Source organism: Salvelinus fontinalis, chromosome 24 (genome assembly GCF_029448725.1).
Source record: "Salvelinus fontinalis isolate EN_2023a chromosome 24, ASM2944872v1, whole genome shotgun sequence".
Taxonomy (NCBI): Eukaryota; Metazoa; Chordata; class Actinopteri; order Salmoniformes; family Salmonidae; genus Salvelinus; species Salvelinus fontinalis.
Window position 1 is genome coordinate 25,446,749 of NC_074688.1, and position 144,179 is coordinate 25,590,927.

At 43.8% G+C, this 144,179-nt stretch overlaps 5 protein-coding genes across 9 annotated transcripts; 2 read left to right on the plus strand and 3 right to left on the minus strand.

Moving 5' to 3' along the window:
* Window positions 1–3,382: 3,382 nt before the first annotated feature.
* On the plus strand, window positions 3,383–25,517 carry LOC129822562 (uncharacterized). Of its 5 annotated transcripts, XM_055880890.1 has the most exons (16): window positions 3,383–3,621; window positions 4,156–4,257; window positions 14,007–14,336; window positions 14,782–15,090; window positions 16,085–16,378; window positions 16,508–16,664; window positions 18,076–18,245; window positions 18,557–18,844; window positions 19,179–19,348; window positions 19,467–19,629; window positions 19,961–20,245; window positions 20,717–20,879; window positions 21,599–21,804; window positions 21,950–22,022; window positions 24,515–24,545; window positions 24,739–25,517. In XM_055880890.1, the coding sequence occupies exons 3-16, from the start codon at window positions 14,009–14,011 to the stop codon at window positions 24,895–24,897; spliced, it is 2,796 nt and encodes a 931-aa protein (XP_055736865.1). In that variant the 5' UTR covers window positions 3,383–3,621; window positions 4,156–4,257; window positions 14,007–14,008; the 3' UTR covers window positions 24,898–25,517. The 5 variants fall into 5 exon arrangements, with proteins under 5 accessions (XP_055736865.1, XP_055736863.1, XP_055736861.1 ...); XM_055880888.1 differs by lacking the exons at window positions 3,383–3,621; window positions 4,156–4,257 and adding an exon at window positions 7,438–7,620 and having other exon boundaries at window positions 24,742–25,517; XM_055880886.1 differs by lacking the exons at window positions 3,383–3,621; window positions 4,156–4,257 and adding an exon at window positions 7,438–7,620 and having other exon boundaries at window positions 24,739–25,516.
* Window positions 25,518–33,441: 7,924 nt separating this feature from the next.
* On the plus strand, window positions 33,442–81,238 carry LOC129822503 (dynein heavy chain domain-containing protein 1). The gene is made up of 45 exons (XM_055880820.1): window positions 33,442–33,974; window positions 34,102–34,290; window positions 34,412–34,615; window positions 34,824–34,934; window positions 35,197–35,353; window positions 35,545–35,796; window positions 36,007–36,150; window positions 36,339–36,513; window positions 36,651–36,886; window positions 37,016–37,259; window positions 37,492–37,649; window positions 37,768–37,893; window positions 38,061–38,337; window positions 38,425–38,582; window positions 42,295–42,493; window positions 43,054–43,145; window positions 43,265–43,493; window positions 43,673–43,798; window positions 44,019–44,116; window positions 44,221–47,533; window positions 47,684–47,813; window positions 47,918–48,110; window positions 49,187–49,469; window positions 49,725–51,558; window positions 54,520–54,758; window positions 54,995–55,184; window positions 55,459–55,561; window positions 62,503–62,652; window positions 62,896–63,087; window positions 63,277–63,527; window positions 67,968–68,176; window positions 68,458–68,859; window positions 69,442–69,584; window positions 72,219–72,450; window positions 72,861–72,971; window positions 73,352–73,528; window positions 76,190–76,368; window positions 76,589–77,626; window positions 77,747–77,918; window positions 78,009–78,131; window positions 78,699–78,924; window positions 79,351–79,442; window positions 79,728–79,877; window positions 80,087–80,709; window positions 80,820–81,238. The coding sequence occupies exons 1-45, from the start codon at window positions 33,565–33,567 to the stop codon at window positions 81,198–81,200; spliced, it is 14,721 nt and encodes a 4,906-aa protein (XP_055736795.1). The 5' UTR covers window positions 33,442–33,564; the 3' UTR covers window positions 81,201–81,238.
* A 100-nt stretch (window positions 81,239–81,338) lies between these two features.
* Window positions 81,339–86,122, minus strand: LOC129822576 (ribosomal RNA-processing protein 8-like). Its single transcript, XM_055880918.1, has 8 exons — window positions 85,972–86,122; window positions 85,593–85,715; window positions 85,146–85,434; window positions 84,131–85,055; window positions 83,859–83,988; window positions 83,643–83,749; window positions 81,940–82,036; window positions 81,339–81,855 (listed from the first exon to the last, which is right to left on the minus strand). The coding sequence occupies exons 2-8, from the start codon at window positions 85,695–85,697 to the stop codon at window positions 81,742–81,744; spliced, it is 1,767 nt and encodes a 588-aa protein (XP_055736893.1). The 5' UTR covers window positions 85,698–85,715; window positions 85,972–86,122; the 3' UTR covers window positions 81,339–81,741.
* Window positions 86,123–86,229: 107 nt separating this feature from the next.
* dhx40 (DEAH (Asp-Glu-Ala-His) box polypeptide 40) lies at window positions 86,230–95,629 on the minus strand. The gene is made up of 17 exons (XM_055880900.1): window positions 95,219–95,629; window positions 94,949–95,094; window positions 94,633–94,752; window positions 94,236–94,472; window positions 93,679–93,745; window positions 93,459–93,590; window positions 93,168–93,267; window positions 92,986–93,072; window positions 92,727–92,909; window positions 88,827–88,907; window positions 88,445–88,602; window positions 88,215–88,329; window positions 87,995–88,103; window positions 87,785–87,879; window positions 87,636–87,705; window positions 87,288–87,516; window positions 86,230–87,010 (listed from the first exon to the last, which is right to left on the minus strand). The coding sequence occupies exons 1-17, from the start codon at window positions 95,394–95,396 to the stop codon at window positions 86,889–86,891; spliced, it is 2,229 nt and encodes a 742-aa protein (XP_055736875.1). The 5' UTR covers window positions 95,397–95,629; the 3' UTR covers window positions 86,230–86,888.
* Window positions 95,630–105,285: 9,656 nt separating this feature from the next.
* On the minus strand, window positions 105,286–117,177 carry LOC129822587 (uncharacterized). The gene is made up of 12 exons (XM_055880933.1): window positions 117,039–117,177; window positions 116,563–116,747; window positions 116,199–116,373; window positions 107,525–107,614; window positions 107,025–107,075; window positions 106,813–106,881; window positions 106,573–106,599; window positions 106,081–106,455; window positions 105,897–105,944; window positions 105,692–105,805; window positions 105,572–105,601; window positions 105,286–105,482 (listed from the first exon to the last, which is right to left on the minus strand). The coding sequence occupies exons 1-12, from the start codon at window positions 117,106–117,108 to the stop codon at window positions 105,427–105,429; spliced, it is 1,290 nt and encodes a 429-aa protein (XP_055736908.1). The 5' UTR covers window positions 117,109–117,177; the 3' UTR covers window positions 105,286–105,426.
* Window positions 117,178–144,179: the final 27,002 nt, after the last annotated feature.

Consider the following 144,179-nt stretch of genomic DNA (forward strand, 5'->3'; position numbering starts at 1 on the left):
AAGTATGTGAACAACCCTACAAATTAGTGGATTCAGCTATTTCAGCCACACCCATTTCTGACAGGTGTATACAATTAAGCACATAGCTAGCTATGCAATCTCTGTAGACAAACATCGGAAGTAGAATGGCCTTATTGAAGAGCTCAGGGACTTAGGATGCTACCTTTCCAACAAGTCAGTTCGTCAAATTTCTACCCTGCTAGAGCTGCCCAGGTCAACTGTAAGTGCTGTTATTGTGAAGTGGAAACGTCTAGGAGCAACAATGGCTCAGCCGCCAAGTGGTAGGCCACACATAATCACAGAACAGGACCGCTGAGTGCTGAAACGCGTAGCGCGTAAAACTCGGTTGCAACACTCACTACCGAGTTCCAAATTCCCTCTGGAAGCAATGTCAGCACAACAATTATTCGTCGGGAGCTTCATGAAATGGGTTTCCATGGCCGAGCAGCCGCACACATAAGCCTAAGATCAGAATGCGCAATGTCAAGTGTCGGCTGGAGTGGTGTAAAGCTCGCCGCCATTGGACTCTGGAACAGTGGAAACGCGTTCTCTGGAGTGATGAATCATTCTTCACCATTTGGATTTGGTGGATGCCAGGAGAACACTACCTGACCGAATGCATAGTGCCAACTGTAAAGTTTGGTGGAGGGGAATAATGGTCTGGGGCTGTTTTTCATCGTTAAGGCTCCTTAGTTCCAGCGAATGGAAATGTTAATGCTACAGCATACAATGACATTCTAGACGATTCTGTACTTCCAACTGTCACGTGTGCTCCTTCTCTGGCCTCTAGGTCACCAGGCTGCTCGTTATGGCGCACACCTGTCACCATCGTTACGCACACCTGCTCGTCTTCAGACTCATCTGGACTCCATCACCTCCCTGATTACCTTCCCTATATATGTCACTCCCTTTGGTTCCTTCCCTAACGCCTTATTGTGTCACGCGGGACTAGGTGAGCGAAAGAACCAGACGCAGAGAGAGAGAGCCGCTTGGGAAAAATATTCCTTATTTTTACTCTTAACAAAAAACTGAATAAGCCCGAACATCCAGGGCGCAGTGAAAACACTTGCCAAACACCCAAAATGCTGGTCAAACTCCTAATTATAGGGAAGCTCATTACGAAACAAAAACAACAGGTGCAACTAATAAGACAAAACAAACAGACAAATGAAAAAGGGATCGGTGGCGGCTAGTAGGACGGTGACGACGACCGCCGAGCACCGCCCGAACAGGCAGGGGAGTCAACTTCGGCGGAAGCCGTGACATATTGTTTCTGTATCTGTGTCATGTCTGTGCGTAGTTTGTGTTTTCTTGTTTTGTATTAAGTTTATTTACTAAACCACTCACTCCCTGAACTTGCTTCCCGACTCTCAGCGCACACGTTACACCAACGATTCTGTGCTTACAAGAGTTTGGGGAAGGCCCTTTCTTGTTTCAGCGTGACAATGTCCCCGTGCACAAAGCGAGGTCCATAAAGAAATGTTTTTTTGAGATCGGTGTGGAAGAACTTGACTGGCCTGCACAGAGCCCTGAGCTCAACCCCATCGAACACCTTTGGGATGAATTGTAACGCTGACTGCGAGCCAAGCTTAATCACCCAACATCAATGTCCGACCTCACTAATGCTCGTGGCTGAATTGAAGCAAGTCCCCCCAGCAATGTTCCAACATCTAGTGGAAAGCCTTCCTAAAAGAGCGGAGGCTGTTAGAGCAGCAAAGAGGGGACCAACTCCATTTTAATGGCCATGATTTTGGAATGAGATGGTTGACTAGCAGGTTTCCACATACTTTTGGTCATGTGTATGTACCCATTGATTCTTGAAGAATATAACTTAGAAATGCCTTACGAGCTTATTTCAACTGTCGTACCCTATCAGAACCCAAAATATAAGCTTATTTCATTCCAATGTTTGGAAACAAAGTAAATGTAATCAACACTATAAAGCATCAAAACATGATTAAAACTATCATTTTGATATCATGGATGGTCAGTCCTTGCATTCTAGCTCTGTCTATGAATTTGAGAGGGGTTAAATTTATCCAGCCCCATTCATTTTTTGTCATTTAGCAGACACTCTTATCCAGAGCAACTTACAGGAGAAATTTGGGTTAAATAAATGAATAGCCTTGCTCAGGTTTTACTTAATGTCCTTTAAAAGATTAATATTGAGTGTGTGTGGGTGCATGGCAGGTTTTGAAACAGACAGTATTGAGGAAGGCTAATGGAAAGGAAAACGAACCGTCCTAGGTTGTGTCCCATTGGGCCGGAGGGCCCTAGTCTAAAGTACAGCACTATAAAGGGAATAGAGTGCCATTTGCTTTGGTCAAAAGAAGTGAACTATATAGGGCATAGTGTGCCATTGGGGACACATCCTTAATGTTCTCCATTACCCCACCAGCCAGCCTGCATGTGGGACCCTCCCCATGCCTCCTCTCAGTCTTTCCCTGGAGAGACTAGATCAAACACGACTGAAAATAGCCCTGCTAAGAGGGAACATTTATGTATGATTCAGGTCTATAAAGCCATATTGATTTGCTGCTTCCCTCACTCCACTCCCCAGCCCCCACTCTGGCCAGTGTTGGGATAATTTGTCCCCCAGGTCTAAGGTTGCATGTGAATTTTCTGTTGTGTCAGCTGAGCTGGGTGCAGCCAGCAGCACATGCAGTAGTGCTGCTTGTTCGCTTCAGAGGAGGTGGAACTCTAATTACACTGCTTTTAATTAAGAGCTCATTGCCTAGGAAAGCAACATCTTTAACTCGTTTATTGCCCATAGTTACCGGACATCTCCAAACTGTAATGGGCACATTTATCAAGATCAGCAAAGAAGTATGCGTGCCCTTCGGGTTTTCACGATAACACTCTTAAGATAATTTACTCAAGCAGAGAGTAGAGATTTTGTGGCTGATGGTACAGTAGGAGAATGGGGGCCACAGGATGTACAGCATGTAGCTCTCTTGTGATATTCAATGGTTTGTTCATGATGTTTTGTTGTTGACTGTCAACATAAATGACCTTTTCACCCTGAGAGTAACTGTTTAAGGTGTGGCCCTCCTGCTTTGCTCCTTAAAGCATTGTGGTTAAAAAATGCATTTCCTCTGTACTGTGAGCATTCTAGCTACTGCAAGTGCACCTACAGAAACAACAATCACAGACATTTTTTGAAAGACTATAAACCACAAACTGCCTAGGGTCTTGGTTGTGAATTAAGATCATGTCCATGTATGCCTCCCAAATTGCGCCACACTCCCTTCACAGCTCTTGGATGATGGGCTGATATTATGAGTCACCTCCCCCACGCTTGGGACCTGTAGGGTTGGTTGGCACTGGAAGATGCTCTCTGCCTATACTCTAGAAAGATCCATGCAGCAGGGGATACCAGGAGTGGTGCCAGGCATGGTGGGCTCCAGCCAGGACCAGCCAGGACCAACCAGGCGCATACAGTACAGCCGGTACCCAAACCAGAACCATCTGCTGTCCATTTTCACTGCCGTGCTCTCTTGATACTCTCCCTGCCAACGGCCCTCATCCCCCACCCACACACCACAGCAGTCACCTGAATCTACTCTGAGTGTCTAGTCTCTATTCCATCAACTGGCAATGCAGCACAGCCTGTTCCCTATGGTAAGATCTCTGCTTTTATATACGGGGGTTGTAAAGTTTTCTGTCAGATAGAATTATGTGATGCAAATTGATACTGTGAGTTATTTTTGAAATGCAGACTGCACTTCACTGCACTGTGTTTCAAAATGACACCTGGGTACAGTGCTCCCAGTGAAATGCAGCCTAGCCACCACCAACTGTATTAAATGACTTGATACTGCTGGAGTAGCTCACATACAGTATGCAGGTGGCCATTTACCATAAACAGCTATTCCTATTAGCGCTACCACTACTCTAATGGCAGATTAGTCAACACAATCTGCTGCTGTGCACTCCAGTCTAGGAGACATTTCCCTCCACTCAACAACCATCAAACACTCAGCCTTTCAGCATGCTCTAAGCATAAGTAAAACGTAATGTTCAGAGGAGGAGAATTCAATACAATGCATGAATGGTCTGTGCCTTGCTCAGTAAAGAGTGAAATGTTGTTGTACCTCCCTTTCATAAAACATAAAGGAAATCATTTATAACACCACAATCACTTCCCTTCCCCAGCTTTTGTTTTGTATGCATGAACAGGTGGCTTGAAAACCAGGACCCTTTACCTGAGCCTGAGGAGAAGAGAAGCCCTGACAACTAACCAATGCATTTGGCCAGGTATACACGTTCCTCAAAACAAAGTTGGTCTTTGGGCTTAATTGTCTTAGTGTTGTCCTTTTGTGAGGTGTCCATGCTGTGGAGAATGACATCTTAGGACATGCACTATGTGCCCAGGTCAAAAGTAGTGCACTATAAAGGGAATAAAGTGCCATGTGGGACGCAGACGTCTTTCCCCTCTCAGTTTTATGGGCTCCCGAGTGGCGGAGGCGGTCTAAGGCACTGCATCTCAGTGCTAGAGGCGTCACTACGGACCCTGGTTCGATTCCAGGCTGTATCACAACCGGCTGTGATTGGGAGTCCCATAGGACGGCGCACAATTGGCCCAGCGTCCTCCGTGTTAGGGTTTGGCCGGGGTAGGCCGTCATTGGGAATATGAATTTGTTCTTAAGTGACTTGCCTAGTTAAATAAAGGTTAAATAAAAAATGTAATAATAAAGTTTGGCCTACTGCACAGAAATCTCATATGCCTTAACACTTAACATATCTCAGATTGCTTACTAGGTCATAGTATATCAATCAAGTCTGGAGTCAATGTGGAATCTATCATGGAACCATGTCTGGGAAGGGAACGTGGGAGGGAGGGTTCATATTAAGAACAGGAGAGTGCAGAAGAATAGAGAGGAATTGTAAAATATTTTTTTTCACTTTTGGAAAGAATTATGATTTTCTCCTTTCCATCGGGTTAAGTGGCTCATCACAGCCCTAAAGAGACCTATCTCAATGATCTGTCCAATAAACATCATTACTGGCCTGATCATCAGCCACCTTTTCCACTCTCTTTTCCAGAGACACAGTGTGCGTTTGAGTGTGCTTGCGTACATGTGTGTCTGAGAGAGAGAGGCAGAGAGAGAAGGGTGTAACTACGCTTATTGCGATAGATGGATGCCAACAGTACATCTGTGAAGTTCATAAATATCACAAATAATACATGTTTTATCGCTAGTGAATTACAGAAGGTTTCAGACAGTACGCAGACCGTAGGTTGTAAATGGCAATCAGGAGAAGTTAAAATTCCTGATAGTTCCCACTGCTAAACTCCTCCTCTCTCCAGATTTCAGGAATACCATTGAAGGTAATTTCATTAGGTAGAAAAACAGCTTGCAGGCGTTATGCTCATGTGATTATTCACATTAAGTCAGGGAAGAGAGAGACGAGCTAACTCCATGTTAAGTGTTTGCTATTAAAAGCTAATGCCCCATGTAATTCAATTACGTTTTTGAAATTGGTATCTCATGATGTCGAATATGATTTACTATTGGGTGATAAAATCATCAGTGTTTTATCCTCTGCCTGTAAATCATGGCTGCAGCAGTAAATTATAGAATCATCAGATATGGATGTATTACTAGATACAGAGCGGTTGTATACAAGTCATAGTATTGATTCAACTGATTTACTGTAGTGTCGAAACAGTATATTATAGTATATTTTCATCATGCCCTGCTGCTGTTGCTAGTCTCTGTCACCCTGATGAACAGGAAACACAGTAAGGTTATTGCTTGACATGAAGTCTTCCTGTTTACTGCAGAATCTGTCAGTCTGTGGTGTGTGTGTGTGTGTGTGTGTGTGTGTGTGTGTGTGTGTGTGTGTGTGTGTGTGTGTGTGTGTGTGTGTGTGTGTGTGTGTGTGTGTGTGTGTGTGTGTGTGTGTGTGTGTGTGTGTGTGTGTGTGTGTGTGTGTGTGTGTGTGTGTGTGTGTGTGTGTGTGTGTGTGTGTGTGTGTTTGAATGATTGAGTGAGAGAGAGCGAGAGAATACTTATCTGACATAATGCAAAGTACAATGTATTTTCTGATGTCTTTAAGATTAAGTCACAACCAGAGGATGCGTCTGCTACAACCTCACAGTCAGTACCAGCTGTGTGGGGTGAAACTGTTTTCTATCTCTCTGAATGAGTCAAAATGTTGTTACAAACAAACCACACAAACTATCTGATGACTCAACAGATTTTTTACTCAAGTCATTTAATTTAGTGTCATTGCAAATAGATTACTATGATATACTCCAACACTAGCACAGAGAGTGGGTAAAAGTTCAGCAGCTTTGACAGGAAACACAAAAAACTAAGATGGTGATTGTGTAGTCCACAATGCAAAAAAGAACCATACTACTAAAGATGTGATGGAATGCTAGTGAAATAAACAAAGCCTACAATACTCATCAATCTATAGCAGCATCTAAGATGTGTCTACTGTATTAGCTTACATTACATAGTGCCCAACAGTTGACCCACATGTTTACAATTTCAAAGTAGTCAAGTCTTTGTATATTTTGCTTTTCTGGGCTCATCAAATCTCAGAATGATCCTGGAAAATTGGTGTAACATTAAAGTTAGCTAAAGGAGACACTGAGGAAGAAGGCTGTTGAATCTGAGGAGGATTCCCAGTTGGCCTATTGTGTAAAGAGGGTCTTACTTCATTCACGTTCTGCTGCATGATTCACATACTCTGGAAGACACTTGTTCCTGAGGTACAGCAGCACAGCTTTTATAAAACATGTAGCCAGCTGGAGAACTGAAGAGTCTTTTTTATGTGCATAGTATTCCTCCATATTTGATTCCAATTGTGATTTTCCTTGCAGGACAATTCTAATGGCAAAGTATATTTAGTAAATTGCTAAATCTGACTAAAAGGAAAACACAGCCATGAAGTGAATTAGTGGGAAATATTGTGTTGTAAAACAATGCCTTTGTGAGGGATTTCCAGAGCAGCAGGTGAGAAACAGTGAGTTGACTTTGACACATATGCTGTGTCTGTCTCTGAGGACTCCTGCAGAGATGAGCTGGGCTGAATGATGCATGGCATCGTCGCAGGCAACGGGGAAACGTTGTTATATGAGGTGACCGAGGAGATAAACAGACACATCCTGCAGTATGACATTCAGCTTCTACTACTAAGAAGTCAAAACGCTGGTTTTCAACTAAGTGAGAAGTGAAATAACTACTACTCCATAGAAGAAGCAGTTCTGTTCAAACAGATGTGTGCGCATAATAACATATAGGGCACTAGGAGAGTAAAGTGGTTCTAAACAACATAGCCCTACACTGTGTACACTGCTCTACACTGTGCATGTGTGGTGTGTGTTTGTAAAAAAACAGCTCTGCTCAGAGGTTTGGAGCACACACCCTCTACAGCTGATTCTGACAGCTTCTCTTGCACTCACACACACATCCACCCACACACACAAGACACACATCTCAATTTGACTAGAGCAAGTCTTCCTATGAGGGTATTTAATACCCTCATAGGAAGACTTGCTCTAGTCAAATTGAGTCATCACTCTCAATGATACCACCATGGGATGCTCAGGGCTGTTGATTTTGGGCTTTGTCCTAAGTGTGTCTCACTGCTTGGACATGCTGGGTAAGTCTGAGGAGTTATAATCCATCTGTGAGTGTGCTGTTCTGTTTATGGGTTGAGTTTACTAGCCCTTAAAGACTTGTTTATTAACCTGTGGAATTTTACACTGAACAGAGGTGCAATAGTTTTCCTGCCTGATTAGTCTAATTATAAAGGCTTACAAGCAATAAACCCAAGAGCAAAATCCATTTGAAATATTCTGAAAGCATTTTGACTATAGCATTATTAACACAAAAAAATATGGAGTCGATACATTTTATTTTAAACAACACTTTATTTCTGACATATGTTTGTACTACAATATTATCTGTTAGTCTGCTATTATTGTCCAATTGTGTCAGCTATTAAAACCCTTTTGGTTGTTTTAATGATCTTTTAAATGCCATTTATGACCTTTAATGATACCATTAATAGTATTGCAATGGCTCCACTGAGTGTGTTTAGGGGAAATCCCTGTGTGTTGTTAGTCGACAATATTTTCTGTTAGTCAGAAAGACCTCACAGTTTGATCTGTGTGATCTGAACTTAGGAACTTCAGTGTGTATTTTCAATTGGTAGATGCATGAGCGCCTCTGAGGAGTAAATAGGTCTGTAGGTTAGAACCACTGTACCAACAGTATGACTTTCCATCCCCAGATCTCTCCACTAGCACATCATCATACAATGAATTAGTTACATCACCACACTGATCTATTTGTTGAATCAAAAGCAGTTCTTTGTCAATATAAGTAACACATTTTCAGTTGTCTTGCAACCCTCTGAACATTGAATCATCTGCAAGCATCCATGAACGCCTGTTGTTGGGGAGAAGCCAAGATGAAACCGCAGCAGTTTCATATGACTATGCTACGATATATTGGCCCTATATGGTACTTGGGTAGCCTAAACTACATAAAGCACCCTAACCTGTAAACAGAGACAGATGTCAGTGCCTTAGGGACACAGAAAAAGTGCTAGTGGACATTATTTTGTATTTTAGGCTGTTGCTATGTGATTATTTGCAGTGTATCCTTTAAGTGTGCCTCAGATATGCAATTTTTGTAATGCCTTTGCCATTTTTATGAACCATAAACCCACAAGACAAGATATATTTGTGTAGAGCTGTCCCTCTCTTTCTCGCTCTCTGCTCTCTCTCTCTCTCACACACTCTCTCACGCTGTCGCTCTCCATCTCTCTCTCTCTCTTTCCCTCTTCCTCTCTCTCACAAACACATGCACACAATCCTTACATTACTTAATAAAGTTTATTTGACAAATGAATAAGTGCGCATTTTGGGATATTGTCAACTTTGTGTTTGTTTCCATATGTTGTTATGTACAATCCACCACCACTTGCTGTTCTCTGAATTTATTTGGTTAAAGATATAAGTGTTGTCCTCATCAAAGTGTCCTAACAGGACAATATTTTACAGGATTGTTGATGTGAGGTATTAGACTGGGTATCCATTGAGTGTTCCCCATTACCCAATGTACTCATCAAATCAAAGTTTATTTGTCACTTGCGCCGAATACAACAGGTGTAGACCTTACAGTGAAATGCTTACTTACAGGCTCTAACCAATAGTGCGAAAAAAAGGTATGTGTGTGTGTGTGTGTGTGTGTGTGTGTGTGTGTGTGTGTGTGTGTGTGTGTGTGTGTGTGTGTGTGTAGGTAAGAAATAAAACAACAGTAAAAATACATTTGAAAATAAGAGTAGCAAGGCTATATACAGACACCGGTTAGTCAGGCTTATTGAGGTAGTATGTACATGTAGGTATGGTTAAAGTGACTATGCATATATGATGAACAGAGAGTAGCAGTAGTGTAAAAGGAGGGGTTGGCGGGAGGTGGGACACAATGCAGATAGCCCAGTTAGCCAATGTGCGGGAGCACTGGTTGGTTGGGCCAATTGAGGTAGTATGTACATGGATGTATGGTTAAAGTGACTATGCATATAAGATAAACAGAGAGTAGCAGCAGCGTAAAATAGGGGTTGGGGGGGAGGCACACAATGCAAATAGTCCGGGTAACCACTGGTTACCTGTTCAGAAGTCTTATGGCTTGGGGGTAAAAACTGTTGAGAAGCCTTTTTGTCCTAGACTTGGCACTCCGGTACCGCTTGCCATGCGGTAGTAGCGAGAACAGTCTATGACTGCGGTGGCTGGGTTTTTGACAATTTTTAGGGTCTTCCTCTGACACCGCCTGGTGTAGAGGTCCTGGATGGCAGGCAGCTTTGACCCAGTGATGTATTGGGCCGTACGCACAACCCTCTGAAGTGCCTTGCGGTCAGAGGCCGAGCAATTGCCGTACCAGGCAGTGATGCAACCGGTCAGGATGTTCTCAATGTTGCAGCTGTAGAACCTTTTGAGGATCTCAGGACACATGCCAAATCTTTTTAGTTTCCTGAGGGGGAATAGGCTTTGTCGTGCCCTCTTCACGACTGTCTTGGTGTGTCATCTGTCATCTGTCATCATTCGGCACTTAGGCGGCTCAGGAGTCATACAAGTTCAATTTGCCTCCTGTTTCCACTGGCTAATAGATAAAAACTGTGTCCTTAAGTGTTCCATAATAGAGCGACCAGAGAGAGGAGTGAGTTGGTATGCATTGGACTCTGCATGCTGTTATCAACACTCAAACCTGTCAGGCTGCTTTATTAAATGTCCCCTTCACTGAAACATCCCCTAATCGTGGCTGATGTCTTAGAGACAGACTGTAGCTACGTCCTAAATGGCACCCTATTCCTTACAGTGCACTACTTTTGACCAGGGCCCAAAGATAATATGGTGCCATTTGGTACACAAGTAGCTGCTTGGGATGGACACTCAGAGACAGGGAACCCTTTTTATAGAAGTCACACCAATAGACATCCATAATTTCACTGCCCCTCCTTCTCAACAGAAGTCACATTTGCTGTTGTTTGTTTTTAGCAACAGCTATGGAATTTCTCATCAATTAACCAAAGTGCATCCCACTGAGATATGAGTGGCTATGTAACAGTCCTGACCTATTTATGTTAGTTTTTATGTGTTTATGGTCAGGGCATGTGTTTTGGGTGGGCAGTCTATGTTATCTGTTTCTATGTTGGTTTCGGTTTGCCTGGTATGGCTCTTGATTAGAGGCAGGTGGTTTGCATTTTCCTCTAATCAAGAGTCATATTTAGGTAGGGCATTATCACTGTGTGTTTGTGGGTGATTGTCTCCTGTGATGTTTTCGTGTTGTCGATGTATTCACTTTTGGAGCTGTTTGGCTGTTCGTATGTTTCGATGTCCGTTCCTGTTCGTGAGTTTACGTTTGTCCATGTAAGTTTATGTTCAGGTTCCGTTTTACGTCGTGTTTGTTATTTTGTAGTTTGAAAGTGTTTTGTTTAGTTTTCGTGTTGCCATCTGCATCGTTGTCAAAAGTAAAATAAAGATGGCATATTTCCCAGACTCCGCATTTTGGTCAGAAGATCCTTCTCTCCTCACCTCTTCCGAGGATGAGGAGAGCGACAGCTATGACAGAATCACCCACCAAAATACAGAGACCAAGCGGTATGGGAATGCTCGACGGAGCAATAAGGATTTCTGGACTTGGGAGGAGATATTGGACGGTAGAGGACCTTGGGCTCAACCAGGGGAATATCGCCGTCCTAAGGAGGAGAAGAGGGCAGCCACAGCCCAGGAGCGCTGGTATGAGGAGGCAGCGCGACGACGCGGTTGGGAGCCCGTGAGTAAGACCCAAAAATTTCTTGGGGGGGGGCACACGAGGAGTGTGGCAAAGCCGGGTAGGATACCCGAGCCAACTCCCCGTGCTTACCGTGGAGGTAGAAGGCGTCGTACTGGTAAGACACCGTGTTATGCGGTAAAGCGCACGGTGTCCCCAGTACGCGTGCTTAGCCCAGTGCGGGCTATTCCACCTTGCCGCACTGGGAGGGCTAGGTTGGGCATCGAGCCGGGTGCCATGAAGCCGGCCCAACGTAGCTGGTCTCCAGTACGTCTCCTCGGGCCGGTGTACATGGCACCAGCCTTACAGGTGGTGTCCCCGGTTCGCCTGCATAGCCTAGTGCGGGCTATTCCACCTCGCCGCACTGGCAGGGCTACGGGGTTCATTCAACCTGGTAGGGTTGGGGAGGCTCGGTGCTCAAGAGCACGTGTCCTCCTTCACGGTCCGGTATATCCGGTGCCACCTCCATGTACCAGTCCTCCGGTGGCAGCCCCCCGTACCAGGCTGTCTCTCCGGGTTCTCTCTCCTGCTGTTTCCTCCTCTCCAGCGCAGCCGGTGCCTAGACCACGCACCAGGCTGTCTCTCCTTCTCCTCCCTACAGAGCTATCCGTCTCCCCAGCGCCATCTGAGCCATCCGTCTCCCCAGCGCCATCTGAGCCATCCGTCTCTCCAGCGCCATCTGAGCCATCCGTCTCTCCAGCGCCATCTGAGCCATCCGTCTCTCCAGCGCCATCTGAGCCATCCGTCTCTCCAGCGCCGTCTGAGCCATCCGTCTGCCATGAGCCTGCAAAGCCGCCCGTCTGCCATGAGCCTGCAAAGCCGCCCGTCTGCCATGAGCCTACAGAGCCATCCGCCAGACAGGAGCCGCTAGAGCCGTCAGCCAGACAGGAGCCGCTAGAGCCGTCAGCCAGACAGGATCTGCCAGAGCCGCCAACCAGACAGGATCTGCCAGAGCCGCCAACCAGACAGGATCTGCCAGAGCCGCCAACCAGACAGGATCTGCCAGAGCCGCCAACCAGACAGGATCTGCCAGAGCCGCCAACCAGACAGGATCTGCCAGAGCCGCCAACCAGACATGAGCAGCCAGAGCCGCCAGCGAGCCATGAGCAGCCAGAGCCGCCAGCGAGCCATGAGCAGCCAGAGCCGCCAGCGAGCCATGAGCAGCCAGAGCCGCCAGCGAGCCATGAGCAGCCAGAGCCGCCAGAGAGCCATGAGCAGCCAGAGCCGTCAGAGAGCCATGAGCAGCCAGAGCCGTCAGAGAGCCATGAGCAGCCAGAGCCGTCAGAGAGCCATGAGCAGCCAGAGCCGTCAGAGAGCCATGAGCAGCCAGAGCCGTCAGCCTGCCATGAGCGTCGAGAGCCGTCAGCCTGCCATGAGCGTCGAGAGCCGTCAGCCTGCCATGAGCGTAGAGAGCCGTCAGTCTGCCATGAGCGTCGAGAGCCGTCAGCCAGCATGGACCTGCCAGAGCCGTCCAAACAGGACCTGCCAGAGTCCTTCAGCCGGGATCTGCCCCTTGTCCCGGTGTTGCCCCTTGTCCCGGTGTTGCCCCTTGTCCCGGTGCTGCCCCTTGTCCCGGTGCTGCCCCTTGTCCCGGTGCTGCCCCTTGTCCCGGTGCTGCCCCTTGTCCCGGTGCTGCCCCTTGTCCCGGTGCTGCCCCTTGTCCCGGTGCTGCCCCTTGTCCCGGTGCTGCCCCTTGTCCCGGTGCTGCCCCTTATTCCAGTGATGGTCCTTATCCTGGTGCTGCCCCTTGTTCTGGTGCTGCCCCTTGTCCCGGTGCTACCCCTTGTCCCGGTGCTACCCCTTGTCCCGGTGCTGCCCCTTGTCCTGGTGCTAGCTGTTCATTTAGGGGAGGGTAGTGTTAGGGTGGGCATTAGAAGGGGTAGAAAGAAGAGGGGAGTGACTATGGTGGTACGGGGACAGCGTCCTGAACCGGAACCACCACCGTGGTCAACTGCCCACCCGGACCCCCCCCTGGACTTTGTGCTGGTGCGCCCGGCGTTCGCACCTTGGGGGGGGGGTACTGTAACAGTCCTGACCTATTTATGTTAGTTTTTATGTGTTTATGGTCAGGGCATGTGTTTTGGGTGGGCAGTCTATGTTATCTGTTTCTATGTTGGTTTCGGTTTGCCTGGTATGGCTCTTGATTAGAGGCAGGTGGTTTGCATTTTCCTCTAATCAAGAGTCATATTTAGGTAGGGCATTATCACTGTGTGTTTGTGGGTGATTGTCTCCTGTGATGTTTTCGTGTTGTCGATGTATTCACTTTTGGAGCTGTTTGGCTGTTCGTATGTTTCGATGTCCGTTCCTGTTCGTGAGTTTACGTTTGTCCATGTAAGTTTATGTTCAGGTTCCGTTTTACGTCGTGTTTGTTATTTTGTAGTTTGAAAGTGTTTTGTTTAGTTTTCGTGTTGCCATCTGCATCGTTGTCAAAAGTAAAATAAAGATGGCATATTTCCCAGACTCCGCATTTTGGTCAGAAGATCCTTCTCTCCTCACCTCTTCCGAGGATGAGGAGAGCGACAGCTATGACAGGCTAAGTATGCATCCCAAATGGAACCCTATGCCCTATATGGTGCACTACTTTTAAACAGGGCCCCTATGGCTTCGGTCAAAATTAGTGCACTATATAGAGAATAGGGTGCACCTTTGGGATGCAAAATGACTGAATTACTAGTAATTTATGCTGATCATAATGTTTTTCTCTCACAGATATGGAGGAGGACATGGAGATTGACCGTAACGTCATTGGGATCCTTGGAGAGGATGTCTTCCTCCGCTGTCAGTACCTGGGACAGAATGACATCACAGACGCCTCATGGAAACGCCCAGACTCTAGAATGAAACGATCGATGAAGAAATTAACAGGCTACAAGAACAACAAGACTTTCAGCAAAGACCCAGACTTCTCCGCCCCAGCCTCTCCCACTAATCTGACTGTGAAGATGAGGGTGTCTACTCTGGAGGCCCAGGGGGAGTACACATGTGTGTTCGCCACCGATGAAGAGGAGATCACTAACAGCATGTTTCTCACTGTTCTGGGTAAGCCTGACTGAAGAACATGGCCCAATTCGAATACTCTTAAAATGCATCCTTCCTTATTCCCTTCTTGAGATTGCAAGATTGGTGTAAGCAAGCTTTCCATTGCATTGCTTTGACCAATTATGTCATGTCAGATAATTGATTAATTCAAGGAAGTGAGGAAGGAAGGATGGATTTTAAGAGTATTCGAAGGGGGGCTCTAATGGGTGATGGAAAAGTACCTAACACCTAGATGGTAGAGAGGAGAAACAAAATAATACATGACCTCATGATGCCATTAGGGGGGGTTGGATAAAATATGTGACATTATCATTGCCTGTTGTATCCTTACCTTACTGTACCTTCAATGTCATCACAGAGACAGAATCATACAAACATCCATTGCATAAATGTTTCTCGTACCAGCATCATCCTCTTCATGTCTTTTAATGTTTTTGTTTTGAAGCTCGACCTGATATCTACACAGTGGTGACAGAGGACACAGACAACGCTACCCACTACCAGTCAGTCACATGCTCAGCTACCAATGGTAAACCTATGGCTCTGATTCGCTGGGAGATCAACGGCAGCCCTCCTACTAACGATTCCTCTGTGGGGATGAGGAACACCAGTTATACCAATGGCACTGCCACTATGACCAGCTTCCTTCGTTTCCCCACCCACCTACAGGATCAGGACAGAGTGACCTGTGTGGTCCAGCACCCAACCCTGCCTGACCCTACCACACATGTCACAGTGAGAGTGGAGACCTTCGGTAAGCCTGCCAGCTCACATACATTGCATCCTAAATGGTACCCTATTCCCTTTATAGTGCACCACTTTTGACCAGGAAGGGTGACAAGATTTCGGACACATCCTTGATGTGTATGTTTGTTTGTACAGTACTTGGCATTCTCACTTTTGTGGTCAAGGATTTGACATGTGATGCTAAGAATCAAGGTCTGAGAATGATCTGGAGATATTGCATCATGCTGGGACTGGCACCACCTTGAGCTCATTGCTTACTGGCACAGATGTTTCCTTTACTTTCTCCCAGCCTGTTGTTCCACGTGTTCACCTCCCCACTCCCCACCATGTACCAGGTGTTGTGTCTCTCGCCAAGGCTGTGCTTCCTGTACGAGTCAGCCCTCGCAATCAGCTGTGGCATCAGAGACAGATCATACATCATATCACATTGCACAGTAAATGTATTCTCATCAGATTTAGATATCCCTCCCTACCACATTAGGAGACACATTTTTGATATACAGCCTGTATCCATATGTCAAAGATGATCATATGACAGAAATGTTCTCCCTTATCCATATGTGGTAGTATCAAAGTGTATTTGACAATCGGCATTAGAGTGATGTTTTTCTATATGCTCAGTCAGTCTGTATTGAGTTGCGTGATATAGGGTGCCTCTACGTCCCAAATGGCACCCTATTCCCTATATAGTGCACTACTTTTAACCAGAGCCCTATAGGAAACAGGGTGCCATTTGGGATGCAAACATACAGTAGTCCTCTCAGCTGTAGCCTGCTGAACAGAGGGAACAGGTGAGAAGAGTCAGCACTCTCCTTCTAAACCCAACCGGCAGCCCTGTTATGCCCTGTGTTTATCTTTCATACGTCTATCCTTTCACTTCAGCCTTCTCAAAAATATAAACCACAGCCCTAGAGTCCCAGACATTAGATTTAGGACTGTTGTTGTACTGATGGATCATTCCCACCTGCTCATGTAAAAGTATAATTTCTCTCTGCCTGCAGTGGCTCCCAATGTGACCATTGAGACATACCTCGTTCTAGAGTACGGGGAAGAGTTCTGGGTGGTTACCTGCGATGCGGCCGGAGGGCGACCCCGAGCTGACATCACCCTGATACTGCCCAATCAGGAGGTCAGTTCCATGCTACAGAAGGAGGTTGTCATGGATGCAGGAGACACATGGGTCAGGTCATACCGCTTCCCAGCTGAGCTTCATGAAGGGGAAAACATTACCTGTCTGTTTGACCACCCCAAGTTCCCACACAGAGAGCTTCGGACCGTCACTTTACCAGCATTCTGTGAGTACTTCACAAGTTATAATTGTGGATTTGGAGCCAAAAGTATGGTTTTAGGAGACTGCTTTTCATTTACTCTACTTAATAACAGACTCTGTGTTGGATCTTGTGTTTTAACTTCCTATTGTGTAGCTCTGTCTGCTGTTCGGCTGCAAAACCCAGGGTTGGCAGACAGCAGCAACGAGAGCCAGGCTGTTGAGTCAGTGGTTCTGGAGGAAGGACAGAGCAACACCACCATCGGGCTAGAGGTCATTGGGGATGTACCACGTTACAGTATAGTATGCACCAAGTAAGAATACCTGTATTACTATCATAATACAGACAAGATGTCTGTTGATTTCTCTTGATTGTAACTTATGTTAATCTCATATAAAGGACAACATTACCATGAAGGAACTGCTGTGATAATCTTATTGGTCAGGGTACAGTTACAAAAAACACAGTTTGCTATTACGTTTTGCCTTCTAGCAATTTCATTAATTTATGCCATTCTTACTATACTAGTGTTTGCATCACTAACACAGGGGTGAACATTATGTCTGGCAGCTGTGGTGAGAGGTTCGGTTGAAAACCACAGGTGATAGACAGGCACTAGACACACATCCTGCACATTTTTTTTTAGAAGCACCCAGCTGCAGATTGTGCGGGTTGACACCGCGATTTGTGCGAACCTCAAAGCGCATGCGTCTCAAATGTTATGAGTAAGTGCAACCTGTAACTAGACGTTTGTTGTCGGAAAACTAGCTCAGGGGCAGACGTCGAAACACTGAAAAGACACACCCTCGTTTTATGCCTTTGGGGGAATCCCCATCGCCATATTGATGGGCGGTCCAAATGATTCGCCAAGCAAGGGAAGTTAAGCCCCTCAGCCCTTGTTTTTAGTCGAGTTTGCGAGTATACAATTATGTTCACTTCGGGGCCTGAAACTCCCCATAATTCAATTCGCCACGATTGTACATCCGATAAGAAGTCTGCCAAAAATTAAAACCTCAACGACAATATGGAGTCAATATACAAGTGTAAAAACAAATGTAAATAAGTTAGAAATCGTGCTACTAATGCACATGACGGCACAAACATGTCTCGTAAAAGTATTGGTGTTTTTGTTTGGTTAGCTTTTGGAAATTGTAGCCAGTCTAACGGGCTAACGTTATTTAGCTAATTAATTTAGTTGCTATCATACAGTAGGCGTATATTAATAATGATATATTTAATGTAAGTAAACATGCAATCATAATTGACTGTAGCGCATATAAAGCACCCACGAGCTACCGGTGGCTGAAAACGCAATCATCGAGGGATGAACTAGTGTTACATTTCCCGGTGAAAGCGGTCCATTTAAAAAGCATTCCTTCCTCGCCCTGCAAGTGTGTACTCGTCAGACGTCATGGTATGTCATCAGAAATGGCCACTTAATTTGAGGGGATAGGGTGTGTCTTTTAAGTGTTTGGACTATTGTCCTGGTCATTCGACATCCTGTCTGACCTTGTATCTCACAGCGTCTGTGGCGTGAGAAGATACTGTATCTGCTGCAGCCAGACTCTTTGGATATAAAAAAGAATCACCTTTGAATATCAACAATCACCAAGTTGGTGACATTATCCCTGGATCTAACTATGTGAGAACCAAAGCTCTTCGAGCTGCTGCTCTTCTGCCTTTGGAGAGTGGCTAACAGTGTATTGTCTTGTGTTGTCTCCTAGAGAAGAGCAGTCTCTCCCTGAGGGTGTGGCAGTATTTGGCAGTGCTCTAACCCTGCAGGGTCCTGTCGAGCTCTACCATGCAGGGCTGTATGAGTGTGAGGCCTCCTACTACAGCCACAGGGCATCTGTACTGCTGGACATTACCGTTAACCCACATGTCAAGCAGCCTGGTACGAGCAGAGCCTTGTCTACATATCATAGGTTTGCGTCCCAAGTGGCACCCTGTTTCCTATATAGTGCCTATGGACCCTGGTAAAATGTTTGGGATGTAGACTACATTTAATTTGGGATGCAGCCTAAATATCTTCATAATTTGACAACTGGTAGCCATATCTGTAGGTCTGCAATTTGTAGCGAGCCAGCATATGTTAATACAAGTGACTTCTTTCATAAATATTGTTAGTATAAATCAGTGTTTATTTTCATGCAAACTGTAAAGTGATTAGCATGTTTACAGCCCTTTCTCCTCTCTGTGTGCTAGTGACTGTTCCTCCCAGCATAAGGATTGATGTCCAGGACAGACTGGGTGACAGATTCATTGAGTGCCTTGCTGCAGACTCCGTCCCTGTTGCCAATGTGTTCTGGGTTCTACCTGATGGTGTGTCTGGGCCCTCCTGGTCCAGACTCACATCCCATAATGGAACCTACTCTGTCAGCAGTGTGTTAGTCCTGCCTGCCTGCTCAGCCCAGGAGCTCAATATGGAGTGTGTGATAGATCATACTGTGTTTGTGTTTCCAGAGAGAAGACAGATAACACTCCCTGTGTGTGGTATGTTCAACAAATCATCAAACACCATCAATTAAAGCTCTAGTGTTAAAATAAAATATTTACATTGAGAACATGTATCCTATATCTGTTATTTTATTTACACTGAGAACATGTATCCTATATCTGTTATTTTATTTACACTGAGAACATGTATCCTATATCTGTTATTTTATTTACACTGAGAACATGTATCCTATATCTGTTATTTTATTTACATTGAGAACATGTATCCTATATCTGTTATTTTATTTACATTGAGAACATGTATCCTATATCTGTTATTTTATTTACATTGAGAACATGTATCCTATATTGCTGTTCTATCTACATGCAGCTCCTCCTAACATCACCGTCCAGTCCAGCTCTGAGTGGGAGGAAGATGTAGCATACACACTGGTGCAGTGCACTGTGGACAATGTTGGACCTGCTGCCACCATCTCCTGGAGTCTTGGAGACTGGGACAGTGACAATAGTACCAGTCAGCTCATGGAGGTGCAGGAGCAGGTAAAGGGAGAAAACAAATGAAAGGGTGCTTGAAACCGTGAAATAGACACAGCAAAAAATGTAAAACTCCAGCACTCATTTGGATATTAGTTGCATGCTCTGACATATGTTCCGCTAGCAGGTTCACGGGCAGCCTGAGCTCCATGCCAATGGCTCTGTGACGGTCCGTAGTGTGTTGAGGTTCCCCACTTCCATGTTCTCTGGTCAGAATGTCACCTGTGTGGTGGATCACCTGGGTCTTGAGAGGCCAGAGAGAACAGGGATACTGCTTAGTGGACTGGGTAATTTACTTTACTGGTGGAGATACATGGTAGCTACAAGTCATAGAGGCTGCTGAGCGGATGACGGCTCAATGTCTGGAATGGTATCAAACACATCAAGCAAGTGGTTTCCATATGGTTGATAACATTCCAGACATTATTATGAGCCGTCATCCCCTCAGCAGCATCCACTGATCTACACAATACGTTATGTGTCCCCAATGACACCCTATTCCCCCTCTAGGCCCTGGTCAAAGTAATGCACTATAAAGGGAATAGGGTGCCATTTAGGGACGCATCCATTGTATCCAACCCGCACACACTGTCACTCTCTCTCCATCCCTCCCCTCAGAGTCCCCTGTGATGCGTGTTTTTGTTGTGAGGCAGAGGGAATCTCCTCTGTGGCTGGCTGTATGCGAGTACAGAGGGGACAGGTTCGGAGCACACCTCTCTTGGGTTCTACCTGACAACGCCACAGGCCACATCTCCTTCCGCTCTGGGTATGAAGGAGTGAGAGTGATAACCAACCTCACCTATGAGTTTTCACTGGCCCTCCACGAGGGTCAGGACCTGATCTGCCTCATTCAAAATCACCATGGACTAAAGGAGAGGAGGACAGTCCATGTCCCCAAATACTGTAAGTGTAATAGATACAGAGATGAGATATATAAAGCACCCAGCACCACAAATGATTTACTTGTCATACTATACATACATTCTGTATACTCTTAGAAAAAAAGGTTCCAAAAGGGTTCTTCAGCTGTCCCCATAGGAGAAGCCTTTTTTAAATTCCAGGTAGAACTCTTTTTGGTTTCTCTGGAAAGGGTTGTTCATGGAACCCAAAGTTTTTTTAACCTGGAACCAAAAGGGTTCTTCAAAGGGATCTCCTATGGGGACAGCAAATACATATTTTAGGTTCTAGATAGAATTGTATACTCGTAGAAAAAAGGTGCTGTCATGACATTCTTTGAGGTACAGTACTTACCAGGCATGCCAAGCTCCATCCTCCTGTTCAACATTTAACTGCAACTACCGGTCTATTGACTATGTATCTAGGGAGTGATTTGTTTTTTGCCCCGTGTTGACCACTTCTCCTTCCCCTTCTTAGACATCTCATCTGTCAGAGTACTGAATCAAACCACTCCACTGTACAAACCTTATGGAGACGAGTTCGTTATACATCGAATGTCCCTAAAGGAGAATTTCCACAACCAGAGGATCCTGCTCAAAGTCTATGGCAGTGTGCCAACTTACAGCCTTACCTGTCAGAGGTAGTAGACTTTGCTAGACTCTTTTACTACTATTTTCCATCCCTACAACTTCTAAACTGTGGAGGCTGAGTGAGAGAGCTACAGAAGGATGGAAGACAGAGTAGGGCAGGGCCCTGTCTGATAATATTACCACTACACAGGGGCGGTAATTTGTACGAACATTGTTCTCGTCCAGATGGAAGTTCTCATTTGTATTGTTTTATGAGAGCTTTTAACTAGACAGTCAAATACGTGCAGTGTCGTAAAGCTGCTATAATGTCTTATTACTATCAGGACTTCTGTGCTGTGGGGCCCAGGGAAGGTTGTCCTGACTGGCAGGCGGCACTAAAGAACCCTTTTATCAGGGACAATGAGTGACTCATGAAGCAGTATATCTTCAGAGGTCCTGACACTCTCCTGCCCCCCCATACACAGACTCGTATAAATTGTTATTCTGTCAAGCTATTCTGGGTAAAGCTTTGTTCATATCTGCTAAGGTGGATGATAGTTACTTAGGTATACACCTAAGTATATATATGAAATACAATGTCTCATTAGATTTTTACCACTCAATGTAGGCAGTTTTTTTTGTATGACCAAAAAGTGTTGTGATAGCAATTCCCCACCTCACTTGCTTATCTTATTCTCTCTTCATGACTGTCTTCTTTGCCACTTAGATGATACAGATCAGACAAACGTGTGTACTATATAATGACTTTGTGTCCTGCTGCGTGTTGAAGAAATGACGGCACATTGGTCCAGATGGATGGTCGGGCTCTGTTGTTCCAATCAGAGGTCACGGAGCGGGAGGCGGGCCTCTACACTTGCCAAGCCTCTTTCTACCACCATCAGGCCTCGGTCCTCATTCAAGTGGAGGTCACCAGTGAAGATAAACAGCTCAGTGAGTGTACACTCACCTTATCATGCATCAGTGAAACAACAATATGTAAGATATTTCAATGCTTTCTGGTGAACATCCAAAAATGATTGGCATACTATAATTTTAACATAATTTACTTCCATTTACAACAGGTGTTCCATTCACTTCCATTTTGTGTTACCTGATGTCTTTCTCCTGTGTGTTTGTGCAGTGATTGTCTTCATCGTCTGTCTCTCCTCGGCTGCAGCCATCACGATCCTCCTTGTCACTCTGTGTGTTTTCTGGTGAGTCGATCAGTACGAAGGCCTCCTCCTGCAGTTGACAGACAAACAGACAAACAGCAACTCAGCAGGTGACATGTTTACAGGTAGCACTTTGGCAACCAGCCACACAGTCTGATTCTTTCTGTCTCTGTGGTTAACTTCTTACGGCTGAAATCCCGTTAACGGGATCGATTTGACAACAGCCAGTGAAATTGCAGGGCGCCAAATTCAAACAGAAATCTCATAATTAATTCCTCAAAACATACATGTATCTTATACACCATTTTAAAGATAAACTTGTTGTTAATCCCACAGTGTCCGATTTCAAAAAGGCTTTACGACGAAAGCATACCATGCGATTATGTTAGGTCAGCGCCTAGTCAGAAAAAAACAACAATTTTCCAGCCAAAGAGAGTCGTCACAAAAAGCAGAAAGAGATAAAAATGAATCACTAACCTTTGATGATCTTCAGATGGCACTCATAGGACTTCATGTTACACAATACATGTATGTTTTGTTCGATAAAGTTCATATTCATATCCAAAAATCTGTTTACATTGGCGCGTTTTGAGTAATGTTTTGCCTCCAAAACATCCGGTGATTTTGCAGAGAGCCAAATACATTTACAGGAATACTCATTATAAACGTTGAAAGATACAAGTGTTATGCATAGAATTAAAGATACTTCTCCTTAATGCAACCGCTGTGTCAGATTTTAAAATATCTTTACGGCAAAAGCACACCATGCGATAATCTGAGTACAGCGCTCAGCCACCAGATACTCGCCATGTTGTGAAGTCAACAAAAGTCAGAAATAGCATTATAAATATTCACTTTGATGATCTTCATCGGAATGCACTCCCAGGAATCCCAGTTCCACAAATGTTTGTTTTATTCGATAAAGTCCATCATTTGTCCAAATACCTCCTTTTTGTTCACACGTTTAATCCAATAATGCACAAGGCGCTAGCACTAAGTCCAGACAAAAAGTCGAGTTATTACAGTTCGTAGAAACATGTCAAACGATGTATGGAATCAATCTTTAGGATGTTTATCATAAATCTTCAATAATATTCCAACCGGACAATTCCTTTGTCTTTAGAAATGAAAAGGAACGGAGCTCGCGCTCACGGCCGTGCACTTGACTAAACTCAAGGCTTTCTGCCAGACCCCTGATTCAAACAGCTCTTATTCGCTCCCCTTTCACAGTAGAAGCCTGAAACAACGTTCTAAAGACTGTTGACATCTAGTGGAAGCCTTAGGAAGTCCAATCGGACCAAATTTTACACTATATTGGATAGGCAATCACTTGAAAAACTACAAATCTCAGATTTCCCACTTCCTGGTTGGATTTCTCTCAGGTTTTCGCCTGCCATATGAGTTCTGTTATACTCCCAGACATCATTCAAACAGTTTTAGAAGCGTCAGTTTTCTATCCAAATATACTAATAATACGCATATCTTAGCTTCTGGGCCTGAGTAGCAGGCAGTTCACTCTTTTCATCCGAATGTGAAAATAGCGCCCCCAGCCATGAAGTTAAGACAGATTTATTTTCGTTTGAACTTTATCATAGTGCAAGTATAGAGCTTTACTCTGGAAGTAAGAAAAGCTATTCAAAAACTTCACAGCTAGAGAATTTATTGTAATTCAATCCCAGTCACAATGCTTGGAATGAGAACTGCATAAAGCAGTCGTCTCTTGTTTCTGTCATTGGTTCGGATCAGATAATTAGACAGGTATCTCAATACCACAGTGTTTGGATACACTTTGGGATCCCAAATGTCTCTAAAAGCATCAGATCCACAAATCCATGAAAACTCTCCCACAGGGCTCTGGTCAAAAGTACTGCACTGTGTAGGGATTAGGGTACCATTTGAGATGCAGACTAAGTTCCTTTTTGTCAGAACTCGTGTGAAAAGGGATGGTAAATATATAGACACAGACTGCACTTCCGTGTTAGTTCAGAGGCTGATTAATTTTGTCTTTGGTCAGTACATTTGGTCAAGGTGCTATGAGCATCACTGTCCCATTATCCATGGTTCCTGTGGGAAGGTCCCGTCAGGCTAATTTGGGAAGGTCAGTCAGTCGACAAGCGTACACAGAGAACCTGACTCCCCAGGAGAATAGCTATTCCGGGATTTGCGTCTTCCCGGTCGCCAGCACTAGGAACACTTTTTGAAAGGAGCAGGTTCTCATTGGCCTGGTTGGTGTCCTAGGGATCATGATGGATGAGGAGAGCTACTGCTTCTAACATCAGAGAGATCAATGATGATATCACCATCATTCTGCTTATATATTCCCATCACATAATTCAGTTCACACACTCAGTGGAAGTCTGTTCACTCATACAAGGGGTGCAGTTTGGCCATACAGGTTGGCCATACAGGTAAGTTTAGCTGTACAACTTTCTTAGTGAGGATGATACCCAACTGTATAAAAACAAAAATAATTTGACAATATTTTAAATGCTGTCTGCCACTGCAACTGAAAATTAAGTTAATTTGTTTTGCAGCAAAATAAATGGAGACTGCCTAGCATCCAAGGTTAGTATCAATCTTTCACAATTTCTCTAATTGTTGAGCTCTCAAAAAAACAATGCATGCTTTGAAATATTGAGAATGGTCTTCTTGCCTTCATTCATCTATTCTTGTAGCTTCTATCCATAGGTCTTTATTCAACATTTTAATGTTCTTTGTACCCATCTATTATCTTCTCTGGTCACTGAACTCCTGTAAGAAGCTGGAGTCGCTGGCACCCTTGACCTCTCTGACCCAGGAACTGTGCTCTCCAGAGCTGAGGAAGGGAAAGATAGTGACAGTACCAGGAGGGGGAGGCCAGGAGTACAACCAGCTGCTCAGCGACTCTATTGTCATTGATGCCAGATCCACTGTGTAAATGACAGTGTGTGTCCCTACTGGCACACTATTAACTATATAGAGCACTACTTGTGCATTGTGCCATTTGAGACTGAATGATTTTATTTGACAGTTTTTTTTTTTTTTTACTCAGAGTACATGCATTTAAATAAACTTGACCGGGATAGACTTTGCCCCTAAATTCCATGGTGCAAAAACATTTCATAGAGTACATAGATCACTTTTTTTCCCTCGATCATTAGCCAGATTTTGACTTTAGACACAACCACAGGCTTCTACTATATGTTAGAGTCCACGCTACAGTATCCTGTGCATCACTCTTACGTGGTGCATGATGCAGCTTCTCCTAATGCCAAGTCATTAAAATGCATTATTTTGTGAATTTTTCATGATTTTTAGTTTATTGGTGTATTTCATGCATTGGTGTTTTAAATAATTGTAATGTGTTGTAAAGAAATGTATTGTAAAACTGCTAGAAATGTTGAGCGTAGCTTCTATTTGTTTTACTGTTGTATTATGCTAAAGTTTGAAAGGTTATTCATTTTGGTTCTAATGTAAAATCTGGAGCATTATCAATAAAATTACTGTAAATGTGTATCTTGTTAAACCTGCTTTGTTTTACAGGTTTAAGACTAAATTAAATGACACGTGTGCACGTACATACAGCCTTGTATAACTAAACTTGTGTGGTCACAATTCAGTCCCACTCAAAGTCGTATTTTCCAGAACCCCTAAACCTAATCTAGCTCCTGAACCTAATTCTAACCCCAACTCTAACTTTAACCCTAAAACCCCTAGAAATAACATTTGACCACATGGGGACTAACAAAATTTTGGTTGTTTACTATTCTTGTGGGGACTTCTGGTCCGCACAAGTATAGTTAAACACGTCCAGACACACACAGTTAGAATGAAGTTCTTTGCACTAACCCTGATTGTGTCATGGAAATAAGACACTAAGAGAGCTCACCTCATTACTTGCGGAAGAGCAGTAAAATGTATTCTCACCCGAGAGAATAAAGTAAAATCCGGTTGGATCAGGTTTTGCATCATTTTAATACAGACTGCAACTTGCTGTAATAAATTTAATATAAATGTGTGATGTGGCAATTTAGTAAGATGCTAGTAAGAAATGTGTGTATTTTTAACCAAAACTAGGGTTATACTACTCTTAGTGAATAATGCATTTTAAATTCTGGTACAGGGTTAGTCCATGGTAAATTGAAGTTAATTCAAATGTGTACGTACTTATTATAGTGACTGCCAGGTTATGACATAAAAAAAAACAGTGGGCCCTTTTTGTCCTGTGAGTTCAACATTAGTTATCACAGTGCAAAGTCTGCACAAACTTGGATTATGAAAGCATCACAAATATTTCTGACTCTCACTCTCAATTCAATTAGCTTTATTGGCATGACGTAACAATGTACACTACCGTTCAAAAGTTGAGTCACTTAGAGCCTGTAATCGAACTCACAAATGCTGATGCTCCAGATACTCAACTTGTCTAAAGTTGGCCAGTTTTATTGCTTCTTTAAATCAGAAAGAGTTTACAGCTATGCTAACATAATGGCAAAAGGGTTTTCTAATGATCAATTAGCCTTTTAAAATTATAAACTTGGATTAGCTAACACAACGTGCCATTGAAACACATAAGTGATGGTTGCTGATAATGGGCCTCTGTACACTAACGGTTTTGACTTAAGGATATTGTTTGTATGGGTGCCAGGTAGGTTGTGCCTATGTAACCGATGTGAAATGGCTAGGTAGTTAGCGGTGGTGCGCACTAATAGCCTTTCAAACGGTGACGTCACTCGCTTTGAGACCTTGAAGTAGTGGTTCCCCTTGCTCTGCAAGGGCCGCGGCCTTTGTGGAGCGATGGGTAACGATGCTTCGTGGGTGACTGTTGTTGATGTGTGCAGAAGGTCCCTGGTTCACGCCCGGGTCGGGGCGAGGGGACAGACTAAAGTTAAACTGTTACCCCTACCAGAGAAAATATTGGTTTCTCCTTTTAGTTTGGGAGGGAATGAGTCCCATCTGGTCCGTCAAGTCTACACCAATACAAAGGACTCATGTAAAAGTCAGGATGGAAATGCACTTTTCATAAACCCTTAACATTAGAAAGTACTTCAAAGACAACTGTATTCTTTTGCGTGGGTTGTATTACCAACATAAATGATCACACACACACATAATTCTACTGCCGGTACGGGGCACGGAACCCCGCCGATCCTCTACGACTGGAATACCGACATAATCTGCCCGAGGATTCCAACAGGCCCCTCAGGCGCAACACCCATTCTGCTAACCTGCTAGGCCTGCTAGCTACCTAGAGCTACTTGAAACCCTACTAATTCCACGACTGGTCTATTGACGTCGCCGCACGAAGAGGCAAAAACAGACTTACCCCCATCTGCTAACTGCTTGCTTGCTAACCCGCTCTGCTAACTGCTAGCCCCGTTCTGCTAACTACTAGCTTGTTTAGCCCCGGCCTACTAACTGTCTGAATCGCCGTATCCCGAGTCAGCCTAACAACTCACTGGACCCATATGTTCACTTGGCTACGCATGCCTCTCTCTAATATCAATATGCCTCGTCCATTACTGTCCTGGTTAGTGATTACTGTCTTATTTCACTGTAGAGCCTCTAGCCCTGCTCAATGTACCTTAACCAACCATGTTGTTCCACCTCCTACATATGCGATGACATCACCTGGTTTAAACGTCTCCAGAGACTATATCTGTCTCATCATTACTCAATGCCTAGGTTTACCTCCAATGCACTCACATCCTACCTTACCTTTGTCTGTACACTATGCCTTGAATCTATGCTATCGTGCCCAGAAACCTGCTCCTTTTACTCTGTTCCGAACGTGTTAGACATCCAGTTCGTATAGCATTTAGTCGTACCCTTATCCTACTTCTCCTCTGGTGATGTAGAGGTTAATCCAGGTCCTGCAGTGCCTAGCTCCACTCCCACGGTACTCTCATTTGTTGACTTCTATAACCATAAAAGCCTTGGTTTCATGCATGTTAACATTAGAAGCCTACTCCCTAAGTTTGTTTTACTCACTGCTTTAGCACACTCTGCCAACCCGGATGTCTTAGCCGTGTCTGAATCCTGGCTTAGGAAAACCACCAAAAACCCTGAAATCTCCATCGCTAACTATAACATTTTCCGCCAAGATAGAACTGACAAAGGGGGCGGTGTTGCAATCTACTGCAAAGATAGCCTGCAGAGTTCTGTATTATTATCCAAGTCTGTACCCAAACCATTCGAGCTTCTACTTATAAAAATTAATCTTTCCAGAAACAAGTTTCTCACCTTTGCCGCTTGCTATACACCTCCCTCTGCCCCCAGCTGTGCCCCAAATACCATATGTGAATTGATTGCCCCCCATCTATCTTCTGAGCTCGTGCTACTAGGTGACCTAAACTGGGACATGCTTAACACCCCAGCCATCCTACAATCTAAGCTTGATGCCCTCAATCTCACACAAATTATCAATGAACCTACCAGGTACAACTCCAAATCCGTAAACACGGGCACCCTCATAGATGTCATCCTAACTAACTCGCCCTCCAAATACACCTCTGCTGTTTTCAATCAAGATCTCAGTGTTCACTGCCTCATTACCTGCATCCGTAATGGGTCTGTGATCAAACAACCACCCCTCATCACTGTCAAACGCTCCCTAAAACACTTCTGCGAGCAGGTCTTTCTAATCGACCTGGTCGGGGTATCCTGGAATGACATTGACCTCAACCCGTCAGTAGATGATGCCTGGTTATTCTTTAAAAGTGCCTTCCTCACCATCTTAAATAAGCATGCCCCATTCAAAAAATGTAGAACTAGGAATAGATATCATCCTTGGTTCACTCCAGACCTGTCTGCCCTTGACCAGCACAAAAACATCCTCTGGCGTTCTGCATTAGCATCGAATAGCCCCCGTGACATGCAACTTTTCAGGGAAGTTAGGAACAAATATACAAAGGCAGTTAGGAAAGCTAAGGCTAGCTTTTTCAAACAGAAATTTGCATCCTGTAGTACTAACTCAAAAAAGTTCTGGGACACTGTAAAGTCCATGGAGAATAAGAGCACCTCCTCCCAGCTGCCCACTGCTCTGAGGCTAGGAAACACTGTCACCGCCAATAAATCCACTATAATTGAGAATTTCAATAAACATTTCTCTACTGCTGGCCATGCTTTCCAACTGGCTACCCCGGTCAACTGCCCCCACCATTTCTCCTTCACCCAAATCCAGATAGCTGAAGTTCTGAAAGAGATGCAAAATCTGGGCCCCTACAAATCAGCCAGGCTAGACAATCTGCCGAAATTGTTGCAACCCCTATTACTAGCCTGTTCAACCTCTTTCGTATCATCTGAGATTCCCAAAGATTGGAAAGCTGCCGCGGTTATCCCCCTCAAAAGGGGGTGACACTAGACCCAAACTGCTACAGACCTATATCTATCCTACCCTGTCTTTCTAAGGTCTTCGAAAGCCAAGTTAACAAACAGATTACCGACCATTTCGAATCCCACCATACCTTCGCCGCTATGCAATCTGGTTTGAGAGCTGGTCATGGGTGCACCTCAGCCATGCTCAACGTCCTAAACGACATCATAACCGCCATCAATAAGAGACATTACTGTGCAGCCGTATTCATAGACCTGGCCAAGGCTTTTGGCTCTGTCAATCACCACATTCTTGTTGGCAGACGACAGCCTTTGTTTCTCAAATGACTGCCTCGCCTGGTTTACCAACTAGTTCTCTGATAGAGTTCAGTGTGTCAAATCGGAGGGCATGTTGTCCGGACCTCTGGCAGTCTATGGGGGTGCCACAGGGTTCAAGCCTTGGGCCAAATCTTTTCTCTGTATACGTCAATGACGTTGCTCTTGCTGCTGGTGATTCTCTGATACACCTCTACGCAGATGACACCATTCTGTATACTTCTGGCCCCTCTTTGGACACTTAACTAACCTCCAGACGAGATTCAATGCCATACAACTCTCCATGGCCTCCGAATGCTCTAAAATGCAAGTAAAACTAAGTACATGCTATTCAACCAATCACTGCCCGCACCTGCTCGCCCGTCCAGCATCACTACTCTGGACGGCTCTGACTTAGAATATCTGGACAACTACAAATTCCTAGGTGTCTGGTTAGACTGTAAACTCTCCTTTCAGACTCACATTAAGCATTTTCAATCCAAAATTAAATCTAGAATCGGCTTCCTATATCGCAACAAAGCGTCCTTCACTCATGCTGCCAAACATACCCTCGTAAAACTGACCATCTTACCGATCCTCGACTTCAGTGATGTCATCTATAAAATAGCCTCTAACACTCCACTCAACAAACTGGATGCAGTCTATCACAGTGCCATCCGTTTTGTCACCAAAGCCCCATACACTACCCACCTGTAGTGGGTAGTGTAGTGACCTGTACACTCTTGTTGGTTGGCCCCCGCTTCATATTCGTTGCCAAACCCACTGGCTACAGGTTATCTACAAGTCTCTGCTAGGTAAAGCCCCACCTTATCTCAGCTCACTGGTCACCATAGCAGCACCTACTTGTATCAAACGCTCCAGCAGGTATCTCTCACTGGTCACCCCCAAAGCCAATTCCTCCTTTGGTTGTCTTTCCTTCCAGTTCTCTGCTGCCAATGAATGGAACGAACTGCAAAAATCTCTGAAGCCTCATATAGCTTTAAGCACCAGCTGTCAGAGCAGCTCACTGTACATAACCCATCTGTAAACAGCCCATCGAACCACCTACCTCATCCCCATACTGTATTCATTTATCTTGCTCCTTTGCACCCCAGTATCTCTACTTACCATTCCAGTGTTTAATTGCTATATTGTAATTACTTCACCACCATGGCAAATGTATTGCCTTAACTCCCTTATCTTACCTCATTTGCACTCACTGTATATATACAGTTCTTTGTTCTACTGTATTATTGACTATGTTTTGTTTATTCCATGTGTAACTCTGTGTTGTTGTATGTGTCGAATTGCTATGCTTTATCTTGGCCAGGTCACAGTTGCAAATGAGAACTTGTTCACAACTAGCCTACCTGGTTAAATAAAGGTGAAATAATGATCCCTGGTTCATCCAGAAATGTCCTCTACCTCGGGCCTAAAGAGTCCAGCCCGGTAAAGAAGTTCAGGGAAATGTTTGTCCGTCCATACAAGTGTAGCATAAACCCAGTATCAATCATATGTAACAGTATAACTTTAAACCGTCCCCTCGCCCCGACACGGGCGCGAACCAGGGACCCTCTGCACACATCAACGACGGTCGCCCACGAAGCATCGTTACCCATCGCTCCACAAAGGCCACGGCCCTTGCAGAGCAAGGGGCAACACTACTTAAGTCTCAGAGCAAGTGACGTAACTGATTGAAATGCTACTAGCGCGTACCCGCTAACTAGCTAGCCATTTCACATCCGTTACACTCACCCCCCTTTCAACCTCCTCCTTTTCCGCAGCAACCAGTGATCCGGGTCAACAGCATCAATGTAACAGTATAACTTTAAACCGTCCCCTCGCCCCGACACGGGCACGAACCAGGGACCTTCTGCACACATCAACAACGGTCGCCCACGAAGCATCGTTACCCATCGCGCCACAAAGGCCACGGCACCAATTTAACAGTATAACTTTAAACCGTCCCCTCACCCCGACACGGGCGCGAACCAGGGACCCTCTGCACACATCAACAACGGTCGCCCACGAAGCACGGTCGTTACCCATCGCTCCACAAAGGCCGCGGCCCTTGCAGAGCAAGGTGCAACACTACTTCTAGGTTTCAGAGCAAGTGACGTGACTGATTGAAACGCTAGTAGCGCGTACCCGCTAACTAGCTAGCCATTTCACATCCGTTACACATACAATCAAAATAACAATTATTTTACCACACAACTATAAAGCGTATCTTAATACGTCCTCACTTACAACATAAATCATCACGGTATACATCACACCAAAACAAATTCAATTCCGTACACAAAAAGGTTGTGGTCAGTCAGACAATCCTTCAGATCTCCAGTGGAGAAAGGCCACAAAGAACAATGGAGAGGTGTAGTCCACGGACGCAAAGAGTGGATCTGATCCTGGGTAAACTTGCTATTAGGCTACAAAGCACACTGTTAAACGCAACAAAACGGCAGCGACTCTTCATACCTGAACCTCATTCACGTCTCCATCACAACCCCACTTTTACGCAGCTGATGCTGGCTATTTAATTGGGAATTAAAGGGGAAGCGCCCTATTGGAAGGAGAAGCGCTATTTAATTGGGAATTAAAGGGGAAGCGCCCTATTGGAAGGAGAAGCACTGAGACATTCAGAAAAATTCAGGGCCGTCACAACGCCTATGTAGATATTCCATAAAAAATCTGCCTTTTCCAGCTACAATAGTCATTTACAACACTAACACGGTCTACACTGTATTTCTGATCAATTTTATGTTATTTTTCTGGACAAAAAAATTGCTTTTCTTTAAAAAACAAGGACACCAAACTTTTGAATGGTAGTGTACATATTGCCAAAGCTTACTTTGGAGATTTATAATATTAACATAATTAAAATAATAATCAATATTGTCAATGGGACAACAGTAACAACAATAATCAAGGGTCAAACATATATTGAACAATAACAATAAGCATAGAGGACATGTGCAGGTTGGTTGGTCTGTCAGACACTGTCCCTCATCTTATTGCAAGCAGCAATGTCGTGCGCTGCCAACCCACAGCTCTCTACATCCTCCCCCAACAGGATGGGTTGCCTATTCTCATCAGAGAGGTCTTTGAAAATGTGTGGAAATAACACTCTAATTGTTTTATATATATATATATATTTACTTTTTCTCAGGAAATGCAGCTCTGTCTCATGTTCTGCTGTGGTGCCGTGGTTACACAGCCTTTCCTCTACAGGGAGCCAGGTTTTCCTGTGTCTATTATGAGCATTTATTCATGTATGGACAAAAACAAAATGTCACACTCCTGGAAGTTTCTCCAATAACTAATGTTGTATCTTCTAGCGCTCCCTTGTGGAATATACGAGATCCCACAATATGGGCCATAAACGTTGACGTTGCGTCCAATGTAACTATGGGAACGAGACCTGCTGATATTTTGCAGTGGATCAATTTCACGATACAGGTGAGAACGTTTGAAAAGTTAGATAGTTAATAAAGCTAGTTAGCCCTTTTCCTATCTAAATGTACACTTATATATATATACAAGGTATCTTAGATTGCTAGCTACCTTCCAACTTTTCCCCCCATAAAATCTACTTTTACACGCAGGGATTTTTTTGCATTCGAGTCATCATTGCTAACGGTAACGCTAGCTAACTAACAGGTAGCAAAGCTGTCAAGAGGTATTTACAGTTTTTGTATCTTCTCTAATATCTTATCTTGCCCCCCAAAAAGTTCAGCTGTCAAAGATAATGGAGACCACGACTAAGTTTCTAGCCATAACTATATTTTATCTGCAAAATCTGTCATCCCTTTAAATGAGAGGTTGTGCTCTTTGCCTCATTTATGGTAGGAATCCTTGGGAGTTTTTATTTTTCCAGAGTTGGGCTCAACAGAGGAATATGAAGATGATCTCAGCAAATAGTCGCTAAAGCTTGGAGTTTTGTGGCAGAACGAATGATACAAAACAACCTACAATTATGCCTGCTCCAAAAAGAGATAGTCAACACAGGACCCGTGCAAGAGGCATAGCAAGGCCAAGGGATGGTTCCCTGGATCACAGAGGGAGGAAAAATGACTCTATCCCTGCAGCCAATGTGGCCTCTGTTCTCTCACTACCACCACTGGAGTCTCGGGAGCACCATGCCTCCTCACCAGCCTTCATGTATGAGCCCGAGCCAGGTCGAGCCCTTAGCACTGGAAACCTCTCCCCTGCTCCCACTCCTCTGTCCATGGTGGAGCTCCCTCACCTCGTGGCAGAGGTGGGTCCTGAGCTGGCCATGGGGGAGTCACTGTGGATGGAGGGACCTTGTCTGATTGCTTCAGCGCTGGGGACTGATATCCCTGTCAAAGCTACTCAGGTGTCATTTGAGGAATCTGCTCTGGACAGGTAGGTTAAGCAGTGAGCATGTGTGTTTGCTGCTTCATTTCACTATTGTGTTCAAACGTGACATTGGTCTTTCAAAAAAATAAAAAGCACATTCAGATAGCACATATTGTGTCCATTGTTGATTCAGCTTTACAGATCATGGAGACGTGTCCCAGGTAAAGATGGCTGATCAAGACAAAGAGACAGAAGAAAGAAAAGATGCCAAGTACAGAGAGCCTCTGACTGGCACAGAGGTGGTGGAAATCTTTGCAAAGAAAAGACATCTGGGAAAGCTTCAGTTTTTCCACTTGCAAGCTGTGAACAATGGCCCATTCAGGTAGTGAACACCATAGCCAAGGCCATAGTGTAATAACAGTGGCTTTGCCAGGCTTCTGTAGCGTTCACACTATTTTGCAGATACAATTTGTTCATTGGATGTGTTTTCTTTTTTTTTGTAGACCGTATGACCTTCGTGTGGTCCCTCCCAATAGAGCAGGCACTGAGCACTTCATCTTCTCCCCCTCCTCTGTGCTGCATGTGCAGGATGGATGCAGTGCTGGGCTCCTTTCTCTGTCAGAGTGGCATCGGGAGGCCATACTGTGGAGAGCCTTGCAGGATATCCCATTTTTTAGAGACTATTTACTTCGTAAGGCATTCATCAGGTAGGCTACGATGGCATTCCATTTGGCACCCTATTCCCTCCCTACACAGTGCACTACTTATGACCAGACCTCATAAGGGACAGACTTTGGAACACATCTTAACTGTCCACATGTATTGTATCATGTAACTTTTTTGGCGAGTTGCAATTCTCTCTCTTCACTTAAACTATTTTCTTTTTCAACTTTATGTTGCTGTTGCGTGTCGCAGGTGGCATAGAAGCGTGTGTAAGATCACTCTGCAGAGGAAGGGTGAAGTACTGCAGGGCCTGCTACTCATGGCTGTACCCCAGTTCAGAGATGCTCTCTTTCAATTCTCAAGGTATTCTGCATCACAAATGACATCCTATTCTCTATTTTGTGCACTACTTTTGACCAGGGCCCATGGCTCTGGTCAAAATAAATGCACTATATAGGAATAGGGTGCCATTTGGGATGCAGACACTAGTGTTGTACATCAACATTACAGTCACATGCACATGGGGCCTTATTGTTCATTTTGGTCCATGATTAACATTGAAATGGTTTTTTTATTGATGTTGAAATGCACACAGTGTTAAATACTTTTTTGTTGCTGTTTTCAGACTGATTGAAGAACTGAAAGGGGTTCACTGGTTGCCACAGGATGATTGCAAGACCTACACCCTTCTGGACTTCCAGAATGCCCTCATGAAAAAGAACCAGGAGTGCCGCAGGCTTCTTGAGATATTCTTGCAGTATCGTGCTCTCATCCTCAACATGGTTTGTAACTACTATTCTTATCCTTAGACAGAGGAACGCAAATTGACTGCTAGGCCTGACACAGCCAAGAGCTTGGCCTGTTGGCCTCCATCCCTCTCTCTAATGTGTGTTTGTGTGTGGATATCAGAGGGGTTGGGTACAGCAGAAGACACATTTCCATCTCATATAGATTAATAAAGACTTTCTTCCAGGTCCAGGAGGACAGCTATGGGGCTCACCAGGAGCTGCAGTTATGTGTTGAACGCTCCCAGCTTAACCAGCGCAGCCAGCCCCTGTACCTCCAGCTGGCTCATCTGAGGGACCTGAGGAAGGAGCTGGGCCGGGCAGAGAACGTCCTGCAGCAGCTGGGAAATATGGCCGCTCTGGCCGATCAGATGATCGTGCAGGGTATCGTCACAATCACCCACCGAGAGGTCACTTCTTTCCTCAACAACGTCATGAAGGTGAAGAGAAAGAAGAGCATGAAATAACACAATGGTTGCATCCCAAATGGCACCGTTTTCCATATATAGTGCACTACCTTTGACTAGGGCCCATAGTACAAGTAGTGGACCATGTAGGGAATATGGTGCCATTTGGGACATGCATCATCATGTTAATGAAAGGTTTGCTGGTAATGGTATTGATATTTTTGATTCCATGATTCTCGATAGAGAGTGCAGCCACAGCAGGGGAGTCTGTTCCAAGCAGAGCTGATATTCGGAGCAGACGGTCAGCCGACTCTGTTCCCACCCATGCACTTGTTCCAGGAGGTGCTGCGAGGGGCACTGCTGTCAGTCGCAAACTCTGCCCTTCAGGTGAGATCATTAAATTAACCACACACTGAAGGATGGGCTCTGGTCAAAAGTGGTGCACTATATAGGGAATAGGGTGCCATTTGGGATGCAGACATTCAATTAGGTCAAGGTTGTGATTAACTCAGCACAGAATTCCCAGTTGTGTGTCCCAGCGAGTCTTGCATACTAATGTGGTTTTGCTCTTGTAGGTATTTGACACTTGTAGTTACTGTCTTGATGCCAAGGAGAGTGTGTCTGCCAGCACCTCCCTCATCAGTGCTGCTCAGGAGCTAAGCCCTGACCTGAGCCTGGCCTGTACCAGTGGAACTAATTGTATCACAGGTAATGCTGAACAGGACAGGAGATTATCTTATCTTCCCAATTGTACTACAGTCCAGGGCTTACCCAGGAAAAATGTCTAATTCATGGTAAACAGAAGTTGAAGCACAAAAACAAAAAACAGGCAGAGATATACATTTTCTTACGCTCATCGCCTGTGTTTGTATGTGCATGGTTCTCAGCTTTTGGGGAGAAGGACAGTGAGCCGACTGGTGTCAGCAGCTTCTCCTCCAAGCGGGAGCCTCATTGTGTTCTATCAGCTCCCAGGTTGGTGCTGCCCAAGCTGACCCCTCTGATGGTCCAGGGCCAGAGGCTGAGAGGGCAGTACTACCCCCTGTCCAGTAAACAGCTGGAATGGCAGCTCAGCCTGAACGCTGGGGCTAAGGAGGTCCAGAGAGAGCAAGCCAGGATTACACAGGTCATTCACAGGCTTTGCCATTCATCTGAATGGATCCCTGAAAAGCTTTACAACGATGCACTTGCTATCCTTTCATCATGTTTGGTTTCTGAATAATGGATTGTTTGTTGATTCTCCCTTGACCCACAGGAGGCTGGGCTTGAGATCCAGCAGCTGTGTGAGGGACTCTCCTGGTTGGTTGACATTCATCTGTTTACCAGCCAATGGAGTCCAGCTTCTCTGGAGACCATGAAGGGCATGCCTGCCTTACACTACGATGAGCACATTCAGAAGGTGCGCTTCTGGACTGACAGGGTGCGCACAGTGCCCCCCTCTCTCACTACCTCCAACAAGCTGCTCATCGTCACCTGCTCCCACATCCAGGAGAAGATAGGTGTGCTGGTGTTTTTGGTTGCATATGCTGCGTGACTTTGGGCCAACTTAGTTACTACATGTGTGTGATGTGCGTATGAGTGTGTGACAGTGTTTTACTGGTATGACTGGGGACCTTTTGTAGTCTTGTTATGATTGTGCGGCCCTGCACATCGGCCCTAGTCAAATTAGTGCCCTGAATAGGGTGCCATTTGGGAAGAATCCTGAATGTGTGGTTTTGTTTCTCCACGCAGGGCCTCTGTTGAACTCCATAGAGGAGGATGTGTTGACTCTGTTGAATGAGGAGCTGAAGCTGCGCTCAGAGAACTTGATATTAGAACTGAAGAGAGCTGTGGAAGGTCTTAGGGTCGAACCCACAGATTTCAACGATTTCACCCACTATGCCAGCATGGTATTGCCTACACATGCACCTTTCTGTAGTTATTGCTGTGCATAGTCATCTAATCATTATTTGCTTCCTTTAATCAATACTGTATATTTTATCGACCCCATTCGATTTCTTCCCTCAGGTGAAACGCTGTGCGAAAATGTCTGATGACATGCAACATCAACTGGAGTACCTACACTCTCTCCAGGAAACCGTTCGAACCAACTACAGACAGATGACACCAGATGAGCTGTTATTGGAGGAACAGGTTTTAAACACATAGCTTTTGATATGTCTGAATCATTTCCTTGTACCTATTTTGAGTCATCACAAGAAGAGCTACCTACAGATATTGTTGTTTTTATTGCTTTATTCACATAGATATCGCAGTGCATTTCCAAATGTGTGTTTATCCACCCCTCCCCCCGTATTTAGATGCTGGACCTGTGGGACATTTTTGTTCCTCTCCTGAAGCAGGGAGCAGATAAAGTGTGCCAGCGTCTTCCCTCCATGGCTGACACCCTGGACAACACCTTTTCCTCCCTGGCCCACGACCTGGACGAGATGGTGACCAAAGCCACCTCTGGACCATATCTGGACCCCACTCAGAATGCTGCTCAGATGCTTAACAAGCTCAAGATCATGTGCAGACAGGTGTATGCTGTCTCTGCTCGCCTGACAGAGCTCAGCAGGACAAGTAAAAGTCTCAGAGGTGAGATGAGAGAGGGACTGAAGGATGGTGCCTGCCTTGTGTTTACATCGCTCCTTCCTCACTCTCTTATCTGTGTTCCCTCTGTAGGAAACCCTCTGGATTTGACTTTTGTAACAGCAGCCAAGCAGAAGATTGAAGCTCGCAAAGGACTGTGGGAGCTGATGACTGTATCCACCTCCCAGATCCAAGAGTGGAGGCTGCTGCTCTTCAGCAAGGTGTCTGTCTGGATGCTCTATTCTAATAGTGTCTAGGTTGATTAACAACATACTAATAATAAGTGACAGCAGGAACCTAGTATGCTTATTGAATTAGAAAATGGCGCCGATAGATAGGGCAGCCGTGCTTCTAGCCCCAAGGCAACTTCGCAGTATTTAGTTATTTCTTATAACATACAGCCGGGAAGAGCTCTTGCATATCAGAGTCGGTTGTAACTCACCAGTATTACCAGCATTATGACCAGGAATACGACTCTCGAATCGGATCCTTTGTTCGTACCCCCCTACGGCAATTGAACTGATTCCAGAGGCTGATCCAAAACACAGCTGGCGGAGAAGAGGTATTCGGAGTGGACTTATAGTCCGACTCAGGAGGCGTGCACACCACCCACTGCTTACGAGTATATTACTCGCTAATGTTCAGTCCCTGGATAATAAAGTTGACGAGCTCAGGGCGAAGATTTCCTTCCAGAGAGACATCAGGGATTGTAGCATACTGTTTCACGGAAACACGGCTCTCTCGGGATATACTGTCTATGAGTCCGCCCAGCCAGTTGGGTTCTCAGTTCATCGCGCAGACAGGAATAAATATCTCTCTGGGAAGAAGGGCGGAGGTGTATGTTTCATGATTAACTACTCATGGTGTGATTGTGATAACATACATGAACTCAAGTCCTTTTGTTCACCCAACCTAGAATACCTCACAATCAAATGCCGACCATATTACCTCCCAAGAGAATTCTCTTTGGTTATAGTCACAGCTATGTATATTCCCCCTCAAGCCGTTACCACAACGGCCCTCAAATAACTTCACTGGACTTTATGCAAAATGGAAACCACATATCCTCGGGACTCATTTAATTGTAGCATGGGATTTTTAACATAGCAAATTTGAGGAAAACGCTACCAAAGTTCAATCAACACATTGACTGTAGTACTCGCGCTACTAAAACACTCGACTACTGCTACTCCAACTTCTGGGATGCCTACAAGGCCCTCCCCCGCCCTCCCTTCGGCAAATCTGATCATGACTCCATTTTGCTCCTCCCTTCCTATAGGCAGAAACTCAAACAGGAAGTACTCATGCTAAGGACTATTCAACGCTGGTCTGACCAATCGGAATCCACACTTCAAGATTGTTTTCATCACGCTGACTGGGATATGTTCCGGATAGCCTAAGAATAACATTTGACGAATACACTGATACGGTGACTAAGTTAAACAGGAAGTGTATAGGAGATGTTGTACCCACTGTTACTTTTAAAACCTACCCGAACCAGAAACCGTGGATAGATGATAGCATTTGCGCAAAACTGAAAGTGCGAACCACAGCATTTATCCATTGCAAGGTGACTGGGAATATTGCAGAATACAAACAGTGTAGTTATTTCCTTTGTAAGGCAATCAAACAGGCAAAACATCAGTATAGAGACAGTGGAGTTGTAATTCAACAGCTTAGACATGAGATGTATGTTGCAGGGTATACAGACAATCACGAACTACAGAGGGAAAACCAGCCACGTCGCAGACACCGATGTCTTGCTTTCGGACAAGCTAAACACCTTCTTCACCCGCTTTGAGGATAACACCGATATGGCTCACTACCAAGGACTGTGGGCTCTCCTTCTCTGTGACCGACATGAGTAAGACATTTAATCGTGTTAACCCTGCAAGGCTGCCGGTCCAGACGGCATCCCTAGCCGTGTCCTCAGAGCATGCACAGACCAGCTGGCTGGAGTGTTTACGAACATATTCAATCTCTCCCTTTCCCAGTCTGCTGTCCCCACATGCTTCAAGATGGACACAATTTTTCCTGTACCCAAGAAAGCAAAGGTAACTGAACTAAATTACTATTGCCCCATAGCACTCACTTCTGTCATCATGAAGTGCTTTGAGAGACTAGTCAAGGATCATATCACCTCTATCTTACTTAACACCGTATACCCACCTTAATTTTCTTACCACCTCAATAGATTGACAGATGATGCAATTGCCATCACACTGCACACTGCCCTATCCCATCTGGACAAGAAGAATACCTATGTAAGAATGCTGTTCATTGACTACTCAGCATTCAACACCATAGTACCCTCCAAGATCATCATTAAGCTTGAGGCCCTGGGTCTGAACCCCGCCCTGTGCAACTGGGTCCTGGACTTCTTGACGGGCTGCCCCCCCAGGTGGTGAAGGTAGGAAACAACACTTCCCCTTCACTGATCCTCAACACTCGGGCCCCACAAGGGTGCCTGCTCAGCCCCCTCCTGCACTCCCTGTTCACCCATGACTGCCTGGCCAAGCATGCCTCCAACTCAATCATCAAGTTTGCAGATGACAAAACAGTAGTAGGCTGAAGAAATTTGGCTTGGCAACTAAACCCTCAAACTTTTACAGATGCACAATTAAGAGCATCCTGTCAGGCTGTATCACCGCCTGGTAATGGCAACTGCACTGCCCGCAACCGCAGGGCTCTCCAGTGGGTGGTGCGGTCTGTCCAACGCATCACCGGGGGCAAACTACATGCCCTACAGGACACCTACAGCACCCGATGTCACAGGAAGGCCAAAAAGATCATCAAGGACAACAACCACCCGAAGACTTGAGTTCATGTATGTTATCACAATCCTGGATCTCTGTAACAGACAGTTTGTCAGGTTCTTGAAAGTCTGTCACACAATGTCACATTTTCTGGACTTTCCTGGGTGTTGGCAAAAGCAACATGGCTGTCTCCATCTGAACATTCTACTTCCTCCTCACACACACAGTCAGCCAGAGATTTTGTTAATGTCAGAGTCAGTCAATATCATGTCAAGTCCCTTGAGGCGTGATGGTAACTAGGCTGTTCATATCATCTTCTGGACATTCAACTTCCTCTATATCCATACCACACAGATGTCGTGGCAGGGTTTCTGTAGGGTCAGTGTCACTCAATAGCATCTCCATGGCAACATGGCTGGTCATGTAATCTGGGTATTATACTTCCTAATCCAACAGTCCATGTCACAATGTGTAATTATACGGCTCGTACCTTGCTTGGTTTGCTCCTCCTCTGCCCTGTTGTGCAGGCTGCTTCCTCCTTTATCCCCAAGCAATCTCTGGCTTAACAATCCCCATCTTGCCTAGCTGGGGCAGGAAGTCCATATAAGGCTTGGGGATGGAGCCAGCTACCTGCAAGATATCTCTCCTCAATTACCACCCCCCTCACCTCTCCCTGCAGTCTGCCATAACAGACTTGCAATCACTGGCCACTTTAATAGTGGAACACTAGTCACTTTAATAGTGTTTACACATTTTGCATTGCTCATCTCATATGCATATACTGTATTCTATTCTACTGTATCTTACTCTATGTCACTCTGACATTGCTCGTCCAAATATTTATATATTCTTAATTCCATTCCTTCACTTTAGTTTTGCATGTATTGTTGTGAAATTGTTAGATATTACGTGTTTGATATTACTGCACTGTTGGAGCTAGAAACACAAGCATTTCGCTACACCCACAATAACATCTGCTAAACACGTGTATGTGACCAATAAAATGTAATTTTAATCTGATATGGGAAAGACTAATATTTTTTTCACCTACTGTTGATTTGATGTTAATGTGAGTCTACTTGCAAGAATTGTGATATGTGTTAGTTTTTTCCTACTAAACTTAGCTGAATGCACTGACTGTTATTAGATCTGAATAAGAGCATCTGCTAAATGACAAAAATGTAAAAATATAAATGTTTGGTGTCAGTTTGTTGTGTCGAGAGCCCAGGAGAAGGTGGATGAGTGGCTGCAGCAGGCAGTATCCCTGGCCAGGACCATCCCTTCCCGAGATGCTGTGCTGCAGGAGACCCTGGAGATCCTTGAGCGTTTCAACCAGCAGCTCCCTGTGCTGGCCAAACTCAGCAGCCCCACACTCAAACACAAACACTGGAGGAACATCTTCAAAGGTTAGACCAGTGCTTCTGTAGTAGTGTGGTGTAGTAACAAATCCACACCTCGGGACCCATGGGACCTCGCAGTTGTGATATGAGTGACTCAAACATTATAACAAAATCAATGGACAAAACAATCTAGCTAAACATTACCAGACATGGGCTAGTTGATCAACTGGACATTGCTGGCAAGTTATCAATAGCTCTCTAAGGTCTGAAATGACTGACATGACAAGAGGAAAACTACTGATAAACTACCCAATGTCGAAATTGTACTTTCAAGAGTAACTTTTCAAAAGTAACTTTCAAGAATAAGTCAGAAGCTCAACAGAGTTCCTGAATTTGAAAAACCTCACTGAGTCAATATGGGTCAGCATCCCTGTGGAACGCTTTTTCAACACCTTCTAGTGTACATTCAGTGTAGCGCATTACTTTTGACCAAAGCCCTAAAGGCTCTGGTCAAAACTGGTGCTATTTGAGACACAGCCATGACTGGTTATTTGAATAGCAATCATCTTTGCAACATGATTTACATGAGTCCATGATACATACCACACTCCTGTCTCCTCTTCTAGGTATGGGGTTACTTTATGCACCAGAGTGGAACCTCACTGTAGCTGACCTGATGTCCAAGAAGCTGAGAGAGCACCAGAATAAAATCAGCAAGGTGAGAACAGAAAATCCATTTAGCACATTCAAAAGAAGGGCACTATATAGGGAATAGGGTGCCATTTGGGATGCAGACTTACTCAGGGTAACTTAACTCTCTCTGTGGGACTTTGCCAGATTTGCCAGGAGGCTAAGGCAGAGGCGGACATGGAGCAGGCCTTCAGGAAGCTTCAGAGACGCTGGGAGGGGGCACTGTTCCGACTGGCCAAGTTCATTGTTACTGTGTGGCAGGAAGATAAACCACAGCTTGGTGCCACACGGAGAAAGAAGCCCACTAATGGCCTGGTCTCAAACTACCAAACCCCCAAACAGCACTCTCGTGACAGTGGCACCTTCACCATCATTGGTGAGATTGAACGGGGAGAAAGGAGTGTTTTTTTGTGTTAATAATAAGTAAAATTTCTGAGACTACCTTTTTATATTATATTTTCTAATTTAAATCTCCTTTGGTTCAGATATGTTTAACATGTTGTCATTGTTGCTGTTAAAAGTAGTAAGTAAAGTTGTATTGATTTCTTACTGTAGGTCTGGAGACACTCCTGGCTCAGACACAGGACAGTGTAATGACTCTGTCCAACATGCTGCTCTCTCCTCACGTTGCTGAGTTCAGGCCGGAGGTGGAACACTGGGTGCAGCTGTTGCAAGAACTGGGTAATGTAAACTAGGCTACACCCCCAAAATGGCAAAGTGCACTACTTTTGACCAGACCCATAGTGATCAAAAAGCTTGGGTAGATAGATCTTTCTTCACTTAAATATGACTGTTTTCAAGACCATACTGTTTTCAACAATGTCCTCCTATTGTGACGTCTTTATACTACTTTTTATCAACTGTGATTACTTCCATATGTTCCTCTACTTGCAATATGTAGAGGAACTGCTTGATTTCTTTGAAAGGTACCAGCAGAAGTGGGTCTTCCTTAGCAAAATGTTCTACGAGACAACAGTCAGTGTTCAGAAGGCAGAACTGGTGAGTTCAGGGTCTCTTATGCCTCTGCCACAACTGCCACAATTATAGATTGTTTTGGAGGGTGATGCAGGATAACTAAATGATAAAGTTGTCTTTGTCCACAGTTGAACAAGTTCCTTCCTGTGGATAAGACCTTCAAGGAGATTATCCAAACTACACTAAGGGACCCCCACGTGCTGAACATAGTGCGGCTCAGGAAGACAACAGAGTTGACTTGCTGCTTACATGGACACAGCCTCCGTGTTCTCCTCATAGAGGGTCTGTCCACCATGGAGGGTATCTCCAACCAGCTGCTGTACCTCCTGGGCTCACCCCGCAGGGAGTTCCCTCGCCTCTGCTTCCTGAGCGATGGGGAGGTGATCAAACTCCTCTCTCTGCACCCCACACCCTCTGCTCTGCTCCCTCTGGTGCGTAAGTGTTTTCGAGGGGTGCGCTGGCTGGAGGTGGACAGCAAAACTGACATGCCCTCTGATGTGACAGATCTGAGCAGTGGCTTGGATCTCTCTGACACCCAGATGTGTATACGGGGGGTGTATGGTAGTTTCAGGGAGCACGTGCCCTTCCTCTGCCCTCTGGAGCCAAACCTCAACCCCCTGGTGTGGCTATGTCTCCTGGAGCTGCAGCTTCAACAGGCCATGATGCAGCTCATGAAGCAGTGTGCTGTGGCACGACAACAGTTGGAGCGGTTGGAACCGGACCCGGAATGGGAGAAGAAAGTTGGGGACTCCCCGTCACCTGATCCGTTTCGCTACACCAGCCCATCAAGCTTCCTCAGAAAGGAAGAGGGTAAAGAAGCAAAAGGAGTGAACGATTTGCCTTCTATGTGGAGTATATTCTCTGACTACCCACTGCAATGCCTGTTAGTGGCTGAAGAGGCTTTATGGTGCAGTGAAGTTCGGAAGGCTTACAAGGCCTCAATTCCGGTCAAGTGGCCCCGCATCAAGGCACAAAATGCTTCCAAACTCCAGAGCTTGTGCCAAGCCATACAAGACGGCATCACGGGTGATATTGACAAATCAATGACCACCCAGCGCATGGTGACAGTGCTGCATGCTCTGGTGTTACTCACCATGAACCACTCGCAACAGTTATCTAGGCTCATGGAGGTAAAGTGTGACCTCGAGTCGTCTTTTGAGTGGCAGAGTTTGATGAAGTACCATCTGATTACAGACACTCAGAATGAGTCAACAACACAAGAGGGACACCATGATTTGTGCTATGTTGAAATCTTGGGCACCCAGCTGCCCTATGGTTACGAATACCTTGGCCCAGAGCACTGGATATTAGTAAACACCCCCTCCACAGATAGAGCAATACTGGGTATCCTCTTGGCTCTGACCAGCTACAGGTGTGGCTTTGTAAGTGGACCTTGCATGTCTGGAAAGAGGAAGACTGTGGTTCAGTTAGGAAGAGCACTGGGACGTCAGGTCATCTCCTTACAGTGTTGTGTCAATACGAGTCCCTCTGTCGTCCAGCAGATGCTGTTTGGGGCCCTTCAGACCGGGGCCTGGCTGGTGCTGGACTGTGTAGACCTGATGACCCAGGGAGCACTTTCCCAACTAGGGCAGCATCTTTCAGACATTCACCAATCCCTGTCCATCCTGCAGAGAAATACTCAGCAGAAAGGCTTTGAGACCCACACCAAGCCTTTATCTAGTTTCTCCTACCCAAACGGAGATGGTACAGTTTCACCAAGAGGCAGCCATGGCGACATTTGGAAAGAGTGCAGAAAGTCAAATGAGCTTGAGTGCCAGATGTCTTTTTCTGGGAAAAACATATTTGCCAAACTGAGCTATGGCTGTGTAATCATTTCATCACGAGGATACACAACAGAGGTCCCAGAGAATCTGCGAGTGGCGACCAGGCCCATTTCGTTGGCCCACCCTGACTACAGGATCATCACAGAGGTCATGCTAGTCTCCCTGGGCTTCTCAGATGCTGTGTCTATAAGTCGACGGCTGATCTCCCTCTTTAGCCTGGCCAAAGACTCTCTTTGTCTCCCTGATTCTGTCAGTGGTGAGCAGACATCCTGGATGGTTCTTCTCAGAAATGTCATTGCTGCCTCTGGGACACATCTCCGCAGCAACAGCCGGCTGGATGTGCATATGGAGAAAGTGTTGAGGGAGGAACCTGACGCTCCTAGGCTTCCTCTGGATGGGATCCTCAAACCCCCTGAGACAGAGGGAGGAGACAAATGTCCCCAGTCTACCCACTACAAGCGTGCCAACCAGTCTGCTGCCCTCATGCAAGCTGTGTTGGAGGAGCAGGCTGTTGTCTACAGTGTTTTGTCAGTCCTACTATCGGCTATCTTTGAGCAGAAGAAAGCCTCACAGTTCCGCACCATATTTGAAGAGATCTTTCCAGTGGCGCGTTCCCACCCTATTCTCCAACAGTACATTGAGGAGGAAGGGGAACAGAACATTTTGAAGACAGCAGTTACAGAGGAGCTGCAACAAACGGGGTTCCATGCTGATACCAAAGTGCTGCGCAATGCACTCACCCTCCATCAGGCTATGAAGCTCTCCAGAGCAGTTCTTCTGGTTGGCCCTGCTGGGAGTGGAAAGACAACCTGCTACCGTGTCCTGGCCGGAGCACTGCGTAGACTTGCAGCTAGGGCAGAGGAGGCCGAATTTGATGAGGATCTCACCTGTCAAGGAGATGGTATGGAAACTGATTACCAGTCCTCTACTTCAAACTGGAGCTCTGTTGACACCGTGGTCTTATTCCCCAATGCTTTGTCCCACGAGGAGCTCTTTGGGGGCTGCTATGAACAGCAGGGGTCCTGGTGGGATGGTGCTTTTACAAAAGTACTGAGAGACTCAGAGCGGCATGACTTGTCAACCACCACCACCTCTAAAAAGAAGAAGGGGGGTCAGACGAGGAAGGGGAAGTGGCTGGTGATGGATGGAGAGCCGCTGGGGCAGCCTGGTTGGTTGGACTCCTTCAGCACCCTCTGCAATCCTGACGATCCCTTCCTGTGCCTCTCCTCAGGAGAGAAGGTTCGGCCATCCCATGAGGAGCTGAAACTATTGGCAGAGTTCACAGACCTGGGAGATGCAGCCCCTTCTGCAGTGACCCGCTGCAACCTGGTGTATCTCTCTGGGAAGGACCTGTGGAAGGCTGTGTGGAAGGTCGAAATGGACGCTCTCTACAGAGAGCACAGTCTGGATCAGGGGACCCTGAAGATGTGGAACCGTTTGGCTGAGGACCTTTTCTCCAGCACACTCACTTTCCTTAGGCACAAGGCCCTCACACCTGTCATGCACAGCGAGGGAGATGGATCCAGTAAATTCAGTAAAGGCATCACTTACGGACTGCAAGAAGTGAATTCATTCATTAGGATTCTACATGCCCTCCTGGAGCAGTTTGGGAAAGGACGGGGGTTAAAAGCTACACCAAGGATGACAGACAAAAGAGGTGTTGTAAATAGCAGCATACTATGTTCATGAATATAAATGATCAGAGTACAAATAACCATAAACTGTACAGTGCATGTTCATATTATGATTTCTTAGTTTATTTTTGCCACATATTAACAGCTAGTTGCCTCTCTCCTAATGCTGTAAGAAATTAACCCAGTTGGAGCTCACCCGACATGCACAGATGCCCTGATCCCTTCAACTCAGCAAGAGATTCAAGCCAGGAACCTCTTTCTAGTGGCTTATATCTGGGGCTTTGGCGGACACCTGCATCCCAGGTCACTGTTATTAACACTGTTATTCTGTTTTATTTTCAGTCAAGTCTTATAATCTCACAACTGTACAGGGCTTGATAATACAAAATATGATTTCTATATTTCAGACACTGGCCCCAGTTTGACCTGCTAGCTCGTGAGGCGCTATTTGAGAGCCGGTACAGAGTGGAGGTTCCCTCTGAGGGGATGGTCTTTGAACACTTTTTTAACCTGAGTGAGGGGATGATGGGAGACACTAGCAACCCCATCAACTGTTCCAGGAGCAAGAGCCCACAGATGGTCTACACAACTGTCCCCCAGGTTAGCCCCCCAATCTTCCAACTGTCAAAATGTGTGGTTTTACTGATTTTATTGTATCTAGGGGTTGGAACCAAAATTATTTTGTAATTGTTTCGTTCTGAACAGAACATTATGTTCCACTTTCTTTCTGTTCCTTTTTAAACCTCAGAAATATTTTTTTTTTTACATTTAACTCGACATTAAATTACTTCACTAATCACTTCGGATAGAGCAGCTTGCAATGGAGCGGGCAAAAGCTATAGCTATTTGCATGCATTCAACAGACAAGTATAGGGCGCGAGATGCAATTTAAATTTTGCCGGTGAGGAGAAAGTGAGAGAGGGTGGAGGAGGAGGCTTGCTTTGAAGCGCTGGGCATCTTGTTGTTATGACATGCATTATCTGAATTAGGCCCACAGAATTATGACTACGGAGGACCAGCTTCTATGAAGGAACATTTAATGTCTTTGAACTTCAGAGAGTTGTTTTAACGTTGGACCAAAACTAGCTAACTAGCTAACAAGCTTGTGTGTGCAGAGTGCCACCAGAATTTAAATAAAAACACATCTTACCTTTTTGTAGTTAATAAATCCACTGTGAAACATGATAACTATAGCGTCCTTTAATAGCATTGAAAAAGTTAATCCATTCTTCTCTAATTAAAAATCTCTCATCCTAATTTCTGTATCAAGCTTGTAACGTCAGTAGTAGGCTAGTAGACTACGCTTCAGAAGGGGAGGGGCAGATAGCCTACACGCACACATAGTGGCTAAAATTATCATCTGGCAGGCAGGCAGGCAGACACTGGAATAAGAGTGAAGGCTTTGCATAGGAACTTTGTTGTGTTTTTTGTGTGAATAGGAAAAAAATCCCCGGAACGTAAAATAACGTAATTAACCGGTTCCCATGCTTTTAAAATAATGCTTCTGTTCCAGAACAGTATAGATCACTTTCTTTCCCGGTTTTGATTCTGTTCCTCGAAAAATGTCATTATTTTCCAGTTGTCGGTTCTATTCCCTTAACCGGTTCCATTCCCTGAGTTTGATATGAATACAATGTCTTTTTTCATATACATCCATGCTGTCCTTATTCACTCAGTATGAGAAATATGCCTACCTGCTGGACCTGATGTTGGAGGCCAAACAGCCAGCGATGCTGGTAGGAGAGGCAGGCTCAGGGAAGACCATGCTGTGTCATTCTCTATTAAGTCAAGACAGGGCACACATCCGCCTGCCTGCCAGCCCACGCCTGAGATCCACTGACCTGCGCAACGTGCTGGAGAGCATGGGTTGCCAGAAGACCCGGCTAGGAACCATGGGTACTATGATCAAACAGCCTGGACTGCTCCTGTTTGTGGATGACCTCCATGAAGCTCCCTGTGGTGAGTTAGTAGGAACCCTGCGTTTGTGAATGAGTATTTTTTAATTTGTGAATATTTTTCTAAATTTAATTTAAAGATAAATCTAGTTTGCATCCAAAATGGAATCCTACTCCCTATATTGTGCGCTACTTTTGCTACTTTTTACCTGGGGCACATATTTTTGAATGATTTTTGAAGATTTGTTTTTGTGGATATTTTTCATTATCAAAGATAAATCTAATGGTAACCCAAACTATGCTCTTCTCTTTACTGTAGATGCTTTTGGAAAGACGTCCATGGCTCTGGAGACACTGCGGCAGTGCATTTCTCGGGGCGGCGTTCTAACTTCAGATGGTTATCATTTCAAGCTGTTTAGTTCCGGAGCTATCAGCTACTTGGGTACCTGCCGCACATCAGGAGTGGGCAACCGATCAGATTGCAATCGGATCTCCTCCCGCCTCTCCCGTCACTTCTCCATCTTGGTGCTGCCCAGCTTGTCTGTAGATGTTTTATTCTCCATCCACTCTCCACAGCTACAGAACTGGCTCAAAGAGTTCCCATGCATGCCCAGGTACATGGATATGGCACGATGTATCATCACTGCAACCTTAGACCTGTATTATGCCGTGTGTGAGCAGTTCCAACCCAACGTCCACAGGCCACACTTCCTCTTCTCCATGCATGACCTGCAGAAGGTGTTTCAGGGAATATGCTTATGGGCACCGCGCAACTCTAACAGACAATCACTCCAGAAGAAGATTAGCCTCAGGGTTCTTCACTCTTCCTCTGCCCTTCCTTGCTTTGCTCCAGCCACACTGGGCCCTGCAGCCAACATGCTCAACATAGCTCGTCTGTGGATGCATGAGTGTCTGCGCACATTTGGAGACCGGCTGTGCTCAGAGGATGAGGGCCAAGCGCTGGTGTCACTGATGGCTAAGGTGTCAGAGAGACACTACAGCAGCAGGATGACAGTTAAACCCCAGACTGCCAGAGCAGAGGACACCCCATGTGCTGCATCAACTAGGCCTAGCACACATATACCCCCTCCTACACCAACAGACTACCAGAAGTCAAGCCATCAGCGACCATCCACTCCAAAGCAGCCTGCCAAGTCCCCATTGCCTATGAAGGCTGAAACACACACAGAACAGCAGGAGCAAGCAGAGTTTTCTGACAGGGTGAGTAGCTCAGACTCCAGCTCATGGGGCAGTAGTGAGGATGATTTATTTGGTGAGATCTACCCCCCAGAACAAGAAAATGTCAAGAAAAAGCATGTGAAGAAACCCCTCAAGAAAGATGTGTCTCTTTTTCAACCGACACAGCTCATATCAAGCTCACATCAAGCACTGGATCCCTCTCCTCCAAAAGGACGTAAACCAGTCAATCAGTCAGACTGGAAGAGGAGCCATAAGCTGTGTGAACAGACCCCACAGACTGAGCCCAGCCCAGCCAGGTCCCTTGTGCCTTTACAACTCCTGCAGGACATGGAGACTACTATTCAACATGTTGTCTTTAGCGTAGAGCTATTGGAGCCGCTCCCTTCCATGTCTCAGCAGCACAATTTCAAACGCAACTCTGCCTACCTGGAAAGAGACCTGGGGTTACTAGTTCAGCAGCTGGCTTTCACAGTCAAAAGCAAAGAGGAGGAGGAAGAAGAGGAGTTTGATGATAACTACAGGAGCACCTCTAGTTACACTGTGCACAGGCAGAGGGTATGTCAGCTGGTGCACGTCCTCAGGGCTCTGCTCATACCTGGCGGGCATGGGGCTCTGTTTGGGGCTGTGAGAGGCACAGGCCGAAAGACCACAGTGCGTTTAGCTGCCTATCTCACTGGCTATCAGTTGATAGAGGTGCATCCTGGGAATGAGAGTCAGTTGCGTGAGATGCTGCGGGAGGCAGGTGGCCAGGCAGGCGTGCACGGTGGCAATGTGGTGATACTTGTCCACGAGGAGACCAGTCAAGCCGCCAGAGATGAACTGATAGTGGTGATGGCTGACGGGACCTTCCCAGGGCTCTACTCTGACGAGGAGCTGAAGAATCTGGTGCTGAGAATCAACGCTCTCATCAAGAACTCACGCAATCGCCTACGAGATGACCAGACCCTTGAGAAGTAAGAAAATAGGTGTTTCTACAAATTACTTTCTGTATACACTACTAATAGTGAAGACATCACAACTATGAAATAACACATATGGAATCATGTAGTAACCAAAAAAGTGTTAAACAAATCTAAATGTATTTTATATTTGAGATTCTTCAATTAGCCACCCTTTGCCTTGATGACAGCTTTGCACACTCTTGGTATTCTCTCAACCAGCTTCACCTGGAATGCTTTTTCAACAGTCTTGAAGGAATTCCCACATATGCTAAGCAATTGTTGGCTGCTTTTCCTTCACTCTGCGGTCCAACTCATCCCAAACCATCTCAATTGGGTTGAGGTTGGGGGATTGTGGAGGCCAGGTCATCTGATGCAGCACTCCATCACTCTCCTTCTTGGTAAAATAGCCCTTACACAGCCTGGAGTTGTGTTGGGTCATTGTCCTGTTGGAAAACAAATGATACTTAGACTCACATGCTGACCAGACCGGATACGTTGCATGCGCGAGCGTCGCAAAATAAATGTAGAAATCCATGTTATTCAATTATTGCACCCACACTACTTGCGCGCGCCATGAGCGTCTGCGATGCCAAGGGCTAAAATAGAACTCCTTTCTATTTCTGACGCAGATCGCGCTGAAAGTCCTGCCTCTCCCGTCTCTTCATTGGTTTATAGAAGCAGGTACCCACGTGCCATCTCCTCATTGGTTATATCCACGTGGGTGATTGAAAGACGAACTGTTTTGCCGGTCGTCATGGTAATACTATGAAGGTTTAGATGCGATCACCATATAAGTTCAAAGATGAAAAAGCCTGGAAGGAGGAGAGATGACTAGAAACATTTCGGTTGGCCGTTTTATGTGTGGATTAATTGTCGGAGTAGAGGACCTTGTGCATTTCAGGTAAAATAACAACTCAATGTTTATTTCCCAGGACAAATTAGCTAGCAACAGCAAGCTAGCTAAATAGGACAAATTGGCTAGCAAGTGTAAGCTAACTAGCTAAATTGCCATACATGTTTAATGCTTTTCGACCTGTCCCCAAATTAATGTCATTAGTTCAGAGTTTGTTTTGATATTTTAACCTGTGTCTCGTGATCATGTTTGGTGTAGGGGGACAAAATAAATGTATGCACGATAGCGCACGATGGCACATGCACGCAGCCGGTTCGGGTTCCGTGTAAGCCCAAACAAGATGGGATAGCGCTTTGCAGCAGAATGTTGTGGCAGCCATGCTGGTTAAGTGTGCCTTGAATTATAAATAAATCACAGACAGTGTCACCAGCAAAGCACCCCCACTCCATAACACCTCCTCCTCCATGCTTTACGGTGGGAAATACACATGAGGGGATCATCCATTCAGCAACATCACATCTCAAAAATACACAGCGTTTGGAACCAAAAATCTCCAATATGGACTCCAGACCAAAGGACAAATTTCCACCGGTCTAATGTACATTATTCATGTTTCTTGGCCCAAGCAAGTCTCTTCTTATCGGTGCCCTTTAGTAGTGGGTTCTTTGCAGAAATTCTGAAGGCTTGATTCACACAGTCTCCTCTGAACAGTTGATGTTGAGATGTGTCTGTTACTTGAACTCTGTGAAGCATTTATTTTGGCTGCAATTTCTGAGGCTGGTAACTCTAATGAACTTATTCTCTGCAGCAGAGGTAACTCTGGGTCTTCCATGGTTTTTGCGACTGCACTTGAAGAAATTTTCCGAATTCACTGACCTTCATGTCTTAAAGTAATGATGGACTGTCATTTGTCTTTGCTTATTTCAGCTGTTCTTGCCATAATATGTTCATGGTCTGTATACCCCCCCACCTCGTCACAACACAACTGATTGGCTCAAACGTATTAAGAAGGAAAGAAATTTCACAAATTAACTTTTAAGAAGGCACACCTGTTAATTGAAATGCATTCCAGGTGACTACCTCATGAAGCTGGTTGAGAGAATGCCAAGCGTGTGCAAAGCTGTCAAGGCAAAGGGTGGCTACTTTGAATATAAAATATATTTTGTTTCACACTTTTTTTGCTTACCACATGATTCCATATGTGTTATTTCATAGTTTTGATGTCTTCACTATTATTCTACAATATAGACAATAGTACAAATAAAGAAAAGCCCTTTAATGAGTAGGTGTTCTAAAACTTCTGACTGGTAGTATAGTTACTTACTATACTCTAACTGTAAATCACTCTGGATAAGAGAGTTTGATCAATTAAAAAAAATGTAGGGATGTAATGATTCACCGATGCATATCGCTTCCGATTCAAATGTTTAAGATGTGAGTGCATCGGTCCGCGGGAGCCCAAACCGATCCAGATGAAGCATGCATCAGTAATAAAAAACTATTAAAACATTGCGAGTCACCAGTTCACAATTATTTTTTATATATAACTTTTTTACTAATACTAATCTTGTGGGGACACAATTGATTCCCATTCAAAATCCAATTTTCCCTAAACCTAACCTTTTATTTATGAAAAAAAAATTGGGGGTTTATTTGTGGTCCCCACAAGTATAGTTAAACAAACACACACACACAGACACACAGGGCACTTTAGCTCAGAGGAGTCAGCTCAGACAGATCCAGCTCAGCTCCTGCGCGGATTTACAAAAACCTTAAGTTTTTTCTTAAGTAATGTTTTCTGAATCCGGCCCCTGAGCACCATCAGTATCAAATATTAATTTAGAATGGAAAATGAATGTTCATGCAACAATTGTTAGTAATATTGAATAATATTGAATCGAACAGAATCGCACCGATTTGTACCACTAATCAAATCGAATCGCACTGAATCGTTTCAAACTAAAAGTATTGTATTGGAGCCCATGTATCTAGATGCATATCGTACTTGTAAGGAAAGATGCACATATCTACAAAAATGTGACATTTTTTAATGTGTGTAAAATTAATTCCCTTTCTTAAATGTCATTATTTGAAAGACCATTATGTGCTTTTTGATGCAGGTATTTCAGACAGACCCAGAGGAATGTGCATGTGTTCCTGCTGCTGCCCTTCTCCCCAGACACCAGTGAAATGTCTCCTGAGAACGCCTCAGTAACCCTGGCAGTGGCACACATGACCAAGGCTCTCAGCCTCTGCTGCTGTGTGGAGGTATATCAGCCTTGGTCCACCCAGTCCCTTGTTGAGGCAGCCTTTTGTCGCCTCAGAGAGAGCCTGAAGATACCCGACACAGAAAGCAAAGGTTGGTTTATCTTGGGTTTGTCCCAAATGTCATCCTATTCCCTATATAGTGCACTACCTTTGATCAGGGTTCATAGTGCACTATTTTTGACCAGAGCCCAATGGTGGGAATAGGATGCCATTTGAGAATGATCCATGATGTATTTCCAACATAACATTTACATCATGTCTCTGTTAAATGTATACATTCTTTATTAATTTGTATTATCTAATGTTGCTATTATGTACCTTCCGTAGTGGACAGAGATGGCTTAGTGGGCAGTATTTCTGAGGCCATGGCAGGGATCCACCAGTCTGCCTGTAAATATGCCTCCATCCTCCACCCGGACCTCCAGCCTTTCAGCCCCCAGACATTTTTGGAGCTGATCGCTCACTTCTTCCACCTCTGCAGCCACCTCTGTGAACAGGGCCGGGGCCAGGCTAACAGGTGAGGAGGACTTATGGCTTGTGTCCCAAGATACATACTGCACAACTTTTGACCAGAGCTCACATATTAGTGCACTATATATGGAATAAGGTGCCATTCAGTACACAACCAGGGACTTCCTTTGTATCTGTTAACAATCAGACACAAATACCTGTAAAATTGGTTTGTCTAAGAATGTAAAGCCCGTAACAGTAATGTTTAGTTCTATTTTGTGTTGTAGAAAATGAGCTGTCAAAATGTGTCAAACTTACATGTATCCATCTTGCTACCTCAGAGTGTCAACAATCTTGGCCCGTGTGAAAGACATGACAGACACAGCTGAGCAGAACAGCCAGGAAGTTGTCAGACTGAAGAGGAAGATTGCAGAAACACAAAAGGTAACCAACTGGAAAAACGAACGTACATGTCTGGCTCTAAGGAGAGCACTGAGTTACAGTACCAGTCAAATGTTTGGACAAACCTATTCATTCCAAAGTTTTTCTTTATTTTTACTATTTTCTAAATTTTAGAATAATAGTGAAGACATCAAAACTACGAAATAACACATATGGAATCATGTAGTATCCAAAAAAGTGTTAAACAAATCAAAAATTGTCACGATCGTGTGGCTGATTGACGGACCAAAATGCAGCAGTTGGAAAATAAGCCATCTTCTTTATTTAACAACACGAAGATGAACACGACACAAAAACACTTTAACAAAACAACAAAACGACCGTGAAGCTACAAACGTTGTGCATAAACATACAGGCTACAAACGTTCTTACATAGACAATTACCCACAACCTATGAGAGCCTATGGCTACCCTAAATAAGGCTCCCAATCAGAGACAACCGAAATCAGCTGTCTCTAATTGGGAACTCATTCAGGCCACCATAGACTCTCCTAGACAACTAAACATACATAGAAAACACTAGACACCTGTACTCCACACAAACCCATATACTATACAACAACCCATAACCCCTTTACCATATAAACACCCAACACCAACAAAACATAAACATTCCCCATGTCACACCCTGACCTAACTAAAATAATCAAGAAAACAAAGAATACTAAGGCCAGGGCGTGACATAACCCCCCCCTTGAGGCGCGAACTCCGGGCGCACCATACACAGTCTAGGGGAAGGTCTGGGTGGGCTTCCCTCCACGGTGGCGGCTCCGGCTCTGGTCGTGGTCCCCACTTCACCACAGTCCCTAACCACCTCCTTAGTTTCTTCAAAATAACCCCTCTCCACATTAATCCCATTGCATTAAGGGGGAGTTCCGGATTAAGGGCCAGTACCAGGGTAAGGGGCAGTACCAGGATCAGGGGCAGTACCAGGGTAAGGGGCAGTACCAGGGTAAGGGGCAGTACCAGGGTAAGGGGCAGCACCAGGGTAAGAGGCAGCACCAGGGTAAGAGGCAGCACCAGGGTAAGGGGCAGCTCCAGGGTAAGGGGCAGCTCCGGACTGAGGAATGGCAGCTCCGGACTGAGGGACTGCAGCTCCGGACTGAGGGATGGCCCATGGCTGGCTGACGGATCTGGCTGCTCATGGCTAGCTGACGGATCTGGCTGCTCATGGCTAGCTGACGGATCTGGCTGCTCATGGCTAGCTGACGGATCTGGCTGCTCATGGCTAGCTGACGGATCTGGCTGCTCATGGCTAGCTGACGGATCTGGCTGCTCATGGCTAGCTGACGGATCTGGCTGCTCATGGCTGGCTGACGGATCTGGCTGCTCATGGCTGGCTGACGGATCTGGCTGCTCATGGCTAGCTGACGGATCTGGCTGCTCATGGCTGGCTGACTGATCTGGCTGCTCCTGTCTGGTTGGCGGCTCTGGCAGATCCTGTCTGGTTGGCGGCTCTGGCAGATCCTGTCTGGTTGGCGGCTCTGGCAGATCCTGTCTGACGGACGGCTCTAGCGGCTCCTGTCTGGCTGGCGGCTCTAGCGGCTCCTGTCTGGCGGACGGCTCAGTGGGCTCATGGCAGACGGGCGGCTTTGCAGGCTCATGGCAGACGGGCGGCTTAGCAGGCTCATTGCAGACGGATGGCTCAGATGGCGCTGGGGAGACGGATGGCTCAGATGGCGCTGGGGAGAAGAGCAGTTCAGTCATCGCTGTGCAGACGGCAGACTCCTGCCGGCTGAGGCGCACTGTAGACCTGGTGCGTGGTGCCGGGACTGGTGGCACCGGGCTGGGGACACGCATCTCAGGGCTAGTGCGGGGAGCAGGAACAGGGCATACTGGACCCTGGGGACGCACATTAGGCCTAGTGCGTGGGGCCGGAACTGGTGGTACCGGACTGGGGACACGCATCTCAGGGCTAATGCGGGGAGCAGCAACAGGATGCACAGGACTCTGGAGACGCACAATAGGCTTAGTGCGTGGTGCCGGAATTGGTGATACCGGGCTGGAGACACGCACCATAGGACGAGTGCGTGGAGGAGGAACAGGACTCTGGAGACACACTGGAAGCCTGTTACGTGGTGTAGGCACTTGTGGCACTGAACTGGGGCGGGGAGGTGGCGCCGGAAATACCGGACCGTGCAGGCGTATTGGCTCCCTTGAGCATTGAGCCTGACCAACCTTACCTGGTTGAATGCTCCCCGTTGCCCGACCAGTGCGGGGAGGTGGAATAACCCGCACCGGGCTATGTAGGCGAACCGGGGACACCATGCGTAAGGCTGGTGCCATGTAAACCGGCCCGAGGAGACGCACTGGTGGCCAGATATGTAGGGCCGGCTTCATGACATCCGGCTCAATACTCAATCTAGCCCTGCCAGTGCGGGGAGGTGGAATAACCCGCACCGGGCTATGCACACGTACAGGAGACACCGTGCGCTCTACTGCGTAACACGGTGTCTGCCCGTACTCTCGCTCTCCACGGTAATTACAGGGAGTAGGCGCAGGTTTCCTACCTGACTTCGCCACTCTCCCTTTAAGCCCCCCCCAAAGAAATTTTTTGGGTTTTCCCACAGGCTTCCTACCGCTTCGTCGTGCTGCCTCCATTCGCCGGTATCCCTCCTCGCACTGCGCCAGAGAATCCCAGGCGGGCTCCGGCACTCTCCCTGGGTTGATCGCCCACCTGTCGATCTCCTCCCACGTAGTGTAACCCAGATCCTTTGTAGGTTCCTTTTCCTGCCTCCGAGCTAGCTCCTCATATCGCCGCCTCTCTGCTTTCGCTGCCTCCAGCTCAGCTTTGGGGCGGTTATATTCTCCTGGTACCTCCCGGTCTAAAATTTCCTCCCATGTCCATAAATCCTTGTATTGCTCCTGTTGCCGCTGGTCATGCCGCTTGGTCCTAAGGTGGGTAATTCTGTCACGATCGTGTGGCGGATTAACGGACCAAAATGCAGCAGTTGGAAAATAAGCCATCTTCTTTATTTAACACCACGAAGATGAACACGACACAAAAACACTTTAACAAAACAACAAAAATAACAAAACGACCGTGAAGCTACAAACGTTGTGCACATACAAACAGGCTACAAACGTTCTTACATAGACAATTACCCACAACCAATGAGAGCCTATGGCTACCCTAAATAAGGCTCCCAATCAGAGACAACCGAAATCAGCTGTCTCTAATTGGGAACTCATTCAGGCCACCATAGACTCTCCTAGACAACTAAACATACATAGAAAACACTAGACACCTGTACTCCACACAAACCCATATACTATACAACAACCCATAACCCCTTTACCATATAAACACCCAACACCAACAAAACATAAACATTCCCCATGTCACACCCTGACCTAACTAAAATAATCAAGAAAACAAAGAATACTAAGGCCAGGGCGTGACAAAAATATTTTATATTTGTGATTCTTCAAAGTAGCCACCCTGATGACAGCTTTGCACACACTTGGCATTCTTTCAACCAGCTTCATGAGATAGTCACCTGGAATGCATTTCAATTAACAGGTGTGTCTTGTTAAAAGTACATTTTTTGAATTTCTTTCCTTAATGCGTTTGAGCCAATCAGTTGTGTTGTGACAAGGTAAGGGGGGTATATAGAAGATAGCCCTATTTGGTAAAAGACTAAGTCCATATTATGGCAAGAACAGCTCAAATAAGCAAAGAGAAACGACAGTCCATCATTACTTCAAGACATGAAGGTCAAGTTTCTTCAAGTATAGTCGCAAAAACCATCAAGCGCTATGATGAAACTGGCTCTCATGAGGACCGACACAGGAAAGGAAGACCCAGAGTTACCTCTGCTGCAGAGGATAAATTCATTAGAGTTACCAGCCTCAGATTGCAACCCAAATAAATGTTTCACAGAGTTCAAGTACAGACACATCTCAACATCAACTGTTTAGAGGAGACTGCGTGAATCAGGCCTTCATGGGCGAATTGCTGCATGAAACCGCTACTAAAGGACACCAATAATAAGAAGAGATTTGCTTTGGCCAAGAAACACGAGCAATGGACATTAGACCGGTGGAAATCTGTCCTTTGGTCTGATGAGTCCAAATTTTAACAGATTGTCTCTGCATGTGTGGTTCCCACTGTGAAGCATTGAAGGTGGAGGTGTGACGGTGTGGGGGGTGCTTTTCTTTTGACACTCAGTGATTTATTTAAAATTCAAGGCACACTTAACCAGCATGGCTACCACAACATTCTGCAGTGATATGCCATCCCATCTAGTTTGCGCTTAGTGGGACTATCATTTGTTTTTCACCATCACAATGACCCAACACACCTTCAGGCTTTGTAAGAGCTATTTGACTAAGAAGGAGAGTGATGGAGACCCACTGACTTCTTACTTTTTCCACATTTTGTTATGTTACAGCCGTATTCTAAAATGGATTTTTAAAAATGAAATCCTCAGCAATCTACACACAATACCCCATAATGACAAAGCAAAAACTGTTTTTTAGAAATGTTTGCAAATTTATTAAAAAAAATTAAAAGCAGATAACTTATTTACATAAGTATTCAGACTCTTTGCTATGAGACTTGAAATTGAGCTCAGGTGCATCTTGTTTCCATTGATCATCCTTGAGATGTTTCTACAACTTTATTGGAGTCTACCTGTGGTGCATTCATTTGAATGGACATGATTTGGAAAGGCACACGGCTGTCTATATAGGGTCCCACAGTTGACAGTGCATGTCAGAGCAGGGGACTGTCATTTGTTTTTTAACAGGACAATGACCCAACACACCTCCAGGCTGTGTAGGGGCTATTTGACCAAGGAGAGTGATGTAGTGCTGGATCAGATGACCTGGCCTCCACAATCACCCGACCTCAACCCAATTGAGATGGTTTGGGATTAGTTGGACCGCAGAGTGAAGGAAAAGCAGCCAAAAGTGCTCAGCATATATGGGAACTTCTTCAAGACTGTTGGAAAAGCATTCCAGGTGAAGCTGGTTGAGCGAAGGCAAAGAGTGTGCAAAGCTGTCATCAAAGCAAAGGGTGGCTACTTTGAAGAATCTAAAATATATCTTGGTTTGTTTAATACTTGTTTGGTTACTACATGATTCCATGTGTGTTATTTCATAGTTGTGATGTCTTCACTATTATTCTACAATGTAGAAAATAGTAAAAATAAAGAAAAACCCTAGTAGGTGTCCAAACTTTTGACTATTACTGTACAGTCGTGGCCAAAAGTTTTGAGAATGACACAAATATTAATTTTCACAAAGTTAGCTGCTTCAGTGTCTTTAGATATTTTCAAAGGCTTTTATTGACAATTACATGAAGTTGATGCAGAGTCAATATTTGCTGTGTTGACCCTTCTTTTTCCAAGACCTCTGCAATCCGCCCTGGTATGCTGTCAATTAACTTCTGGGCCACATCCTGACTGATGGCAGCCCATTCTTGTATAATCAATGCTTGGATTTTGTCAGAATTTGTGGGGTTTTGTTTGTCCACCCACCTTTTGAGGATTGACCCCAAGTTCTCAATGGGATTAAGGTCTGGGGAGTTTCCTGGCCATGGACCCAAAATATCGATGTTTTGTTACCCGAGCCACTTAGTTTTTTCTTTTGCCTTATGGCAAGGTGCTCCATCATGCTGGAAAAGGCATTTTGTCACCAAACTGTTCCTGGATGGTTGGGAGAAGTTGCTCTCAGAGGATGTGTTGGTACCATTCTTTATTCATGGCTGTGTTCTTAGGCAAAATTGTGAGTGAGCCCACTCCCTTGGCTGAGAAGCAACCCCACACATGAATGGTCTCAGGATGCTTTACTGTTGGCATGACACAGGACTGATGGTAGCGCTCACCTTGTCTTCTCCGGGCAAGCTTTTTTCCGGATGCCCCAAACAATCGGAAAGGGGATTCATCAGAGAAAATGACTTTACCCCAGTCCTCAGCAGTCCAATCCCTGTACCTTTGACAGGATATCAGTCTGTCCCTGATGTTTTTCCTGGAGAGAAGTGGCTTCTTTGCTGCCTTTCTTGACACCAGGCCATCCTCCAAAAGTCTTCGTCTCACTGTGCGTGCAGATGCACTCACACCTGCCTGCTGCCATTCCTGAGCAAGCTTTGTACTGGTGTAGCCCCGATCCCGCAGTTGAATCAACTTTAGGAGTTGGTCCTGGCGCTTGCTGGACTTTCTTGGGCGCTCTGAAGCCTTCTTCACAACAATTGAACCGCTCTCCTTGAAGTTCTTGATGATCCGATAAAATGGTTGATTTAGGTGCAATCTTACTGGCAGCAATAACCTTGCCTGTGAAGCCCTTTTTGTGCAAAGCAATGATGACGGCACGTGTTTCCTTGCAGGTAACCATGGTTGACAGAGGAAGAACAATGATTCCAAGCACCACCCTCCTTTTGAAGCTTCCAGTCTGTTATTCGAACTCAATCAGCATGACAGAGTGATCTCCAGCCTTGTCCTCGTCAACACTCACACCTGTGTTAACGAGAGAATCACTGATATGTCAGCTGGTCCTTTTGTTGCAGGGCTGAAATGCAGTGGAAATGTTTTTTGGGGATTCAGTTCATTTGCATGGCAAAGAGGGACTTAGCAATTAATTGCAATTCATCTGATCACTCTTCATAACATTCTTTAGTATATGCAAATTGCCATCATACAAACTGAGGCAGCAGACTTTGTGAAAATTAATATTTGTGTCATTCTCAAAACTTTTGGCCACAACTGTATGTGTGGCTTCTCTTCAGTGTTCAACATAATCTGTACTGTACCTTTGGAAATCAGAATGTGTGCGTCCGAAATGGCATCCTTATCCCTATATGCTGCACTACTTTTGACCAGAGCCCTATGGACCGCGTCAAAAGTAGTGCACTACATTGGAAATAGGGTGCCATTTGGGAGGTATCCCATATTAATGGGTTTGCCTGTCTGTTTGTGTTCCAGTGCTTGTACCCGCTGCAGCGTGTGACAGACACAGAGCGAACGCTGTGTGAGCGTGCCCGGCAGCACTGTCTACTGGAGGAGAACAGACTATCTCACCTGGAGGAACAGACTCATCAGGCCCAACAGCAGGCAGAGGACGCCTTCAAGGAGGTCCCACTCATAGATAATAACATCAGCCTCTCTATCTATATGGTCCCAGTATCACTCACCTCTCTGCAATCATCATACTTATCACATTAGCACACTACGCCTGCCTATTCCCTGTATAGTGCACTACTTTTGACCAGGGACCTGGTAAAAAATAGTGGACTATGTAGGGAAAAGGGGGACACTTAGATGTTTGTCTTATTATGTTCCTAATACTGTATGTTATGTTTCCTTGGACCTACCTAGGTGAGTCCTCTGTACCAGACTGCACTTGATGCTCTTCAGTCTCTGAGCGCGTCAGACCTGGTTGAGGTGCGACGCTACAGATTTCCCCCAGACGGAGTGATCATCGTTATGGACGCCATATGCCTGTTATTTAACCGCCCACGCAACTGGGAGAGCAGCAAACAGCTGCTGGGACAGTCCAACTTTTTCCAGGTCAGGGGTCAAACGGGATGAGGCATAATTTTCTATTGGTAGAATATATGAGAGGAATTAAGAAAGTTACGACCTTACCTATCCTTTAGGTAGGGATACTCTTTGTAATATGCAGTGAGTTTGCAGTGACATATTCCTTGAACTTTGTATCACCTATCATGAGGTAATCTGTCTTGTCCTATTTCTTAGGAGTTGGAGTTCTTTGATCGCTCCATGTTGAGCGACGACCTGTTCCGTCAGTTGGGCCAGATAGTGCCGCAACGAGCATTCTTACCGGAGTCTGTGCGAGGTGTGAGCCGGGCGTGTGAGTCCCTGTGCCGCTGGGTGAGGGCAGTGTACCAGTATGCTTGTGTCCAGCGCCACATGGCCCCCCAGGAGGCCCGGAAGAAACAGCTGGAAGTGCGCATGGCGGAGAGCCGTGCCCGGCTGCGTGTGGCCAGGTGTGAAGTCCTATTGTAATTTGGTTGAAGGACAGTAGCGGGAGCATGTGTGTGTGATATACAGTACCAGTCAAAAGTTTGGACACCTTTTTTTTATTTCACCTTTATTTAACCAGGTAGGCCAGTTGAGAACAAGTTCTCATTTACAACTGCGACCTGGCCAAGATAAGGCAAAGCAGTGCGACACAAACAACACAGAGTTACACATGGGATAAACAAACATACAGTCAATAACACAATAGAAAATCTATATACAGTGTGTGCAAATGTAGTAAGATTAGGGAGGTAAGGCAATAAATAGGCCATAGTGGCGAAATAATTACAGTTTAGCATTATCACTGGAGTCATGAATGTGCAAGTAGAGATACTGTGGTATATGGGGATGAGGCAGTTGGGTGGGCTATTTACAGATGGGCTGTGTACAGGTGCAATGATCGGTAAGCTGCTCTGACAGCTGATGCTTAAAGTTAGTGAGGGAGATAAGACTCCAGCTTCAGTGATTTTTGCAATTCGTTCCAGTCATTGGCAGCAGAGAACTGGAAGGAAAGGCAGCCAAAGAAGGAGTTGGCTTTTGGAATGACCAGTAAAATATGCCTGCTGGAGTGCGTGCTACGGGTGGGTGCTGCTATGGTGACCAGTTAGCTGAGATAAGGTGGGGGCTTTGCCTAGCAAAGACTTATAGATAACCCGAAGACAGTGCGTTTGGCGACGAATATGTAGCGAGGGCCAGCCAACGAGAGCATACAGGTCGCAGTGGTGGGTAGTATATGGGGCTCTGTTGACAAAACGGATGGCACTGTGATAGACTGCATCCAGTTTGCTGAGTAGAGTGTTGGAGGCTATTTTGTAAATGACATCACTGAAGTCACGGATCGGTAGGATAGTTAGTTTTACGAGGGTATGTTTGGCAGCATGAGTGAAGGAGGCTTTGTTGTGAAATAGGAAGCCGATTCTAGATATACTTTTGGATTGGAGATGCTTAATATGAGTCTGGAAGGAGAGTTTACAGTCTAACCAGACACCTAGGTATTTGTAGTTGTCCACATATTCTAAGTCAGAACCGTCCAGAGTAGAGCTGCTAGATGGGCGGGCGGGTGCAGGCAGCGATCGGTTGAAGAGCATGCATTTAGTTTTACTTGCATTTAAGAGCAGTTGGAGGCCACAGAAGGAGTGTTGTATGGCATTGAAGCTCGTCTGGAGGTTAGTTAACACAGTGTCCTTGAGCGTGACTGAGGTGCACACATGACCAGCTCGGAAACCAGATTGCATAGCGGAGAAGGTACGGTAGGATTTGAAATGGTCGTTGATCTGTTTGTTAACTTGGTTTGCCTACTCATTCAAGGGTTTTTCTTTATTTTTACTATTTTCTACATTGTAGAATAATAGTGTAGACATCACAACTATGAAATAACATATGGAATCATGTACTAACCAAAATAAGTGTTAAACAAATCAAAATGTATTTGAGATTCTTCTAAGTAGCCACCCTTTGCCTTGATGACAGCATTGCACATTCTTTGCATTCTCTCAACCAGCTTCATGAGGTAGTCACCTGGAATGCATTTCAATTCATTTCAACGTGTGCCTTGTTAAAAGTTAATTTGTGGAATTTCTTTCCTTCTCAATGCATTTGAGCCAATCAGTTGTGTTGTGACAAGGTAGGGGTGGTATACAGAAGATAGCCCTATTTGGTAAAAGACCAAGTCCATATTATGACAATAACAGCTCAAATAAGCAAAGAGAAACGACAGCCCATCATTACTTCAAGACACGAAGGTCAGTTAATCCTGTGCAGTCGCAAAAACCATCAAGCGCTATGATGAAACTGGCTCTCATGAGGACCACCACAAGAAAGGAAGACCCAGAGTTACCTCTGCTGCAGAGGATAAGTTCATTAGAGTTACCAGCCTCAGAAATTGCAGCCCAAATAAATGCTTCACAGAGTTCAAGTAACAGACACATCTCAACATCAACTGTTCAGAGGAGACTGTGAATCAGGCCTTCATGGTCAAATTTCTGCAAAGAAACCACTACTAAATGGCACCAATAAGAAGAAGATACTTGCTTTGGCCAAGAAACACGAGCAATGGACATTAGACTGGTGAAAATCTGTCCTTTGGTCTGATGAGTCCAAAAGTTAGATTTTTGGTTCCAACAGCCGTGTCTTTGTGAGACACGGAGTAAGTGAATGGATGATCTCCGCATGTGTGGTGAAGGAGGTGGTGTGTGGGTGCTTTGCTGTTGAGACTGTCAGTGATTTATTTGGAATTTAAGGCACACTTAACAAGCATGGGTACCACAACATTCTGCAGCGATACGCCATCCCATCTGGTTTGTGCTTATTGGGACTATCATTTGTTTTTCAGCAGGACAGTGACCCAAAGCTGTGTAAGGGCTATTTGACCAAGAAGGAGTGTGATGGAGACCCACTGACTTTTTCTTTTTCCACATTTTGTTACGTTACAGCCTGATTCTAAAATTGATAAAAAAATTATTAAATCCTCAGCAATCTACACACAATACCCCATTATGACAAAGCAAAAACAGGTTTTTAGAAATGTTGGCAATTTTATAAAAAATAAAAAACAGAAATACCTTATTTACATAAGTATTCAGACTATGAGACTCAATTGAGCTCAGGTGCATCCTGTTTCCATTGATCATCCTTGAGATGTTTCTACAACTTTATTGGAGTCTACCTGTGATAAATTCAATTGATTGGACATGATTTGGAAAGGCACACAGCTGTCTATATAAAAGGTCCCACAGTTGACAGTGCAAGTCAGAGCAAAAACCAAGCCACGGGGTCAAAGGAATTGTTCGTAGAGCTCCAAGACAGGACTGTGTCAAGGCACAGATCTGGGTAACGGTACCAAAAAATGTCCCCAAGAAGACAGAGGCCTCTATCATTCTTAAATGGAAGAAGTTTGGAACCACCAAGACTCTTCCTAGAGCTGTCCGCTCGGCCAAACTGAGCAATCGGAGGAGAAGGGCCTGACCAAGAACCCGATGGTCACTCTGACCGAGCTCCAGAATTCTTCTGTGGAGATCGGAGAATCTTCCAGAAGGACAACCATCTCTACAGCACTCCACCAATCAGGCCTTTATGGTAGTGGCCAGACAGAAGCCACTCCTCAGTAATAGGCACGACGGCCCACTTGGAGTTTGCCAAAAGGCACCTAAAGAATCTCAGACCATGAGAAACAATATTCTCTGGTCTGATGAAACCAAGATTTAACTCTTTGGCCTGAATGCCAAGCGTCATATCTGGAGGAAACCTGGCACCATCCCTACAGTGAAGCATGGTGGTGGCAGCATCATGCTGTGGGGATGTTTTTCAGCGGCAGGCACTGGTAGACTAGTCAGGATCGAGGGAAAGATTAATGGAGCAAAGTACAGAGAGATCCTTGATAAAAACCTGCTCCAGAGTTCTCAGGACCTCAGACTAAGACGAAGGATCACCTTCCAACAGGACAACAACCCTAAGCACACAGCCAAGACAGTGCAGGAGTGGCTTCGGGTCAAGTCTCAATGTCCTTGAGTGGCCCAACAAGAGCCCGGACTTGAACCCGATAGAACATCTCTGAAGAGACCTGAAAATAGCTGTGCAGCGACCCTCCCCATCCGACCTGACAGAGCTTGAGAGGATCTGCAGAGAAGAATGGGAGAAACTCCCCAAATAAGGGTGTGCCAAGTTTGTAGCCTCTTACCCAAGAAGACTCAATGCTTGAATCGCTGCCAAAGGTGCTTCAACAAAGTACTGAGTGAAAGGTCTGAATACTTATGTAAATGTGATTTTTCAGTGTTATTTTTTATACATTTGCAAAAATATCTAAACCTGTTTTTGCTTTGTCATTATGGGGTATTGTGTGTAGATTGGGGGGGGGGCTGTAACGTAACAAAATGTGGAAAAAGTCAAGGGGTCTGAATACTTTCTGAATGCACTGTATAAAGGACTAGGTAAAAAATATGCCAGTTAAGACAAGAGGATTCAAATATACCATAACTCTTAGTGCCACTATTCAACAAGTTACATTCGGAATGACTGGGAGTCAGTGATAGCAGCACAGAAAGTTTGCCATCAAAGTGAAAAATAAACACAATCGTAGTGAATTTCAGCAAGGTATTCAGCAGACACAATGCCATAACTGCTTTACTGTCATTATTCATTTGGACGTTTTTAAAAGTATCTACAGCCACTTAATGACTGGATATCCCGTCCACTGATCATGTTTTCAATGGTAATCCTGTAGAATCCAGCAATGGCGCTGGTCCCATGAATGTGTATTTTCTAACGCTTCCATATAGAATTATTGCGTTGTCTTTACCTTCCCATCGTCAACCTAGATATAAGAATTAGGAACGTTTGAAGATTGTAAGCATGGGAGCAGGTGGCCTTGAATAAATAACAACTGTCTAGGTATTGCGATACTACACCAGGCTGCAGGAGGAGGAGGCCCGGGAGCAGCTGGAGGACATGGAGAGACAGCAGCAGTTGCTCAGACTGGACCTGGAAGAGCTGACCGCCCAGCTGCGTAAGGCTGAGACCCTGGAAAGAAAGGCTGCTGCTGCAGTACAGCAGGTTCAGTGTCACATCACTGACTGGACTGCTGCAGCAAAGGGAAGTAACACTAATACTAAAAACACTCATACATACCAATGGATATGTCCCAAATGGAACCCTATTCCCAATATAGTGCACTACTTGGGCCCTGATCAAAAGTAGTGCACTATATTGGGAATAGAGTTACATTACAACTCCTACTGCTATATTTTACCTACAGTAATTTATTTACATTTTAATATTTTTTATTTTTGTATTGATGTTTTAACAATGCAATTTTGTTTTTATTCTAGAGAATAAAGAACCATAACATGCTCCACTCCTCCTCTCTTCTGTAGGAGACAGAAATGAATAACCAGACCATATCAGGGGACGCTCTGCTCCTGGCTGCCACCATCACCTACCTGGGTCCATTTGTGCCAGATGTACGGATGGTACTATTGGGGAAGTGGAGAGAGCTGTGTCTGTCTGGACACATTAACATCAACCCTGAGGACCCTAGGACCTCTCTACTCCCTAACCCTGCCTCCGTGGCCCCTGGGCCATCTGGGGCCCCTCTCCATGTCCCCATCCCTATGGGAGCAGAGCTGCAGATGGCCCTGGCTAGGGCTGTAGGGGTGGACCAACGCCAGGTGCTCGGTGTGCCTCCCAGGCTGGTGCTCAAGCTGCTGCTGTGGGGATACAGAGGCCCCTGGGCTCAACACTGGCCCCTGCTGGCAGACGCTCAGCAACATGAGGAGATGAGTGCCCAGGCCATGCTGCTGACAGGTGAGCAACAAGGAGCCCCTAGGGGCTGACTTAAGTTAAGTTTTGTGTTTTCCTCACTAATGGTTAATGTTAGGATTGAGGGAGAGGAAGCTGATCGTAGATCTTTACCTAGGGCAGGTATTCCCAAACTGAAAAAAAAAAGCGCAATGCCTTTGGGGATACTCCAAATTTAAAAATGTGATTCACATTAAAAAAATATATATAAATATATTTTAATTCACATTTTCAAACAGCCCATTTATATTTTCCAACGGGGCTATACATTTGGGTGAGGTTTTTTTCTCGCCTGAGTAGCCTCGTTTCACTGCCAAAAATAAAATGAAGTGTTATTTAGTGTTCAGCGAAATAACATCACAATGTCAAATACATGTAGCCTAATCAAATAATTAACATCCAATAACATTAACCGTTACTCTCTCGCGGCAGTGTTGCCAACTTAGCGACTTTGCCGCTATATTTAGCGAGTATTCAGACCCCTCAGCGACACATTTTCAAAAAAGCGACTAGCGACTTTCTGGTGTTATTGGAGACTTGGAGACTGACGTGAAAGTACATATCGTTCTTACTCTTCTCAACGAGCAGCGGATGCTGCCGTGGGCCCCACCCCGTCCCGTCCCGTCCCGTCCCACCCGTCCCACCCCGTCCCACCCCGTCCCACCCCGTCCCAAAGCACTCACAGGCGGCCCATCCTCGCGCAGCAGTCCCTCACAGCTGCAGGAGGAGCTGTTCACCCTTCCGCGTCCAGACTGCAAATGAATCGCGCATGTGGGAAGCCGCCGCTGGCTGATCCCTCCCTGGCATACATTCAGGGCGAGATATAAATGTAAAAAACTAAACAAAAAAACAAAATACAATAAACTAAGTAATTCTACCAGAGTGTCTCTTTTGGGTCACCTTTGCCGGTCCCAAGCCCGGATAAAGGAGGAGGGTTGGAATTGTGACATTTAAAAAAAACAAGAATCGACAGAAGAAAGTTCATTTGTAGTTCTAAACATATTTAGGGTGTTTTTTACTCATTTTTTGTCTCTTCAGCGAAGTTATTCCTCTCTCCTACAGCGTCCATCACAATTACGTGCACATGGCCAATTATGCAAATGAGGTGATGCCGTCATTAGCGACTTTTAGGACAGCCAATAGATACTTTCCTTACTGAGGAGTTGGCAACACTGTCTCGCGGGAATTCCATTACCGGTACGCATGTAGCCAAACGTAGCTGCTGCTCATTCCGTTTGCTCGAAAATGGATGAATAGTTAGAAAAAGTAAGGCCCGCGTCCATAGAGACAGATACCAGCTCTACTACCAGCAGTACTACACCTGCACCTGTTGACGACACAAGTTGTTCTGCTTCCACGAGCACATCCAATGCTAGCATCAGTAATTTTACATTTCTTGTTAGCTTAGCTAGCATAGACACTGACAGTTGTGAATCTGATGCGGCCGAAGAGCTACTGCCCCCTTACCCGGGAAAGCACCAAACAACAGACAGGGACTTTGGACCATCGAAGAGGCACAAATATGATGAGAACTACATTGATTTGGGGTTCACTTATATTGGGAGTAGTGCCTTTCCTTAGCCACAGTGTGTTATATGTGCAAAAGTACTATCTCACAAGTTGATGAAACATTCACTCTTATTTGAAAAATAAGCCACAGGATCTTTTTGAGCGAGAATTAAGATGACTTTCGAGTAGTAAGACATGTATAAAAGCAACAGATACCATTAATAAGAAGGGGCTAGAAGCTGTATTTTATGGTGAGCTACCGAGTGGCTTGGACAAAGCAAGCCCCATACAATTGTGGACTTAATTCTTCCTGCTGCAGCGGATATGGTTGTGACAATGCTGGGAGAAAATGCCCCAAAAAACTATACAGACAATGCCTTCATCAAACAACACTGTTTCACAACACATCAGTGACATGGCAGGAGATGTTTTGAAACAACTACTGCTTCGCATACAAGCCAGTGAATCCTATGCGTTACAGCTGGATGACGTGGCGGGCCTGGCACAGCTCCTGGAATATGTCCATTATGTTTATGGCGGGGCAATTAAGGAAAACCTCCTGCAAACCAGTACAACAGGAAAGGATATTTTTAAAGTACTGGACTTTGGTGGTCAAGATGTGTTGGTATCTGTACTGATGGCGCAAAAACCATGACAGGGAAGGCCTCCCGGGTGGCGCAGGCTCCTGGGTTCGAGTCCAGGCTCTGTCGCAGCCGGCCGCGACCGGGAGGTCCATGGGGCGACGCACAATTGGCCTAGCGTCGTCCGGGTTAGGGAGGGTTTGGCCAGTAGGGATATCCTTGTCTCATCGCGCACTAGCGACTCTTGTGGCGGTCCGGGCGCAGTGCACGCTGACCAGGTCGCTAGGTGTGTTTCCTCCGACACATTGGTGCGGCTGGCTTTCGGGTTGGATGCGCGCTGTGTTAAGAAGCAGTGCGACTTGGTTGGGTTGTGTTTAGGAGGACACATGGCTCTCGACCTTCGTTTCTCCCGAGCCCGTACGGGAGTTGTAGTGATGAGACAAGATAGTAACTACTAACAATTGGATACCACGAAATTGGGGAGAAAAAGGGGGTAAAAAAAAAAAAAAAGCATGACAGGGAGACATAGTGGAGTGGTAACACGTGTGCAAGCAGTTGCTCCCGACATCACTTGGGCACACTGCAGCGTCCACCGAGAAGCTCTTGCTGCCAAGGGAATGCATGACAGTTTGAAAGACTGATTTTCACAAAAGTGAAAATGGTTAACTTCGTTAAAGCAAGGCCCCTGAACTCTCGTGTATTTTCTACACACTTTCTACACTGGGCAGCAACCATATAAGGGGCAAAGTATTGACACTTATTTTTTAATTGAGAGACAGGCTTAATTTTTTTTTTTACTGAGCATAATTTTCACTTGTCTGACAGCTTGCATGATGACGAGATTCTCACACAACTGGCCTATCTGGGTGATGTTTTTTTCTCGCCTTAATGATCTGAATCTAGGATTACAGGGACTCTCCACAACTATATTCAATGTGCGTGACAAAATTGTGGCTATGATTAAGAAGTTGGAGCTCTTCTCTGTCTGCATTAACAAGAACAACACACAGGTCTTTCCATCATTGTGTGATTTTTTTAGTGTGCAAATGAACAAGCTTACGTACAATGTCAATGTGATATAAAGAAGCACCTGAGTGAGTTGGGTGCGCAATTAGAAAGGTACTTTCCCGAAACGGATGACACAAACAACTGGATTCGTTATCCCTTTCATGCCCTGCCTCCAGTCCACATACCGATATCTGAACAAGAGAGTCTTATCGAAAGCGGTTCTGTGAAAATGTAATTTAATCAAAGCCACTGCCAGATTTCTGATTTCTTGGGCTGCGCTCAGAGGATCCTGCCTTGGCAAATCATGCTGTTAAGACACTGATGCCCTTTGCAACCACGTACCTATGTGAGAGTTTATTCTCGGGCCTCACTAGCATGAAAACTAAATACAGGCACAGACTATGTGTGGAAAATTATTTAAGACTGAGACTCTCTCCAATACAACCCAACATTGCAGTTATGTGCTTCCTTTCAATCACACCCTTCTCATTAACCTGTGGTGAGATATTTACAATTTTCGATTAACAAATAAGGATTTATATGTAAGATGGTTAAATAATGAGCAAAATTATTGATTATATTATTATTTGTGCCCTGGTCCTATAAGAGCTGTCACTTTCCACGAGTTGGGTTGTGACAAACTCACACACATTCTTATGTTTAATAAATGTATTGTATAGTGTGTGTGGCAGGCTTACAATGATGACAAAAAACAACATTTGTGAATGCGCTGACCCTGGTGCTAGAGGGGGTCTGCAGTTGGAGGTTGAATGTTAGAAGGGGTGCGGGACTATAAAAAGTTTGGGAACCACTGACCTAGAGGAAACGTCACAGTTAAGGTCAAACAAAAACTGATTTGTACATTTTGTGTTTGAGAAACGCTGATTGTGTATGTTGCTTCCCCATCAGGCCATCTTCCAGGGGACGACACCACAGCTCAGAGGGAGGGAGAGTATGAGCTTGTGGTCAGTGCTGATGACCCAGACCTACTGGACAATGTCAGGCAGGGTTCAGAGAAAGGTGAGCTAATGGAGTTAGTACATATTGTGCTGGAGGAACATTTTGATGTTTGTGAGACTGATACTGGTTCCTTTCCTTGAGGGGCTTTACTCTTTGTCCCTCACTCACATCATGCTGTGAGCCCGGGGGTCCCAGATGTGGTCCAGTATGTTTCAGTTGGTAGAGCATGGTGCTTGCACCGCCAAGGTTGTGGGTTCGATTCCTGGGGCCAAACATACGTAAAATATATTCAAGCATAACTGTAATTCGCTTTGGATAAAATGGCATATATTAGCTGTGTGTGCTCTTGCGAACAACATTTGTCATTGTCAACATGACATGAGTGAAATTATGGCATTATGGCACAAACAGACTAAGGCTATCATTTTGTTTCCGTGCAGGATTGAGGGTGTTGGTTACCCACGTGGAGCGAGCAGTCCCCAGCCCAGAGTTCCTGGAGGTGTTGATGCGGCCGACAGGGAGCCATTCTCCTGGTCTGAGACGACCTGTTCAGACAGCCCATCCAGAGTTTTGCCTGTTCCTCAGCACTCCACTACCAGTCAGACTCATACTCAATGGTAGGAAATATACTGCTCAAAAAATAAAGGGAACACTTAAATAACACAATGTAACTCCAAGTCAATCACACTTCTGTGAAATCAAACTGTCCACTTAGGAAGCAACACTGATTCACAATAAATTTCACATGCTGTTGTGCAAATGGAATAGACAAAAGGTGGAAATTATAGGCAATTAGCAAGACACCCCCCAAAACAGGAGTGATTCTGCAGGTGGTCACCACAGACCACTTCTCAGTTCCTATGCTTCCTGGCTGATGTTTTGGTCACTTTTGAATGCTGGCGGTGCTCTCACTCTAGTGGTAGCATGAGATGGAGTCTACAACCCACCCAAGTGGCTCAGGTAGTGCAGTTCATCCAGGATGGCACATCAATGCGAGCTGTGGCAAAAAGGTTTGCTGTGTCTGTCAGCGTAGTGTCCAGAGCATGCAGGCGCTACCAGGAGACAGGCCAGTACATCAGGAGACGTGGAGGAGGCCGTAGGAGGGCAACAACCCAGCAGCAGGACCGCTACCTCGGCCTTTGTGCCAGGAGGTGCACTGCCAGCGCCCTGCAAAATGACCTCCAGCAGGCCACAAATGTGCATGTGTCTGCTCAAACGGTCAGAAACAGACTCCATGAGGGTGGTATGAGGGCCCGACGTCCACAGGTGGGGGTTGTGCTTACAGCCCAACACCGTGCAGGACGTTTGGCATTTGCCAGAGAACACCAAAATTGGCAAATTCGCCACTGGCACCCTGTGCTCTTCACAGATGAAAGCAGGTTCACACTGAGCACATGAGCACATGTGACAGACGTGACAGAGTCTGGAGACGCCGTGGAGAACGTTCTGCTGCCTGCAACATCCTTCAGCATGACCAGTTTGGCGATGGGTCAGTCATGGTGTGGGGTGGCATTTCTTTGTGGGGCCGCACAGCCCTCCATGTGCTCGCCAGAGGTAGCCTGACTGCCATTAGGTACCGAGATGAGATCCTCAGACCCCTGGTGAGACCATATGCTGACACATGCACATTTGTGGCCTGCTGGAGGTCATTTTGCAGGGCTCTGGCAGTGCACCTCCTGGCACAAATGCGGAGGTAGCGGTCCTGCTGCTGGGTTGTTGCCCTCTGTTACGCACGCCTCTGAGAAGAGGGAACGCAACTCCCTGCTATAACTCAACTCTCTGAAGTGCAAGAGGTATGGACTGTAGGTGCGAGCAAGGATGACACAAAAGCAGATTTTACCGTTTACTTAGATTTATTTTCTTACACGGTAATATGGGGAAAAGGGGCTGGACGGAACCAAAGCAAAGAAAGTAAATATCAAAGTTCCCCCTCTCCTATCTAACCTGCCTACCCACTTAACTTACCTAACTTAGCACCGTCTGGTGCCCTAACCAAAATACAGGGGGTGGTCCGCCCAGGTCTTACCTAGTGTGCCTAGACAGTAAATATACTACGGGTCTATGTATGCCCGCGGGCCTCTTGCCTAAGCACTCCCAAAGTGCCTTCTCCTTCCCCCCCTGGGAACAAACGAAACAGAGTAATTATTAATGATTTCACAAACACTCACAAACACAGGACATAGAAAAACTGCTAACAACAACAACAGTACATACCACACTTTCTGATACACAACCCACACTATATCACAATCTAATTTTTCTCTCTCAATCTCCAAATCTCTACTCCAAATCTCTACTCCAAATCTCTACTCCAAATCTCTACTCCAAATCTCTACTCCAAATCTCTACTCCAAATCTCTACTCCAAATCTCTACTCCAAATCTCTCCTCTCTCAATCTTCACTCTCTTGGGCAGAACACTGGCTTTTATCTTCAGGTGGAAATGGTGATTAGAGTCAGCTGCTTCTTGACGAGGGGGCGGGGTCAGCTCCAATCACCAATTAGCCTGGGGTTGACCAATCAGCTGGTTGGGGAGTACTTCAGGAAGCCATCTCCTGAAACACACACTCAAATACAAAACAGAACACAGAAACTGGGGAACGTAACACCCTCCTACGGCCTCCTCCACGTCTCCTGATGTACTGGCCTGTCTCCTGGTAGCGCCTGCATGCTCTGGACACTACGCTGACAGACACAGCAAACCTTTTTGCCACAGTTCACATTGATGTGCCATCCTGGATGAACTGCACTACCTGAGCCACTTGTGTGGGTTGTAGACTCCGTCTCATGCTACCACTAGAGTGAGAGCACCGCCAGCATTCAAAAGTGACCAAAACATCAGCCAGGAAGCATAGGAACTGAGAAGTGGTCTGTGGTCACCACCTGCAGAATCACTCCTGTTTTGGGGGGTGTCTTGCTAATTGCCTATAATTTCCACCTTTTGTCTATTCCATTTGCACAACAGCATGTGAAATTTATTGTCAATCAGTGTTGCTTCCTAAGTGGACAGTTTGATTTCACAGAAGTGTGATTGACTTGGAGTTACACTGTGTTGTTTAAGTGTTCCCTTTATTTTTTTGAGCAGTGTATATATACCAGTACATACTTTTCTTTCTGCTCATGAAAGTAGTAGTTTGAGCCAGAACGGCCTATAGGGCAGGAGCCTATATCATGTTTCTGTAGCGTGAGGCAGCTTGATGTACAAGTACACCCCCTCCCTGGACAGGACCCAGTGAAAGTACTAGGTTACTACTTTAATTCTCCATTGTGTCCCCACAGAGATCCACCCGTCTATCCTGTCTGAGGTGTGTGTCATTGACCTCTCTCTGAGCTCCACTGAGGTGCAGGAGCTCATGTTGACAGAGCTGGTGCAGTCCGAGTGTCTGGAGCTGTGGGTTCAGCACTGTCTCGTCAACACCGACAAGAAGGCACTGCAGGACAAACTGTGCCAGGAAGAGGTGACCCAATAAGAATGAGACCTATATTTCTCTGGCTTTAGAATATAGTATATTACTCTGTGTTATACTGTATGTTGCATCCCAAATGATGCCCTATTCCCTATATAGTGCACTACTTTTAACCAGAGTCCTGTACACTATGTAAGGAATAGGGTGCCATTTGGGAATCACAATATGGGTTTATAGCAAAGGATTTATTCCTTTTATTCCCTCTCCCCAGGTCTCTCTAATGGAGTACATCCTCCAGTCCTTCACCCCTCTGCTGCAGGACCCTGAGTTCCTCCCCCGGGTGTCGGCCTGTCAGACAGCCTCCCAGAAGCTGCAGGCTGAGATTATGGAGCTGAGCCTGGAGCTGGAGCGCCACAAGCCCCTCCTGGCTGACTTCGACAGAGTGGCAGGGCTGGCCACAGCCCTCTACCAGGCCTTGCAGGAGGTGGCACGCCTCTCCCCCTTCTACTTGTTCCCCCTGAGGAACTTCCTGTTCGCTGTAAGGGGGACGTTAGTCCTGAAGGGCCGACCGGATGTTAATTTTAGTGGAGAGGTAGTGACAGGGGCGGTCATGGCAGAGATCGCGCACAGGATGGTATCCCACCTGTTGGCCCAGTACCGGCCCTGCCTGTTCCAGAGCCATGCAACCCTGTTGAGGCTCCTGGTGTCTGTGGCTCTATTCCTGCACAACGAGGGCTGCTCGGAGGTGGAGCGGTTGGCATTCCTCAGGGGCCTAGGAGATATGGACCTCCCAGTAGATGCTTCCACACCAGCCTCACCTCCACCGTCTACCTCTCCATCTCAGCATGATGTGCTCCCCAGCTGGGTGCCTCCTCACACCCACACAGAGGTCCTTCGGCTGCAAAACATCCCAGCCTTCACAGGGCTGCTCTCATCCCTGGCCACCTCTCCTAGGCAGTGGCAGGAGTACCTGCGCTTCCCCTCCTCCACAGTGGTGGGGCCTGTCCCCTGTCGCTCTCACTCCCACCTGTCCACTCTGCAGAGGGCTCTCCTCTGGAAGACCATGCTGCCCCACTGGCTGGCTGCTGTGGCTGAGGACCTGGCTGCCTGTCATCTGGGCCAGCCCATGCGGTCAGCGGTAGCTGGGGCCCCTCACACCGGCTCCCCAGAGGCTCTCTCCCGCTTCCTGAACAAACACAATGGGCCAGTCATAGTCACACTCCCAGGCCCAAGCAGAGATGGATGGGCTAGCATCCAACCACTTCACTGGCTGAAACAAGTGTCCCAGTACCAAACAGACAAAAGAGGGGTAATGCTTATGTCTTACTTACACACAAACATACCTTTTGTGTTCAATTTAAATCCGATTGCCATTATATCCAACATTCCAGTTTTGTGTAATAATCTTCTAAATGACTGTTGATTTCAGGTGAAAGTCATATCATTTGGAGCTAAATGCCAGAAGGAGGTCATCCTCTCGGCACTGAAGATAGCTGTTCATGATGGCCATTGGCTGGTCTTTAACAACTGTCATCTGTTAGATCAATGGGATGACGAAGTTGTGTGTCAACTCAATCAGTTGATATCCTGTGCAGCCAAAGGTGAGAATCACAATAATAATCACCAATCTTATCCACCCTGTGTAATCTCAAAATATGTAATCTCAAATCTAATACTATTATAATTTCCAGGGCACCAAACAGATGTGGAGACAGAGGGCCTCATTCCAGTTGGGCTGTGTGCAGGTAGTCGGGTCCACCCACGCTTCAAACTGTGGTTTATCACACGAGGATACACCCCACTCTCCATCCCAGGTACTCAATAGAACATACTATCACAGACACCTCTTTTTCCATGACTGTTAAGTGTTAGGATATTTCCCAAATGCCACCCTATTCAAAATATATTGTGAACTACTTTTGACCAGAGCTTTATGGGCGCCTGGTCAAATATTAATGTCTCTATTCAATCAGTATCGCAGAATTTCTGCACAAAAGCCCAATTGAAATTTAAAGGGAATGTTCCCACGTTGGCGGAGATTGCATTCACGGTAAACGCTGCATGTCGGGTCAATCGGAAATTACCTTTACATTTCTATCACACTGGGCACCTGTGGCGCAGTTGTTGGGGGGGCTCAAGGTCACAACGGCAGGCAATGGCATCTAGGCTTTGATACCAGCAACACTCCGGATGCCAGCTCACTTCACGGCAGATTTTTTCCCATCAGACCCGGGATTCAAACTGGCAAATCTCTGGTTGCTGGCTTGACTCTCTAACCGTTAACCCTGGGGGGTGCTATTTGGGATGCATGGCCAAGACATAAATACTATATAGACTGTATAGGGTGCCATTTGAAACTAAATGTCTTCTCCCCCTGGCAGCGTCAATGAGAGTGTGTGCGCTGCGTCTGGTCTGTGACTCTCCTTGGGATGTGAAGGAGGAGCTGTGCTCTTCTCTGCGTCAGGTTGTGTCTGTCACTTTGTCTGCCCCAACCTCTGGTGTCACAGCCTGCACCATGGAACCCATGCTACGCGCTGCCATCCTGCACTCTGTCCTGCTGCAACGACAGGCATACAAACACCTAGGCCAGGGAAACATCTATCACTGGTGAGATGACTATATATTGGTTATCATGATGACAAATGATACAAAGCCCTGCAACAGGCTAGTGTCCTGTCAAGGGGGTGTACCTGTATATCACAGGAGGCTGCTGAGGCTCATAATAATGGCCGGAACAGATCTAATGGAATGGCATCAAACACCTGGAAACCATGTGTTTTGATACCATTCCACTGATTCCGCTCCCATCATTACCACGAGCCCGTTCTCCAAAATGAAGGTCCCACCAACCTCCTGTACTGTACATCAAGCTGCCTCACGCTACAGAAACTGGAGAAACAGCTCATACCCTATGGGCCATTCTGGCTCTGACAAAGCTTACTTACTCTCATGATAGATGATGAATAAGAGATATTATTATTACCACAACATTGGTTATATGCATGTTAAGGATGTTTTTATTTTTTTCTCAAGGACTCAGGAGGACCTGCTGGCGCTGGTGGATGCTCAAGTCCACATCGCCAAAGTCTGTGGCAACCCAACTGGGGCGCTGGAGTACATAGCAGGTAACGCTGCTTTCTCTACTTAGACCTTATGTAACAGTTGAGGACTCCCTAGTAACTAATTAAATGAAGAACCATTCCATAAATTGAAATGGAATTGTCAATGGTAAACATATTGTTCATATTCTGTGAAAATATGAGTACATAATTTATTGGGTTGCAGCCCAAATAGCACCCTACATAGTGTACTACTTTTGACCAGAGCCCTGGTCAAAAGTAGTGCACTAAATAGGGAGCCATTTGGGACAAAGTTTTGATTTTGACCTTTGTGCCCTGGTATGTTGATAGCCAACCTGGTGTATGGAGGCCATGTGGCAGACCTGGCAGACCTGGAGGCAGTGGAGAGTGTGTCTAGGGCCTGTCTCAGAGCAGCACCTCCTCTCTGGGGCAGTGGGCCTCACACTCTCTCAGATATCATCCACATACCTAGCCGCTGTGGTACTGAAACGCTTCACTATTAACCAGCTACAATGCCATAACAGACCCTACTTACATCACTAACAAAATATATGTCTATATTAAAGATTAACTCATATCCTATGAATTTGAAGTACATTACCCTACTTACATGTTCAATCTTCAGCAGTCAGTCATAGGAATCTGTTCTTCTGAGTAAATGAGGAACATTTCTTTTGCCATCTCTGCAGACTTATCAGGCCTGCTGCAAAGTCTGGAGCTACGTGTTCAGGCTTTGGCCAACACCAGTGACCCCTTGGTGTTGGGCTTTAGTGCTGGTTTGGCAGAAGAGCTGGTGAAGGTTCACAGCCGCACCCTGAACACCCTGCTTCAAGACTCCCAGAAGCCCTTTGGCAGGGTCAGGAGCACCAACAAGCTGACCCACCCTGCTCTGCTGCCAGACTTCACCCAGGCCAGGGACCGACTACTGGCCCTGAAGGAGAGTCTGGGACGCAAGGATGACATCAGGGTTGTGAGTGTAGGAGCTCCATCCCTGGGACCCCTACGCTACTTCCTCCAGGCAGAGTGGGATGGACTGGTTGATGTGGTTTCCTCCCTGCATTCTGAGCTTAACCAGCCCATGCGAAACAGCAAGCCTACTGTCTCCTCTCTCCTGACTGTCTCAAGCCTGTTCCGCCTAGAAAGGAGAGCAGAGCTGCTCAAGGCGTACCTATGTGATGAGGCCACCATTGGTCCTTCCAATGCGTACCGCCTGTCTGCCTTCTCCAACGCCAGGGGCTTTCTGGGTGCGTTAATCAGGGAGGCTGCCCATGCTAAGCAGAGGGACATCAGCAACATCTCTCTTCATTTCCAAGTACAGTAATCTCTAAACTGCCTCCCAAAGCTACAAGTACCACTCATTCTTATTAGATTAGACCTACTAAAAATTATATTCCATTTATTGCTTTTACTTTGTCTTGTTAGGTGCTCAGTGCCGCAACATCCCCAGCCTCTCTTCCCCTGAGCGGTGTATATCTGTGTGGACTAGAACTGAGAGGGGCACTGTGGGATACGCGGCTAGGAGCCCTGCAGGACACGCTCTCCCCCCAGCCCTGCCTGCTCCCCCTCCTCTGGGTCAGAGCACGGGTGAGGAACACAGACACTGTCCGAGCCCCAGACAGCCCCCCCTGCAACACCTCCTCCCTGCCCCTCTACCACTGTCCCCTCTATCTGGACGGAGAGCATGGGGACAGTAGATACTGGGAACTGGCTGAGAATAACATTATCACTCGTGTCCCTCTAATGGCCAAGCTAGATCCTGTGCTATGTACACTAAGAAGAGTGAGGCTTGTGAGTACCCTGTGAGACTAGACTGCAGAATTCAATGCTGCGATTATACTGAAGCACTTATTTCTAGACAGAGACAAGGTTTTAACAGACTTTAAAAAAAAAAAATTCCTCTTGCCTTTGATTTGATTCTTAAATCTGAAATTGTGCATAAGACTTAATGCAATACATTTATTTTGATTTAATAAAAAATATACCAATGTCAACAACTTTTGAACATGTTTTGTCTTTGAAACAGAAATTTGAAAGCCCATAAAAGGTTTAATATCAACAATCCTTGAAACGTTGTTTGGAGGTCAAAACTACCAACTCATCTATGAAAGTTATTTTCATATTTACAGTAACAACCAGCAGAAGAGCCCTTTTATGTTACTGTCCATCCTGCTTGCCTCGTCACTGACTTCTCTCCAGGGGGTATGTCTCAAACGGCACCCTATTTCATATATAGTGCACTACTTTTGACCAGAGAACTATGGGCCCTGGTCAAAAGCAGTGCAGTATAAAGGGAATAGAGTGCCATTTGGCATGTATGTTTGGAACTGTTTCTCCCATGTTGTCCTCATCGTTTCTTGTACACACAAGGCCTCAGCTCCAATCCTCCTGCCTTTATCCTCTCTGGAGCTTCTGCGATCTTCTCAAACTCAAAGGAGTAAAAGTGGCTATTCTCTGTGTCCTAAGGAGGGAGTAAAATGAATAGAGTAGGGTATTGTAACAATATATTACATAAAACATGCACCAACACTGTTTACTGCCTTACCTTTGTAACCAACTTGAATCCCAGGCTGGACAAAGCACCCATGAAGTTCCGCACATTCTCAAATCTACTTGCTACCTCTGCTATTTTCAGGATACCCCTGCAAAAAAAGACCCAAAGTGTTGATGACGAAAACATACAGTACCAGTCAAACATTTGGACACCTCATTCCAGGGTTTTTATTTTTTAACTATTTTCTACATTGTAGAATAATAGTGAAGATATCAAACTATGAAATAACACATATGGAATCATGTGGTAACCCCAAAAGTGTTATATTTAGATTAGTTTATTTTATATTTGAGATTCTTCAAAGTAGCCACCTTGACAGCTTTGCACACTTGGCATTCTCTCAACCAGCTTCACGGGGTAGTCACCTGGAATGCATTTCAATTAACAGGTGTGCCTTAAAATATATTTTGTGGAATTTCTTTCCTTCTTAATGCATTTGAGCCAATCAGTTGTGACAAGGTAGGGGGGTATACAGAAGATGTCCATATTATGGCAAGAAAAGCTCAAATAAGCAAAGAGAATCATTACTTCAAGACATGAAGGTCAGTCAATCCGGAAAACTTCAATAACTTTGAACCATCAAAAAAAACATCAAGCGCTATGATGAAACTGGCTCTCATGAGGGCCGCCACAAGAAAGGAAGACAGGAAATGAAGAGTTACCTCTGCTGCAGAGGATAAGTTCATTAGAGTTAACTGCACCTCAGATTGCAGCCCAAATAAATGCTTCAGAGTTCAAGTAACAGACATGTCAAAATTAACTGTTCAGAGGAGACTGCGTGAATCAGGCCTTCATGGTCGAATTCCTGCAAAGAAACCACTACTAAAGGACACCAATAATAAGAAAAGACTTGCTTGGGCCAAGAAACACAAGCAATTGAAGACAGACCGGTGGAAATCTATCCTTTGGTCTGGTGAGTCCAAATTTGAACCGCCGTCTCTTTCTTTGTGAGACGCAGACTAGGTGAACGGATTATCTCTGCATGTGTGGTTCCCACCGAGAAGCATGGAGGAGGTGGTGTGATGGTGCTTTGCTGGTGACACGGTCAGTGATTTATTTAGAATTCAAGGCACACTTAACCAGCATGGATACCACAGCATTCTGCAGCGATACACCATCCTTATCTGGTTTGCGCTTAGTGGGACTATCATTTGTTTTTCAACAGGAAATGACCCAAAACACCCCTCCAGGCTGTCTAAGGGCTATTTGACCAAAAAGGAGAGCGATGGAGTGCTACATCAGATGACCCGGCCTCCACAAACACCCGATCTCAACCCAATTGAGATGGTTTGGGATGAGTTGGACTGCAGAGTGAAGGAAAAGCAGCCAACAAAGTGCTCAGCATGTGTGGAAACTCCTTCAAGACTTTTGGAAAAGCATTCCTCATGAAGCTGGTTGAGAGAATGCCAACAGTGTGCAAAGCTGTTATCAAGGCAAAGGGTGGCTACTTTGAAGAATCTAAAATACATTTTGAATTAACACTTTTTTTGCGTACTACATGATTCCATGTGTTATTTCATAGTTTTGATGTCTTCTCTATTATTCTACAATGTAGAAAATAGTAAAAATAAAGAAAAACCATTGAATGAGTAGGTGTGTCAAAACTGATGACTGGTACTGTAGAAATACGGAAAATAAAATGGGAACACCTTCTATCCCAACATAGCTCTGTTTTTCTGCATAATATCGCTTACCCCATCACCAGCACACGGTTAGCCTCAACTAGGAAATCCCCAAGGTTGGTCCCCATAAGAGAGAGACAGAATACAGCTATGTCCACAGTGCCATCCTTGAGAGGTACCTGCAGACAGGTGGGAAAACAATAGACATTACAGAAAGAACACAGACTGCATAGTAAAACAGGCATTGATGAAAGAACACATTCAGCATCAAGGTAAAGTTGGACTCACATTAGCCATGTCACAGACAGTTACACGGTCACTGATAAGTGCCAAGTCAAAACTGTGCACTTTGTTCTTCACGCTCAGAGCAATTTTGCAGTCGCCACAGCCGAAATCTGCCACCACCAGAGAGGCAGGCCTAGAATCAACACAAATGGTCTTACAAAGAAAGCCACACACTATTTCAATATTTCAAAACCAAGACAAGAAAAATACAAAAAGTATTTAAACAGACTTACTGCAAGTATGTTAGGGTCAGATAGAGGCATAACACAACTCACTTGTGGCGTATGTAGGAGATTATGGCGTCAACAGGATTAGAAGGCCAGCGCTGGACCTGTGCCGTGAAGCCCCTGTGGTAGATGCCGAAGGCCTGGGGATCCTGTCTGAACATGCGTTTAGCCTCCCCACTAGACGTGGTGTACAGAACCTCGTTAATATAACGGAACCGCGCCGACTCCAAACGCTGCTCCATGCGGGACCTCAGAGCAGCCGAGCGGTCTACAGAAGCCTCTTTCACCTCTATGGTGAGTGTCTCCTCCTGCTCTGCAGGTAGCTTTTTCTTTTCTGGGCTCTGGCCATGGAGCATTCTCCTGAGCTTCTCTCTCCTGCGGTCCTGCTCTTTGCTCTCCTCCTGTTTCCTTCTCTTACTGCCATGCAGCTCTGGGTACTGCTCCTCCCTAACCATATGAAGTTTCTCCTCTTCACCTGGTGGTTTAGAGTTACCTAGTGGCACTGCTTTTACTTGACTGCCCCCCTTTGTCTTTTTCCCTGAAAAGTTCTTATTGTTTTGGACTGTTACTGTGCCTGGAGTGGAAGCAGTCTCAATGAAGGTCATCTCTTTTCCCTCAGGGACCTTTTTCCTTTTCTGTGTTTTACGCTCACCCTCTTTCTGCTCTTTGTTTTTCTTTGTCTGGCGTTGCGGTGTCTGGACCCCTGCTGTTTCCCTGTTCACATCAGATGCTGCTTTTGGTCCATCTTCGGTGTCCTTTTGCACAGAGGTCTCTGGGGGGGTGGTATTCTCTCCATTTTGAATTTTGAACTTGTTTTTACATTTCTTCTTGTTCTTCATCTTGTTTTTCCATTGCTTTCGGTTTAATCTTTCAATCTCAGCATCTGCTGCAGCTTTTTCTTCATCCTTGATAGATTTTGAATCTTGTTTACTACCGGCCTGAATAGACTCTGTATTCTTTACCTTTTTGAACCCTAGGAAATAGAGAAAGACAACCTCAAACATCTTTTCAACTTAAGACAATCCTGTTTACTCAATTGACAGTTGTTTGTGAAACAACTCACCTGCTTTTACTGGTTTCTTTGCTTTTATTGGCTCCTTAACAGGCACTGCAGCCTTCTCCTTGGCACCCAGATCTCCAATGACCTCATCCTCTTCTCCTGAAGCGGCTACTTTCTTGCGTCCTCTTTTGCTTCTTTTCTTCTTCCTCTTGGTGTGTGGTGTCAGTATGGCCTCTGTTTCACTGTCACTGCCTGCTTCATGAGGGGCACTATTGCTCTTGTTCCAGTTTGGTACTGACCCCAGTGTTTGGAGGGTCCGTAACAAACTCTTTTTCTTCCCAACACTTTTTGGCTGTTCAGAAAAGCATAATGACAGTGTCAAACCGAATACCAGTGTAAACCAAAATGTAACCCTCTATTTGAATATGTGGTCACTGGCAGAGTGAGTTATGCCTGGCTTGGCTTACATTGGTACATTTAATTATAAAGAAGATTGAGATGGCATCTAACCGTGATATTGGTCCTTTCAGACAGTTTGAAACTGCTGATGACCGTCTTGGTCAGAACTTTGGCTTCTGGGTCATCGTTCCATTCATCCTCCTCTGCAAACAACATGCTTCACCAGCACTGTAACTAAAACGGTAATGCATTGAGTGAGCAAGTAAACAAGAACGCACGTGTATTAGAATAAATGTTCTCTAGACTTGTGTGATTTGTTTTTCAGTACTGGCAGTAGATTCCAGAAAAGTTGACAACGCTAACCTGCTTATATTTAAAAAGCTAACTAGCTATCCTTCGCTAGCGTTATATCAGACTACCTTATTTGGCAGCCATACGTCAAAACTGCTAGCAACGTTCATTGCGATGCAGATAAGACAACTTCACTCACCTGTCAGATGACTTATCAACACGAGATGTTACTGGACTTAATTGAATCGATCCAATGTGTATGTTTAGAAGGTAGTCGGTGGATATTGCCAATTTTGTTAAGCCACGTTAGGCTCGCACATGGAAGGTCCAAAACAGGCGCATGTGAATGACGCAAGTCTCTCCGCAAAGGTTGATGGGATATGAGTCTTATCTGGTTTGTATGACTACAAATGGAGCACACAAAAATAGGTTTTTAATAATAATGAAGCAATGGAAATACGAAATTAACCTTTATTACATAAGAGGTGTACAAAATAAATGGCCCGTGGTTATCCTGTTCTCTAATGTGCTGATTTGACAACACTGTTGGGTGACATATTGAAAACTGTATGTGATTCTGTAACTGTCCTAAAACCAGTAGAGAACGGTTGCAGACGTCCTCCACTGGCAATATTTACTCTGAAGACAAAAACGTTGATAAGTATGAAACTAAAAGATGAATATACCACTAAAAGAAAGCATAGCATAAAACATCTGCAGTAGTAGACATTTGATATGACTACGATAATTCATTATCTGCACCTAGTCCATTATTGATGTATGTTTAAATATAATAATAATAAATGCCATTTAGCAGACACTTCTATCCAAAGTGACTTAGTCATGCATACAATTTATGCATGGGTGGTCCCAGGAATCAAACCCACTACCCTGGTGTTACAAGCACCATGCTCTACCAGCTGAGCTACAAAGGACCATGTTTGACCCTGAACTCTCAGATTTCTGTGTTGTAAAACATTGTTCAGAACAACACCTGTGCAGTTTATTATAACAGACAGGCTTTTAACCCCTGAGTGGAGATTATTCTATCCTGGTCAGTCCAATAACTGAGTCTTTCTTCCCCTGAGGATAAGTGTCCAATGTCCTCCTCCTCTCTCACGATGCTTTGCCTTGTTGCCGCTCCTGTTTTCTCTGTAGGTAGCGAGCACGGGCATCACTCACAGAGCTTTCATCATTCCGTTTCTCCAGTTTCTTGAACACGTCTTCAGCAGACCCCTCTGGAAATAAACCGAACACACAGAATAACCTCTATTAGATTGTCAAGCAGACACAACAAGCATACGGATTACCTGGGGGCCTGGAAGGAACAGAAAAGGCACTACTGTAATTTGTAGCTTGTCCAATAGGAATGCTCATTACATTTTCCATTTAAAAAAACCTTTGCTCCAATTAAAGGATTTTGAATGATGAAGGAGCAGCTACAGAAGCATCAAATGTTATGCATTTTTTTCTATACCAGTGAATTCATACTCATCACCAGAGTCCATCACCCACCAGTTTGTCTTTTAGCTGCTTCCTTGGTCACCCACTTGGCCACCTCCTCGTCCGTCACCTCCTCTCTGGCCACGCTGCTCAGCTCGTACACATCCACCTCATGGAGCTTAGGAAGCAGGTCCTTCACCCAGTCATAGCGGATGGGGCACACCGTCCGGATGTAGATCCGCGAGGTGACCAGCAAATCATGGAAGATCACCCAGTCCAGCTGGGCCTCCTGGTCAAAGAGCTATGGGGAGGGGGAATCAAGTTATCACACAGAGCGATGGGGACTGATGTGTAATATGCATGTTGGGGATTTTATGGAGTGTTCTGAATTGATCAGAATATAGTCCTGGAAGTCTTTACCGTTGATGATGGATGAATGTGAACCATGGATCCATGCCCATCCATCGTGCAAAACACCTTCCCAACTGACCTGAGAGAAAACTCAAAAATGTTGTGGTTATCTTTCTTGACTTTTTAACATAACTGGGATTTTAAAAAACAAGCCGTACCTTCTTGCCACATTAGTGAAGTAACCAGAGCATAGACATCTCCTGAACAGCTCACTCTTATTGCCATCAAACTTCTCCATAGGGAAATCTCTCTTCTGGAAACGACGCACATACCCTGATTATAAATCTGTACATACATGGTCAGAGCTTCACATCACAGTTTTAGCCACACCAAAACTAATAAGATATGTAAACAAACAACAAACTGACCTTTTGTAGTCTTAGGAGGATCTCTCTGAGCTGGGTCTCCACGCTGAAGGCTGACTTTAGCGCCCTCCAGTGTATATAGTTGTCTTTACACCATGCTGAAGGGGCATCACTACAGTAGGCAGCAAAACAAGCTCACGTTAGATGGAGACCCATGAACATGAATGCAGTGAACATATAATGGAGCTTATTAAATACATTAAGAGGAGTTAATATTGTATACCTGGCCTTGCACTTCTCAAACACACTGAGCAGCATGGTGAAGTCATTACAGCTGCCCGCCTGCACTCCCAACTGCCTGTGCTTCTTATCTGCCTCCTTCTGCTTCTCTGGATGGCCTGCAGAGAGAGCAATGTCAAACATTTAGATTAGAACCATGATGCATACATATGTATTTCTGACATAACCACATCTTCATTGATTAAACCAACGCCTCAGGCCGCTATTGTCCACCTGGCCTGATGAAAATGTTCTCCACAGACAGCATGGCAGCTACAGGTAGCAGGAGGTCCTCACAGCCCAGGGAGGCAGCCTGGAGCAAGGCCCGGGTCAGCCCTGGGGGCAGGGGGAACTCTACCATCAGCTCACCAAGCCGGGTCACTTTACCTCTCCTACAGACAGGGGAGTGGGATATTGATAGAAGATAATAAGTGCTATTAAAGATTGAGTTATGATAGTCATGAAGAACTGCCAGTACTGTATGTGGTAGGTTCCCCTGTTATTGATGGTGAAAACAGCAGAGTTGTATCCCTATGTGGCTGTAGATGTATCTGGTGGAGATTAGTATAAACAATGACAGATGTACACGAATATACAGTATGTCTATATCTCTCACCTGTCGATGGCGTCACATTGGTAAAGCCGTTTCAATGCTTCTAGGATGAACCTTTCCTCTGGACGGTCCAGGTAAGGGAAACTTAGAGAGAGACACCAAGCAACTGTTAACTCGAAATGACACAACGACAAAGTTCCAGTTTAACAAAGTTTACTATACTATATGAACACACTACAAGGTAGCCATTACACTCAAGGCCAGGTCCAACAACGACTAGACTTCCTGCGCATGCGCACTCTTGACTGAGTGATAGCCCCGTAATAACAGAAATACAGGGATACTTAAAACATGAACTTAACAATCTCCCCCTTTTCTTTAAAGACAAATAAAACATCAACAACATAATTAAATGTCCAAGTATTATTCAAGATTCCCCATTACAAATGGGTTGTGTGACAGTTTTTATTTGTATTACTCAAGCTGCCACTTTCCATTACTGAGAGCCTGTAGGAGCGAGAGCCTGTAGGAGCACAAGACCGGATGCTCCTTTTTTAGTCAGACAGTCAGCAAGCTTTTCCTTTGTGGTTGACCACAGAATCCGCTGGATTCTCTGTGCTTGAATAAGTTCCTTGATGCTGCTAATCTCAAAGTCTTTTCTCTGACAGACTTGGTTGACTTCCCAGCATCAACTAATGAGTAGTTGACAGTGACACAAACTACAGGTAGAAAGTGCCGTTTTGTCCCACCAGTGTTAACCTAGCGAAGCATCACTGAAGACAACTAGTTTCAAAGAGTCATCTATTCCAACATGCTGAAACTTTAGTCACTTTTTGTGATTTCAGTTTACGAACAACTTTGCTTGCCTCATGAATGGTTTGTACAGTGGCGTGTTTTGTGTTAGATGCCAAGTTGCAACCATCAAACCAGGTCTACTCTGTCTCGCAGCCCATAAAATTTGTCCTATCTTTGACCTCAATTGACCAGCTTCAATTCCACAGAGGGGAATTCCTTTGTACGGCTCTTGAAGAATCCATGTGGATAGGTTGAAGATTCTTGATATAGCTCTCCTGTTGCATCAGTATTTTTCCATCAACTGTAATAAACTCTATGCCAACATAACAAAAATGATCATGCTCCTCACGGCCAACCTAGAAAACAGCTTTGAGGTGTGGAATCACAGTTGAAGCAAAGGTCTGTGAGCCACCCCAGATAAAGTCATCAACATGACAGGCAAGTACTCCAGTCACATTGCAGTCTTGATCAAGCCAATAGAAGACTGCGGGATCCACTTGTGACATTTTTCCACCTGTATTCAGCATTGTTGCCTTGACTTTGTTGTACCAGTAGAGTGATGCATCTGCCAGTCCATACACACACTTCCCCCCCCCCCCCCCCCACAGTGTTCCTTCGCTTTTAGCTTCAGGCGGAGGTCGGATGTGAATGTCCCTTGACAGCTCTGTTCCCTGCAAAAATCCAGATTTGATGTCTATGGAATTAAGTTTCCATTTTTTCTGGCAGATCACTGACATCAGCAATCTGAGTGACTCTGAGGTGCATGTCGGTGAGTCTTTTGGGAGTTCTTTAGCAGCCAGCTCCTCAAAACCTCTAGCCACTAGACGTGCTTTGGGCACTATTCCAGTTAAGGATTCTTTAAGGGTACACACCCACCTTGTTGAGATGCACTTTTGGCCAATGTCTTTGACTTCCTCAAACACTCCATTTTTCTTCCAATTACTGAGCTCATCTAGCTTAGCTGAGTCAAATGACACGTCCTTTGTTTCAAGTACATCATCATTTTGAATGTCATTCTGTTTTTCTCGATTTTCCATTAGTTCAATTCTGATATTATCTACAAGTGGCAGGTCAGCTGACCCTGTTGTACCAGAAAGTGTAGCTGGTTCAGAGTACTGCAAGTTGTACCAGCTCTTGTGTTTTGCTTTTCCTGCTCGTCCAATGACGGTTGCTGTATGTGGAATACCACTTTCTCTGTCCGTGTATTTAACAGTTTGTCCAGTTTTCAGATTGGAACAACCATGTTCTCTTAACACATGTGGCTGTTGAATGTTTTCCTCATTTGAACGCTCAACAGTATTACCTGTGGCATGGTTGAAGGTCTCTACTCCATTTCCTGTGTCAGTTTCGGTGTCCATATCATCGGATGCGACATCTGGTAGGTTTGTGTCTGTTACTGTGTCCTTTTTGTCATTTTCATTAGGAGACTGATTCTCAGCAACAGCCCCTCTATCTTGTTGATCATTTACTTTCCGCAATCTTGAGTGATGCACCCTGACAGTCATGCCTCCGTGCCTCACAAATATCACCACACCATCTTGACCAATGACTACTCCCGGTCCTTTCCACTCTTGACAGTCAACTCGTTTGTAGTACACTTTGTTTCCAGTTTTGTACTTCTCATCATCATTATTCCCTGAACTGCTGAGTAACTTCTGAAGTCTGTCAACTGTATCATGTCCAAACTGTTTGTAAAGCTTTAACAATACTTTGTGTTTTTCTTTAGTGCTCATGTTCTCTGTGTCAGTCAGAATCTCATTTTTGCATGGAGTCTGTGTGATGTCTTTGTCTAAAATGTTTACACAATAGTGACCTGAGGTAGTAAGTTCAAGAGTCACTGGTTGTTTAAACATCACTGCCTGGTCATTTTTTATGTCTAGTACAGCCCCTGCCTTCTTGAGGGAAGCTTTGCTTAATAGTAAGGGAATATCTGTAGGGACCACCTCTGTTTCAATGTGACACTTAGTCTGACCAATTTTTGCTGGCATCTTAACTCTCTTGGTAGAATGGACAATTCTCCCATCTCCAAATTTGAAAGCTCTGTTGCTTGGTGTGTCAATCATATTTTGTACTTCTTTCATATTTAGTTCACTGACATAGCTATCAAGCCATTTTGCACCACACACTGTCCGTGTACATGCAGTATCAATCACAGCAGATCCTAAGGATTCAACTATAAAAATCTCAGTATCAAAAGCAGATTCATTTGAAAACAGTGTAATGTTACACTGCTCTATCTCTGTGTTTACATTTTCCTCTGTTAGTTTAAGTTGTTCATTTTTATGAGGACAGTCTTTAACCCAATGGTAAGTGCTTTGACAAATTGCACATTTCGATCTCCTTCCAAATTTGTCCAGTGGATTTGTGCCGGGATATGGCGCCCTCTTCTGGTTGTCTTGAGAACGTGACTTGTTGGCGCCTTTTCTGTGCTGCTCGGTGTAATACGCTGCGTCACTCACTTGCATTCCATCTGTTATTGGCGCGACAGACGTCTTCTCACCAAATATTCTTTTTAGTGCCGACTTCATAGATGCAAAAGTCAGCACGGTACAAGCAGTCAAAGCCAACTGTTTCTCCCTACCATCTAGACAAGCAGTGTCTAGCAACTTAAACGCTAGCACTGCATCTGGGAGAACCATGTCATACTTGCGCATCCTATTGTACCTCTGTTCGAAATCAATGATGTAGTCTGCCATTGCAACCGAAATATCTCTCGTAACACTGTCAAAGTTTGAATATGCCTCGTAGACACGGTCTTTCTCTTCTTTGAGAAATACAGAATCCAGTGCTGTGATCAAAGTTCCCATACCGTCATCCTTGTTCAAATCCTCCAGGGATATTTCCAGTGCTGTATCTCTCACTCTTCCCTCCAGCGATAATACCACCGCAAGTGCTTGCTTTTTCGCATCCAGATTAGTAACGCGTATCCAGATTCCCAGTTCATTTTTCCAACTTTCGTACGACCTCTTCTCGTCGAAGCGAGGTGGCACGTTGTAGTTAGAAGCCATCTTCTGCTACCAATGTTAACTCCAAATGACACAACGACAAAGTTCCAGTTTAACAGCAACAATGGCCTCAAATTACTTGTTGGATTGTATTGTATTATCAACAGTCTCAAAAACGGACACTGGTTTCTCTGAGCACTTGAGGAAGTGGAGCTGTACCTACCTGATGACATCATGAACTCCCAGGCACTTGAGTGTGAGGATGACAGCGGTGAGACTGGTCCTCTGGATCTCTGGAACTGTGTACTCCGGCATGCACTTCTCCCAGAACTCCTGACTGTAGATCCGGAAGCACTTCCCGGCGGAGGTTCTCCCTGCCCGGCCTGCTCTCTGCAGGGCCTCGCTCCTACAACACCACACAACATTACAGTCCTGTTCATTAGGCACGAAACAAAAGGAAGCAGACTGAAACAGGGACTTACTTTGAAATCGGAACCACTTCGAGGATGTCCATGCCAACCCGTGAGTTGTGGTTGAGTTGCTTCACAAACCCACTGTCAACAATATACCTGCAGTGAACAAATGAGTCATGAAATTTGAGGCCTTGCCATTCTTTGGATAAAAATTGCTCTATGCTGCTCTGATAAGCCTTATGGTGACTCACTTTATTCCATTGATGGTGAGGGACGTTGCTGCAATGTTGGTGGCCACCACACATTTCCTTATACCCGGAGGGGGAGGCTGGAAGATCTGCTTCTGCTGATCTGTGAGAAGGACACAAATCATTCATATTATTTAAAAAGGAGTTGAAATGAGTCATGACTTTATACTTTTGATTTAGCAAGCCAATGGCATGCTAAACTGTGTCCACTTGGGTGTGAAAGGGAACTCCTTTTTGTCTTTCTATATGTGAATGTCACAGTGAGGGGTACTCGGACAGTGCACCAAATCCTACCAGTGGGCATAGATCCGTACAGGGGCAGGATCAGCAGCCCCTCCACTTTACGGTCCTGCACATCGTAACGGTAGTCTATGGATTCAGCCTTCTCATACAGCATGTCACAGGCCTTCTCAATCTCAGACTGTCCTGTTATAAACAGTTGTATTTAATTTTTTAAAACTGTAATCAGTACATTCAAATTCTGGAGATAATGTGTAGATTATTATTAGGTTACCTGTTAAAAACACAAGGATATCCCCAGCCATCTCACTGGTGTGCACATCCAATGCCACCTTGACAACCTGTCACAGACAAGAGGTTTGTTCATACTCAAAGTGTCCCCCCATATTTGTTTACAGACATTTTAGTAGAGACAATCTACATTGAGCAAAAATGTTATAATAAACAACTTTGCCTTGTGTGAACTAACACTCGCAACTTTACTTTTAAATTTTTTCTACAAGCAATGACTTCTCTGATAGCTACTTAATTGAAGAAAAATGTACTTGTACAATGACTACAATGACTAATGTACACTAATGTACTAAGATATGTGGTTGTCCAACCTAGCTATCTTAAGATGAATGCACTAACTGTAAGCTGCTCTGGATAAGAGCGTCTGCTAAATGACTAAAATGTAAATGTAAAGCAAGGAGTATGCAGTATTAAATGGTGTTGATGGCAGAGTTTAAATTAGCTAAATCCTGGGGTGATACAATCATTGAATTTATTCATTATCATACACTATACTAACAGTAGGCCTAAGTCAGTATTAGCAAGCTCACTCCCTACCTCTTTAACATAAACAGAGCTCTCTGTATCTTTTGGTCCTATGGCACAGCTAAACTTGGAGGTGACAGGAAAGGTTCTTCCAGGGATGGTGAAGACAGGACAACCTCCCAGGAACACAGAGAGCTTGTCTGTCTCCAGTGTGGCTGACATTACCACAACCTTCAGGGGGACAGAGCGACCCTTACAGGCCTTATCTGGACTGGAGAGGGTCTGCTTCAACAGACCCAGCAAAATGTCCTGCAGTAAAGCACATATTACACAACTGTTTAATGCCACAATCTGGGATTTGTTTTTCAGAAAAACAGCAGCCCCACCACTTGTTTTGGTATACGACTGAGGGATGGAGCTGGGCATATAATCAGATTACTGTTTTCAAGTAGTTGGCTCTATTACTGACAGTGTTAAGGCTCCTCTCATGGGCTTCATCCAAAATGACCACACTGTACTGAGACAGAACAGGGTCTGCCAGAATCTCTCTCAGCAGACAGCCATCCGTCATGTACTTCACCACCGTGTCCTGACAAAACACAAATCTCCTTTCAGGGACACACATTTGCTTATATACACTACAATCTAATTATCTTTACATTCAAGTGACAATATGTAGACCCCATAGAACACTTTAAGGTGCCTAAAATCTAAGCGTATCTAATAATTTATGTGAAGTATCAATTTAAGCAGACAACTAGGTAGGTGTCTTGGAGCTCTCTCACCTGTGTCGTGCAGTCATCGAAGCGCACTTGGTATCCGACCTCTCTACCCAGACTGCAGTGCATCTCCTGTGATACCCTCTGGGCTACAGTGATGGCTGCTACTCTCCGAGGCTGGGTGATGCCAATCTTGCCATTACCCCAAAATCCTACACAAGAAATACAACTTAACACCTATCCAAACCCCTCTATAAGGACAGCTCATAGACGAAGGCTATAATAAAGGGTATAGAGCTCTATTCTGTAGACACAGGTCCCATGGCACAAACGTACCTGCTTGATGCAAGTACTGGGGAAGTTGAGTCGTTTTCCCACTGCCAGTCTCGCCAGTGACAACCAAGAATGAATTGTCTTTGACAGCCTGTTGAAGTGTGGCCTTGTGTTGATAGATCGGCAGGTTCTTTGATTCGTCTAAATCTCCCTTGGTATCCCACTTCGTCCTTTTCGACATGATGGACTCTATTGTTGTTCAACTATACGAAGGGGAATGACAAAAGCTGGTTCCAATAACGTATATTACACGCATACACTAACAAAGAGTAAACACATAACTGCTCACTTATATAGTTGACTCTCCGACACAATATTCTAACTTTTAGGTCGTAAAGATTCTAAGTTACACACGTTTCCGTCAGCAAAACGATGGAACACAGCAACTTCCGGAAGCAATGCATTCTGAGTTTTCATTGGTCCCTGTCGTTGGTAAATACCCTGACGTAATATTTTAAGCCGCTCCCCTAAGTCTGAAAAAGTATTCCTCTTCTTCTGTGGGTTTTAAGGCGGACTACAACCCCAAAAGGTATATTGCCGCAACCAGCTGGACGGGTTGGGGAAAAAAAGGTAAAACATCTAATCCATACGTGATAGGGAAATGAACCCAAATAAAACTAGTAAATTGACAAACAAAACGTACACTTCTTCCTTCTTTCAAATCTCCATATGTGCCTTCTCAGGCTTTAGAGCCTTAGAGGGTGGTACAGCTTGTGAGAATTTTCCATATAACTATATTTTGCTGGACCTTTTCTCCACTTTGGCAGTGCCATTAATCAACATAGCTATAAAGGCCACAAAGTCCACCTTCTTAACCTTTAAAATATCAGGGTCCTGCTGGTGAAAGGCAACCCCTGCAGCCTGCAGTGAAGGCTTATCCACCACCATGGACTCTTCGGGAGCACCATTCAACCTCTCAAACCTTTTAATAGCTGCTGCATATGAAATGCTCTGGACAGCCCTGACTTTGACCACCACATTTTCTTTCACCTTTGTTGGGCATTCAAAAGACTTGGCTTCACAGTTCCCACCACAATTGCAACATGTCACATTTTCAGCACTTTTATAACACATTAAATTATATTTTCCACAACTTGGACATCTCGGTTTCTCCCTTCTGCAAACACTTGAAACATGACCAAAAACTTTACAGTGATCACATTGCATTGGTCTTGCGATAAGACTCTGTAGTTTATATACCCCAGCTGCACTTGAGTAGGGAGAGACTCTTGTCAAAAAACTAAATAACAGATAAACTATTCACTTTTTCATCATTCACCACAGTATTCATCCGACGTGCATCAATCACTACGGGAATATTTTTCATCTCTTCAACATCGACTTCCCACGGGATGCCAGATATTACCCCCTTGAGGGTGCACTGTTCCGAAGAGACACACACGACACGTCACATGCTGATCACACCACTCGTGTCACGTGCGTTGCAAAATAAATGTACACATACATGTTATTCAATCATTGCGACAGCGAGCGCCTGAGTGGCCATGCGTTAAAATAGAAGTTGGTTATATTTGTGACGCTCAACGCGTTGCAAGTCCTGCCTCTCAAATCTCCTCATTGGTTTTTAGGAGCATATACCCATGTGGGTGATTGAAAGATGAACTGACGTCCACACTGACGTCCACAGATGAACTGACGTCCACACACAGTAATGCACCGTAAAGTTGGTTGCTAACCACCATATAAAGTCTAAAGAAGAAAAAGAAGCCTGTAGGAAGGAGGAGAGATGACGGGAAATTAATTCGGTTTACTGTTTTATCTGTGAATTAATTGTCGGAGTAGAGGACCTTGTGCATTTCAGGTAAAATAACAACCCAATGTTTATATCCCAGGACAAATTAGCTAGCAACAGCAAGCTAGTTAGCTAAATTGCCATAAATGTTTAATGCTTTTCAACCTGTCCACAAATTAATGTAATTGGTTCAGAGTTTGTTTAGATATTTCAACCTGCGTGTTCTGATTGCTTCTGGTGTGGGTGAACAAAATCAACATGTGCACGAGCGCGTCTGGTTTGGTCAGCATGTCAGACTTATCAAATCGGGTGAGACGCAACACAAGTTCCTTCTGATCCGCAGATGTACAAAAAATCCAAATAAGCCCGCCTCTCGTGATTCTCACAGATTTCCTTTACCCATCACTCTCTCCACCAGTTTGGATAGCGCAAATGGATTATTCAAGATTGGTATTTCGATCAACTGCTCCCCATTAACAAACCGTACTCCAACAAGATAGGAAAGGACATTCTCAGTACTATACACTACTCCGTTTTCCATTCTTTTGGACAATACTCCAATTATCCTTGATTCAACCGCCATTAGATTCACAATCCACTTCAGCGTCTGCTTCCGCCATCTTTCCCACCACCTCATTCGGGCCACACTTTTTGTCTGAAATGTCACTGTAGAAGTATTGCTTAAATGCACAGTTTTCAACGATTAAATTTAATAATATGCAAAAATTCATGAGAAAACGTATAATTTGCATTAACATACAAGGGTTCAATTGCAACAATGAGCCAATTGTTTCAGTATTGACAAGGGCTGCCTTTTCCGAGCTAAATTGACCAAGAGGCACCTCCAACAACAACACATAAAACCTCACATAATTCTGTCCAGAAATTCTGGCCAATTTCTCACAACTTGTGGCATATGGGCATTTTAGGTGAGCGCTGATGCCCTCTGATAAGCAGTGCCCACTTTGTCAAAGGCAGGGGCGCAAAATATTTTGCTTGTCCATTCTCAGCGCGCCTTTCCAGGTGCTGTTGGAAATAGCCTAACCTAAATACCCCAACCAGAAGCCATCAATTACAGGCAACATCCACACTGAGCTAAAGGGTAGAGCTGCCGCTTTCAAGGAGCGGGACTCTAACCCGGAAGCTTATTAAAATATCCTGTTATGCCCTCCGATGAACCATCAAACAGGCAAAGCATCAATACAGGACTAAGATTTAATCGACGCTTGTCGGATGTGGCAGGGCTTGCAAACTATTACAGACTACAAAGGGAAGCACAGCCACGAGCTGCCCAGTGACACGAACCTACCAGACGAGCTAAATTACTTCTATGCTCACTTCGAGGCAAGTAACACTGAAAAATGCATGAGAGCACGAGCTGTTCCGGACGACTGTGTGATCACGCTCTCCGTAGCCGATGTGAGTAAGACCTTTAAACAGGTCAACATTCACAAGCCCTCTCTTTCTAAAATTATCCACCGCTATTGTTGCAACCCCTACTACCAGTCTGTTCAACCTCTCTTTCGTATTGTCCGAGATCCCTAAATATTGGAAAGCTGCCTCGCTCATCCCCTCTTCAAAGGGGGTGACACTCTAGACCCAAACTGTTATAGACCTATATCCATCCTGCCCTGTCTTTCTGAAGTCTTCGAAAGCCAAGTTCATAAACAGATCACTGACCATTTCGAATCCCACCGTACCTTCTCCGATGTGCAATCAGGTTTCCGAGCTGGTCAAGGGTGCACCTCAGCCACACTCAAGGTACTAAACAATATCATAACCGCCATTGATAAAAGATTGTACTGTGCAGCCGTCTTCATCGACCTGGCCAAGGCTTTCAACTCTGTCAATCACCACATTCTTATTGGCAGACTCAACAGCCTTGGTTTCTCAAATGACTGTCTCCCCTGGTTCACCAACTACTTTTCAGACAGAGTTCAGTGTGTCAAATCGGAGGTCCTGTTGTCCGGACCTCTGGCAGTCTCTATGGGGGTGCCTCAGGGTTCAATTCTCGGGCCGACTCTTTTCTCTGTATATATCAACAATGTCTCATCCCCATATTATCCAAATTGATTAATCAAAGGAATCAGGACGGATAAAGCCAATGCAATGGCCTGTTTTACAAATGGTGGGCCTACCACATGGATGGAAATTCATAAAATTCTATTGCGGTGACATGGTAGGCTACACCCCAGTAATCAAGAGCCGACAACTTTTGGACATATTTTCTTGGTGGTTTACAAATGGTAGGCTTACCACATAGATGGGCATTCATACAATTTTATTTAAGTTGAAACTGGAGCAGCAGCACGGCCATGTGGACTGGGGACAGCAAGGAGTCATCATGCCAGGTAGTCCTGAGGCATGGTCCTAGGGCCCAGGTCCTCCGAGAGCGAGAAAGAACGAAAGAGAGAAAGAAACAGAGAAAAAGAGAGAGAGAATTAGAGAGAGCATACTTAAATTCACACAGGACACTGGATAAGACAGGAGAAATACTCCAGATATAACAGACTGACCCTAGACCCGACACATAAACTACTGCAGCATAAATACTGGAGGCTGAGACAGGAGGGGTCGGGAGACACTGTGGCCCCGTCCGACGATACCCTCGGACAGGGCCAAACAGGCAGGATATAACCCCACCCACTTTGCCAAAGCACAGCCCCCACACCACTAGAGGGATATCTTCAACCTCCAACTTACCATACTGAGACAAGGCTGAGTATAGCCCACGAAGATCTCCGCCACGACACAACCCAAGGGGGGGGTGCCAACCCGGACAGGAAGATCACGTCAGTGACTCAACCCACTCAAGTGACGCATCCCTCCTAGGGACGGCATGGAGAGCACCAGTAAGCCAGTGACTCAGCCCCAGTAACAGGGTTAGAGGCAGAGAATCCCAGTGCAGAGAGGGGAACCGGCCAGGCAGAGACAGTAAGGGCGGTTCGTTGCTCCAGTGCCTTTCCGTTCACCTTCACACTCCTGGGCCAGACTACACTCAATAATAGGACCTAGTTAAACTTACTTCTATTACAGAGCATTGAGCAGCTGGTTCTTCTACAGACATCTGTATCACAATGGAAGTCTAACTGGGGGGGATAAAGTGTTATCAGTGGTGTAAAGTACTTAAGTGAAGACACTTTAAAGTACTACTTAAGTCGTTTTTGGGAGGGTATCTGTACTTTATTATTTATATTTTTGACAACATTTACTTTTACTTCACTACATTCCTAAAGAAAATAATGTACTTTTTAGTCCATACATTTTCCCTGACACCTAAAAGTACCTGTGACATTTTGAATGCTTACCAGGACAGGAAAATCTGGTCTAATTCACATACTTATCAAGAGAACATCCCTGGTCATCCCTACTGCCTCTGATCTGGTGGACTCACTAAACAAATACTGTGTTTGTAAATTATGTCTGAGTGTTGGAGTGTGCTTCTGTAAATACAAAAACTAGAAAATTGTGCCATCTGCTTTGCTTAATATAAGGAATTTGAAATGATTTATACTTGTACTTTGAATTTTGTATATGATTTAACAACCACTCAGACTTTGTAAATCCATGGACCACGAACCACTTGTGATGTGATGGATACTTGACACCCTTACTGTGGATACAGACGCCTCACAAGTCCTCAACTGGCAGCTTCATTAAACAGTACCTGTCTCAACGTCAACAGTGAAGAGGCGACTCCGGGATGCTGGCCTTCTCGTTGTACGAGATCTTCAGTTTCTTGGCAATTTCTCGCATGGAATAGCCTTCATTTCTCAGAACAAGTATAGACTGACGAGTCTCAGAAGAAAGTTATTTGTTTCTGGCCATTTTGAGCCTGTAATCGAACCCACAAATGCTCATGCCCCAGATACTCAACTAGTCTAAAGAAGGCCAGTTTTATTGCTTCTTTAATCAGAACAACAGTTTTCAGTTGTGCTAACATAATTGCAAAAGGGTTTTCTAATCATCAATTAGCCTTTTAAAATGATAAACTTGGATTAGCTAACACAACATACCACTGGAACACAGGAGTGATGGTTGCTGATAATGGGCCTCTGTACGCCTATGTAGATATTCCATTAAAAATCAGCCGTTTCCAGCAACAATAGTCCTTTACAACATAAAACATGTCTACACTGTATTTCTGATCAATTTGATGTTATTTTAATGGACAAAAAATTTGCTTTTCTTTCAAAAACAAGGACGTTTCTAAGTGACCCCAAACTTTTTAACGGTAGTGTACATGTAACAGGAGTCTGGGGAGAGAACACAACCAAGAGTCAAATTGCTCACAATATATAGCAATTGGCCGAACCTATTAAATTGTTTTAATGTGTGTGCACTGGAAAGACACAATTCATGTTTTTGTATTTCAACAGTGGTGTGGACTCGAGTCACATGACTTGGACTCGAGTCAGACTCGAGTCACAAATATTATGACTTGGACTCGACTTTCACTTTAACACCAATGACTCGTGACTTGACTTGAGCCTATGACTCGACCTGACTTGATACCCTCCCCAAGCCCAAATATTAAAAATTATGCTATTAAAAAAAGTGTGCAGCACATCAACTCTTCATTAACGGATTACAGTTTGAATCGGACAGCAGCCAATAAAATTGTGCCAGCTGAGAAAACGTTGTGCGTGGCAGTGCAGAGGAACGTCGGCGGGTGATTTCAGATGGAGCCCTTGGAAAGATATACCCAAAATTATTTTTTTCGGATATAAAGACAACTCTGTATCAACAAAAAACGGATTTCAACTTGCAAAACATGCCGGAAGAAAATTACAGATGGAGGCGCAACAATTTCCAACTTCGTTTCGACAAAGAACGGTGAGTCGTGGCTAATATAGCCAACAGCTATATATTTTATTACTTTACTAGTGTATCATGTAGGTAGGCTAGTGTACAGTTAAATCAATGAGCCTCCACACAGTCAGTCAGTGCGGGAACGTGATCATTGCACCCAAGATTGAGCTACAACTGGCTAGTGTTAGGATTTATGTTTATTGCACTATAACCCAATACTACATCACGTGATTGAATATTAGCAACTGTTGGCCTGGGTGTCTGTGTGTGTGTGCTGGAAGTAACAGTTAGCCCCAGATAAGTGTGCTGGGAAGCTGTGGTTAGCCTTGAGCGAGAACAGTGTGCTTTGTATGCAGGTGCAAATAGCTCAGACAATGTTACAGAGCTATCTTACCTCAGTCTCTAGGGTGTGGGAGCGTAATCTACACAGCAACAGCGCTGGACACCAAGGAGCGCCAAGAGGCTGGGACTAGCCTGAGCGCCGGTGATAGGCTGAGCAAAGTTTAAACCACGCTCAGCCTCTACTGTGATAGGCCAACAGACGGGTTGGAACTACGTCTGTCACCGTATAAGAACAGCTGTTTACTTACATCCTGCCAGTTCTCTGTTCTGCCCTGCGAGGTGATACAGAGAACCCGTATATACGAAAATTGCATTTACCATTTATCGCTTGAGTTTAATAAAAATACTTATATATTCGGTGACTCTGAATCACATTTTGTCCTGATACCAGATTTGAATTGACGCAAATCCCTTATACTAGGCAGTTGGTAGCCTAAAACCTGCCTGACGGGGGCGGTGTCTTTCTCATGGCTACCCATGTATTTCCATGTCAATATGTTTATTTGGAAAGTAATAAATATATAGATATTTTTAAAAGCATTCATGATTTGCGTAAATGTAATATACTAATTATTACTAATTATTATAAAAATATGAAATGGTATTACATTTGGTGAAGAGCACGCGTAGCACATTCATCTCCTGCACATCTATCACTCCAGTGTTTTATTGCTATATTGTTACTTCGCCACCATGGCCTATTTATTGCCTTACCTCCCTTATCTTACCTCATTTGCACACACTGTATATAGACCTTTTCTACTGTATTATTGACTGTATGTTTGTTTATTCCATGTGTAAATGTGTTGTTGTATGTGTCGAACTGATTTGCTTTATCTAGGCCAGGTCGCAGTTGTAAATGAGAACTCATTCTCAACTAGCCTACCTGGTTAAATAAAGGTGAAAAAAGGAGCACATTATGACTTGTTTAGGACTCGAAAGTTAAAGACTTGAGACTTGACTTAATACTTGACGGTCTTGACTTGAGACTTACTTGTGACTTGTAAAACAATGACTTGGTCCCACCTCTGCTGTTCAATGCAAAGCTGCAATGGAAGGTCATTCTTAGAAAGGGATAAATCCCGTGCAAACATACAGGTGTAACTCCATTATATCTTCCACACTATAAATGATCAACTGGATCACTGTGATTCTTAACTAAAGCGGGTATCTCGAAATATAGATCCTTGATTATTATGCAAAAGTTGATCTGCCTCAACGTTCACCCAATAGACCATTTTCCAAATACAAAATGTAAAAAAATAAGCTAAATCAAAAAGGGTACTTTTGAGATTTAAATGTTGAATAAATTGATGGAAAACATTGTATTTCAGAATCTATACATACTCTATATTTGAGAGCACACTATATGGTGTATAATGACAGCAAGATGTTGTCTGTATCATGTACGGTTCACAGATCATAGGGTCTTACATGAGGCATGTCTAGGTCTAAAAAGGGCCTAAAATTGCCACTTTCATCATGAGTTTCAAAAAAATGGTTTGTGTGATACAAATGTAAAAAGCATGTCAAACATTTTCCTCACAATTAAGTTTCTATGTGAGAATTGCCAGAACCATCTGAGATACCAAAAACATTTCCCATCAACAATCTGAAAGGAGTCCCAAGGAAAAAAACAATTTGACGTGGTAGGGAAATAGATCTGATGGAGGTAGGTGAATTGAAAGAGGAAGGTAACAGAGTGATCAGTCCTGGTTTTGGGCTTGCCATCCTGGCTGTGGTTCAGGGGGGGGGGGGGCATTCTGGAAAATGATGATGATGAACCCTTGTCTCAGTGCCCAAGAGAACTTCTCGATGGTGGATTGTCAACTTTGCTGGTTTCCTCTGAAGGGAATGTTTAGATGGTTGATAACTGATATAATTTCACACTATATTGCTGCTTAATAAATTCTTTCCACAATGCAACTTTTGTATTATATTACATTAAGGGAAATATTTTGTTACCTTTCAGGATGCCAGTTGGCATTTTAAAGATGGTGATCTAAACTTGGCCCTCATCGACCATAGCCTTGATGACCACTGTCAAACTGGCAATATCTCCCTGGCACATTTTAATAAAAGTGATGTTAACGTCAGCCTTTAAGTGCTACAGCAAAAAAATTAATGAGATGTAATATTAGCGGAAATAATTAGCCTACTTGTCTTTTGACGAGACAGCCATAGTAGCTAACAGAAAAGAGAAGGAACCGGTCTGTCTCTCCCATAAGATAGTGGCACTGAACGATATCTAATGCCCTGCAGTGTCCACCAGGTTCATCTGTGTGAATTTGAATACACATGACATTAGCAATTAGCCAAAACCACACATATTGTATAATCAATGATATTGCCATTTGACTGATCAGGAATGAACATTTTAAGATACTTACTGTGGCGTACCACAGACAAGCAACCAGGGGGAGACTCGTTGAGGCCTGGTGACAGACGGAGTCTACATCACGCGGCGGTGGCTCCCTCTGCTGGACATGCCAGGTCTTGACGTGTCCTCTGGCCAGGACTAATTGAGACTGAATAAGGCTGGTGGTTAATCAAGGGGCTGATTGCTCACCAGCCGTACAAGGCCCATAAAGCTGCCAGGAGGGCAGCACACGGGAGGATTGGAGGTAGTGAGAGGTTGTTCCCGGACCGACGTTCTCACAGTCTGCTAGACCCGAGCGGCTTGGTGGTCTACTCCAGAGCCCAGAAGGCGGTAACCCGGAAGAGGTTTATTTTCTTCTTATTTATTGTTTTAATTAAACACTCTTGAAACTGAGGTATCACACTTGTGTCTTATGTGTAAACGTCTTGATCAAACTCCCTGGTCTGCCACATTACATTGGACATACATTCATCCAGTTTCCATTCAACATTACTGTAATTTATGTCTTTGTAAACTGCAGTTCTATTTCCTACCTTTCAGACTGTCAGTGCGGTTGAATGTATTGATTATATTCCTCCAGCTCTGTGCAGGTTAGGGTAATAATAACGAAGAATCATTACATCAACAGAAGAGTACCTCTTCATCTCTGATGGTCAGCAAACAGTGGACAATGGTGACCATCCATGGTAGGGTGACACAGCTGTGGGTTATTAGGGTTAATTGTCTTGATTAGAGACTTTTCTGATTCACATTGGATAATACATTGCATGAAAGAATCATAAACATATTTAAAAATGAACTTTAATTCATATTTGTTTCACTTTCAAGACAATGTACTGCACTTTATTTACAAAAAAAAAAAAAATAGAACCTAAACAAAAGTGAGACAAAGGAGTTGAGACTCAGTATCCTCTTCATCCCCGTCTATAGTTTGTTGAGTGTGACTGCACTGTTATAGATAGGGTTTTCATATTCACATTCTGGGAGAGAGAGAGAGGACTTAATATAAGTTATTATGATTATACAGTATGTTGTGTGTAGAAAAAAAAAATTTTTTTTTGCAACTCACGCTCTTTGGGTTTCTTTCTCCAAAAGCTTCCTGCAATGAGGAGACAAGGCTTTAATAACAAAATGCTAGAGTGCATATTGATTTGTATCAGAGATTACTGTAAAACAGTGTGTAGGACACCTCTTTGGCGGTTGTCCAATTGGGATCTGCCCTCCGGGTTGGTCTTTGCTTCGTTTGCTCTTTTGTGGTTGTCCATCTGAACTCTGGCTTGCTGGTTGATCTCGGCTTGGTTTGCTGTCAGAGTTCACGACAAGTCAATGTAATTAATAAAAGGATCACTGCAAGTCTATACTGTAAATTGATCATTACAAAGCTCTGACTTTACCATAGTAACGCTGTCCGAGACTTGATTGGCGCAATCTGCTCATGAGTTCTGGGGAAGGAAAGTCCATAAAGTGTAGTTACTTCTGAATTAAACATGCATACCAAGCGGGGATGAAAATATTGGTATCATTGAACAAGGGACAATGGTTATAGAATGTCTACGGTATGTAACACACATAGCTTACCTCCATGAAACCCCTGTCTTCTTTTCTCACTCGATTCTCGCAATTTATTTTTGTATCTAGCTGGTTCGTGCTGGTTTCTTTGTGCTTCATGTTGAATTCTGGTGGGATCATGCTGAATTCTGGTGGGATCATGCTGAATTCTGGTGGGATCATGCTGAATTCTGGTGGGATCATGCTGAATTCTGGTGGGATCATGCTGAATTCTGGTGGGATCATGCTGAATTCTGGTGGGATCATGCTGAATTCTGGTGGGATCATGCTGAATTGTGGTGGGATCATGCTGAATTGTGGTCGGATCATGCTGAATTGTGGTCGGATCATGCTGAATTGTGGTCGGATCATGCTGCATTCTGGTTGGATCGTGCTCATTGTTTTCTATTGAAAGGTGGGAAGAGAAAAGTTCAAACTAGGTCCATGTAGAAAATAAAACAACTTTACAATTCCATTCCAGTCCATTGAAAGAAAATGGTAAATGTAGAAGCGTAAATTTACCATAGATCGGTCGCTCATTGCCGACTCCTAAATTAAGATAAAAACCAGATGTGAGCATCAGTCTGCAAATGCTAATTGACTTTGTAGTGTGATCTTGTTTAGTAAATATAGAGTGATGCTGTAATGTTGAATAATCTTAACCACATGAACATAAAACATTGTGTGTGCACGTGCATGTCCATGTGTGTGTGTTTGAGTGTGAGCACATGCTGTTTTAGCCTACGTGTGTACGTTTTTTACCTCTCTCCTGTGCCACGTCTCTCCCGACATTGTCACTACATGCGACGTCCTCAGGAGGTGCACTGGATCCTGTGATATTATACAGAATTCTACATTAATTTCATGTTTCAATCAGATTTGAAAGTGGTGCTCAAATGCCATAGTAATACAATCTCTTTCTCAAAAAATTTAAATGAACTTTGAGGATTAGAACAAGAGCATAGAGGCCCAACCTGCACAGAAATGGGTGTTGATATAGTCTGGTGTTCTTTCAGTAGTAACTCCTAAAACAAGTAAAGAAAAGGCACTTCTATAAGATGATCACTTTTTCAGGCGTTATGTATTTTTTGAAAGTACATCACATTTCACAAAGATATTAGGCTACTTTGAAATGTTCTATCACTGCATCTCTGCAGTTCCTCTTTCTAAAGCGCATACTGGGTGGCATTAAGACATGCCTAGTGTGCAATGTGCATATTTTCAGTAGGATATGTAGCTACTTAACTGACATGGAAGCAGCTTGCAAAGTTGCACAACCAACATAATAACATTTACATCAGAAAGAAAGGATGCTGCTTAATGCTCATGGGAAGGTTCCGATTAGCCCAAATAACTGTTGTACTCGGTGAAGCATACTGTATACTGTGCAGCATGCCGTGCTAGCTGCTTCATCCATATCATTCCAATGCAGAAGTAAAACCGAGTGAGTCAGATGGAACATGGGGGTGCTCACGTGTCCATTTCACCCAGCAGAAACAGCCACTTAGGAGCACTAGGAGGATGGCCAAACTGCCGACGCTGAAAAACAACACGATGTGTGAACCTAGATGAGTAAGAGGAAGAGGTGGTTTTATTCACGTGTATCTTACAGGAAACAATAAGCGAGAGAGCTGCTGAGTCTAAACCGACCAGAAATGTGTTTGCCTTTACAGAAAGTAACCGTGGAAGGAAAAACCGACCACATGCTTGACTTTTTCCACGTTTGGTTACGTTACAGCCTTATTCTAAAATGGATTAAATTGTTTTTAAAAACGCCTCAGCAATCTACACACAATACCCCATAATGACAAAGAAAAAACTGATTTTGAGAAATTTTTGCTCATTTATCAAATAAAATAAACGGACATAGTTGTGGAAAAAGTACCCAATTGTCATACTTGAGTAAAAGTAAAGATACCTTAATAGGAAATGACTCAAGCATGTGAAAAAGGTAATTCAGATAACCAAATTCAACCTAGCTAATTTAGCAAAACTGTACTTCAAATCTATGATACTGGGGGCGCTGTTTAGACTATTTATGCTAATTTGGCTAATTTTTTAAACGGCTTCCCACAAAATCCTTGATCGTACAATATGCATATTATTATTATTATTGGATAGAAAACAGTCTATAGTTTCTATAGGAGTTGAAATTTTGTCTCTAAGTGGAACAGAGCCCATTCTACAGCAATTTCCCTGACATGGAGTCAGATTTGAGAAATGTTGGCCACTCTTCTGAAGTCATTTAAAAGGGCACTGTCGTTGCTATGACTATACGGACACTTCTTACGTCTTCCCCTGGATGCCTTTACGTGATGACGATTCCAACGGGGTCGATTGCGCGTTCACAGGCCCTACAAATGAAAAAACCCTGAAGCTAGTCATTCTTTGGGAGCTGCGTCATGAGCCTAGAGGACACCGGCGCGCACCTGTTCCAAGCGTTAGTTTAGCCTGTTATATTTCTCCGGTCATCTTTTCACTCGTTATAGGAGTTAAAAACATCATAAGGTAGTTAATTTAAAGCGTTTTATAGCAATTTATATCCGTTTAGTGCGATTTTGGGACATTTATTTTTGCAACGATGTGAAAAGTTGGGCACGCTTTTCAGTTCATCCCGAACGCAGTTGACATTTCCACATGGCAAGAGGACAGCTTTCCACCAAAAGACGATTTCTCCCAAGAAAGGATCCTTTGCCCAAGATACTGATGGAAGAACAGCTCAAGGTAGGACATTTTTATTATGATAAATCGTGTTTCTGTCGAAACATTTTAGTGGCTTAGGACGCCATGTTTTTTGACGTAGCTTCGCTTGGCGCAAACTGTATTGAAAAGTAAGGATATATTAAAAAATGTAATAACGCAATTGTATTAAGAATTAAATTGTCTATCAATCCCTGTCCACCCTATATTTTTTAGTCACGTTTATGAGTATTTATGTATAAGAGTAGATCACTGTCTAAGTGGCGCAAGGACTTTTTCTTTACCAGCTTGTCTACATTTCACATTGTCTAACCATGATTTTGGTGGCTAAATATAAACATTTTCGATCAAACTGTATATGCATGTTGTAATGTGATGTTACAGGAGTGTCATCGGAAGAATTCTGAGAAGGTTAGTGAAAAAATTAATATCTTTTGGCGATGTTGACTTTTATCGCTCACTTTGGCTAGAATCAATGCTGGGCTGCTAATTGCTATGTGCTAAGCTAATATAACGATTTATTGTGTTTTCGCTGTAAGACACTTAGAAAATCTGAAATATTGTCTGTATTCACAGGATCTGTGTCTTTCGATTCGTGTATGCTGTGTATTTTTACGAAATGTTTGATGATTAGTAGTTAGGTAAACACGTTGCTCATTGTAATTATTCTAGTCCATTTGTGATGGTGGGTGCAATTGTAAACTATGCCATCTACCTGAAATATGCACTTTTTTCTAACAAAACCTATCCCATACCATAAATATGTTATCAGACTGTCATCTAATGAGTTTTTTTGTTGGTTAGGGGCTATAAATATCTTAGTTTAGCCGAATTGGTGATGGCTACTGGTGTTGGTGGACAAATAAAAGATGGTGGATTATGCTAATGTGTTTTTAGGTAATAGATGTACATCTTTACATATTGTGTCTTCCCTGTAAAACATTTTAAAAATCGGAAATGTTGACTGGATTCACAAGATCTGTGTCTTTCATTAGCTGTATTGGACTTTAATGTGTGAAAGTTAAATATTTTAAAAAAATATTTTTTTTGAATTTCGCGGCACTGGTTTTTCAGTGGGGGGGGGGGGGTGTGCCGCTAGCGCCACGCTGATCCTAGACAGGTTAACATACTGCTTGACTAGTTGGGCCCAAGCTTGCTGTACAACATTAAAACCTATTCAGTCTGTCTACAAACAGGCTCTCAAAGTGCTTGATAGGAAGCCCAATAGCCATCCTCAGAAAGCATGAGCTCCTGAGTTGGGAAAGTCTTGTGCAATACACCGACGCATGTCTTGTTTTCAAGATCCTAAATGGCCTGGATCACCCTCCACTCAGTATTTTTGTCAAACAGAAAACCCAAACATATGGCAGCAGATCCATGAGAGGTGACTGTATATTTCCCTTAACTTCTTATGGTTGCAGGGGCAGTATTGAGTAGCTTGGATGAAAGGGGACCAGAGTAAACTGCCTGCTCCTCAGTCCCAGTTGCTAATATATGCATAGTATTAGTAGTATTGGATAGAAAACACTCTGAAGTTTCTAAAACTGTTTGAATGATGTCTGTGAGTATAACAGAACTCATATGGCAGGCAAAAACCTGAGAAGAAATCCAAACAGGAAGTGGGAAATCTGAGGTTGGTCGATTTTCAACTCATCGTCTATCGAATACACAGTGGGATATGGATCAGTTTGCACTTCCTACGGCTTCCACTAGATGTCAACAGTCTGTAGAACCTTGTCTGATGCCTCTACTGTGAAGTGGGGCTGAAGGAGACAGGAATGAGTCAGGTCTGCCATGAGCTGACCATGCTCTGACCATGCGCGTTCACATGAGAGGGAGCTCTGTTCCATTGCACATCTGAACTCAATGGAATTCTCTGGTTGGAACGTTATTGAAGATTTATGTTAACATCCTAGAGATTGATTCAATACATCGTTTGACATGTTTCTCTACTGACTTTTCTCTACTGAACTTTTTGACATTTCGTCTGCTTTAAGTGAACGCGCTTCCTGACTTTGGATTTGTTTACCAAACATGCTAACAAAAATAGCTATTTGGACATAAATGATGGACATTACCGAACAAAATAAACATTTCATGTGGAAGTGGGAGTCCTTGGAGTGCATTCCGACGAAGATCAGCAAAGGTAAGGGAGGATTTATAATGCTATTTATGAGTTTTGTTGACTGCATAATTTGGCGGGTAACTGTATGGCTTCCTTTTGTTGCTGAACGCTGTTCTCAGATTATTGAATATTGTGCTTTTGCCGTAAAGCTTTTTGAAATATGACACAGCGGTTGCATTAAGAACAAGTGTATCTTTAATTCTATGTAAAACATGTATCTTTCATCAAAGTTTATGATGAGTATTTATGTTATTTGACGTGGCTCTGCAATTTCTCCGGATATTTTGGAGGCATTTCTGAACATGGCGGCACTGTAAACTGAGGTTTTTGGATATAAATATAAACTTTATCAAACAAAACATATATGTATTGTGTAACATGAAATCCTATGAGTGTCACCTGATTAAGATCATTAGTGATACATTTTAGCTCTATTTCTGCTTTTTGTGACTCCTGTCTTTGGCTGGAAAAATGGCTGTGTGTTTTTCTGTGATTTTGCGGTGACCTAACATAATCGTTTGTGGTGCTTTCGCTGTAAAGCCTTTTTGAAATCGGACACTGTGGTGGGATTAACAAGAAGTGTATCTTTAAAATGGTGTGAAATACTTGTATGCTTGAGGAATTTTAATTATGAGGTTTCTGTTTGAATTTGGCGCCCTGCACTTTCACTGGCTGTTGTCATATCGATCCCGTTAACGGGATTGCAGCCATTAGACGTTTTAAGGAAAAGCACCTTTAGTAAATCCGCTTTCTCTGTGAGAGCTTCCCATGTCTGGAATACACTGCCATCAGACACACATAACTGCACCACATATCACACTTTCACAAAATGCATGAAGACGTGGCTAAAGGTCAATCAGATTTGTGAACATAATCCCTAGCTGTGTATTGCCGCTTTCCATGTTGTCTGTTGTCTGTAGTTTATGAGGTGTGGAAACACTTTGTTGCTTTTATGAATTTTGTCTTGCTGCTTTTTGTTCTATGTTGCTCTGTCTGTATGCTACGTCTTGCTTGTCCTATGTTGCTCTGCGTGTTCTCACTGCTCAATGATTGTCTATATTGTAATTGTTTTTAATAACCTGCGCAGGGACTGCGGTTGAAAATTAGCCGGCTGGCTAAAACCGTCACTTTTACTGAAACATTGATTTAATGTGCACTGTCCCTGTAAAAATGAAGTCAAGTAAAAGTGAAAGGCACCCAGTAAAATACTACTTGATTATAAGTCCAAAAGTATTTGGTTTTAAATATACTTAAGTATCAAAAGTAAATGTAATTGCAAAAATGTACTTAAGTATTAAAAGTATAAATCATTTCAAATTCCGCATAATAAGCAAACCAGATGGCAATTGTTCATGTTTTATAAATGTACAGATAGCCAGGGGGACACTCTAACACTCAGACATCATTCAGAATCAAAGCCTTTGTGTTTAGTGAGTTGCCAGATCAGAGGTAGTAGAGATGACCAGGGATGTTAATAAGTGTCACGTCCTGACCATAGAGAGCCTTTATTTTCTATGGTGGAGTAGGTCAGGGCGTGACTGGGGGGTGTTCTAGTTTATTATTTCTATGTGGGGTTCTAGGTTTAATTTTCTATGTTGGTGATTTTGTATGATTCCCAATTAGAGGCAGCTGGTTAATCGTTGTCTCTAATTGGGGATCATATTTAAGTAGTGTTTGTTCCCACCTGTGGGATATTGAATTGTCTGTTTTGAGTTTGTGCAAGTAGCATCTCGTTAGTCACATGTCGTAGTTTATTGTTTTGTTTGCTAAATTTGATAATAAATATGTGGAACTCTACATCCGCTGCGCCTTGGTCCGTCTCTACACACAACCGTGACAGAATATCCCACCACAACAGGACCAAGCAGCGTGCCCAGGAGGAGAGTGTATCCTGGACTTGGGAGGAGATCCTGGATGGGAAGTGATCCTGGACTTGGGAAGAAATCCTGGCAGGACAGGATCGCTTTCCTTGGCGGGAGACGCAAGGAGAGAAGGGAGAACAGCGACGATGCCGGGGTTCGCGGCCACAGAGTAAGTCCCAAAAGACAGCAAAAACATTTTTTTTGGGGGGGGGGGGACACGGTGTGGTCGGCGGGGCCGAGGTGCGAACCAGTGACAACATGGGAGGAGGTAGAGAGGTGGTCGGTCGACCCAGGGAGAGTGCCAGAGCCCGCCTGGGAGTCAATGGAACAGTGCAAGGAGGGATACCGGAGAATGGAGTTGGCGAGGAGTATGCGGCAACGCAGGCGTTTGGAGAAGCGTGTTAACAGTCTGGTGCAATCTGTGCCGGTCCCATGCATCAGGCCTCCATTGCGCCTCCCCAGTCCGGTATGTCCTATGCCTGCTCCTCGCACTCGCCCAGATGTACGCCTTCACAGCCCAGTACGTCCTGTGCTAGCTCCTCGCACTCGCCATGCGAAGTGTGTCATCGTTCCGGTACAATTTGTGCCAGCCCTACGCACCAGGTCTCCAGTGCGCCGCCACAGCCCAGTGCGTCCTGTGCCTCCTCCCCGCACTCGCCCTGAAGTGCGTGCCACCAGTCTGGTGCTACCTGTACCGGCCCCACGGATCAGGCTTCCAGTGCGCCTCCCCAGTCCGGTACGTCCTGTGCCTGCTCCTCGCGCTCACCCTGAGGTGCGTGTCACCAGTCCGGTACCACCAGTGCCGGCCCCACGCACCAGGCTTCCTGCGACGATCCCCAGTCCAGAGCTTCCGGCGACAGTTCCCAGTCCGGAGCTTCTGGCGACGGTTCCCGGTCCGGAACCTCCGGCCGACGGTCCCTGGTCCGGACCCTCCTGTGACTTTCCACTGTCCGGAACCTCCTACGATGGTCCACGGTCCAGAAGCTCCAGGGCAGGAGCCTTCCTCTGCACCGATGTCCAGTTCAAACACGACGTCCAGTCCAGCTCCATGGCAGGAGCCCTCCTCTGCGCCGATGCCCAGTCCAGACACGGCGTCCATTCCCGCTCCATGGCAGGAATCTTCTTCTGCGCCGATGTACAGTCCAAACACGGCATCCGGTCCAGCTTCATGGCATGAGCCCTCCTCTGCACCGATGTCCAGGCCAGGGCCGGTGTCCAGTCCCGCTCCATGGCAGGAGCCTTCCTCGGCATCTAGGTCCAGTCCAGGCACAGTGTTCAGCCTGGGTCCATGGCTGGATCCGCAGGATGAGCGGGTTCTTCGGCCCGCACCAGAGCCGCCACCAAAGAGGGTGGATCCTCGAGCTAAGTGGGTTCTTCGTCCCGTACCAGAGCCGTCTCCGATGCTGGTGGATCCGTGGGATGAGAGGGTTTTTCGTCCTGCACCAGAGCCTCCACCGACACTAGACACCCCCCTAACCCTCCCTTTCGGTTTCAGGTTTTGCGGCCGGAGTCCGCACCTTTGACTATAGAGAGCCTTTATTTTCTATGGTGGAGTAGGTCAGGGCGTGACTGGGGGGGGGTGTTCTAGTTTATTATTTCTATGTGGGGTTCTAGGTTTAATTTTCTATGTTGGTGATTTTGTATGATTCCCAATTAGAGGCAGCTGGTTAATCGTTGTCTCTAATTGGGGATCGTATTTAAGTAGTGTTTGTTCCCAGCTGTGTTAGTGGGATATTGAATTTTGTGTTTTGAGTTTGTGCATGTAGCATCTCGTTAGTCACGGGTCGTAGTTTATTGAACTCTACATCCGCTGCGCCTTGGTCCGTCTCTACATACGACCGTGACAATAAGTGCGTGAATTTGATGTTTTCTGTCCTGCTAAGCATTCAAAATGTAACGAGTACTTTTGGGTGTCAGGGAAAATGTACGGAGTAAAAAGTACATCTTTTTTTTTTGTAAAAGTAGTAAAAAATATAAATGGTAAGTACAGATACCCCCCAAAACTACTTAAGTAGTACTTTAAAGTATTTTTACTTAAGCACTTTACACCACTGCCGAAATACATTATTATATTTACATTATATACAAATATTCAGACCCTCGCCAGAGTTCCTCTGTGAAGATGGGAGAATCTTCCAGAAGGACAACCATCTCTGCAGCACTTCACCCAATCAGGCCTTTATGGTAGAGTGGCCAGACGGAAACCACTCCTCAGTAAAAGACACATGACAGCCCGCTTGGAGTTTGCCAAAAGGCACTTAAAGACTCCCAGACCGTGAGAAGCTAGGTTAATACAGGTGTGCCGAGCTTGTAGCATCATACCTAAGAAGACCCGAGGCTGTAATTGCTGCCAAAGGTTCTTCAACGTACTGAGTAAAGGGTCTGAATACTTACAGTATGTAAATGTTATATTTCTGTTTTTCATTTTTTATAAATTAGCAAACATTTCTAAAAAAAAAAAATCTTTGTCATTAGGGGGTAATTTTAGAACAAGGCTGTAACCTAACAAAATGTGGAAAAAGTCAAGGGGTCTGAATACTTTCCGAAAGCACTGTACAGTATGAAACCTTCACCAATTATTTTGACTCATTACTGGTGACTTGAAAGGGTCCTATATCTTCAGATACAACAGTATAAGAGATTATTGTTCTAATGTAACAATAAAGTATCACGTTCCTGACCTGTTTTCTGTTGTTTTTGTATGTGTTTGTGGGTGATTGTTCCTGTGTCTGTGTATGTCGCACCACACGGGACTGTTTCGTTTGTGTTCGTGTATGTGTTCGTTCCTGTTCGTGCGTTATGTTATCTCGTTCAGGTTTGTTCACTTTGATGGTGGGTGATTCTGTAACGTTCGTCTAAATCGTTCTCCTCCTCAGACGAGGAGGAGCAAGGATCGGACCAACATGCAGCGAGGTATGTAGACATAATGATTTAATTAAATTGACAAGACGAACACTGACACGAAATACACTTGAATAAGCTACAAAACAAGAAACGATGTGAACAAACCTGAACGAGATAACATAACGCACAAACAGGAACGAACACATACACGAACACAAACGAAACAGTCCCGTGTGGTGCGACATACACAGACACAGGAACAATCACCCACAAACAAACAATGTGAACACCCTACCTTAATATGGTTCTCAATCAGAGGCAACGTCAAACACCTGCCCCTAATTGAGAACCATATCAGGCAACACATTGAACCCAACATAGAAACACATAACATAGAATGCCCACCCCAACTCACGCCCTGACCAACTAAACACATACAAAAACAACAGAAAACAGGTCAGGAACGTGACATAAAGTGACTTTCTCTTGATGCAAATATTCCGTTGAGGTTGCAAGAAGGAATCAAATCTACAACTCAGGTGTTGTTACAAGCACCATTCTCCAACCAACTGGGCAGTTGGAACAATATATTACTGTAGATACTAGCATAGTGTTACCTTCTTCAAGTTCCTCAACTTCCACTCGATGGCACTGGTCATGACTCTGCAGCTCACAGCAGTAGGAGCCCAGGTCTGAGGCCTGAAGGGCATCGATTAGGATGGAGAAGTTCCCCAGACCTCCCTGATTGGGGAAAGCCTTCACTCTGCCCTGCCTGGGGTCCAGAAAGTCCACCTGATAATAAGAAATTCATATTTTATTTATAAATTAATATATATTATTTGAAGAGCTCATTACATGCAGAAATGATAAAGCTGCACATAACAAATATGGTTAAAAAGGCTTTTAAAAGGCTAAAATTTCAAAACAAAAATGAAGGCTAGTATTCTACATGCTACGCAGACAACTGGAAGAGGCAACAACCTTCCCAGAGGACGTGATGTTGACCAGGCTGGCACCAGAACCAGAGCCCTGGTTCCACACCACCCAGCCATGGCCAGGGCTAATGCCCAGAGAGGTGGATCCAAAGCTGCATGACAGGAGCACCGCAGAGCCTAGTGGAGCCTGGAGGGTGGATGTGTTACAGGAGTCATGGCAATGTTTGTTACCTAGAGGAGGAGTGTTGGGTTTGGACGGTTTTTAGGCTCATAGATAAAATGTTGCAATGTAATGGTTAAAATATACAGCCATTTTATGGTAAATTCTTAGCAGCATACATACATTTTTCTGATGTAAGTTAAAAATAGGGTTAAAGAAATTACACCATTTTTTTCCAGATGCACACTATATTCACATGACAGGAAGATTCTCTTAAATTTCTACTCTCCAACTCTACATTTACTCTCTCATAACTCTACATAAAATGCTGTATCTATATTATCATTATCTTAAGCACTTACCCATTGAAGCAAAAGAGGTGTAACATAATACCATCCAAAAAAAACAGACTTCAGTTTTGATCAAGAGCATTTTCTGTATTGTAATGTATGGCAGTGAGCGGTACCAGAAATGTAAGTGAAAGTACCCAGCACATATATCCAGTTGCTACAAGTTAAAGGGCAAACCTCTACAACTAAGTTCAGGCACAGAGAAAACCGATTAGGTCACTTCCTGTTTGAGCAGCTGTGCCTGTTTCTATTCGTCCCCTTTCTTTTTATACATATCTTAAAATATTTAATATAGTGTTACATTTTAACTGGTTCTTGATTCATTTGATATATTATAACATGTTTAACAATGTTATTTACATGTTATAACAATCAAGTACTTGGATTATGTGCATGTATACAGCTGGTCTTGTTTTTTCTCTCTCTGTGACTATAAATTATAAATGCTTATTTTACTTAACCCTAATACTATTCGGAACTGCAGCCAATGGAACAGAGTTCTGAGCAGTAGCACAAATGAGGTGAGCAATCTGACTCAGAAGACCACAGTAGCTTCCTGGTAAACCACACTCTCTAACTAGGTCTCTGTCTGTTGGATGGATGCAGTGGGCGGTGGTGGTGGGTTGACAGTCAAGAGTGAGCAAAAACATATGTAGATGAATATTTGCGTCAAAGTATTTTTTTGTTTTAGCCCTCATGTTAACATGACTTTTGACAAGAAAGTAGAGGTTGTGTTGAACACACCTCCAATATGAATCCGTGTGCTACACAATGTTGACTAAAAAAGGTATACAAAATAAATGTGTACAAATTAATATTGTAAATACTGATCATGGAAATAAAAGAAGCAGAAATTATACTAAAATCAACCATGAGATTATATTTATTACTAATTATTATAATACATTTTCTCATTTACTATGTTGGTCTTTGTGAGATTTTCAATTGGTAAAATGTCCATCCTCCTTGATTCTTAAATCCGCCTCCTGAATGAACCAGAATCTGATAAGTGACACACAAGAGTATCCTCTCGGCATCTAGCACGGAAGTGTTTTAAAATCTGTCACACCCCCTTTGAATCAGCCTTTTGTTTTCTCGAAGGAGAGCATGCACACATTTAAAAATGATACGCTACTTATCCTTTTATCAATAACATGTCTTGCATACAACTAGTTCAATTGGTTTTCGCACTTTACACACTTATTTTGGGATTCCACCCCTCTAAACGTAATTTGCCTAATGACGCATGAGTGGAGAAGGAGAGTCTCATTTCAATCAAGCGCATTTGTTTCCACGTTTTCTCTCCTTGCCTCCACTCCTCGATTACCTTTGACCTTTTTCAAAAGCAGGCAAGGAGAGGACAGAGGAGAGGATGCGAGAGTTGATCAAAACTGACTCAGATTCTCTCTTTGTCACTATAGTTTTTGTAACTAAGGTATGTGAACATCAAGGACATCAACCACCTGAGCCCTGGCCTTTTCACCCCGCTACCATCCAGAAGGTCAGTGCAGGTGCATTAAAGCTGGGACCGAGAGACTGAAAAACAGCTTCTCTCTGAAGGCCATCAGACTGTTAAATAGCCATCACTAGCCGGCTACCACCCGGTTACTCAACCCTGCACCTAACAGCCTGCTGCACTATATACAGTTGAAGTCGGAAGTTTACATATACCTTAGCCAAATACGTTTAAACTCAGTTTTTCACAATTCCTGACATTTAATCCTAATAAAAATTCCCTGTCTTAGGTCAGTTAGAATCCCCACTTTATATTAAGAATGTGAAATGTCATAATAATAGGTAGAGAGAATGACTTATTTCAGCTTTTATTTCTTTCATTACATTCCCAGTGGGTCAGACGTTTACATACACTCAATTAGTATTTGGTAGCATTGCCTTTAAATTGTTTAACTTGGGTCAAACGTTACGGGTAGCCTTCCACAAGCTTCCCACAATAAGTTGGGTGAAATGTGGCCCATTTCTCCTGACAGAGCTGGTGTAACTGAATCAGGTTTGGAGGCCTCTTTGCTCGCACACACTTTTTCAGTTCTGGCCACAAATTTTCTATGGGATTGAGGCTAGGGCTTTGTGATGGCCACTCCAATACCTTGACTTTGTTGTCCTTAAGCCATTTTGTCACAACTTCGGAAGTATGCTTGGGGTCATTGTCCATTTGGAAGACCCATTTGCGACCAAGCTTTAACTTCCTGACTGATGTCTTGAGATAATGCTTCAATATATCCACATAATTTCCCTGCCTCATGATGCCATCTATTTTGTGAATTGCACCAGTCCCTCCTGCAGCAAAGCCCACCCACAACATGATGCTGCCACCCCTGTGCTTCACGGTTGGGATGGTGTTCTTTGGCTTGCAAGCGTCCCCTTTTTCCTCCAAACATAACGATAGTCATTATGGCCAAACAGTTCTATTTTTGTTTCATCAGACCAGAGGACATTTCTCCAAAAAGTAGGATCTTTGTCCCCATGTGCAGTTGCAAACTGTAGTCTGGCTTTTTAATGGTGGTTTTGGAGCAGTGGCTTCTTCCTTGCTGAGCGGCCTTCAGGTTATGTCGATATAGGACTCGTTTTACTGTGGATATAGATACTTTTGTACCTGTTTCCTCCAGCATCTTCACAAGGTCCTTTGCTGTTGTTCTGGGATTGATTTGCACTTTTCGCACCAAAGTACGTTCATCTCTAGGAGACAGAACGCGTCTGATTCCTGAGCGGTATGACGGCGTGGTCCCATGGTGTTTATACTTGCGTACTATTGTTTGTACAGATGAACGTGGTACCTTCAGACGTTTGGAAATTGCTCCCAAGGATGAACCAGACTTGTGGAGGTCTATAATTTTTTTTCTGAGGTCTTGGCTGATTTCTTTTGATATTCACATGATGTCAAACAAAGAGGCACTGAGTTTGAAGGTAGGCCTTGAAATACATCCACAGGTACACCTCCAATTGACTCAAATGATGTCAATTAGCCTGTCAGAAGCTTCTAAAGCCATGACATCATTTTCTGGAATTTTCCAAGCTGTTTAAAGGCACAGTCAACTTAGTGTATGTAAACTTCTGACCCACTGGAATTGTGATACAGTGAATTTTAAGTGAAATAATCTGTCTGTAAACAATTGTTTGAAAAATTACTTGTGTCATGCACAAAGTAGATGTCCTAACCGACTTGCCAAAACTATAGTTTGTTAACAAGAAATTTGTGGAGTGGTTGAAAATTAGTTTTAATGACTCCAACCTAAGTGTATGTATACTTCCGACTTCAACTCTATATCAAGACATAGATTGTCTCTGTACATTTATGAATCACAGGTTGGTAATGAAATCAAAATAGAAGAGATGAAGAATATTAGCGCCAGTGAGAGTAACCTGTTCTTGGTTGGTGACAATAAAATCTTGGAGAGCATCCTCTCCAAGCTAGAGACCAGTATCATCAAAGGAATCGAATGTATACCAAAAGGCTGTAATCATCAGTGTAACCATTACATTGTGTCCCATTATCGTCATATACTGTATGTGTGCAATTTAATGTAAGAGGTTGAGGGTAGCCTAACACGGACAGGGTGTGAGGTGCATTTTACCTCCTACCCCATTAGAAATATTATTTCTGACTCACTTTATAACAAAATGTTTGTGTCACTCTGATTTATAAACCAGGATTGAAGCAGGGGGATGGCTTTCAATTTCAACTCGCCGAGGCTGGATTCAGCAATCATATTGCACTTGATGTAAGTTGTTTGGTTTTTACACACTGGTTTTCTAGTTAAGGCCAGAGTCTGCAGTCTGGGGTGCCATGGTCCAATGTGTACTGTTCCTATTAGCTGGAGACCGTGACTATATCTGAGATGCAGTTTTAGGATCATAATAGTATCTCTATCCGCTTGCCTCAGATTTGTCTAACTTCTGGCAAGTATCATCTATTTTCTCCTCTTCCTAGGGGTCCTTAATGTTTGGCGCTGTGGGGGCCAATGACTGGAGTGGAGGAGTGATCTTATAACACCCCAAGGAGAATAAAGTCACCTTCTTAAATGCATCTTCCTCAGAGCCAAGGTTCTCCTACTTAGGTAAATTATGAGACGTGTAATCACTGTTACCCAGAAGTAAAATTCTCGAAAAATGTAGTCTGTCCACGAGAGATTATGGGACATGCAGTTTCACACACAGACAAAGTTTTTGAAGGTTTTTGTTTGGTATTGTTCATCCTCATCCGGAGGCCATAACTGAAGGTCAGAGCTGCCAACTCTCACACATTGGCCATGAGACACAAGCATTTGGCCCTCTTCTCACGCCACACCTCTTATATCTCACGCATTGAAAAGTACTGCAGTTATTTTTCTTATAAGTCCATTATATAGTCAGCGTGTTAAATGTTCAACTGTGCTCCAAACCGTTTTGAAATCGGAGCATCTGCACCTGCAATTTAACATCACGAGCGGAACCTCTATCAATGTCCTGTCTTGCCACAGCACTGTCACCCTCCAAACCGTTTTGAAATCGGAGCATCTACACCTGCAATTTAACATCACGAGCGGAACCTCTATCAATGTCCTGTCTTGCCACAGCACTGTCACCCTCCAAACCGTTTTGAAATCGGAGCATCTACACCTGCAATTTAACATCACGAGCGGAACCTCTATCAATGTCCTGTCTTGCCACAGCACTGTCACCCTCCAAACCGTTTTGAAATCGGAGCATCTGCACCTGCAATTTAACATCACGAGCGGAACCTCTATCAATGTCCAGTCTTGCCACAGCACTGTCACCCGCGACACATTGAAGCATATGATTGGTCTAGTTATATAAGGGTTCAAGGAGATTGGATGCATGTTTAAAAGAAACGCCCCTCAAGGTTAGAGTGGAGCTGAATGGAGAGAGAACGTTCTCCGCTGAGTTTATACATTAAACGGTAGCGCTGTTTAATGTATAATGTTGTCAACAAAATTAGGTTGCTTTTACTCCTGTCCGTATTGCAGAATGCAGCCTTTTGACATCATGTAGTAAAATCCACTTGCATTAGTCCCCTCGTTTAGTGATTGGCATTTAGGCTGTGACAACGAAAAGGCAGCAGACTGACCGACAGTATGTTTTAGCAGGGAAGTTTGGTAGGGTGACCTGATCTGTAACTGAAAATAATTTTGACAAACAGATTTTGAACCCAAAAGTGTAAATTTGATTCTAGTCATTTGGTTAGGGTGTAGGGGAAGATTTATGTCATCTTGTCTTTGAGAGATTTTATTATCTATTTACTTTATTTAGCCTGATCAGTGTAAGAATTCTCATTATTAACAATGGGCTAAAATATAGGGTAATTACTGTGCTGGTCAGCAAGAACACTACTGTTATTCCCCACACTTATTTTATTATTCCACTTCTTCCCATTTTTGCCAGAGTAATCACATATTTGAAATCTGATATGCCTACTTATGTGTTTTGAAAATGTATTATATGAGGCTATGTATTTTTTCAGCCATTCATTGACAGTTTTGAATAAGTCATAAAAGTAAGCATGGGATATTAAAAGCTCCAGGAATCAAATATAATCTTTGACATTTATTATTGTGCACATGCTAGACAGAAATGGTAGGGGGACTCTCAACTCATGAAAGCATACTTTTGTGTCTATATAGAGTAAGATGATGGCAAGGATGTTCAACTAGTAGGCATAAACCACCTGAATATTTATATTCAATAGATTTTTCTTGAAGGTTGGGTGATTTTGTGAAATAGCCCTATTTTATTAAAGAGAGAATTCACCCAAGTGACAAAATACAAAATGTATGTGTCCTTACCTTGAAAGCAGTTTATGGACAAGGAGATTGTAATCTATGATTTAGTTACCCACTGCCATCAACTATTAATATTAAAATGTCCTGTGCAGAGCCTTGGTATAGTGGTAACACACTCCAGCACCTGTCGCATACAACTTTCCACCTGAGAACAGGAATCAGTACCTGCTTCCAACCTTCCCACTGTTTCTCCCTATCTAATTTCATTACTGTCTGAAAAAAGTGTCAAACCACCCAAAAAACATTTGCATACTTTACATTTAATCCCCCCAAAATCTCAAAGTAACAAAGTTGTCGAATTTTGAGTGTTCATTTAACATTCAAAACATCCCGAATACAGCTGGTAATAGGCCAGGTTTCTTCGAATTGCAGGAAATTATCTTTAAAACAGTAAAATGTTCCTGGGGGAGGAACCTCAGTCCCCCATCTAGGCGTTGTGCCAGGGAGCAATGAAATTTATATAGCATATCTCACTCCAAGCTTTCTTCAAAAATTGGCAGCCCTGCTTGAAGGTATTCTGTTAACTTCCATCTGTGTGTCACAGGATAGTGTTGTGTCTGCCATGGGCCCCCCAGGGACTCTGTACATCTCAGGGGCCCCTCGTCACAACCTGACTGGGGGGGGGTCTTCATCTTCAATGCAACTTCACTCAAAGTGCAGGAAATACTGTACTATGTGTATAACAGATATGTTGTGATATCCATCTAAGAAATAAACTTGACAGGTATGCGGTCAATTTCACGCCATATGTATTAAATTCAAAATAAAATAAATCGTGAACATGAAAAATAAAGTTGAGAATGTAAACATATTTTCGAGGACTGGTGAAATAATATGAATTACCTGTTGCACAACGTTCGGCGCAGGTGTTGGTAACTGGTTCGCCATACACCCGGGCCGAACGTTGTGCAACCACTAGCGGTTCAACAATTTTGGACCCCCTTGTGGCCCCCCTAAATGTGGAGTATGAAATAATTTGTACATTTTTTTTCTATCGGTCTTTTTTTACATCCGTTATTAGACAGAAAATGCAAATAAATAGTTGAATGATTATGAACATGGTCTTTTGCCTGCTAATGCCTGCAATGCAGTGAAGAAAACGAAATGACAACAATAACGTCTAATGTAACTGGCCCCTCTAACAGTACAACTGGCCCCAGCTTGGCCCCCCCTAGTTGAAATGGTCTAGAACTGCCACTGTGTGCAACAGGTATTTCATATGTTTACCTAAGTAGTTAGATGGTTTGTCATTAAATGTATTAGATAGACATGCTTCTAATATCAGTACATTACTGACCCGTGACTGACAACTTTGAAGTATGTTTAAAAACCCTAAAACGAGGCGATGTCAGACCGTCTACTTAAGTAGGCAATAGAAAAAAAGCCTGCCTATCATGTTCCTTGATTGGGTTAAGACAACCGTCACTCCAAAACTAGTGGACCAATGGAGACTCATTGTATACGTCTCCCTCTAAACCCTGCCCTTCCCGGAAAAATAATGCACAAACTCGCAATTGAAAAGACGGGCAGTGATAGCAAAGAAACAGACATCGAAAGCAAAGATATGAGTAGTGTAACCAAAGGGTAGTACATGCAGGCAAAAGTGTGGGCAAAATGTATTCAATATGATTGGTTGCTGGGAAAGTTCAACCGAAAATGATTTTGCATTAGTTTTCAAATGTATATTTTTTATCATTTATCATAATTTTACTCTCGCTTTAAAATTATTTGCTTAAAAGTTTTTTTTAATGCTTGCTATGTTTCCTTATGTTGGCGTCTGTAACGCTCGTCGTGGGTGGAAGAAGAGGAGGACTAATGCGCAGCGTGGTAAGTGTCCATAATGTTTTAATAAGAAACTGAACACTGAACAAAAACAATAAAACGACAAAATGAACAGTCCTGTACGGTGAAACAGCAAACAGAAAATAATCACCCACAAAACACAATGAAAAACAGGCTACCTAAATATGGCTCCCAATCAGAGACAACTACTGACACCTGCCTCTGATTGAGAACCATACTAGGCCAAACACATAGAAAAGGACAACAGAACAAAACATAGAAATAACAACATAGAATGCCCACCCCAACTCACGCCCTGACCAAACTAAAATAAAGACATAACAAAGGAACTAAGGCCAGAACGTGACAGCGTCTTTCTATAATGTGTTATGTTTGCATCTTTAATGTGCTTGCTGAAAGCAAGACTACTCTACACATACAGTGGGGAGAACAAGTATTTGATACACTGCCGATATTGCAGGTTTTCCTACTTACAAAGCATGCAGAGGTCTGTAATTTTTATCATAGGTACACTTCAACTGTGAGAGACGGAATCTAAAACAAAAATCCAGAAAATCACATTGTATGATTTTTAAGTAATTAATTAGCATTTTATTGCATGACATAAGTATTTGATACATCAGAAAAGCAGAACTTAATATTTGGTACAGAAACCTTTGTTTGCAATTACAGAGATCATACGTTTCCTGTAGTTCTTGACCAGGTTTGCACACACTGCAGCAGGGATTTTGGCCCACTCCTCCATACAGACCTTCTCCAGATCCTTCAGGTTTCGGGGCTGTCAGTGGGCAATACGGACTTTCAGCTCCCTCCAAAGATTTTCTATTGGGTTCAGGTCTGGAGACTGGCTAGGCCACTCCAGGACCTTGAGATGCTTCTTACGGAGCCACTCCTTAGTTGCCCTGGCTGTGTGTTTCGGGTCGTTGTCATGCTGGAAGACCCAGCCACGACCCATCTTCAATGCTCTTACTGAGGAAAGGAGGTTGTTGGCCAAGATCTCGCAATACATGGCCCCATCCATCCTCCCCTCAATACGGTGCAGTCGTCCTGTCCCCTTTGCAGAAAAGCATCCCCAAAGAATGATGTTTCCACCTCCATGCTTCACGGTTGGGATGGTGTTCTTGGGGTTGTACTCATCCTTCTTCTTCCTCCAAACACGGCGAGTGGAGTTTAGACCAAAAAGCTCTATTTTTCTCTCATCAGACCACATGACCTTCTCCCATTCCTCTGGATCATCCAGATGGTCATTGTCAAACTTCAGACGGGCCTGGAAATGCGCTGGCTTGAGCAGGGGGACCCTGCGTGCGTTGCAGGATTTTAATCCATGACGGCGTAGTGTGTTACTAATGGTTTTCTTTGAGACTGTGGTCCCAGCTCTCTTCAGGTCATTGACCAGGTCCTGCCGTGTAGTTCTGGGCTGATCCCTCACCTTCCTCATGATCATTGATGCCCCACGAGGTGAGATCTTGCCTGGAGCCCCAGACTGGGGGTGATTGACCGTCATCTTGAACTTCTTCCATTTTCTAATAATTGCGCCAACAGTTGTTGCCTTCTCACCAAGCTGCTTGCTTATTGTCCTGTAGCCCATCCCAGCCTTGTGCAGGTCTACAATTTTAGCCCTGATGTCCTTACACAGCTCTCTGGTCTTGGCCATTGTGGAGAGGTTGGAGTCTGTTTGATTGAGTGTGTGTACAGGTGTCTTTTATACAGGTAACGAGTTCAAACAGGTGCAGTTAATACAGGTAATGAGTGGAGAACAGGAGGGCTTCTTAAAGAAAAACTAACAGGTCTGTGAGAGCCAGAATTCTTACTGGTTGGTAGGTGATCAAATACTTATGTCATGCAATAAAATGCAAATTAATTACTTAAAAATCATACAATGTGATTTTCTGGATTTTGTTTTAGATTCCGTCTCTCACAGTTGAAGTGTACCTATGATAAAAATTACAGACCTCTACATGCTTTGTAAGTAGGAAAACCTGCAAAAGCGGCAGTGTATCAAATACTTGTTCTCCCCACTGTACATATTATTATTCCACCCACTCTAGTTTAACCACCTATAAGCTATCAACACCAAACAAACATAATGTCCAGACTGTTCCAACCTATTAAATATTTGTTATGCTATTTATACTTTGTGTAAGATATCCATATTTGCATTAATTAGCATAACATGTAATGGTTTAAATGTCAATCATAAGAACACAGTGGTGTTGAATTGTTCAAGCTAGAGACACCAAACCAACTTTCACATGTTAAGTCTATCCTAACCTATCAATAAAATGTATCCGTCAATACAAGCTAGCAAGCACACACATTTTATTTAGGAAATGTACTTTTCTAGTATCTTTCTACATATCTTTTCTTCCTTTCAGCTTCACTGTGAGAACAAACACAACGCAACTATATACGTTAACGTTACAATAACAGTACAGGCGCATCATGCCAAAATGACGATCAAGAGTACTACACCTAAGGTATGTTAAAAAAATCCTTACATTTCTATTTTCGTAATATTTAGTAGCCAGTGTTCGGTCCCTGACATAATCATTTGGTTTGGATTCCAGGAGAGATGTGTATTCCCTGTGAATGCAGAAGTAAAAGTGAGTTCTATCCTTTCTCATTACACCTATAATGTGAAATGATTCATGAAAACAACATATAAAACAGCATATTTGTCTTAAAATGTCAGCAAAAATTACATTTAAGAAATATATTAGTCAAAGTAACTTATACATTGCATTCGGAATGTATTCAGACCCCTTGACCTTTTCCACATTTTGTTACGTTACTGCCTTATTCTAAAATGGATTAAAAAAAAAATATCCTGATCGATCTGCACACAATACCCCATAATGACAAAGCGAAAACAGTTTTTTAGAAATTGTAGCTAATTTATAAAAAAATATTAAACAGAAATAGCTTATTTACATAAGTATTCAGACCCTTTGCTATGAGACTCGGAATTGAGCTCAGGTCCATCCTGTTTCCATTGATCATCTTTCAGATGTTGCTACTATTTGATTGGAGTCCACCTGTGGTAAATTAAATTGATTGGACATGATTCGGAAAGTCACACAGCTGTCAATATAAGGTCCCACAGTTGACAGTGCGTGTCAGAGCAAAAACCAAGCCATTAGGTTGACAGAATTGTCCCTAGAGCTCTGAGACAGGATTGTGCCGAGGCACAGATCTAGGGAAGGGTACCAAAACATTTCTGCAGCATTGAAGGTCCCCAAGAACAAGAACCCAATGTTCACTCTGGCAGAGTTTCAGATTTCCTCTGTAGATATTGGAGAACCTTCCAGATGGACAACCATCTCTGCAGCACTCAACCAATCAGGCCTTTATGGTAGAGATGCCAGACGGAAGCCACTCCTCAGTAAAAGGCACTTGACGGCCTGCTTGGAGTTTGCCAAAAGGCATCTAAAGGACTCTCAGACCATGAGAAACAAGATTCTCTGGTCTGATGAAACCAAGATTGAACTCTTTGGCCTGAATGCCAAGCGTCACGTCTAGAGGAAACCTGGCACCATCCCTACGGTGAAGCATGGTGGTGGCAGCATCATGCTGTGGGGATGTTCTTTAGTGGCAGGGACCGGGAGACTAGTCAGGATTGAGGCGAAGATGAACGGAGTAAAGTACAAAGAGATCCTTCATGACAACTTGATCCAGAGTGCTCAGGACCTCAGACTGGGTGAATGTTCACCTTCCAACGGGAACCTAAGCAAACAGCCAAGACAACGCAGTAGTGGCTTCGGGACAAGTCTCTGAATGTCCTTGAGTGGCCCAGCCAGAGCCCGATCGAACATCTCTGGAGAGACCTGAAAATAGCTGTGCAGCAACGCTCCCCATCCAACCTGACAGAGCTTGAGAGGATTTGCAGAGAAGAATGGGAGAAACTCCCCAAATACAGATGTTCAAGCTTGTAGCAACATACCCAAGAAGACTCGAGGCTGTAATAGCTGCCAAAGGTGCTTCAACAAAGTACTGAGTAAGGGTCTGAATACTTATGTAAATGTGATATTTCATTTAATTTTGTAATTTCTTTTGCAAAAAAAACAAAAAACTGTTTTTGCTTTGTCCATATTGGGTATTGTGTTTGTATATTGATGAGGGGGAAAAACTATTTAATCCATTTTAGAATAAGGCTGCAACGTAATAAAATGTGGAAAAGCCAAGGGGTCTGAATACTTTCCAAATGCACTGTATATACAAAAGTGTGGACACCCCTTCAAATTAGTGGATTCAGCTATTTTAGCCACACCTGTTGCTGACAGGTGCTGACAGGTGCTTAAAATCAAGCACAAAGCCATGCAATCTCCATAGACAAACACTGGCAGTAGAATGGCCTTACTGAAAATCTCAGTGACTTTCACCGTGGCACCATCATAGGATGCCAAGTCAGTTTGTTAAATTTCTGCCCTGCTAGAGCTGCCCTGGTCAACTGTAAGTGCTGTTATTGCGAAGTGGGAACATCTAGGAGCAACAACAGCTCATCCACGAAGTGGTAGGCCACACAAGCTCACAGAACGAGACCGCCGAGTGCTGAGGCGCGTTGCACGTAAATATCTTCTATCCTTGGTTGCAACACTCACTACTGAGTTCCAAACTGTCTCTGGAAGCAACGTAAGCACAACAACTGTTATTTAGAAGCTTCATGAAATGGGTTTCCATGGCCAAGCAGCCATGGATCACCATAAGCAATACCAAGCGTCGGCTGGACTGGTGTAAAGCTCACGCCGTTGGACTCTGGAGCAGTGGAAATGTGTTCTCTGGAGTGATGAATCACTCTTCACCATCTGGTAGTTCAAAGGGTGAATCTGGGTTTGGTGGATGCCAGGAGAACGCTACCTGCCCAAATGTATAGTGCCAACTGTAAAGTTTGGTGGACGAGGAATAATGGTCTGGGGTGTTTTTCATGGATCTGGCTAGGCTCCTTAGTTCCAGTGAAAATAAATCTTAACGCTACAGTATACAATGACATTCTAGATGATTCGATGCTTCCAACTTTGTGGCAACAGTTTGGGGAAGGCTCTTTCCTGTTTCAGCATGACAATACCCCCGTGCACCAAGCGAGGTCCATACAGAAATGGTTTGTCGAGATTGGTGTGGAAGAACTTGACTGGTCTGCGCAGAGCCCTGACCTGAACCGCGTCGAACACCTTTGGGATGAATTGGAACGCAGACTGCGAGCCAAGCCTAATCGCCCAACATCAGTGCCCGACCTCACTAATGCTCGTGGCTGAATGGAAGCAAGTCCCCACTGACCTCGTCGGAGGAGGAATATGACTAACGTTACAACACCCAAAATATTGGAAAGATTTCAAGTTGTATTTGTACACATGTCTGACTGCAATGTGTGTACAGTACATCAATTTGATTAAAGTATCAATGCATCACTGTTCTAATCTTTCCTTTTTGAATTTGCAGTGTGGCTTTTTCAAACGACGCCATCAAGAGGATAAAGCAGTGGCTAATGAGTGACACTGATGGGATGGCGTATCGCTGCAGAATGCTGTGGTAGTCACGGTGGTTAAGTATGCCTTATTCTAAATAAATCACCAACAGTGTCATCAGCAAACCACCCGCATACCATCACCCCTCTTCCTCCATGCTTCACAGTGGGAACCACACATGCGGAGATCATCCGCTCACCTACTCTACGTCTCACAAAGGCACGGCGGTTGGAACCAAAAATCTCAAATTCGGACTCATCAGACCAACGGACAGGTTTCCACCGGTCTAATGTCCATTGCTTGTGTTTCTTGGCCCAAGCAAATCTCTTCTTCTTATTGGTGTCCATCAGTAGAGGTTTCTTTGCAGAAATTTGACCATGAAGGCCTGATTCACGCAGTCTCCTCTGAACAGTTGATGTTGATGTGTCTGTTTCTTGAACTCTGTGAAGCATTTATTTGGGCTGCAATTTCTGAGGCTGGTAACTGTAATGAACTTATCCTCTGTGGCAGAGGTAACTCTAGGTCTTCCTTTCCTGTGGCGGTCCTCATTAGAGCCAGTTTCATCATAGCGCTTGATGTTTTTTGTGACTGCACTTGAAGAAACTCAAAGTTCTTGACATTTTTCGCATTGTCTTAAAGTAATGATGGACAGTCGTTTCTCTTTGCTTATTTGAGCTGTTCTTGCCATAATATAGACTTGGTCTTTTACCTAATAGGGCTATCTTCTGTATACCATCCCAAAAATGTACTTTTAACAGGGCACATCTGTTCATTTAGATGCATTCCAGGTGACTACCTCATGAGGCTGTTTGGGGTAATGCCGGGAGTGTGAGGGTCTGTCATCGGGGCAGGGGTTGGCTGCTTTGAGGAGTCAAGTATGGAGAATATTTTTGATTTGTTTGGCACTTTTTTCTTTACTGCATGATTCCATATGTGTTTTGTGGTTTTGATATCTCCACTGTTGTTCTGCTGTGTGGAGAGTGGTGGTGTGTGTATATGAGTGTGTGTATATACTGTATACATTTTCAAAAAAAATATATATGGGATTGGAAGTGATGCAGACAATTACATTGATAGAATCTCCAATTTATATGCAATATTAATGCTGATCTATCCCTGAAAGAAAAAAGAGATAAAAAATACAAAACTCAGGAAATGTTTTTGGACATACCCCTTATTTTTGTTGGCAAAAAACAACCTCCATACTTCCATTCGTTTTTATGTGATACGTTCAGATGAGTCCCGTGACACTTGTGGAGGCCGTACAGCAAAACGGAGAACAGTATTGCGTTTGGGAGAGTCTCCCCTTTCCATAGGGTCATATTATAGTTAACAAAAATATAAATGCATCATTTAAAGTGTTGGTCCCATATGTCATGAGCTGAAATAAAATATCCCGGAAATGTTCTATACGCACAAAAACTTTTTCTCTCAAATGTTGTGCACTAATTTCTCCTTTGTCAAAATAATCCATCCACCTGACAGCATATCAAGAAGCATTGAGCATGTTTGGGAGGGTCTGAATCGACGTGTACAAGAGTTTGTTCCAGTTCCTGCCAATATCCACCGTCTTCACAAAACAATTGAAGAGGAGTGGGAGAAGATTCCACAGACCACAATCAACAGCCTGATCAACTCTGCGAAGGAGATGCCAAGCTGCATGAGGCAAATGGTGGTCACACCAGACTGGTTTTCTGATCCACGCCCCTACCTTTTTTTTAAGGTATCTGTGACCAACAGATGCATATCTCTATTCCCAGTCTTGTGAAATCCATAGATTAGGGCCCAATGAATTTTATTTCAATTGACTGATTTCCTTATATGAACTGTAACGCAGTAAAATCTTTTAAATTGTTGCATGTTGCTTTTATATTTTTGTTCAGTGTTGTACAAAAAAATATAACCTTTACGTATCGGCCTCTTGGCCTTCATCAGAGCTGCTGTGAGTGTTGATAATTTGCACCCTTATGTAGACATTGCTCCACCCACATCCGTTCAATGCATCGAATGGGGTTGGAGTTGAGGGAAAATAAGCAAGTGTTACCAAATATAACAATGTGCATTTCATATGTATTCTAATGAAGTGTGTACATAAAACGCAAAAAATAAGTCTGTAAAACCACAATGAGGACATCAACCTAGTTTTCATAAATCATTGGGTACAGAGCAAGAAAAAACAAACATTTAAGCTCTAGTACTGCCAATATTAAAAAGTCAAATGCATTCGTGAATTCAATCGCTTTAGCCGACCATGTTGCAGTTTATTCATTGTTTAATCATTCAAGGCTCCCTTTGTTTCATTTTATAATTAAAGTGCTTGACTGTATTTAACGAGATGGATGACTTGTATGCTGTGTGATGATATGCACAATATTGCAGTAGGCCTTTATGCCAATAAGTAAATGACAGTAAAACAGTTAGAGTAAACAGGACTTGTAGGCCTACAGCTCCATGTCATTTCAATAACTTAGCTTCTCAAAGATGGCCTCTGGTGATCAAACTAGCGTTGATGGCAACAATGGCTGACAGTAAAATAATATGACGTTGTGCACGCTAACATAATTACTCAGCACGCCGCAAACTGTGCTGCAGTATGGCACAACTTTTAAAGGAAGGACCACTGTATGAATGCAGAGGTTGCGCAAGTGCAACAAACGATGAAGTGTGAATATTTCTGCCACCCACATACAGGAAAACGGTTCCAAATAAATGACAATATTACGTGCTCCACCACCCATGTTATCTACATGATAAAATGTCCATGTGGGCTCTGTTATGTAGGTAAAACCTCTCGTTCTCTCAACCAGAGAATTAGTGAACATAAAAGTTCAATCAGGAGAAACGACAAGGATGATCCAGTTGCAGTACATTTTAACAGTCAGACTTATCCACTCACAGTTTTTCCTAAATTTACCCTTTGCAGTTTCATCACCATCATCACTTATGCATCAATACCCTGATGTATACCTATGCGTCACTATCCTGTCTGTGTAACGGTTGTTCTCCTCCTCTTCGTCCGAAGAGGAGGAGTAGGGATTGGACTAAAGCGCAGCGTTGTTATATGACATACTGAAGTTTATTAAAGTAAGACGAAACACGAAACACTTTAACAGACTACAAAACAAATAAACGATGTAGACAGACCTGACTTGAGAACTTACAAACTACGAAGAACGCACGCACAGGAAGACTACATATACGAAACGACAAACGAAACAGTCCCGTGTGGTAGACATACAGACACGGAAGACAACCACCCACAAACAAACAGTGTGAACAGCCTACCTTTATATGGTTCTCAATCAGAGGAAACGTCAAACACCTGTCCCTGATTGAGAACCATATAAGGCTAATTACCAATGACCTAAACACAGAAACACAAAACATAGAATGCCCACCCCAACTCACGCCCTGACCAACTAAACACATACAAAAATAACAGAAAACAGGTCAGGAACGTGACAGTCTGTGGAGGTGGGAGAGAGGTGGAGGTGTATATGTGTTAAGTAGATTGACACACAGATAAGTCAATACATTGCATTCAAGGCAAAAAGTTGGTGATAAAGCTACATTAGGTAAATTGATGAAAGACTCAGACAGACAGACAGGTAGGCAGAGTCTTTCACCAATTTACCCATGTTGTGGAAATTCTAACCAATAAGTAGAGACTGTCATTTCTTCAAACAATCATAAGCTACCTTGTTTTCTTCTTGTGGCTATGTGTATTGACTCATTGCACAAACAAGGGATACCGTTAGTTCCGTTACCCTCTGTTCAAGCCAGCCTTTGTTCACCTCATATCTCAACACAACTGTGCCCTTGAAATATATGAGAAGAACAGCATGGACTGAGACACTGTGATCACTCTCAGAGGCTCTTTGTCTTATGCCGTGTGACCATGTTAAACATAGGCAGAGTGGTAAAATACCAGCTTCTTCTTACAAGACCTTCAAACAGACAGTGGAAATGTACAGGTTTAAGGCTCATACAGCCACGTGCATAACAAAGTTCAGCATTAAAAACAATGAAAGTAATTCTTCATTACATTGTCTCTGCTATACAACATTAAAGAACTGATACAGGATTTTCCCCTTTACACTCCCCGCTTTTGAGACTCATGTCTCAACTTAAGAAAAATCATGCTAAAGCAGCATTAAAACAAATAGTTAACAACATAGGTAAATCAAACAGGAGTACGTGCTTCATCAGTACACAACGGACCCGGCCATGGCCCAGCAGGGCTCTCCTTCCACGATGACCATCTTCTCCACAAATACATTTACACATAAATCATTTAATCTAACCCATAACACATTAATTGATCCCTACTTATATGGTCAAAAACATTGCTCAAGTCAATTAGTCAGTTACAAAAAATCATTCAGTTTCCAAATCATAATTAAAACCCAATTATCCAACCCAAATTTAAAATGACATTGCTCAGTGATTCATGTTGGTTTGACGCGGAAACACAAAAAAAGACTCTGATGACACCTCCCTTACTGGATCCGCCCACATCTTCACCACTGGTTCTGCCACTTGGGTGGGGGACAAACGACTGGTTGGATAGGATATCTTGCATCCAATCACCACCCCCAGCAGAGGCAGAAGGCGAGCCATCAATCAACCAGGAGGAAGTCAGACCAACAGTAGAGTTTGTTTGGGTTAAATTGATGGAAGGTTTAAACTTAGAGAACGCATAGGCATAGTCGCTGATAATATATTCACAGAGACAGCTTGCCGCATTCGCTGACAAGAATAGAGATGTAACCTGAGCGTTAAGGCTGACTTGGTCCCCAAGAGAGTATATAAGAAGCATGCTTTCCAAAAAAAGGTGTGGTAATGCTACTTGACTTATCACTGAACTCGTGGTACTTCAAACTATCATCAACCTAAAAGGTAATATCTGGCTTTCATACTCTAGAGCAATTGCATCTCTTGACTTCTGATTTATGAATGAGACATACTGAGTCAACTACCACATACACTCCTCGCGCTAAATATATCCACCAATTTGGAGTGGATGAATAGCGCAGGTGGCGTTATGGAGGGTATTGTTCTCGATCCGACGGGTATAGGCATTAAGTAGTAAATCGTGTGTCTAGATACAAGAATAGCTGGGAACCCTATAGAGCAATGGCGAGATGAAGAGTCTACTCTATAAGAAGTAAATAGGCATTAATTCGTAAATCGATTTACAACCGAGTTTATTATTTATGTCTAGATACAAGAGTCTTTGGAAACCCTATAGAGCAATGTCGAGCTGAAGAGTCTTCTCTTAGGGAACCAAAGATGCCTGGTAAAGGTATCACTAGAAGGAGGTTCTCTAACCTGTCTAGCCCCTGCGTTCCGCTAGCGGAACTCCTCCCACATTCCACTGAAAAGGCAGAGCACGAAATTCAAAAAATATTTTTTAGAAATATTTAACTTTCCCACATTAACAAGTCCAATACGGCAAATGAAAGATATACATCTTGTGAATCCAGTCAACATGTCCGATTTTTAAAATGTTATACAGCGAAAACAGCACGTATATTTATGTCAGCTCACCACCAAATACAAAGGACAGACATGTTTCACAGCACAGGTAGCATGCACAAAGCCAACCTAACTAACCAAGAACCAACCAAACTAACTAAGAAACAACTTCATCAGATGACAGTCTTATAACATGTTACACAATAAATCTGTTTTGTTCGAAAAATGTGCATATTTGAGGTATAAATCAGTTTTACATTGCAGCTACCATCAGAGCTACCGTCAAAAATAGCACCGAAGCAGTCAGAGCAATTATAGAGACCAACGTATATTACCTAATTACTCATCATAAAACATTTCTTAAAAATACACAGCGTACAGCAATTGAAAGACACAGATCTTGTGAATCCAGACAATATTTTAAATGTTCTAAGTGTTTTACAGCGAAAACACAATATAGCGTTATATTAGCTTAGCACAATAGCAAACATCACAATAGCTCACAATAGCATTGATTCAAGCTAAACATAGCGATGACGTATAAACCACCAAAAGATATAAATTTTTTCACTAACCTTCTCAGAATTCTTCAGATGACAGTCCTATAACATCATATTACACAATGCATATAGAGTTTGTTCAAAAATGTGCATATTTAGCGCCACAAATCGTGGTTATACAATGAGAAAAGTAGCAAAGCTGCACAGAAAATGGCAGGAGAATACTTTGAAAAGGCACCTATTCTAATCAGTAACTATTCCAAAACTTGACTAAAAAATACAGGTTGGACAGCAATTGAAAGACAAATTAGTTCTTAATGCAATCGCTGGGTTACATTTTTAAAATTAACGTTACTTCAAGCATACAGCGTGCGCTAAAGCGAGACCGCACCATAATTCATGGCGGAATTATTATCTGACATTTGTCAACATAAGTACGAATTAACAGCATAAAGACTGCTTACTATTAGCTGAGCTTCCATCAGAATCTTGGGCAAGGTGTCCTTTCTTCAGAACAATCGTCTTTGGGTTGAAAGATGTCCTCTTGTCCAGTCGAAATAGCTGCTAATGTTAGCCACCAGCTGGAGAGGTGTCCAACTCGCATGAGAAAGAAATCCCAGAAAATCGCAATAAACTGCTATAAATTGCTAAGTCGGTTTAAATTAACTACCTTATGATGTCTTTAACACCTATAACGAATAAAAACATGACCGGAGATATAGAACTACTAAAACAAAAGCGTTTGCAGGACGCCATTGTGATGACTCCTTGCGCCAGGCGCAACGTTGAAAAGGACGGTCCTTCCGTTCCACGGTCTTATAAAAGGTCCCAGATTGCGCAATCCACTCCATTCAAAATCTCCCCGCTTACTGACATGTAGAGGAAGGCGTGTGCAGTGCATGTAGCCCGATGGCTTACATGGGGACTTATAAACTGAGCCCAGAACAGGGACCTCGATTTCTGAAATCTCACTCCTTGACAGGAAATCTGCTGCAGAATGAGTTCTGTTTCACTCAGAGAAATAATTTAAACGGTTTTAGAAACTAGAGAGTGTTTTCTATCCAATAGTAGTAATAATATGCATATTGTACGAGCAAGAATTGAGCATGAGGCCGTTTAAATTGTGAACGATTTTCCCCCAAAGTGTAAATAGCGCCCCCTATCATCAACAGGCTAAGTCTGATTAATATTATCTAAGATCCCGAAACAATAAACACTAAAAGGCAATTCTCCGAATTAAGGGCAGGAATAAACAACCCAGGTCAGTCCGGCGGACCTGTGAATCATCTGTTTGCCGGATGATATAAGAACTCGAGTGTTATGACTTGTGTTTCTCTTGACGGGGGACCCAGTAAGGTCTACTCAAAATCCCCTACCGCGTCAGGTTCTATCACTAAAAGTTAAATCCCTCAACTTAGCACACATCGGCACTAGCAGAATGTACATTTACATTAACACACAGTATAATTATCCATAATTCCAGCATTAACTTTCTCATCACGGTCATCACGGCTCATCAGTATCTCAATGCATTCTTAGTCTAAATTACTATACATTTTGCAGTGTGTAGACTTCCATAATCAGCTTGTCCAAAATTGTTTATTTGGAGTATCAAGTCCTGATCAATTACGGGCACAGTTGACCAACCCCCTCCATCCCCGGCACTCAATCTTCTGGTGTCTCTTCATTTTGTTCTTCAGATAGCTTCACAGTTCATCTTCCGAATGGGGGATGGCCCATGATAATGTCCCAATTTCAAAGTCTGAGGAAAAATCTAATTTTTCCAAACAGACTAATGTCTCACCTGGGCCGACACCACCTCTACTTCCCGTTATGTCTCGTCCATTTGCCAACCAGTATACCAGCAACATGAGAGAAGTTTGGATCGGATCTCTCTTCATGCTCACTCCACGTGGACTCCTGATGCACTTCTGAGAGAAAAGGCAGTTGATAGCTTTGACTGGATACTGTGTACAGGTTGCTGGCTTGAACTCCGGTCTCACGGTAGAAGTGATGAAGGACCATACTGAATGTCATTTTCGCCATTACTTCAGCCGGTCTGAGGTCCACACTGTTCTCGGCCAAATGATCCCTTCTATGCATATAGACACCACCTGTGGTCACCTTCGCCATAACCTCGAGAGGACAGACCAGAACAACAGTTTAGTTTAGGGCATTCCTGATTCAAGAAATCCAGACAAATTATTTACTGTATGACAAATTATTACTTCTACCAATATTCTTAATACAAACATCTGAGACACATGTCAAAGAGAATAACAATACGTAGTTTAAATAATTTTTCCAAATTGGTTTATACTCCCCTATCATATTGACGACCTCACCTCTGTCAACGTCGTGTGTATAGGTGGCAGGGAAGTCAGACGCAGGAGAGTAAACGAAGTGTATATGGAGACTTTTAATAAACGTCCATGACATGCTCCAAACACGAGAAATATACATATATCAAATAAAATGGGTACAAGGACCCGTCGCACACCTATACACTAATAAAACAACACTTGACATAAAACAATCTCTGACAAACACATGAAGGGAAACAGAGGGTTAAATACACAACAGGTAATGAATGGGATTGACAACAGGTGTGTGGTAAGACAAGACAAAACCAATGGAAAATGAAAAATGGATCGATGATGGCTAGAAGACCGGTGAAGTCGACCGCCGAACACCGCCCGGACAAGGAGAGGCAACGACTTAGGCAGAAGTCGTGACAACCACAGAGTTACAGGGTCAGAGAGTTAGACAGTTCATTCTTATTGAGAAATCTCGACCATCCAGCAGACCCAATCTGGTGAGATTTATATTAAAGCAAGACAGAAACAAAACAAACAATATAAACAGCCATACACTTCTGCATATATCATTTGATACACTTCTTCCTTTTACAGGCAGGCATGTGAACAAAATCAATTTGCATATTAAACCAAACAGCCTCAAGGGACTGGTAATCCCCCCTTTTGACACATGACTCACATCGTGGGTAATGTGTAAAAACAACAACAACACTGCTGGTTAAATAAAAATAATAAAAATAACAAACCGAATTAGAATTATTACTTTTAATAACTCCATAAAGAAAGCATTGTATCCCATAAGATAATAGTAAAATGGACTAGAGATAGCCTTCCCTCATTCAAGGGCAGCCCCTTACATATTACCTGTAAAATCAGTATTACATATGACCTTCACATCATCATCCAATGTCTCTCGCCTTTCCAGTGAGGGTGATCAAACCACACTAGAAAGTCAGGGCAGAGGTCATTCAACCTCTTTAAATGAGTGTTTCTTTCCCTTTGTTTCCCTGTACCTCAGACTAATTGTTTTAAAACATTTCATAGATTTTGTATACCAGGTTTACATAGTTTTCCCCCCAGTACATTTCTTATCAAAATAATTTGTGTTCAATTAAAACTCAGAACATAAAAACGTCCCAAAATGTACAGCCTCTCTAACCTGTGAAAAACCAACTAAAACCAAATGAAAAGACCCACACAATAAATCAAACATGGTATTAACACCACTAACAAATATTCATAATAGGTGTGTTGTGTGTGGGTGCTTGCAAACCGTAGGATAAATGTAAAACACATCAAATGATAGTGTCCCGTTGAGCAGAACAAAGACCTTCTGAAGTAAACGATCCCCAGAGCCCTGACACCCATCTTATCATTTTAACCTGTTGCATTGATTTAGTCAAAATATAAACCTGTTGTTTAACAAATATATTAGGACTATTCATACCTCTGCTCCAAATGTCACATTTTGTCCTTTACAGCCTGTTTGAGTTCAGTGAGTACTATTCACTTTCACTCATGGGTTATCTATTTTGTCAGTCTGAAGGCTCAATCCCTCTATTCATCATTTAACCTTGTATTGAAACCTCAGCTTCTTCAATTTACTAAAATATGTAATTATTAGAGTGCTATCCAAAAACCACTAACAACATATTACCATTCACATACGGTCACCACTCATTGGATTTGACATCAACTCTCTTTATCATTGTCTTTGTCACGTATCGTAAGGTTTAGAAAATGAAACAAACCAAACATGATCATTTTCTCCTTATTAGAAGGCATAGTTTTCGTTGTAGTCTACCCTAACAATGTTACTCTCTATTTTAAGATTAACGTGTAATTATGAAATACATCGGCCAATTTCAGAAGGGAAAACATAAACTTTGGAGGGAGCTAACTTTCCAAGGTAGCTCTCGATACTAGGTTTCTTCCTGCGGTACACCACACTTTACATGTTTGACATTAGAGACACTTCCATTAAAGAAAACCCTTTGAGTTCTATTAGATAGATAGCTATGAATCTACGATATGGCAGAGGTTGAAAAGCCATAATGCATACGTTTTATCAACAACAGGTTATGGTCAATAATATCAAAGGCTGCACTGAAATCTAACAGTACAGCTCCCACAATCTTCCATTTATCAATTTCTTTCAACCAATCATCAGTCATTTGTGTCAGTGCAGTACATGTTGAGTGCCCTTCTCTATAACAATGCTGAACGTCTGTTGTTCATTTATTTACAGAGAAATAGCATTGTACTTGGTCAAACACAATTTTTTTCCAATAGTTTGCTAAGAGCTGGCAACAAGCTTATAGGTCTGCTGTTAGAACCAGTAAAGGCCGCTTTACCACTCTTGGGAAGAGGAATTACTTTGGCTTCCCTCCAGACCTGAGGACATAGACTTTCCTCTAGGCTCAGATTAAAAATATGACAGATCGGAGTGGCTATAGAGTCAGCTACCAATCATTTTTGCTAACAATCATTTTTCCACCTCTCCCACACTAACTTTACAAAAATCATACTTGCACTGCTTTCATTCATTATTTGTTTTTTTTATGCATTAATATAATTGCTCACTGCAGTAAGTAAGCCAGTCAGATGTGCAGACTGACTTATTAGCCACTCCTTTTGCCCCATCTCTTTCAACCATACAGTTTTTCAATTCCTCATCAATCCATGGAGCCTTAACAGTTCTAACAGTCAGTTTCTTAAACCTGTTAGGGGGGCAGCCCGACGCCGGTACACCTATGACAACATCCAGCTCAAGTGCAGGGCGCGAAATTCAAAATCTAAGTAGGATGCAAGTAGCATGCACAAGCCAACCTAACTAACCTAGAACCAACCTAAATAACCTAGAAAAAACTACCTCAGATGACAGTCCTATAACATGTTACACAATAAATCTATGTTTTGTTCAAAAAATGTGCCTATTTTAGTTATAAATCAGTTTTACATTACTGCTCCCATCATAGCTACAGTCTGAAATCGCACGGGAGTAGCCAGAGAAAATACAGACACCAACGTCAACTACTAATTATACATCATAAAACATTTCAGAAAAATATATGGTGGATAGCTAATGAAAGACAAAGATCGTGTGAATAGAGCCAATATTTCCGATTTTTGAAGTGTTTTACAGCAAAAACACAATATATCGTTATATTAGCTTACTACATTAGCTAGCACACGGCAGCATTGATTCTAGTCAAACGGTAGCATAGCACAGTTCGACAGATATATGAAAAAGCATCCCAAATTGGGTCCTTATCTTTGTTGATATTCCATCAGTATGTTGTAAAGGGGTCCATTGTCCAGTACAGTCTTTGTTTGGGATCCAGAACGAACTATTTCCCTCTTGAATTAGCAAACACACTGGCCGTGCGGCGCTAACCTCTCTTTCTTCAAACAATTCTTGCGTCGCATCACGTCTAAAGTCCAGAATAAATTTCAATAATATAATTAAACTATATTGAAAAAACATACTTTAGGATGATTTTGTGACATGTATCAAATAATATCGAAGCCAGAGATCATATTCACCTTTAACGAGCGTCGTGCAGGAGCCGAGTCCATGTTCTACTTCGTGACCAGAAAAAAAAATTGACAGGCATACAGGCCTACATGGAACAGCAAAAAATGAAGAGACTTATCTTTTCCCCCAGACTCAAAGTTACCGTTACAGACCGCAAAAAAAATGTTGTTGTGAATCGGACAAATGTATAGTTCTGGGGGCAGATCAGTTGGTCATACCAGAGTTGGTTAGGGCAAAAGAAGGGTTTAGTAGGGTAACTATGGCAAGACATACAGTACCAGTCAAAGGTTTGGACACACCTACTCATTCAAGGGTTTTTCTTAATTTTAACTATTTTCTACATTGTAGAATAATAGTAGAGACATCAAAACAATGAAATAACACATATGGAATCATGTAGTAACAAAAAAAGTGTTAAACAAATTTAAATATATTTTATATTCTTCAAAGCACCCACCCTTTGCCTTGGCGAAAGCTTTGCATACTCTTGGTATTCTCTCAATCAGCTTCACCTGGAATGCTTTTCCAACAGTCTGAAGGAGTTCACACATATGATGAGCACTTGTTGGCTGCTTTTCCTTCACTCTGCGGTCCAACTCATCCCAAACCATCTCAATTGGGTTGAGGTCGGGTGATTGTGGAGGACAGGTTACCTGATGCAAAACTCCATCACTCTCCTTCTTGATCAAATAGCCCTTACACATCTTGGAGGTGTGTTGGGTCATTGTTCTGTTGAAAAACAAATGATAGTCCCACTAAGCGCAAACCAGATGGTATGGCGTATCGCTGCAGAATGCTGCGGTAGCCATGCTCGTTAAGTATGCCTTGAATTCAAAATAATTCACAGTGTCACCAGCAAAGCACCCCCACACCATCACACCTCCTCCTTCATGCTTCACGGTGTGAACAACACATGTGGAGATCATCCATTCCCCTACTCTGCATCTCACAAAGACACAGCAGTTGCAACCAAAAATCTTAAATTTGGACTCACCAGACCAAAGGACAGATTTCCACTGGTCTAATGTCCATTGCTCGTGTTTCTTGGCTCAAGCAAATCTCTTCTTCTTATTGGTGTCCATCAGTAGTGGTTTCTTTGCAGCAATTCGAACATGAAGTCCTGTTTCACGCAGTATCCTCTGAACAGTTTGTTGAGATGTGTCTGTTACTGCTGAGGCTGGTAACTGTAATGAACTTATTCTGTAGCAGAGGGAACTCTGGGTTTTCCATTCCTGTGGCAGTCCTCAAGAGAACCAGTTTCATTATACTGCTTGATGGTTTTTGCAACTGCACTTGAAGAAACTTTCAAAGTTCCTGAAGTGTTCCTGATTGTCTGACCTTCACGTCTTAAATTAATGATGGACTGTCATTTCTCTTGGCTTATTTGAGCTGTTCTTGCCATAATATTGGCTTGGTCTTTTACCAAATAGGGCTATCTTCTGTATACCACCCCTACCTTGGCACAACATAACTGAATGGCTCAAATGCATTAAGAAGGAAAGAAATTCCACAAATTAACTTTTAAGTAGGCCCACCTGTTAATTGAAATGCATTCCAGGTGACTACCTCATGAAGCTGGTTGAGAGAATGCCAAGAGTGTGCAAAGCTGTCATCAAGGCAAATTTTATGATTTTTATGTCCCAAAATACTTTGTTATGACCATCCTTCATCAATCATTACAGGGTAAATCTGATAAGATTACAGCTAATGCCACTTTGGGATTTGTTGAAGACCGATTCAAAGCACTGGAATTGAAATGTATGCAATCGGTGGACTAAACGTTCAATAATAGAGATGTCCAATTTAAATAACAGAATAGAATAGATAGTTCAAAACATTATATTTATTAATTTACCTACACTATCTTTCAAAAGTTTGGGGTCACTTAGAAATGTCCTTGTTTTTGAAAGAAAAGCTAATTTTTTGTCCATTAAAATAACATAAAATTGATCAGAAATACAGTGTAGATATTGTTCATGTTGAAAATGACTATTGTAGCTGGTAACTTCTGATTTTTAATGGAATATCTACATAGGCATACAGAGGCCCATTTTCAGCAACCATCACTCCTGTGTTCCAATGGCACATTGTGTTAGCTAATCCAAGTTTATCATTTTAAAAGGCTAATTGATCATTAGAAAACCCTTTTGCAATTATGTTAGCACAGCTGAAAACGGTTGTTCTGATTAAAGAAGCAAAACAACTGGCCTTCTTTAGGCTAGTTGAGTATCTGGAGCATCAACATTTGTGAGTTCGATTACA

Bases quoted from the DNA above. Each gene is read 5' to 3' on its own strand.
- LOC129822562 (XM_055880886.1), top strand. From the start codon at position 7,554: ATGGGATGCTCAGGGCTGTTGATTTTGGGCTTTGTCCTAAGTGTGTCT. The intron at 19,630-19,960 runs GTAATTTACTTT...CCCTCCCCTCAG, and splicing joins GATACTGCTTAGTGGACTGG to AGTCCCCTGTGATGCGTGTT. The intron at 22,023-24,514 runs GTGAGTCGATCA...TTTGTTTTGCAG, and splicing joins GTCACTCTGTGTGTTTTCTG to CAAAATAAATGGAGACTGCC.
- LOC129822503 (XM_055880820.1), top strand. From the start codon at position 33,565: ATGCCTGCTCCAAAAAGAGATAGTCAACACAGGACCCGTGCAAGAGGC. The intron at 43,799-44,018 runs GTAATGTAAACT...TGCAATATGTAG, and splicing joins GCAGCTGTTGCAAGAACTGG to AGGAACTGCTTGATTTCTTT. The intron at 63,528-67,967 runs GTGTGAAGTCCT...ATACTACACCAG, and splicing joins GCCCGGCTGCGTGTGGCCAG to GCTGCAGGAGGAGGAGGCCC.
- LOC129822576 (XM_055880918.1), bottom strand. From the start codon at position 85,697: ATGTTGTTTGCAGAGGAGGATGAATGGAACGATGACCCAGAAGCCAAA. The intron at 85,435-85,592 runs GTTAGATGCCAT...TTTTCTGAACAG, and splicing joins CTGAAAGGACCAATATCACG to CCAAAAAGTGTTGGGAAGAA. The intron at 83,750-83,858 runs GTGAGTCCAACT...ACCTGTCTGCAG, and splicing joins CTGTCTGTGACATGGCTAAT to GTACCTCTCAAGGATGGCAC.
- dhx40 (XM_055880900.1), bottom strand. From the start codon at position 95,396: ATGTCGAAAAGGACGAAGTGGGATACCAAGGGAGATTTAGACGAATCA. The intron at 94,753-94,948 runs GTGAGAGAGCTC...GTGTTTTGTCAG, and splicing joins TCGATGACTGCACGACACAG to GACACGGTGGTGAAGTACAT. The intron at 87,880-87,994 runs GTCAGTTTGTTG...CGTCGTTTCCAG, and splicing joins TCCTCCTAAGACTACAAAAG to AAGAGAGATTTCCCTATGGA.
- LOC129822587 (XM_055880933.1), bottom strand. From the start codon at position 117,108: ATGCTCTTGATCAAAACTGAAGTCTGTTTTTTTTGGATGGTATTATGT. The intron at 105,945-106,080 runs GTAAGCTATGTG...TTCCTTCCCCAG, and splicing joins AAGACAGGGGTTTCATGGAG to AACTCATGAGCAGATTGCGC. The intron at 105,806-105,896 runs GTAAAGTCAGAG...GAACTCTGACAG, and splicing joins TCTCGGACAGCGTTACTATG to CAAACCAAGCCGAGATCAAC.